We start from the raw sequence: 144179 nt of genomic DNA on the forward strand, positions 1-144179 counted from the left end.
TCATTCTCAATACATTTAATTAATTTTATGTCTCTTTTTCTGATATTATTTTTTAAATATGGTAGTGGCATACTATTGAGCAGTCCTTTCACTGCTAAAGCATTCCATTGTTTTTACCCACACATTTCAATTGTCATTACACTGAATATGAATAGTGATATGACATGAGCCTATTTCCTGAACTGCACTTCCACATATTATTAGAAAATGCCCTGTATGCTCATATCACACTATCATACGTGAAAGTAGGCCTGTACTGTGGGGACAGTATGCTTGTGTTTTTCCCCCAGTGGCTGGTCTAGGGTTGTTGGGACGGTGATTCGAGTGGGTGTCTGTCCCGGAGTGAAATAGGAGTGCATATCTCAAAACAATGACTGATGTGGAACAGAACTACAAGAGAGCGAATTGTTTTCACAGCACTTGCTTGTAAAGATAACGAATACAAAACACTGAATCCCGACCCAGGCACTGAGAATTCTGAAGCAAACCTGAATAAACCCGACATGCGACATGGGAACCAAACCCTCTCACAAAAAGACACTGATCTCAAAATGTCCCAATAGACTTTACAAATAAGGGCTAACAAGTGTCAGGCGGACAGGAGTGGCCATGGGCGACAAAGGCACCAGGTAGGACCTCGGGTGGCTTCCAGGGCACTCGTTTCAGGCAGTGTACACCTCCCCAGCCCGCTGTCAGCCCCGGGGGCAGGGCAGCCGGGGAGGTTCCTCTGCGTGGTCGATGTTACATTTGCAAGCGCTGTTGGCTAGCTGGTTTTGGGACATGTATCGCCAAGCGTGCTGTGTGTATTTCTTCAAAATGGCTATCCACTTTCAGAGCCGCTGTTTCCACTGGCTATGATGCTTCGTTGTGCAATTGCGAAACATACTCTACAATGGCTCAGCGAGGGTTGAGCCACTACGACTGAATGCATTAATACTTGAACGCATTTCACTGCTTAGAAATATTGTGTATGGATCGCTCTAATGGCGTAGCCAGTGTGTAGTAGAAATGCATCGCGTGCTGTTACCTGACCCCTCTGCCCCTGTTAATGCTTTTTGCAAGCTCGATGCAGAAATGGCAGCTTCCTTTTGGCATTGCTTGCTTGGAAACATGTGTACTCAAGAGAGCGCTTCTGTGCTGTCTCTGAACCCCTGCGCCTCACTTGCAGTCGCGGCTCGCGGGGGGGGGGGTCGTGCACGGGGGCGGGAAATAAAATATTTAATAAAAAAATAACAAAATTAACTCACAGCTGGTCCCGTCCACGCCACCTCGCTCTCAGACCTCTGATCCCCTGGGCGCCTTCACTAGTAACGGTACTGGAGGAGGGGCCTGCCAACCCCTCTCAGCCAATCCTGGCGCTGCCAGCAGCGCCAGGATTGACTGACGGCACAGCTTACGCTACGCCCGCCGCCTGCCTATTAGGAGACCGAGGGGCTCCTAATGGGCATGCGCAAGGCAGTAAAATCACAAGTACGCATGACTGGGCACGGAGTAAAAATTAATCTCCATGCCCACTCATGCGCACTTGTGCTGCCTTTCCCTGGCTTGTGACAATGCATGTCAGTCAACATGACGCCGGACCGCCCACGGTCCGACGTCATGCTGACTGACATGCATTGTCAGTTAGTTCTCCCCCACCCTCGGCGTCTCTGAACTTAAGTAAACTAAGTTCAGAGACACCGAGGGAGCTGCGGGCGCGGGCGGGGGGGCTACACCCCAACGCCCCAATGGACGATCCGCGCCTGTCAGGCACACTTTACAACGACGACATGGTCGCTCCTTTTTGGGTGTTGCAGGAATTTTATCAGCAAAGTGTCGCTCCTGCAGCCTTACCGCGTCCTCCAGAACACATGAAGTGCAGGCTGCTGCTTCTGTAGCAGTGAGACTTTCAATCACAGACAACTGAAAGTCAAGGAAAGACATGAGTCTTCCTGTGGTGGTCTCACGATAAAAAACATACTCATTGTATGTTGCCATCTGGATCAGGTGCATAAACAGTTTCTCATACCAAGTGCGAGTTTTACGACTCGCATTGTGTGGCTGAAGAACCTGGTCGTTCTTGTCCACTCCACCCGTGTACTTGTTGTAATCAAGTATACAGGTGGGCTTGTGGACTTCGACCACCTGACCCCAAACCGTGACAGAGGAAGTGCTCTCAGCATGAATTGTAGTTAGCACGTACACGTCACGCCTATCTGAGAACTTGACTGCAAGCAGTTCCTTGGAGCGCAATGCAGTGCTCTGGGATTTCTGGAGCTTCTTGCAAACAAGCTCCTGCGGGAATCCTTTGCGGCGACAACTAATTGTATCGCAAGCCACGGTGCCAGCTTTTTAGAGCTCACTGACAAGCTCTACTCCTGTATAGAAATTGTCCACATAAATGTTATAACCTTTGTGAAGAAGTGGCTGGACAAGCTCCCATACAATCTTTCCTGTGACCTCTAGCGTGGGAGGGCAACCTACAGGGTTAAGAGTTGTGTCCTTCCCTGTATACACTCTCAAGCTGTACACATAGCCAGTTGAGCTCTCACACAGCATGTACAGCTTGATGCCATAGCGAGCGCATTTGCTCGGAATGTACTGCCTAAACAGCAGCCTTCCTTTATATAAGATCAAGGACTCATCAATGGCTATAGTCTTTCTAGGAGTATAAACCTCTGGAAATCTGGCAGACAAATGTTCCACAACAGGCCGAATTTTGAACAACCTGTCACGGTCTGGATGGTCCCGGGGCAATGCAGCAGAATTGTCATTGAAATGCAGCATGCGCTGCAATAGCAAAATACGATCTCTGCTCATGTATGGTGCGAAAATGGGGGTTAACCAAACCGTGCTAGTAGACCAGTAGGATAGCAAGGTTGGTTTATGCACTACCACCATTTTAAGCGTGAGGCCCAAAAATATCTTCAACTCCCCTAAAGAAGTGGGAGTCCACTTGCGCGCCCTAGAATGAGGACCAAGAGTGCCTCCTTGCTCCTTCAGAAATTGTTCGGCACGCAAATTTGTTTGCTGCACAATTTCATCGAGGAAGTCAACATCCAAAAAGAGATGGACGTAGTCAATTAGCAAAAAATTAGCCGTATCAACTTTACATCCAGCGTCACCAGTGAAAGGCGGAATTTGGGCTGAACTAAATTGGGAGGCTGCCAAGACAGCACTCCATCTGTGCTTGCGGCCGCACGTGCCTGCACTCTGGGTTGCTCTAACCTGTTACTGGTGTCCTGCTGCACAGAATGTGCTGGCAAAGGGACAGCACAACTGACAGTGTCTCCTTCAGAATCGCTGGAAGATGAGTCGTCGGATGGAACTGCGCCAACTGAAAAATTACTCCCAGATTCGGCTCCATTGTGCTCTCCCTCAGATGCGGTCTCAGTATCTGCTGTCTCAGTCTCTGATCCTGCCTCAGAGCTGGACTCCAGAACCAGACTTAGGGCTTGGGCAGCATTCATCCAACGATATGACATCTCTGCAAGTGCCTAAAACAATCCTTTCAAAACACTAACCTATGTAGAAGGCAGATAGGTTGTTGGTTTTAAAGTGTAGGTGGGTGTGTGCGTGAGTGAAGTGTTTAAGAGTCAATAATGATAAAGTCACCTTACCTTTCCTTTGCGAAATCCGTACGCCCTCCAAAAAGAAAGAGAGAAAAAAGACACAGTATTACTTTACCTTGCCACATACACATCATCGCAGCCTTTTAGCGCTGGTGGAAGCCAGTGCGATCATCATTTTGGCGCCAAAATACCTACGGGTGAACGTGTGCTTTACAATTGCACACTATGACCTCCTTTGATTCCCTCACTACCATCCTTGTAAACGTGCCCCTCATCTCTCCATAGCCCCTCTCTCACATACATTTCATCTGTTTCAAAGTGTTTCTACTATGTGGCTTTACTAATCCACTTAGCTATCCATATAATACAGATCGGTTCTTTACAGCATGCCCTTTATGGCGTCAAAACTGCCACTAGTCAAAAGTCAGATATCTCTATCTAGCAGGAATTTGTTTTTGTACTCTGCAGCAGTACCACACTTTACTGCCTTTCATGTAACTTCAAAGAGACTCATGATAGTTCTTTCACAGTCTCATATTTTAAGCACTGAGAAATCTCAGTAAAAATATGTATATATCTCAAACAATTAATTCCTAATGTCAGCACGCTCAATACCTGGTGCAGGCAGCAACGGATAGAATCCTTACCCAATATTTAAATTCAGAAACACAAAGGATGCCGCACTCCAGAGAGAGGTTTCAGAGTTGCTTTATTTTCACCACCACTTCCACCAGTCATGGTGAAAATAAAGCAACTCTAAACCAATCTCTGGAGTGCGGCATCCTTTGTGCTTCTGAAAAAAAAAATATATCTATATCTATATTCACTGAAAAAACCATAGGTTTCAGGCCTGATATAGTTAGGAATTAGCATTTAAAAAACCACAGAAATTCACTGAAAAAACAATAGGTTTTAGGGGTGTTATAGTTAGCTGGACATTTCACTCAAACAAAACCATTGAAATTCCTCCGATATAGTTAGTTGTACTAACTACATCTCGCGCACCCGCAATCCACTGCTGATGATGTCACATATTACATCATTCATGACATGGTCAGTGACATCACTGATGACATCTCAAATGACATCACTGATGACATCACTGATGACATCATCCAGAGAATGTGGTTTGGTTCGTTATTTAAATATGTATTATATATATAGCAATTTGCATTAAAGAATGAGTGGATATATAAATATAAATATCTGGAGGGAGGATTTAGTAGCAGTGTGATTGACTGTTTGCTTGACTAATTTATAGTGTCTCACTAAATATATTGGATAGTGACTAAACTGTGTGAATATCTGTATCACTTTGTCAGTTGTTGTGTAAACTGCTGCACTAGTTGGTTACTAGCTACGTGAAAGGGATGTATGACGTTACAACGCATACTTTTACAACGCATGCACTTACAACGCAATTTTTACAACGCAACATCCACTACAACGCATTCCATTACATCGCATGACACTACAACGCATTTTTAAAAACTACCTTTACAACGCATTCCATTACATCGCATACTACCTTTACAACGCATACCATTACAACGCATAATATTACATTGCATTTAAGGTAAGTATTGGATAGTATAGGGGTAAAAATTACTATTCTTACTCCAGGGGGTGCAACAGTAGGGTAAGTGTTGGATAGTATAGGGGTAAAAATTACTATTCTAACTCCAGGGGGTGCAACAGTAAGGTAATTGTTGGATAGTATAGGGGTAAAAATTACTATTCTTACTCCAGGGGGTGCAACAGTAGGGTAAGTGTTGGATAGTATAGGGGTAAAAATTACTATTCTTACTCCAGGGGGTGCAACAGTAGGGTAAGTGTTGGATAGTATAGGGGTAAAAATTACTATTCTAACTCCAGGGGGTGCAACAGTAGGGTAAGTGTTGGATAGTATAGGGGTAAAAATTACTATTCCAACTCCAGGGGGTGCAACAGTAGGGTAAGTGTTGGATAGTATAGGGGTAAAAATGACTATTCTAACTCCAGGGGGTGCAACAGTAGGGTAAGTGTTGGATAGTATAGGGGTAAAAATTACTATTCTTACTCCAGGGGGTGCAACAGTAGGGTAAGTGTTGGATAGTATAGGGGTACACATTACTATTCTAACTCCAGGGGGTGCAACAGTAGGGTAAGTGTTGGATAGTGTAGTGTAATATTATGCGTTGTAATGGTATGCGTTGTAAAGGTAGTATGCGATGTAATGGAATGCGTTGTAAAGGTAGTTTTTAAAAATGCGTAGTAGTGTCATGCGATGTAATGGAATGCGTTGTAGTGGATGTTGCGTTGTAAAAATTGCGTTGTAAGTGTAGTGCGTTGTAAAAGTTGCATTGTAAAGGTTGTTCCCCACGTGAAAGTCTATATTATTTATTGATTAGTTAACTGACTATTTGTATGGGAGAGTGAATGTGTGTGTGGTTCGGTGGGGGGTGTGTGACTGCCCAAAGATGTGTAAATAGTTGATTCAGTAGGTATATGAAGTTAAAACTACATGTTATAACAGTTGTTTGGGTGAGTGAATATCTTTATGGGTGTGGCGATGAGCAAATATATGTCTCAATGGTACATGTCCAACAAACTAGAAAAATAAAAGCCAGTGTATGTGTCAGTTGTTGTATATAAATAAATATACATAAGACACAGTGATTGTATGAGTGACAGTATGGATAACTGTATAGTTGTAATAGTGATTTTAAAACACACTAAGTATGAGCTATTATCTATATGAATAGATGAAGTGGTGTTTTTATAAGTGTATAGCTAAGTAAAAGTAAGTATGATCCATTGTTTGCATAAGTGAGTAAGATGACTTCATAAGTGATTAGGATGTGTGCTGGTGTGTAATGTCGATATAGGTGTATAAGTATATTTGATAGTGTTCTATTGATCATTGACAGCATGTGTGAGTGAATCTATAGGTAAGTGATTGATTAGATGTGTGTATATCTAGTAAGCACTGAGTGGCTGTTTAGAAGCTTGTATTGGTGTGTCAATGGTTTTAAATCTGGCACTCTCTATTTTACAGTGAGTGATGAAAGTTATACTAGTGTATGATGAGGTGTATCTGATTGTCACGTGGATGATGTCATCAGTGATGTCATCAGTGATGTCATTTGATATGTCATCAGTGATGTCACTGACCATGTCATGAATGATGTAATATCTGACATCATCAGCAGTGGATTGCAGGCGCGCAAGATATAGTTAGTACAACTAACTATATCGGAGGAATTTCAATGGTTTTGTTCGAGTGAAATGTCCAGCTAACTATAACACCCCTAAAACCTATTGTTTTTTCAGTGAATTTCTAAGGTTTTTTTAAATGCTAATTCCTAACTATATCAGGCCTGAAACCTATGGTTTTTTCAGTGAATTTCGCAGGTTTTTTAAATGCTAATTCCTAACTATATCAGGCCTGAAACCTATGTTTTTTTCAGTGAATTTCAAAGGTTTTGTAAGTGACAATTTTTCCTAACTATATCAGGCCTGAAACCTATGGTTTTTTCAGTGAATTTCAAAGGTTTTGTAAATGACAATTTTTAATGTATTAAGTGTTATACTGATTTTTTTGATACTGATTTACGACATTGTTTAAACTGTTTATTTTTAGATATTTTAGTTTTTTTAATTACATTATACATTACAATACAAAATATACTTTCTCAGAATGAATTAATTTAGTTTAAATACTTTGCAAATAGGCAATAGACTTTTAAGTACAGTAGTTACAGTTGTTGCAATGGGCAACACAATTTCAAACACAAAGCAACATTGAGCTCAATGTGAATTTCTAGTCAAATGAAATTAGTTACTTTATGGATTACTTTTCTAACCACAGGACTGGATGCTAGATTCAGTCCTTGGACATATCCTGTAAACCTTTGAGTAAAAGCTTTTTGGTTCTAGTAGTGATTTTTAAGGATTATTATTGTATTTTAAAAGTTGACACTTAGAACATTTTTCACATAGAATCACCAATGTTATCCTATGGCAGAAAATTCACTTAGCAGGTAAGTACTGTTATTGTTACTTTTTCTTACTCAGTGGTGGATCCTGGATCCAGCACAGGTGAATCTCCTGTAAACAGTTGAAAGAATGTGTTTAAGTCATACAGACGATTTTTTAGGAATATTTTTAGTTTGTGAAAATAGACACAGAAACTTTTCTGCTGAAAACCACACAATGGATTCCTATGGAAGGAAATACAAGTTACTGGTAAGTACGCTACACTTAGAATTACTTTTCAGGGTCAGTGCTGGTCTAAAAGATGCAGCACTGGGTTCTCTCCTGATAACAGGTGAGTAAATCGGAATTCGTAGTTCGGCTGATTTTAGAGGAATATTTGTACGTTTCAAAAATGGACACTTAGAAACTTTTCTGGTGAAAAATACACAATGGATTCCTATGGAAGGAAATACAAGTTACTGGTAAGTACGCTTAGAATTACTTTCCAGGGTCAGTGCTGGTCTAAAAGATGCAGCACTGGGTTCTCTCCTGATAACAGGTGAGTAAATCGGAATTCGTATTTCGGCTGATTTCAGTGGAATATTTGTACGTTTCAAAATTGGACTCTTAGAAACTTTTCTGGTGAAAACCACACAATGGATTCCTATGGAAGGAAATACAAGTTACTGGTAAGTACGCTTAGAATTACTTTCCAGGGTCAGTGCTGGGCTAAAAGATGCAGCCCTGGGTTCTCTCCTGATAACAGGTGAGTAAGTCGGAATTCGTAGTTCGGCTGATTTCAGAGGAATATTTGTATGTTTCAAAATTGGACACTCAAGAAACTTTTCTGGTGAAAACCACACAATGGATTCCTATGGAAGGAAATACAAGTTACTGGTAAGTACGCTTAGAATTACGTTCCAGGGTCAGTGCTGGGCTAAAAGATGCAGCACTGGGTTCTCTCCTGATAACAGGTGAGTAAATCGGAATTCGTAGTTCGGCTGATTTTAGAGGAATATTTGTACAATGGTGAAGGAAGGGGGCGGGGCCTGAGGTGACGTGTGCAAACACACCCTGTGGCGCATTTTAAGTTGGGGAATTAATTCCTCTTCAATCCTGCGGTCCCCTGGGGGCCAACTAGCCCACCATGTACCTCCAATATGCGCAAGGGAGCTGCGTTGCAGAGAGGTGTTCAGACGCTACGCCCCTTTTTACAGAACTCTGCAATGCAGCTCCGCGGCGCGTACTGGAGGTACCTGGTGGGCTAGTTGGCCCCTAGGGCACCTCTGGATGGAAGAGGAATTAATTCCCCAACTTAAAACACGCCACAGGGCGTGTTTGCACACATATCACCTCAGGCCCGCCCCCTACCTTCACCACTGTGCAAACGTGCCCCGTGGCACATTTTAAGTGGGGGGATTAAGTCCCCTTGAATCCTGAGGTCTCCTGGCGGCCAACTAGCTCACCAGGTACCTCCAGTAAGTGCCACAGAGCTGCGTTGCAGAGAGGTGTAAAAATGGGTGTGGCCTCATTTCACCTCTCTGCAACGCAGCCCCCTGGCGCATACTGGAGGTTCCTGGTGGGCTACTTGGCCCCCATGGGCCCCCAGTATTCAAGTGGAATTAGTTCCCCCTCTGGAGACGCGCCAGGGGGTGCGTTTGCAGAGTGGTGCAAGGAGGGGGCGTGGCATCCGCCCGATCCCGTCTTTTTTTTTTTTAGAAGGGGGGCTGTGTAGCCCCCTTCTTTTTTGAATTTTTTGGCCCTGGGGACTCCAATTTTTTTTTTTTTAAATCGGGAAGGGGGCAGTGTGGCCCCCCTCCCGTGACCAATTTCGTGCCCCGGGGACCCCATCCCCCGGGGCATGGCCAATTTGCTTCCTTATTTTTTTATTTGGAGGGGGGCTGCGTAGCCACTTCAAGGCCCCCGGGACCCCATCCCCCGGGGCTGGCCATTAAAAAAAAAAAAAATGTTAATTGGGGAGGGGCCACGTGGCTCCCCCCAGGCCACTGGTAGCCCCGGGGATCCCATCCCCCGGGACTGGCTCTCACCGTTGGGGACCGTGGGGGGGTCCCCAATCCCCCCACAGTCCCACCGGCTCCCCGCCTCCTGCTGGAGCCGGCATTGCTTTTCCACATGGAAAAGCAATCTGCTTTGATTCATTGAAGCGAGAGCAGGTTTCCCTGCTCTCGCTTCAATGAAGCAAAGCAGTTTGCAATGGCAAGGTGGGAGCCGCGAGGCTCCCACCCTGCCATTGCAAACAGCAATGTCCCGGGGGTGGGCAACCCGGGACACTGCAGGAGCCAGCCCTGGGGGTTGGCGGTCCCCAGGGCCAGTACAAGGCTCCAGGAAGGGGGACGCGTGGCCCCCCTCCAACATTATGAAGTTGCCCCGGGGGGGGTGGCGGTCCCCGGGGCTGGGGGGGCCAGAGAGCCCCCCCACACCAAATGTATTGAAGCCCCGGGGGGTGGCGGTCCCCGGCGCTGGGTGGGGCCTGAGAGACCCCCAACCCATTCTAAAGAAGCCCTGGGGGGTGGCGGTCCCCGGGGCAGTGTGGGGGGATTGGGACTCCCCACACTTATTTTTTCACTATGCCCCTGGGATTTGGCACCCCGGGGGCAAATTAGCATATTCAGCGTGGGAGCCCGCGCTGAATTTTTTTTTCTGTCGGGAGGATGCGCCTATTGGGCCTTGGGGGTCCCTGTGGGACCCCCTGAGCAGGCCTAGGATGTCAGGGGGTTTCTACCCTGCCCCCTTTTCGCGTTTTGCACCTTTTTTGGGGGGGTTTCTTGTGCTTCGGTTCTACCGAGGCACAAGACGGCTGCCAACACTTCCTGATTCAGAGTGTCAGCAGCCAATTAAAATTCAGCTCGTGATCGGGAGGGTGCGCGGATCCTCCGAGGCATTGATATATATGTACTTTTAACTCTAATTTTCTCAGGAACTACTGAACGGATTTACACTATTTAAGCAAAAGGCACAAGTCTGTACTGAGGGCTACCTCTTTGCCAAATTTGGTGAAATTCCGTTCAGCAGGCTGTTGCTGCGGCTAAAGATCCTATGAAAAAATGCATGGGGAAATGCATTTTGGGACCCCCCCTTTTTTCTCGGCCCCCACTTGACGAATCACCGTGAAACTTTCAGGATACTCTCTACTACTCACTCTCTACTACTCACTCTCTACTACTCTACTACTCTCTACTACTCTCTCTACTACTCACTCTTTACTACTCACTCTCTACTACTCACTCTCTACTACTCTCTACTACTCACTCGCTACTACTCTCTATTACTCACTCTACTACTCACTCTACTACTCACTCTGACAGACTGACACAGATTGACTAACACTGACTCACTGACACCGACTGACTGACTGACTGACACTGACTGACACTGATTGACTGACACTGACTGACTGACACTGACACACTGACACTGATTGACTGACACTGACTGACATTGACTGACTGACACTGACACTGACTGACTGACACTGACTGACTACTCTCTACTACTCTACTACTCACTCTCTACTACTCTCTCTCTACTACTCACTCTCTACTACTCACTCTCTACTGCTATCTACTACTCACTCTTTACTACTCTACTACTCTCTACTACTCACTCTCTACTACTCACTCTCTAGTACTCTCTACTACTCACTCTCTACTACTCACTCTCTACTACTCTCTACTATTCACTCTCTATTACTCACTCTCTACTACTCTCTCTCTACTACTCACTCTCTACTACTCACTTGCTACTACTCTCTACTACTCACTCTCTACTACTCACTTTCTACTACTCTCTACTACTCACTAATACTCTCTACTACTACTCTCTACTACTCACTCTCTACTACTCACTCTCTACTACACTCTACTCTCACTCTGCTACTCTCTACTACCCTACTACTCACTCTCTACGACTCTCTACTACTCTCTTCCTACTACTCACTCTCTACTACTCAGTCTACTACTCTCTACTACTCACTCTCTAATACTCACTCTCTACTATTCACTCTCTACTACTCACTCTCTACTACTCACTCTCTACTACTCACTCTCTAATACTCACTCTGTACTTCTCTGTACTACTCTCTCTCTACTATTCACTATCTACTAGTCACTCTCTACTACTCGCTCTCTACTACTCGCTCTCTACTGCTCTCAACTACTCACTCTCTACTACTCACTCTCTACTACTCACTATCTACTACTCTCTACTACTCACTCTCTACTACTCTCTACTACTCTCTATACTACTCACTCTCTACTACTCACTCTCTACTACTCACTCTCTACTACTCTACTACTCTCTACTACTCTCTCTACTACTCACTCTCTACTACTCTCTACTACTCTCTACTAATCTCTACCACTCACTCTCTACTACTCTACTACTCACTCTCCACTACTCTCTCTAGTACTCACTCTCTACTACTCACTATACTACTCTCTACTACTCACTCTCTACTACGCTCTCTCTGCTACTCACTCTCTACTACTCACTCTACTTCTCTCTACTACTCACTCTCTACTACTCTCTCTACTACTCTCTCTCTACTATTCACTCTACTACTCTCTCTCTACTTCTCACTCTCTACTACTCACTCTCTACTACTCTACTACTCTCTACTACTCACTCTCTACTACTCACTCTCTACTACTCTACTACTCTCTACTACTCACTCTCTACTACTCTCTACTACTCTCTACTAATCTCTACCACTCACTCTCTACTACTCTACTACTCACTCTCTACTACTCTCTCTAGTACTCACTCTCTACTACTCACTCTACTAGTCTCTACTACTCACTCTCTACTACGCTCTCTCTGCTACTCACTCTCTACTACTCACTCTACTACTCTCTACTACTCACTCTCTACTACTCTCTCTACTACTCTCTCTCTACTATTCACTCTACTACTCACTCTCTACTTCTCACTCTCTACTACTCACTCTCTACTACTCTACTACTCTCTCCTACTCAGAATTTTTTTATGAAATAGAAGGGGATTTGAGAAGTCAAAATGTGCCCTAATTTTTCTTTCTGCAGCATTAATCATAATTTCTGTGGCAAAATGAACCCCCTCATTTTGTGCCTTTGCAAATTAAATGTTTTAAATGTTACCACTTTATTCCAATCAAGATGGCTTCAGGTGTGCCATACTTTTGTCATAAGTAAGACTGTTAGCGCTCTAGTTTTTCTTTAGAACACTCTGGGACATTCTGTCATTGGGCTATACTAGGGCTACATCTGGGTGATATTTGTGCTACATTTGGGCTCTTTTGTCTCTGGTGGCCATTTTGGGAACATTAGTTGTTATGAAGTTTCCTAATTTCCTCATTTACTACAGTCTCCTGAGTAGGAAATACTTTCAGTTTTTTACTATGATTCCATCAAGAAGGCATTCAGATGTGTCACACATTTGCCATAAATTCGGAATGTCAGCACTCTAGTTGCTCATTAGATCACTGTAGTAACGCTATTGCTCACCAGGGAAGTCTGCTGCTGGTATTCAAAGTGCATGTTTCAGTCTGCATGTCAGAATTGTTTTATGAAATAGAAGAGGATTTAAGAAGTCAAAATGTGCCCTAATTTTTCTTTTTTCAGCACTAATCATACTTTCTATGGCAAAATGAACCCCCTCATTTTGTTCCTTTTTAAATTAAATGTATAAGAGTTGCCACTTTATTCCAATCAAGATGGCTTCAGGTGTGCCATATGTTTGTCATAAGTAGGACTGTTTGCGCTCTAGTTGTTCTTTAGAACACTCTGGGAAGCTGCAGTAGAACACAAAGGAATCAACTGACAGTCTCTGCCCTTGTTGGATGTGCATGTTTTAGTAGAGAGTAGTGGAGTAGTAGAGAGTGAGTAGTACAGTGAGTAGTAGAGAGTAGTAGAGAGTGAGTAGTAGAGTAAGTAGTAGAGAGTAGTAGAGAGCAAGTAGTAGAGAGCAAGTAGTAGAGTGTGTAGTAGAGAGTGAGTAGTAGAGAGTGAGTAGTAGAGAGTAGTAGAGAGTGAGAAGTAGAGAGAGTAGTAGAGAGTAGTAGAGTAGTAGTGAGTGAGTAAAAGAGTGAGTAGTAGAGAGTAGTTGAGAGAGAGTAGTAGAGAGTGAGTAGTGGAGAGTGAGCAGTAGAGAGTGAGTAGCAGAGAGAGTAGTAGAGAGTGAGTAGTAGAGTGAGTAGTAGAGAGTGAGTACTAGAGAGAATAGTAGAGAGTGAGTAGTAGAGTAGTAGAGAGTGAGTGGTAGAGATTAGTAGAAATTAGTAGAGAGTAGTAGAGAGTGAGTAGTAGAGAGAGTAGTAGAGAGTAGTAGAGAAGTAGAGAGTGAGTAGTAGAGAGTGAGTAGTAGAGAATGAGTAGTATAGCGAGTAGTAGAGAGTAGTAGAGAGTGAGTAGTAGAGTGAGTTGTAGAGAGTGAGTAGTAGAGAGAGTAGTAGAGAGTAGTAGAGAGTGAGTAGTAGAGAGTAGTAGAGAGTGAGTAGCAGAGAGTGAGTAGTGGAGAGTGAGCAGTAGAGAGCAGTAGAGAGCGAGTAGTAGAGAGCGAGTTGTAGAGAGTGACTAGTAGAGAGTGAATAGTAGAGAGAGAGTAGTAGAGAGTAGTAGAGAGCGAGTATTAGAGTGTGAGTAGTAGAGAGTGAGTAGTAGAGAGTGAATAGTAGAGAGTGAGTAGTAGATAGTGAGTAGTAGAGAGTAGTAGACTGAGTAGTAGAGAGTGAGTAGGAGGAATAGAGTAGTAGAGAGTAGTAGAGAGTGAGTAGTAGGGTAGTAGAGAGTAGTACAGTGAGTAGTAGAGTGTAGTAGAGAGTGAGTAGTAGAGAGTGAGTAGTAGAGAGTAGTAGTAGTGAGTAGTAGAGAGTAGTAGAGAGTGAGTAGTAGAGAGTGAGTAGTAGAGAGTAGTAGCAAGTGAGTAGTAGAGAGTGAGTAGTAGAGAGAGAGTAGTAGAGAGTGAGTAATAGTTAGTGAATAGTAGAGGGTAGTAGAGAGTGAGTAGTAGAGAGTGAGTAGTAGAGAGTAGTAGAGAGTGAGTAGTAGAGAGTGAATAGTAGAGAGTAGTAGAGTAGTAAAGAGTGAGTAGTAGAGAGTAGTAGAGAGTGAGTAGTAGAGAGTGAGTAGTATAGAGAGAGTAGTAGAGAGTGAGTAGTAGAGTAGTAGAGAGTAGTTAGTCAGTGTCAGTCAGTCAGTGTCAGTCAGTCAGTGTCAGTCAATCAGTGTCAGTCAATCAGTGTCAGTCAGTGTCAGTCAGTCAGTCAGTCGGTGTCAGTGAGTCAGTGTCAGTCAATCAGTGTCAGTCTTTGTCATCAGTCAGTGTCAGTCAATCAGTGCCAGTGTCAGTCAGTGTCAGTCAATCAGTTTCAGTCAGTGGCAATCTGTCAGTGTCAGTCAGTCAGTGTCAGTCAGTCAGTGTCAGCTAGAGCAGCTCTGCTGACCTGGTTCTCTGGCTCTAGAGCAGCTCTGCTGACCTGGTTCTCTCCCTCTAAAGCAGCTCTGCTGACCTGGTTTCTCTGGCTCTACAGTAGGTCAGCTGACCTTGTTCTCTGGCTCTAAAGCAGCTTTGCTGACCTGGTTCTTAGGCTACAGAGCAGCTCTGCTGATCTGGTTCTCTGGCTCTACAACAGCTCTGCTGACCTGGTTCTCTGGCTCTAAAGCAGCTCTGCTGACCCGGTTCTATGGCTCTAAAGCAGTTCTGCTGACATGGTTCTCTGGCTCTAGAGCAGCTCTGCTGACCTGGTTCTCTCCCTCTAGAGCAGCTCTGCTGACCTGGTTTCTCTGGCTCTACAGCAGGTCTGCTGGCCCGGTTCTATGGCTCTAAAGCAGCTCTGCTGGCCTGGTTCTCTCCCTCTAAAGCAGCTCTGCTGACCTGGTTTCTCTGGCTCTACAGCAGCTCTGCTGACCTGGTTCTCTGGCTCTAGAACAGATCTGATGACCTAGTTCTTAGGCTGTAGAGCAGCTCTGCTGACCTGGTTCTCTGGCTCTAAAGCAGCTCTGCTGACCAGGTTCTATGGCTCTAAAGCAGTTCTGCTGACCTGGTTCTCTGGCTCTAGAGCAGCTCTGCTGACCTGGTCCCTTGGCTCTAAAGCAGCTCTGCTGACCTTGTTCTCTCCCTCTAAAGCAGCTCTACTGACCTGGTTTCTCTGGCTCTACAGCAGCTCTGCTGACCTGGTTCTCTGGCTCTAGAGCAGCTCTGGTGACCTGGTTTCTCTGGCTCTACAGCAGCTCTGCTGACCTGGTTCTTGGCACCTAGAGCAGCCCTGCTGACCTGGGTCTCTGCACTCACGATGCACGCACCCGACTTCGCGAAAATCTATTTAAAAATAATATTTTTATTATAAGTACAAATATGTTATTTTTATGACTATCTTAGATAATCTCTTGCCTTAATATGTATATTAAAGACACATACATATCATTTTGGAACATACTTTTTTTTGCGGGAGTCGCGCACCCAGCGCTCCCCAGCACGTATATCACGTCACGCGGGGCCAGCCACCGCGCAAGCATCTTGTACCGTAATGCGCATGTGTTGCTAATGCGCGGGAGCAGGAGTCGCGGACTGGTCGCATATCAATCGCGCACATCAAGTAATATTAAATGTATTTGATGTAACTGAAAAACACGCAGTCGTCGCACACCGTACGCCGATCCTTCACGACTTTTCTAAAATAGCGGCTAGAATCTGCGCACCCACCGTGATGTGTACGCTTTGAGTGCGTGACTCTGAAAAAAAAATGGCTTTTTTTTTTTAATAAAGAAAATAATAGAAATATATTTTTAAAAAATGAAAACAAAAATATTAATCAATATTTCAGTTTGAATTATTTTTTTTTCTCCAATTTTCAGAAAAATATATAATGTTATTTAATGAATAAAATATTTAGGAATAAACAGTTACAAAACTGTAGAAAATCAGTACAAAAAATAGGTATAACTACTATCACACTTAAAAACTTAGCATTTAAAAAACATTTGAAATTCACTGAAAAAAACCATAGGTTTCAGAGACGTTATAGTTAGAAATTAGCATTTAAAAAAGCTTTGAAATTCACTGAAAAAAACTTTGGTTTCAGAGACGTTATAGTTAGAAATTAGCATTTAAAAAACCTTAGAAATTCACAGAAAAAATCATAGGTTTCAGGGGTGTTATAGTTAGCTGGCCATTTCACTCGTACAAAACCATAGAAATTCCTCCGTTATAGTTAGTTCTGCTAACTATAACTCGCGTGTCTGCAATGCACTGCTGATGATGTCACATATTGCATCATTCATGACATGGTCAGTGACATCACTGATGGCATCACTGATGACATCTCAAATGACATCACTGATGACATCATCCAGTGAATGTGGTTTAGTTTTTCGGAAAATGATACTGTGCTGACATATCCGTAATTTAGATGTCAGGTCGGGCTAGGATACGCCCCTCATAGTGCCTTGAACAACTCAAAGGCGTGGGTTGCCTACCATGCATTTGGCAGCCCATGCCGTCGAGTTGTTCAAAGCACTATGAGGGGCCTATCATAGCCTGACCTGACATCTAAATTACGGATGTGTCAGCACAGTATCTTTTCCGAAAAATATCTGTATTCCAGAATATTTAACGGAAGGAATCGAACAGAGTGCACAGGGACAAATTCAGCTTCGTCTTTGCCTATGAGCTCCTAATTATCAACACGCTTAGGACAGTTATCAGACTTCCTATATCCTGCAGATAAGAATACTTAGGTTTGAAGTCACGAACGTTCTGATCAACATGTTAGGTCGACTTCTACAATCATAAAGTGGGAAACGATTCTCATACTCTGTAGGATAAGTGCGAAAGACACCGTTGAGTTCCACATATCAATATTTTCCTCCGATACATATGAGGAAGCAAGATCGGTTGTTATTACAAGCAACAATTTATTGCTTTGAGAGCCATGAGAAAGTCACTGGATGTGACGAAACACGTGTCGGCTGTTCTCGTGCATCTGAATCAAGACTGTATATCTGTGAATTTTTTGTACAATACTTTCCCATTTGTATGCTTCCTGCAAAATGGGTCTTTACAGTCTTGTTTGAAACTACTATGTTTTAAAAAAATGTTTTATGACTCAAAGTAAAGGAAGATTTTTTGCATAAATTCATCTTCATTGTTTGCCAGTGATATATCAAATATACGATTGTGCCAATTTAAGGTATCAAGGTTTTACATTAGAAGAGGTCTAATTTTTGAGTGCCGGGGTATAACGATACAACTCTGCATTACAAAGTGACTATTTTTAGTACCTGTGCTTTCATATACCCAAGGTAGTATGGTATATTCTTTACCCTTAGTGGCACCATCACTATCTCTTTCATTGCTTAACACAATTGTAAGAGTCACATTTATTTATGATTGCCCAGTCTGACTATATATCTTTCTGATGTGCGACCCGTCAGACACTACTAGCGCCTGTTTGTATGATAATACAAGACTTTGTCACTGTCAGTGTGCCATTAAAGACTTGACAAAACGCTATTGAAATGGCATACTTTGATCCAAAGCTTCATACTGAGGTTGTTGTTGATGCTAGCACAGTCAGGTTAGGCACCATCCTTGCACAGCACAGCAGACTGCCAAATGCTCAAAGACGAATTGTGGCATATGCAAGTTGAAGTTTGCTTCAAACCGAACATGCTTATTAACAACCTGAGAAAGAAAGCTTAGCAATGGTGTAGGCTTGTGAACATTTGCATGTATTCTTCTATGGGAAGCCTTTCATTCTTGTGATGGATCGTTAAGCATTGTTGACGATCTTTGGCAATCCAAAGGCAAAAATGCCTCTGCGCATTGAACAATGGAGACTACAATTGCAAGAATACAATCACCCCATCATGCATCATCCAGGGGAAGATCAGAACCATGCTGGCTGCTTCTCACGAGTGGCTCTACAGTGCCTTGGCACCAATTCTTAGACAGCTGAAGCCTAGATAGATTTAAAAGTGAAATCAAGCAACCCAGCTCCCATTTTGTTTGAACAAATTGTCACTGCCATGAGTCAAGATCATGACATGCTAAAACTGAAAGACATTGTCTTGGTTCCAGCACTCTCGACCTCTTACCAGTAACAAATGTGTAAAAATGGCCAAGATGAACTGTCCATTACTCCAGAAGGTATTATGCAAAGAGCTTCGAGAATTCACAGATTTTCTCAGTCTTCGTTATGTGAAGAATCAGAGGAGCACACATCTTTGGCCACAGGCCTTGTCAAACGTTTCGTGAAAAGCTTGACCTTAAGACTGTCTTAAATTCAACTCTTTGAGCTTACCATTCAACATCTCACTAGACCACACACAAAAGCCCTGCAACCCTGATGTACTGGAGCATAATGATGATCAAGTTAAATCAATGGACCGACGGAAGATCACACATTGAGGAAGAGACCGGCATGAAAGACTTGGATTGTATGAGCAATATGCAGGCCTATGCAGACAAGTGTCAAAATGCCAAAGACATTACGTTCCCTAGAGAGTTGAGGTGCTTGTTCGTCAACAGAAAAAATGGAAGTCTGATGCTCTTTTCGATGCTCTACCATTTCATGTTTTATCCAGGTAAGGATGCATGGTGAATGCCCAACATCCTGGGAAGTCCATTACACAAAGTTTCTTGCATTTATGACATGTGGCTCATCACTCGTCAGGCTCTGATGATAATGTAGAGACTGGGTCTGAAAGGACAAGTGAAGACCCGAATACTGCAGCTGTTTCTACATAACCAATGCCGATCATGGACACTTCTACTGCCCGTACCTAGTTTCCGAATATCTTTTATTTATCAGAGGGTGAGATTTCGTGTGTGTGAGTTTCTAATGAAGGACCCCTTGTGTCTCCTGAGGTACGCCGTAGAATTGTGGTGTACGCATTTAGGGCGTAGTTAAGTGACTGCAGTTGAGAAGATTGTTTCCGCGGTTGCATGCAGAATATTAAAGATGTGTTATACTAAGCTCCGTGTCTGGCTTAGTCATTGTAAAGTACCCGGGCTGTGGGGAAAGCTACACAGATAGTCCATGTGACTAATTGGTGACTCTTTGTCTGCCCACCATCTGAAGGTTGGATCCACATGGGCATTCCTTTCAAGCGTTTCAATATAATGTATGCAATCTACTACATGAAAATCAGAATGCTGCTGACAGATAGATGGAAAGATGACTCCTGGACTTGATGATTCATCGTCCCTTGGAAAACGACAGGGAGGGGACTGATTTTCATTCTCCCTTGAACTTCCACTTCTTGAATCAATTTGTCGGTCTAACAGAACTGGTTTGCAGCACCTCAAAGGAAAAGAGATAACTCATTACATACACAACAGAATCCACTGATCAGAATCATCCTGGATGATAAACTAATGATGACTAAACAGGTGAATGCTGTAACCTCTTCCTGATACTAAGAATGCTCTGCAAGAATTTGAAGTGGCTCAAGATCTTCAAGTGACTCCCAACCAATACGAGATGCATGGTGACGAAGGTCCTCATAACCAGCAGACAGGAATACAGCGATGCAGTCTATACCGGCAGCTCCTACCAATTCATTCAAAGACTCCGGACAACCCAGATCATCACTGCACACACACCACTCCCCACCTCACAGAAATGCAATGACTACCCGTCCAGAAATGCTGCCAATTGAAGCACCTTATTCAAGTCTAGAAAGCCCTGCCTACCTCAACCACCGCCTTCACTTCTACCATCCAACCAGACAACTACGCTCAGCCTCTTCCTCCTTCACTCATATCCCTCTGATTTACAGCAGCAAAACTGGAGGCCGATTCTTCTCCCACATCACTACCACATCCTGGAATGAGCATCCACTACACTTCAGGACCTACAGCGCTCTACTCAACTTCCACAAAAAAATGAAGACCTGGATGTTCATTCGGAGCTCCACTCGGCCTACAGTCCTGTTCCAAAGGCTGGATACCCTCACAGATGATAAGTTGTGCTCTACAAATCGACAACATAACATAACATGCCATAACATAACTGCTTTAGATTTATTCCACTGAAGTTTGCGGCAGAAGGAGGGTGGTATTGCTTTTCTTTCTTTCTGTGAAATCCTACAAGGTGAACTTTGTTGTGCAGACTCTTGAGTTACCGAGATCCCAGGTCAAGTCAGTTGGGTCTGGACTCTGCTATTGTCAGTGTCTTGGTGGTGTTCTCCTTTCTATAAAGAATCTTGGAACTTTTTCAGTTTGTCAGATTATTTCTTGAAGGGAGAACAAAACAGAGGGTCCTAAATACAACAGGATTTGCTGCTTAAAATAAAACCATCAGGTCCTGGCAGAATGGTATGTTTGTCTGTGGTCCTGAAACAGGTTGAGATGCTTTTCTCCCACAGGATCCTGTGCCTGGTTTTTAAAGAACTATTCATGAGAAACCGTGACCTTGGGATCATCAACTAAGGCGTTATATTTACTTTCAACATAATCTTTCAAAACATGGACACCTTCTGTAATTGGGTAAAATGGTGTTTTCAGGACATAAGTCATTTTCCTAAAACGTGAACTGCTCTAAAAGATGTTTCTAGGGTATTTTTCTTGGTTTCAGGAAAAAGTCATTTTTACCCTCAGTGTTTCCTTTTCAAAAGGCCATCGGAGTTACAGTTGTACTGAAAGTCACACGAAAGATGATGCTTGAAATGGAAATTAATTTTGAATCCTGCTGTAACCTTTATTCATCACTACATCATATTTCTCTCATTGTTGTGCTATTCGGACCAATAAAGGAATCTTTATTTAACTAAATTCTTTTAGGCCTTTTATCATGCTTATTTCATAACTTTAATATTGTGTTTATACGACATGGCAGGACAGGATGTATAAGGCCAAGGTTACATTTGGGATTCGTTACAGAAATATGCTTTACTTTTAGGAGCTGGATTGTCTAAGTTTGTGGAAGTTCTGCCACTGATCTAACCATTGTCAACCATACAAGGTTAACACGCTAGCTTCTTACAGCCGGCAAGTGAGGAATTATGATTTGTTGGTGTATATTTTTCTAACCTGTATGATATTTAAGGTACTGCAAATTTCATGTGACCATACTATACTTAGACTGAATTTAAAATTAAAACCTCTGCTACTTTGTATGTGTGATGTACAGTGCAGCATCCATACAAAAGGCCCGATTCCGATCTCGTTCAGAATACATTCTGACCGAATCCGTTCTGGAATGCTTTCCGGACGACCTGGATTGAGGGAGTCCGACAGGGTGATTTGGATGCATCCGGATGCTTCTAGATACGATTCGGTCGGATTCCCATTGACTTCAATGGGAGCCTGTGTTCCAAACGAGAACACAAGCCCCCATTGTAGAAAGGGGTGGTTGAGGAAAACCTTGCACACTGTGGCGGGCACCTCATAGTGCCTACCACACTGTGCATGGTTTAAACGGGTGTCCCTCGAGTACCCCCACGGGCCTGATTCGGAAGGCCCCAGTAGAGGGGGGCCTGCATTGGGCCCCCAAAGAAAGATTCCGCAGCCGATTAGTTTAGGAGAAACTGAATCAGAACGGCTGTCCGAATTAGTCATCATACTCGCTCTTAGAGCTGTATGATTCAGCTCTGAAAGACGCGACCTGCCCGACTGCCTTTCAGAATTGATTTGGACAGCCCTATCGGTTTCCAGGCATCGTAGTTGGTCATTGGGAAGTGGGTACGATTCGGTTGGAAACAAGGGTTCCGGATCGTATTTGGCAAACCGAAATCCGATTCAGAGCCCTTCCGAACAACATCAGAATTGACCCCAAAGTGTGAAAAGAAAGGAGAAATGAAAGTATTTCTTCTTTTAACGTCTGTTTTAAGTGGTGTTACTTTTTGGCGCAAAACCATGCCTACTATTGTTAGTAGTTAGGGTTTTGCATCAAAAAACATGGGTGGTAGCATGGGAATGCCCTTGTACCATCCATGGATCACCCTCTTGTGGAGAAGTGTGGCTCAATGATTAGAGCGGCAGACCCTGATGCAGAGGTCTAGCCTGGGACCAGCGTTCAATTCCCCGCCTCGGCGGGTCTTGGGCTCAAAAATTCCACGGACCTGTTAATTCTCGCCTCGGTGCCATTCCAATCATGGAGTCCCACTCTGCAACTCTGGGCAATAGCTTGCTTTATCACCACAACGGCCCCCACAACGCTAAGGATGCCTGGCCTCCACCTTGGGGGTGCCCAGGAGTGGATGCCTCACAGGGAAAACCAGGATGGGTTCCACAGTGGTATTCGTACAAGTGCCTTGAGACCCTTGCAGGTGAGTAGTGCGCTATACAAGTATCAATTTCCATTTACATATACGCTCTTGACACACCCTGGATGCAGAGTAACTCAAAGCAGCACTTGGCTCTGGTTTGCGTTAAAATTACTTACAAACAAATACAAATTTGCATATTTTGCTTCGGATCTGTGTTAAAAAGTAATGCAAACCTGCGGAAAATCTTTCTAAATCTGGGCCTTTATTTCACGTACTTATGCAGGTAAATAAACAATGTAACAAAAGAGAGGGGTGCACAAGCCAAGGGGACGGAGCACCATATTAAGCAGGAAAATAAAATATCCCCTTGGGAAATCAAAGTTTTACAGTCATGTTCTACAAACAAGCACTATTCTGCTCCACCACACCGCAGCCTTTTCAAGGAAAACCAGTACCACAACAATATATTCTGGTACTCGTTTTGCTTGAAACTTCTGCGGTCTGGTGTAAGTTTGAGTGGTGCTTGAATAAGTGTTTGTAGAACAGGATTGTAAAACTTTGATTTCCCAAGGGGATATTTTATTTTACTGGTAAATAACCAATTCCATCTAACACATGGAGTGACATTATAGTATATTAATTCGAACGCAAGATATCCTGAACTCTCGTGTTTGAAGTGTTTCTCATGTGATAATGAAGACGCGGATGCTCAGAGATGGCGCATGAGATTAGACCGTGGGTGGCAGGTAGAAGTCACATGAAAGCTCGTCTGGTTTTGGAGTAGAAGGGCCAAGAGAATCACGAGCCGAGCCAGAGCCCGTCTTTTGACTCGAGCCTAGCCCAATTGCCCAGTAGCTCGCCCACCTCTGATACGTATACACCAAACTGTTGTGCTTCTTTCGACTTTCCAATCTTTGAACTTTCACACTTTTAGCACATATCATTTTATGTTATGAATGCTTTGTTATACTGTATTAATGCCCAATGCTTTACTTGCAGCAAGCTCAGGCCCTTCTCTCTGTGAAGGAGAGGATACATTCATGAAGTCTCAGTTATTTCCCCTCCATAAAACCAAAGAAGGCAAATGTCAAATAGGGATTCCTGGTGATTTATTAGCTCCAAGTTAAAATTTTCTTTAGTAGTTTGGTCACCATGAATGAAGGAAGGCACCCTACCATGCTGCATGTGTGTCCCATTTTACCCATAAATTGAGAACCATTTTATTCGCAATGTAACACAGGACCACACATTTACGAAAAGGCCTGGAAGGATGCTCGTCCTGGGAGGGTTCTCTCTCTCTCACTTTTTATTAGGTCTCGCCTGACCCAGCGCATGCCTGGGCTGACCCCGGGCAATGATCAGGCCAAAACAGGTCAGTCTGTGCCTGTATAAGATCTGATTGGGCCATGCCTCTATGCTTTTATTTTTAGGTCTCGCCTGACCCAGCGCATGCGCTTGTCTGGCGAGACTTATTGAGAGGGCTCCAAAAAGTGCTACCAGGCCAGCCTAGAGCTACAGTGCATGTGCGCGGGCGCTCGCGCCGCTCTTTACCGCGATTACTTTCACTTTCGCGGCCACACGGCTGCTTTGATGTTTGATCGTGATCGCGATCACTTTCACTTTCGCGGCCGCTTGGCATAGCCAATAGGTCTCGCTTTTGAGACCTTATAAGTATTTAGTTATGCAACTGTTGCATTGCTAAACACTTATAAGGTCCCAAAGGCGAGACCTATTGGCTATGCCAATGCTTGTTTTTTAGTTGCATATAGCGCTAACTCGACCCGAGGGTATCAGAGTGCTTTACAAGAGCACCATTTATTTGTTGCTCTCACTCATTTAGTAGTAGAATCATTGATAAAAACTCCTGCCATTCTAGTGAATTGGAATTGTCACCACTGACCGACACCCCATCTTGAAACTAGCAGCACCACTGCTCATAACTGATCTAAATATTGACTAAAGTGAGATTGGGACCCTGTCTACACCAACTGGCCTCTAACATCTTCCCTGACCTCTCTGGCGGGTAGACTCTGGCACATCATCAGAGCTCTGAGGTAACTAAATGTGAGTTGCAGTGCTCTATCAAGCACCTTTACTATTAAATAATCATATAAAACATCCCTATTGCAAAAAGTATCTCAAAATGTGTTTTTCCCTCGTCATCATTTGCGAAAATGGAAGGCCTGTCCTCGAACAGTATGCAGAAGACGCGTTTTTTAGCCCTCCCATATTCTGTACATCTCAGGGCACCTCGTATAGACTTCTCTGAAGCAATAAACTAAAATCAAACACCAGACGAGGAGACTGCACTGAGCCGGTAAACAGTGCAGCTGAAAATACACAATGAATATGCATGCAAATCACTGATGAGCAATGCCAGCAGGTGCCCGAGACAACAATGAAGGAAGGTGACTCACATACAATGAAAAAAACAGGGATGTACTGCCGACGTGAAGAATAAAAGGTGTGTGCACATGACATATAAACCCCTAGAACATCCCACCGGAGCATCTTAGCTTTGGCATCTTCACTTTGGAGGAAGATTGTTTGTTAGATCGTCACAGAATTACAACACACCATTTACATCTGTAAAGATGGCATCAGGACTGTCTGTGATGGAACTTCATGATAAATATTTTGATCCAAAAACCATTCTTTCAAAATATTTCGAGTCGGAAGCTGAGTTTAAGCAAGATATAGTCAGGGTGCGAGCTGAGCGCTTAGCCAGGTTCTTCAGTTCGGGTAAGTGCAGACTTTTTCACATTTTTACTGCTTGTGATCAATGATATGATGTGTACAGCAAATACCTACACTTTTTGAAATAAAATGATCAGTATTGAAAAATATGTTAACCCCGTAAATGCTGGGCCTCCCCCCCCCCCCAGTGCTGACCCCTTTTTTGGCAATTTGGGATAGTTTGAAGTTAGGCCCCTGTAACATTTTGTCCACATAAGGTATTCACGTCAAATTTGCATCCTTTTCTTCCAACCTCCTGTGGATTCTAAAAGTACCAAGGGTTTGGGGATTCCCCTGGAGGCGACCCAGAAATTAGCCAATATAGAGCTACATTTTGGGGTTTTGTTGAAAAATTGGAAACAAGTGCTGAAGAAGAAAGCGTCTGTATTTTTCCCTGCAAATGGTATCAATAAAGCATTTATGGTGATAGAATCACCATTTTCCCAGCTTTCTGGAACAGGCAGACTGTTGTTAGAAAATCAAAGTTTTCTACACAGTTTTGGCATTTTAGTGGAATATAGCTCGATTTTATATGCTTTAAACCTCATTTCAGTTAGTGCTCGAAACTGATGTAAAACCAATAATGGATCCCAGAAAGCTATACATTACTTAAATGTTGACAACATTCTAAATTCAGCAAGGGGTCATTTGTGTAGATCCTTCAAGGTTTTCCTATAGAAAGTAACAGTTCAAATTAAAACATATTGAAAATAATTTGCAAAAATCTGCTATTTGTGTCTGCGTTTTCACGTATAACCTCTTCTAAGTATGACAGATTTTTACAAGCAATATACCGTTATGTCCACTGGAGCCTTATGGTTGCAGGGGTATGTAGGACTTGTAGGTTCACCAAGAATCTGAAGTGCCCAGAGTCAATAACTGAGCTGCACCTTGCTATGCTTTTTCATTGTGTACAGGGTATACAGCAACTCACTTGGTAAAATACAAAGTGTGACAAATAGGTATCAAGGAAAACTATGTATTTCTGAAATGGGAACAACATATGGAGTTTATAAGCAGTGTTTATTTGCACAACTCCATATATGTGGGTACCTATACCAGCATTTGAATTAGGGGGCATTTTTTAAAACAAATTATTTTTTACACACTGTGTTACATTTGGAAGGGATAAATGCATAGAAAGTCAATTGGCAAAAGTACTTGTTCTACTATTCTGTGTTTCTCAAAGTCTCCCGGTAAAATTGGTACCTCCCTTGTGTGGGTAGGCATAGTGCCCACGACAAGACAGGGCCAGTGGCTTAACGAAACTTGAGGGGGCCCCCCTGCAAGGTACAAGGAGGGTGCCCCCCTATTCTCTGCGCCAGTCAAGAGCTCTCAGGCGAGCGACCCACCATACTGCAGGGGCTCACCCCGGCCATAAAAAAAGGATTCTTGTTCCTCCATTGGTCACATCCAGCCTCTTATCGGGCAATTTACATACATCAGTGAAAACTGCTGCTGCGCCCTCCGGCAAAGTTACATAACACTGCCTACAGCCGACCCGCCAAACACATCCACCTACTTGATGGCCCACCTCCAAGCGAAGCCCGATCAGTAAACCACCTCCAAACACAGACCACTGCCATCGTGCCTGCGACTAATGCATCCATTACACTCTACTCTCACCCCTATGAAACCGGCAGTTATGCTTTTCTGCCCACCTTTAAAACCACCCCTCGGATGTCACTGCGATCCCGTGACCGCCGCCCACTGCACCCCTGTCCATCACTGACAGAAAGACTGATGGCCGGTCCCCATCTAACCACTGCCTACCTGTACAGACAGAGACTTCCAGCTGCTGCCCTCCTCAATGCCACCATGGTAGTTTAAAACATGTTAAACAATCTCTTCAACTGACCACCCCAAGACAATTCTTCGTGGCAGCCTCTGTGGCACAAAAGTCATTCTTGCTACTTTTCATCCTCTGCATAATGCAAACAATAATATTAAATGTACAAAGGGTCCGATTTCTTTCCTCACGCCAATATTAATTTACACTATGTACTCCACTAAACCATGCCTCCTGTCAAAGGCAAACCTGATCTCATGTGTAGCACCAGTCATCAAGTACCCCAAGGACAAACACCAGAGAGAATGCCTGATTCATGTAATATAACCTACAGTGACACCGTACCATTTCCCCACTCACTGTCAGCCCAGCGAAGCCTGCAACCGCACAGTAGCCATCAATACTGGCAATATCTGAAGTGCATTTCCACTTCATTTCATTGGCAGCTCCTGACTCATTTACCTATGCCTTCTGGGCGGCATCTACCACAGCATTCTTTGTTTCCCTTAGATTACCAGAATGCTGTCGGTGAACCCTTCTCTTCCCCCTTGCTTACTAATAACTAATGGAGGATAACGAGAAAGAAAAAAATGATAGTATTTTCTTATGCAAATAGTGTATCAAGTACTTGCTGCCCGCAGTCCTCACCAGATGCACACGTATCAATATTCTGCTATCGTACCATCCTGGCAATCCTATTATTGTCTGTAGATGTTTTTTATCCCTTGAACTGGGAAAAGGAATAGCTTGCACGAAAACAAGTCCATTTAAAACCTTTGCTACTCATACAGGCTGGCAAAGCATTTACTTGTTTTACTAACTGTTGTTGTAAAGCAAACAGGTAACTCATTCTAGAATTGGAATTACTGCGTTGAAGTGTGGAAGTTAATACTGAGATGTAAGATGATTTTTAGCATGTCTGCCAGACACTTGTTGCTCCCTGCATGCGCACATAATGCAATAGTACAATTTAGCTTAGCAAATTGTTCAGAAATGTACTGGAAGGTCAATAACAAACCAAATTATTTTTCAATAGAAAAATAGACAATTGTCAACTTTATACCCCATAATATAAAAGCCTTAGCGTGCACAGCTTGTCCGAATCTGCACATCTAATTCTACCACACACAGCACATTTTGAACATCTCATAATTCCATGCCACACAATTCAACTATAAATAATTTAACTCTACAACATTCCATACCATATAATTACAATCCTAAAAATTAAAAAACACATATTTCCACTTCACCTCATACCATATAAATCCACATCACACAATAACATTACTCACAACTTAATACCACATCAAACCACATAATTACACTCCAAACAACACAATTCAACTACACATAATTCCACTTCAACCTATATAATTACACTTCACACACCATGTTCCAGATAATGCCACTCCAAGACACACAATCCCACTCCATGATACACAGTCCCACTCCACATAGTTCCAGTACACTCAATACCACATAATTACACTACACACCATGCCACGTTATTTCACTACACAGATTCAATCCACACAACACAATTCCACAACTAACAATTCCAATCCAAACCACATATGTCCACTTGACACACACACATTCACTCCACTCCAATCAGAAAACGTATAGGTAAAATACATTGTCCTTTACAATGTCAATGGCTCTCATCTCACAAATCTGATACCAATTGCATTGCAAATGCTTGTTTGCCTTCTAATGCATCCCAACAGATCCTGTTCCTGGAGCTGCAAACATTCTCCTGCCCCAGTCAGCATTTTGCTGCCTCTTCCCTTGTAGGAGGAGCAGTGCCTTGTGGAGAATGCTCTCTCTGAGGGCCCCCACCTCATCCTTTTTCCTGGCCTGGCTCTGACTGAAGAGAAACAATGTAAGTTGTTACTTTGCTTGTCTTCAGTCCTGGGTCACCGCAAGGAGCTCAGATCAGGCTTCACACTGCAGCTGCTGTAGAGCAAGACACACACAGCTCTCTACAGATGAGCTGAGAGGGCCCCCTTCACGTACTGAAGACTAGGGGCCCCCTGCACCGCGGGGGCTGCGGGGTTGTGTGTGTTACACAGCCCAAACTGCAATGTGGGCAATCTTTTTCCAGTGAAAATTCACCCTTTTTTTGCAGTGTGCGTAGCTGTGGTATTTGGACCCTAACTCTGCCGGCACCTAGGGAAACATAGCAAACTTATACAAATTTTAAAACTAGACACCCAAGTGAATCTAGGATGGGGTGACTTGTGTGACTTTCACCAGGTTATGTTACCCACAATCCCTTGCAAACCTCAAACTTTGTAAAAACTAACACATTTTCCTCACATTTCTGTGCTGTAAAGTTCTGGAATCTGTGTGGATCCACCAAATTCCACACACCCCGCATTCCCCAAAGTCTCTCCTTAAATATGGCACCTCACTCAACGTGGAGACACCACATTTTTACAGTCAAAATGGACCCTTTTTTTGCAAAGTGCCTAGCTGTAGATTTTGAACCTTAGCTCTGCCCGAACCAAGAAAAGACCCAGCAAACCCATACATTTTGGAAAACTAGACACCCAGGGAATCCAGAATGGGGTGACTTGTCTGGCTCTCACCAGGTTATGTTACCCACAATCGCTTGCAAACCTTACGTTTTGTCAAAAAAACATTTTCCTCATATTTCTGTGGTGGAAAGTTCTGGAGTCTGCATGGATCTGCAAAATTCCACACACCCCACATTCCCCAAAGTCTCTCAATAAAAACAGTACTTCACTTGTGTGGGTAGGCCTACGAAAGGAAACGGCCCAAAACGCAACATGTAGACAACACATTTTTACAGTCAAAACAGACCCTTTTTTTGCAAAGTGTCTAGCTGTAGATTTTGTACCCTAGCTCTGCTGGCACCTAGGGAAACCTAGCAAACCTATAAAAAATTTTAACATTAGACACCCCGGGGAATCCAGGATGGGGTGACTTGTCTGGCTCACACCAGGTTCTGTTACACACAATCCCTTGCAAACCTCAAATTTGGTCTAAAAAAACAAATTTTCCTCACATTTCTGTGGTGGAAAGTTCTGGAATTTGCGTGATTCCACAAATTTCAACCCACCCCGCATTCCCCAAAGTGTCTCGATAAAGACGGTACCTCACTTTTTTGGGTAGGCCTAGTGCCCGCGACAGGAAATGGCCCAAAACGCAATATGGAGACACCACATTTTTAGTCAAAACAGACCCTTTTTTTGCACAGTGCCTAGCTGTAGATTTTGAACCCTAGCTTTGCTGGAACCTATGGAAACCTAGCAAACCTATACATTTATGGAAACTAGACACATAGGGGAATCCAGGATGGGGTGACTTGTCTTGCTCTAATTAGGTCCGTTTATCCACAATCCCTTGCAAATCTCACATTTTTGTCCAAAAAAATACATTTTCTCCACATTTCTGTGGTGAAAAGTTCTGGAATCTGCGTGGATCCAAAAAATGGCACCCACTCCACATTTCCCAAAGTGTCTCGATAAAAACGGTACCTCACTTGTGTGGGTAGGCCTAGTGCCCGTGACAAGAAACGGCCCAAAACGCAACATGGAGACACCACATTTTTATAATCAAAAAGGACCCTTTTTTTGCAAAGTGCCTAGCGGTAGATTTTGAACCCAGCTCTGCCGGCACCTAGGGAAAGCTAGCAAACCTATACATTTTTTAAAACTAGACATCAAGGGGAATCCAGGATGGGGTGACTTGTCTGGCTCTCACCAGGTTCTGATACCCACAATCCCTTGCAATCCTCAAATTTTTTCCTCTAATTTCTGTGGTGGAAAGTTCTGGAATCTGCATAGCCAGGGGGCACGTTTGCACAGTGGGGAAGGGAGGGGGTGGCCCTGATGTGACATGTGTGTACTTATTCAATCACTCCGCCACAACCCAAGCACGTATAAATTTACCATGCACTTTCCTTGCAGTACTCTAATCATCCAGTCAGTACCCATGCACTCGTGCAATGACCCATGCACTAACTCATGCACTGCTACAATACCCTGAGCACTACTGATGCAGTCCAGCCATCGCCCTGTTACTACCCATGCACTCCTCCAATTACCCAGCCAGCACCATGTACTTATCCAATCACTCCGCAAAAACCCAAGCACTTATAAATTCACCATGCACTCTCCTTGCAGTACTCTAATCATCCAGTCACAACTCATGTACTCATGCAATGACCCAGGCACTAACTCATGGCACATACAAAGGAGGTCATGCTAATCACAGGGGTACCCCAACACATATTGTTCCCTAGTGTATGTAGGTGTTTTCACTGTATTCTAAGTGTCTTTTAGCATAGCACTGGCTCTACGCCTGGTTAGTTAGAGTCAGAAACCACCAGTACCCGTCAGCAAAAAGTTGGGGGCACAGGAGGACTTTCTGCTCCTCTGTTAGTTCTTTCTGCACATCTCTTGCTTCTTTCTGCACTTTTTTTCGTCTTTCTGGACTTCTGCATTTGTCTTGCTTCTTTCTGCGCTTTTTTTCCTCTTTCTTCACATGTCCCACCTTTGTAGGCATAGTTAGGAATTAGCAGTTAAAAAACCTTTGAAATTCACTGAAAAAAACGTAGACTTCAGGGACGTTATAGTTGGAAAATAGCATTTAAAAAACCTTAGAAATTCACTGAAAAAAACCACAGGTTTTAGGGACGTTATAGTTAGTTCGACCTTTCACTGGTACAAAACCAGAGAAATGTGTCCTTTATATTTAGTTCAGCTAACTATAACTCGCGCCCCCGCAATGCACTGCTGATGACGTCACATATTACATCATTCATGACATGGTCAGTGACATTACCGATGACATCTCAAATGATATCACTGATAACATCACTGATGACATCATCCATGTGACAATCTGATGCACCTCCTCATACCCTAATATAACTTTTGATACACCCACTCTAAAATACAGACTACCATTTTCGAAACCATAGTCACAACAATACCAGTTAGTACATACTCACGCACTAATTCCTAGGTCTACACACACAGCCACTCATTCACACATGCAGTCAACCATCAATAAGGCATTATCATATGCACTCACATATTTATACAGACACTCACACACCACCACTCATCCATAGAGTTACTCACAAACCTAGTCAGTCTTGCAAAGAATCAATCACACTCCCATTTACTCACCTACACAGTTATACACACGCCACCTCACTTATCCAAACATATACTAACACATACTTACACTCTTACACAATGACAAATACACGCACACACTTATCCATACAGCCACTCTCACAATCACTCACTCTCACATATAGTCATTTATACACTCCAACACTCACATATACCTTCTTTCACATTTGCAGTTACTAACCCATGTACCACTGAGGCATCCATTCACTCACCAACACACCCACACACACACTCACCCACCCATACAGCCCTTCACAGATGCACTCTTGAACCCATACACCCAGTGAATCATCCACTCACACATCTATGCACAGAGTCACACCCATGTATCCACACAGACACTCAGGCACCCATACAGATACTCAGACAACCAATCAATAATCCATATAGATCCTCATTTAGCTACTCACAACCCATGAAACTGCTTACACACCAACTGACAAACTAAACTGTGTGAGTGTCTGTATCAGTCACTAACCCATGCATTCAGTAAGACACATTTAATCACTCACTTATACAGTCAGTCATGCACCTACTAAATCATCCATCCAGACACTCATACACCCACTCATTCTTCAATACACCTTGGCAGATATATAAAACATATTTAAACTTTATACAAACACACAGTCACTGGATGATGTCATCAGTGATGTCATCAGTGATATAATTTGAGATGTCATCAGTGATGTCACTGACCATGTCATGAATGATGTCATATGTGATGTCATCAGCAGAGCATTGCGGGGGCGCGAGGTTTAGTTAGCTGAACTAACTATAACAGACGAATTTCTCTGGTTTTGTATGAGTGAAATGTCCAACTACCCATAATGTCACCGAAACTTGTGGTTTTTTCAGTGAATATATATATATATATATATATATATATATATATATATATATATATATATATATATATATATATATATATATATATATATATTATTATCAACTGGCGGTCGCCAGTAGATAGTTATAGTTAGGACCGTGTTTCCATAGGAAATCCGCAACATTCTATTTGGAATAACTTTGGCGCCGATTGACAAATCCTCGCAAAATTTTCAAAATAGGTGGGTCGCTCCACTCCGCTCCTACCCTGAAAGTCTCGGGGGGATTCGTCAAGCGGGAGCTGAGAAAAAAGGGGGGTCCCAAAACGCGTTTTTTCCCATGCAATTTTCCATAGGGACCTTTAGTCCAAGCTACAGCCCAAACGGCTGAACAGAATTACTTGAAATTTGGCAGAGAGGTAGTCCTCAGGTCAGGGATGTGCCTTTTGCATGTCTGGAGTCAATCTGTTCATTAGTTCCTGAGAAAATTGCAGTTAAAAGCATATACATATCTATAGGCGAGCACGGAGTGCGCACCGTGCGCGCACGGTAACGTGCGCGAGCGCACTTCTGATTGGTTGTTCGATCTTAGTAAACATTCGAATCGGTCGAAACCAGGAAGTGTCAGCCACCATTTTGTCTCTCGCAGTCTGAGGGGGTGAAAAACAAAGGTGGAGAACGTAAAAAGGGGGCAGGGGGGACAGTTCCTGACCTCCTAGCCTTTGTCAGGGGGTCCCAGAAGGACCCCCAAGGACCAAATTTTTTAAAAAAAAATTTGCGAAAAATCGCGGAGTGCGAGCAGCATGCGTGCACGGTAGAAACAGAAAAAATTCCGCGAAGCTCCCTCACTGGCAAGTTTGTAGGTTTTTTTTACCGGGTACGAGTCGGACGGAGAAAACACTCCGACCTACGGTTCGTACCCGGTTTCTCCAGGATCGGAATCGGCCCCTTTGTAGGGTTGGTGCCTCCTTCATGATAAGAGGCCATCACGTACAATTATTTTTCAACAAACATCCACCAGGGACATAGGAGCACTCTGCGGGTTCCAAATTTCTTTATTATAACCAAATTGACGCGTTTTGGTGACATTGCCTTTCTCAATACTGGCTAACAAGATTGGTATCAGTTGCAGGTCTTTATAATTGAATCTGTTCTCATTCCCATTGGGTGATGTCTCCTAGCAAGAGAAAGTGGGGTGACGTTATTCAAGTTGGTAACTTTAACATCCACAATCACAGTGTGTTGAATGTAATTTTAGTTCATAATATTAATGGCATTACATGTGCCCCTTTGCATTATTTAGTGATGTTTAAACTTTAATGGATCTCATATATGGCACGACTCTTTGACACACTGTCATATTGTGCGATTACAGTTCTCCTTTAGCCACTTTAATATTTGCTGGCTCAAGCAATATCTATTTGCATCCCTTGCCCGGCTCCTTTTCTAACACGATAGGGCACGTACCTGTAAGTGCCAGTTTTAGTAACTGACACTAAACATTTAGGGGGCCATTATGATGGTGGGTGAATCACCGATCCACCCGCCATAACTCCCCGCCCGCCCGCCCGCCACCTCACAAGGGGTCAGCCACTGAGCAGGAGGACCAATCCCCTGCCCATTTTGCTGCCAATTTCTTTTTTTACATACTATTTTTTTTGCCCCTGGGGGCGTTGCCCATTACCACGAGGACCAACCCCCCCAAAGACATCCCTGTTGTCTAATGGGGGTTCCGGGCCATGGAGCGCAGTGCTGCCGCGATCTATGGTCTGGAAACCCTTTCAGGAAGGCCTCGTTTGAAAAGGGAGACTCTTCGCTTTCAAATGAGACCTCCCTGAAAGCTGGGGAGGCTGTTTTTGGCCTGATTTCCCCATCAAAGTTGAGCGCGGCCCTACCTGCGGCTGTCCTCAGCTTCGGTTGTGAAAACAGTGACGTCAGAGCACCTCACGGAGCGCTGATATCACAGATGGGCAGGAGGGGGTAGGGGTAGACGTGCAAAGCCTTCTGCATCTCCCTCGGGAGATAAAAAAGCAACCTTCGGTGCTTTACACCAGAGGATTAAAGGGGACCCTCCCTGGCGTCAGCCATTGGATGTGCGCCGCACCAAGGAGGTAGTGCTTGCGTCGGCCATTGGCTGATGCAATCACCAAAAGAGTTAATGGATAATGTCAATAAATATCAGATATTAAAGCCACACGCGCCTCTATTTTTACACCTCAGAGTTTTGCAGACCATGGGTCTGGTCTATCACCTCTGGCCTTGGTTCCTAGAACTAGCACAGCTGGCAACACTTTGTTACCCAAGAGTCCTTCTGTGGGCCATCTCAGATTATCTGTTTGCAGCCTCACTCAAACCGTATTCTGTTCATGTGAGCCTTTTTATGACACTGAGTTCACCTTTGATGATTGCAATAGCTTCTTTACCTCCTTTGCTAGCCACTAACAATTTTTGCTGAGTATGGTCCTGGGTTTCTCAAACCCTTTCAGCATCCTTACCAGACAGCATTCCTTGACACCCATTCACCCTTCAACCTCTCTACCAAGTTCCAGTCCCTCGCCATCTGTTCCACTATCAGACTACTGTGCCAGCATCAGACAGCATCAGCTATCACTCAAAAGCTAAGGTGTAACAGTCCTGGCTTTTTATTAAATTTGCATGTACAGATTTTTCAGCAAATGCTTACCAGTTCTATAAGTTGAAAAAGGGGAAGGTTTCTAGGGTTTGTCAGCATAACAAGCATTAATAAGAACAATTTACAAAAGTGATAATCTTATGCATGTGACCTAGAATCATATGGGTGCTCTCCTGGTCTTTATCCTTCTCCTCCTCATCCTTCTATGCATTATGATGTTTGTCTTCCTCGTGGTCCTGTTTCAAGGCCTTCTTGTCTAGGTTGCTTTAGTCCTCTTGGTCTTTATCCCTGCTCTGGTCTAACTAGCTATGTTCACCCTGGTACTGGTTTCCTGAATCTGGTACTCCTGGTTCTAGTCCTACCATGTTCTAGGTCTGGCATTCACGGTCCTCTTGGTTCGGCTCATCATGACCCTCCTCACCCTGAATCTTTTCCTCTTTTTCCACCTGGTACTGCTTCCACTGGTCCTGGTCCTCCTTAATAGGTCCTCTTGGGCTGGACCTGGTCATTTTTGTCCTGCTCTGGTCCAATTGGTTCCTATGGTTCTAGATGTCATGAGATACCTGGTCCTCATAAACGTGCCACCCCAGTTCCTAGTCCTCCTGCTTCACTTGCTATTTCATGTTCTGGTTACTTTCCAGCTTAACCCCCTGGTTCTCCTAGCCGTGTTCCTGCTTATCTCAATCGTTTAGTGCACCTAATCCTTTTCTATCTGGTCCCTGGTTCTCATTACTCTTGTTCATATTCTCCTCATCTGACTAGTTCTTTTGTCCTCCTCCATTTTGTCATACTCTTGACCCTCCTGCTCCTTTCATACTGGTTCTGCAGTAACGTTTTCACTCAGCCCTGGTCTTCTTTGTTAAGGTCATCCTATTCTTAGCTACCCAGCTGGCTCAACCCGGCTCCTGTCATCCTGCCCCAACATATCTGACCTCCCTTTTTCTCCTCGTCCTGATTTTCTGTGCTTTGGTAAATTAGATTTTTATCCTCCTGACCTCTGTGATTTGATCTTCCAGGTCCATTGGTTGTGGTCCTATTGGTTCCCCATGAACTGGTCATCTTAGTTTTCACTCTCCTGACTGTGGTTGCCTGGGCATCTGCTCCCAAGCCTCAGAGTCCTAGTCCTAGATCTCGATCTTCATGGCCCCTCAGTCCTGTTTTCAGTCCAGTGGTCATGATCCTTTTAGTACAACTGGTCCTTGTTGCTCTGGTCCCCGGGGTACCCTTGGTCCTGGACCCCTGTTACTCCTAGTCTCTTGCTGGCTTATCCTGGTCTTTTGGTGCTATTGGCCATTGCTCTCTTGCTCTTGATCTTCGTAGTCCTCTTCATTCTGGTCCTGATTCTCGTGGCCCTAGTCCTCCAGCACATAGTTCTCATGGTTCTGCGATAACATGTCTTAGCCCACAGCAGATTATCCAAATCTTTCCTAGTTCTGTTGATGCGGGATCTCCAGTTCATGCTAGCTGTAGAACTTCCTGGTCCTGTACATCCTGGTAAGTCTGGTCACAATTTTCATCTACTCCTGTCACTGGTCCTCTGGATCCTGAGCCTCCTGTTTCACAGGCTCGCAGTCCTAGACCTTTTCTTCCTCCTCACCCTAAATCTGGTTCATAATCCTTCTGCTCCTGGTCTACTGGTACATTTAATCCTAATTATAGTTCTGGTACTCCCTTGTCTGGTCCTCATGTATCGAGTTTTCTTTTGCTGGCCCCACTGGCCTTGGTTTTCCTAGCCCTCCTAGTCCCTTGGTCCTCCTGCCGCATCCTATTTCTACTGGTCCTCCTGGTCTCCTAGTTTGTCTATTCCACCTTGTTCTTGTCCATCTGGCCTTGGTCCCCTCTGTTATGGTCCTCCTGGGTCTTGGCTTCCTTATCTCTATGGCACTGGTCCTCCTAGTGCCCTTGTTGTGAGTCAACCAGGTTCATGTAATCCTAGTCACCATGGCTTCTTCCTGTCCCACAAAATAAGTGTGAGCCTCAGGGACGTTCTGATCCTGGTCCCACTTTGCCTTGACTTCCAGGTCCTTTATATTCCTCCTTGTCCTGTTGAGCTAAGGTTTCCTGGTCCTGCAAGCACTGGTCCTTTCCAGTTGTGGTCTTCCTGGTCATTTGTTTCTGAGCCCTTGGTGCTTCCTGAACTTATTTCTGTGGTCATTGTACTCCTGTCTCTGGTCCTTTATTCCATTGTTCACCTGGTACAGGTCCTCTTTGGTCTGTCCCCCTAGGTCAGCTACTCCTGCCCCTGATCATCTTTGTTCCTTTGGCCTCTATTTGGTGCAATAGGGCTCCCCTAACCATCCTCGTCATAATGGTCCAGGGCCTTCTGTTCCTTTAATGCCTGTTCATTCTGTTCCCCAAGTCCTCACCCACTGTGCCCTGATCTGCCTGATCCATATCCTCCTGGCCCTCTTGAACCTTCTCAACCTGGTCCTGCTACCCCAAAATACCCTTTTCCACTTCAACTTTTGTTCTTGGTCCCCTTTGGTCTTGGTAACATTGGTCCCTGTGAATTGGGTCTTCTTCGTCCTCATGGCTCTGCTCATCCTAACCTCCTAGTGGTCTACCTCCTGGCCCTTATCCTCCCTCTGGTCATCATCCCCTTCCTACAGGTCCACTGCCTTTTAACCACTAGCTTCCCTCCACAATGACATGAGTCAGGTAAAGGTTAGAAGCCTGTCACTTTTCTTTTTTGGCTTCCAGATTTTTTTTACTGAGACAACACTGTTAGGAAAATAAATGAGGGTACTTCAGAGACAGGACCTTACACACTTAAAAACACTGCTTAGCATGTTAAAAACGAAACTGCCATTTCCTAGATACAAAGGGTGAGTAACTAAAATGTCAGTGTGGCTGAAGGAGCCACTCAAAACATGAGACCAATAAGCATTTATGTTTGAAACCCACTCTACTGGGTGATTTGTATAAAAAAGTGTGTTTATTAAGCTGGAAGCTGAGTGAAGCCACACTCCTGTCAATTATCCTGATGCATTGCATTCCTGTCTCCTGCCTTTACTTTCCTTGTTTCACAGAATCCCCATTACTGTCTCTCACTCAATTTAACTCCTGTTAGTGCCCCCAAGCACCAGTTGCTTGCTATAAGTGTCCCTCCCTCTGTGACCCAGAGACCACGTATCTCTGCATTTCCTGTTTGCTGTTGTTTGTCGAATGCTGCTGTGCTGCCAGCTCTGAAATATTAAGCAAGCACAATCTTCCTTAAAACAAGAACCCAAAAACAGCACAAGACCTTTTTAAGAAGCCCACAATTACCTCAGCCCTCAAAAATCATCAAAAGGAAGATTGTGACCATAAAAAACAATATATTCACATAAGTGAAGACAACATTTATATAACGTGCTTTAAAACCTTACTCATTATTCTTTGCCTAAAGTCGAATTCTCTTATACTGCATTCCAAAGTATTTGTGTACAATATCCTAAACCTTTAGAAACAGACGTTTGATTTGTACATTTCTTCTTTAATATTATCGTAAATGTTTTCATTCAAAATTCATTTTACTGTTCTCTCATTTGTAAAACACGTACCTTAATTCCTGCACATACCTTTGTACATACTTTCACACATATGTATACGTATTAACTTTCAAATGCTTTGGACATGCTACAATTGCATGGAGTTCCTTTTCTCTCCATGTCTACCTAAATATTGACCTCTTTTACTCTAACAATCTGGACACCGAACAAATAGTACATGATTTCTTCCTTTTAGCCTGTGCCAGATAAAAAGTGAAGATTCAGCAATTTAGCTGGCCTCCGGCTAAATAGCAGAGATTATGTACTATTTTGCTGGAAGCTGTGTCAATAATGTACTGTTTGGCCATTGGTCTGAGCCATAACAACAGCACAGACACTAGCATGATGTATAACAACTTTCAATGCTTACTCATTAGCTACCTTTAAAAGCAAACATCAGCACCAAAATTACAGAATTAGAATACCAACATAGCCCATATAAACCCTCAGATGTAGCATAGATTACAGCATTTATGACAGTGTTATGAACATAAAGTCACAAGTTACCTTGCGATGATTGTTTTAAAATATCCACATTGATGTTATCCTGAGTTTAAATCCTTATAAAGAGGGCAATTGAGATGAGAATATACCCATCATGGCTCTCTGTATTTTCACAAGATCCAGAAATTAATAAATAAATGCATTGACAGAATCAAGTTTTCATACATGCCAACATGCTCAAATGAGAAAGTGGGATATTTTGAAAAAATATCATGGATTGTATTTTCTCCATTAGCTTATTTTGAGACAAAAGCAATTTTATGCAGGAGAGGAGACACCTGAAATAAAGCCATTTTCTGTTTAAAAAATCAGAAGTATACCGTCTGAATCGGGCATGTTGGCATATATGAGTATTTCCAGAATCCTTGAATGAAAGCCAAAGTTTATTATGAATTTTGTTTTGTTCCATTTTATTTATTGAAGTATTAACAATGGTGCCATGCATTCAGGTTAATTTTTCTGGCCATGGTCACATTAAAAGCACTTCTATAAACTAAATATTAAAATAAAAAATGCAACATATTAAGTCTGTCGTGTTTTACTTTTAATCAGGTAACGTGAAAGGGGATATTCTGATCAAGTATGGTGGATCATTCGTACTTTCGTCACTTTTACCAGCCTGTGAATCCTTCAAAGAATTCATCATTATTGACTTTTTGGACAGTAGTCTAAAAATGTTTGATCAATGGTTGAAACAGGAGCCTGGATCTTTCATTCCAAGTGAACTTGAAAAGGACAGGTATGATTACCGTGTGAACAGTATTTGTGTCTTACTTTCTTTTGGGTTTACTTAACTTAGTTGCAGAATACTGTGGTCTGCTATGAGTCCAATGTAGCAATCCTGAGAAGTATTACTGCTGTTTACTACTTATACTTTTTCTCATTAAATTCCTATATTTCTGGAGAAAATACAAAAAAACAAAGGCTGCACAGCTTTTTTCCTACGGTGGGCTTTCACATGACAAGCAGGACTTTCAGAAGCAATTTTGAAGAATTGTTAATTATGTTGGGTTACTCACTACTAAAGGAGAAGGATTTTGGATCACTGACCACAATACTGGGACAATACTGGGACATAAATATCGCTGGCAAAAACATAGACGTCCTATATTTATCATAGTAAGTACAAAAATATCGAAAAAATATATAGTTGTAAAAAATATTGATGTACAAAATATTGGTCTTTTTTATATGTATAAAAATAATTTTAAATCAATTAAATAATAAATGTAACTTAAAAAATATTTAAATTTATTTTAGCAATTATAAGTAATACATTTAGGTGCCGATTCTGATCCGTTAAACAAATTTACCGTCCGAATCGTATCCATATTTTTTTACGTACGATTCGTACAAGTCCCGTACAAATGGCGAAGTACGATTCGTACGTGAAAAATACATACGAATAGCGTTGGGAAAAGTGTACGAGAGGGAGCCGGACAGTTTTACGTGCAAATCGTAAAACAGAAGTCCGAGCGCGCAAGTACGATCCGTACCGCCCATCCGAATAAACTACCGCATGTAAAAGGCCCCGTACGGAGCGAACGCTGTAGCACACATGTACATGGGTACACTTGTGCCCGGATATGAGTCGTACAGTCCCCCCTCCCCCTGCATATGTCAGCACCGTACCCCCCCTCTGACCCGTACTCCAGGACCGTACCCCAGCCCCGCACCTGTACGCGCCGCACCCAAGGCCCGTACCCCAGCCCCGTACCTGTACGCACCGTACACCCACACCGTACCCCACCCCCGCACCTGTACGCACCGTACCCCAGGACTGTAGTGCCTGTACGTGCCGCACCCCAGGCCCGTACCCCAGCCCCCCACCTGTACGCGCTGCACCCCAGGCCCCTATCCCAGCCCTGTACCTGTACGCACCGTACCCCAACACCATACCCCAGCCCCCCACCTGTACGTGGCACACCCCAGGCCCCTATCCCAGCCCCGTACCTGTACGCACCGTACCCCAGGACCGTAGTGCCTGTACGCGCCGCACCCCAGTCCTGTACCCCAGCCCCGTACCTGTATGCACCGTACCCCAACACCGTACCCCAGCCCCGCACCTGTACGCGCTGTACCACAACACCGTACCCGAGTCCCGCACCTGTATGTGCCGTACCCCAACACCGTACCCCAGCCCCGTACATATATGCACCGTACACCAACACCATACCCCAGCCCCCCACCTGTACGCGCCGCACCCCAGGCCCGTACCCCAGCCCCGTACCTGTACGCACCGTACACCAACACCGTACCCCACCCCCGCACCTGTACGCACCGTACCCCAGGACCGTAGTGCCTGTACGCGCCGCACCCCAGGCCCGTACCCCAGCCCCCACCTGTACGCGCCGCACCCCAGGCCCCTATCCCAGCCCCGTACCTGTACGCACCGTACTCCAACACCGTACCCCGGCCCCGCACCTGTACGCACCATACCCCAACACCGTACCCCAGCCTCCCACCTGTACGCGACGCACCCCAGGACCGTACCCCAGCCCCGTACCTGTACGCACTGTACCCCAACACCGTACCCCAGCACCCCCACCCAGCATCGCGTATGTACGGACCTTACCTATGCGAAAAATACTCGTACAGAACCAGGAAACTGTAAAACAGCACAAGGAGGGTCAATTCGACTCGCACAACACCACAAAACACGTCTACATGACAAAATACATCTCAATGACTGACCTGGCACATCTAAACAGGCAAACAGAGGCCCTAAATCACAACCACCTCTTATAACACACCCACCACAAATTCAAACCCAGCCACACCCACAAATGGACCAATAAAAAGGGCCCACACACACAACCCATGAGCCTATGCAACAGACCCACTGCTGCCAGACCCCACAGACAAACAACTGCACCTTACTCACACCTTAACTACACCTTAACTTACACACCTTCACACAACCTCCTTCACAAACACCCCCTCTTCACATTCACACACACACCGTCACATTCACACCCACAACCATCCATACCCACACCCCACACCATGCCCACAGACACGAATCCAAAGTTCACAAGGGTGGAGCTGGACCTCCTTGTCAACGAAGTCATCAGAGTCGAGCCACAGCTCTTTGGAACATTGGTCAGACAGACCAGCATAGCCCAAAAAACTAGCCTGTGGCAGAGGATCATCGATAAGGTGAATGCTGTTGTGCCCATCCGAAGGACCAGCCATGAATGCCAAGCCACGTGGTACGATCTGCGCAGGGCAGTCAAGCGCAAAATGAACGAGGAATACGCCCAGAGCAACATCACTGGAGGTGGGCTGCCCCGCAGACCCGTACATTACCATCCCTGGGAGGAGAAGGTGATGGCCCTGCTTCCGCTGGTGGGAGAACACGGAGTCGAAGGAGTCGCAGAGCCTGGTGAGTACACAAACTACTTACGTTACATGGGGCAATGGCCTCCACACCCCAAATACAACAAATGCATGCAACTACCCCCAAACCCTCACCGGACACAACCACCCTCAAAAACCACGCTCATGCCACTAACATGTCCATGCCCCATTCACTAAGCGAGGCCATGCCATGTCCCAGGCTACACAAACCACAAACCCAAGACTGGATGTCCGGGATGCTGGGAGGGTGGGCCTCACAAAACACATTGTGACACTCAGAAGCAGACATCAATGCCCTCAGCCCATATGGCCTAGGTACATACCCATGCACCATGCCCAAGGCACAGGGACTGGCAAAGTACTGACAAGGTAGCTGACACTTAGCCCCGCTGTATGCAGCACAAGGCCCTCCTGTGACCACTGTACACTCAAACACCAACTCCACTAGCTCAGATATCTAGCACAGGAACTCACACTCACTGTCATGAAAGCATGCACCATGAGGGGACAGACACATCACCTGGGAGACCCAATGACAAATCACACTACACACAACAGCAGGCCCGGTCACAATCCCCCCTTACATATGCACACACCCCTGGGGCAGGCAACGGATTCATCCACTCTCACAATGGACATGTGACACAACAAGATCAATCCATAGCCAAATAAGCATTCTAGCCACAATTCTACAGGTCAAACACTCAGGAGAACATATCAATCTGTCCCCCGCAACATACCCATCCACAAGTGGACATTGAGAGGAATGCTAGGCACCTCCAACTACCTGGAGGAACTGTGCCAGCTTGAAAATGTCTGAAACATGGATGTCGCATGAAACAGCATTGACATTGTCTCTCTCTCACACACAGGGCAACATCATGGATCTCCCCCCAACAATGGGGGGAAGAATCACAGTCCCAGGCTCGGCGTGAAGATGATCCCACCGGCAGCGACGACTCTCACAACTCCGTGGATGACCCCGACCAACCTGGCCCCTCTTGTGCCCAAGCCCCTGCAGCACCTGCTTCAGGTACATGTGTGCCAACCACCACCCCCATTCCTGCCACATCCCAGGAGACACCCAGGAGCCCTGCTCGCACTGAACAACACAGCCAGTCTGACCAGGAGGGACAAGGTTCTCCGGGCACCCAGGAGGAGGCAGGCAACCCCGCAAATGCCATCCCTCAGGGGTCCCGTAGACCCGATGTGCCCACAACGGCAGGCCAGGCTCGTGTGGGCAGGGGTGGTGGGAGTGGAGGCAGGCGGAGGCGCGAACCTGACCAGCCAGCTGAGGGAACCGGTATGTCACACATACGCCACATCCTGGACACATACTGGCGTGACACCAGGGGCATCAGCCAGGTAGTGGGGAGCCTCACAGAGATGAAGGGGACCCTCGACGAGATGAAGAACCTGCAGGCCGAGCAACACGCCAGTCAACAACACCAAGGACGGATGGAGGCAAGACTGGGTGAGCTCCTGGCGGTGCAAAGGGACATAAGCCATTCACTCCGCCGGATCGCCGACAACATGGGCAACCCTCCCAGTGACACCAGGTGCAGACCAGCAGCAGCCACAGGGAGGGAGGAGGAGGAGGAGGATTCGTCCGACGGAGCGTCCCAAACATCGTCAAGGCCTGCATCTGAGGGTCCCGGGAGGAAGGTGGGTCGTCCACGGAAAAGACCGTGAGAGGCAGCGGACCATCTACATCTCCCAGGTCACCTGGCCTGGCACCTGGCCCTCTGGCGCAACATCAGCACCACATCCAATGACATTCTCTGCCACATGGACTTGCTGGTCACAGTCTGACCAATGATGACCAACACTGTGGTCTGGACTCTGATGACTCTTAATGCCAAGGATACCATCTCCCCCTGTGAACTTTGGATTCCATGCACCCGGTAGAGCACCTCATTTCATCTACCGAAACACGTACCCCACCGCAAATAAAAAAAATTATTTGGTACCATGAGATGTTGCAGTCATTTTGCATTAGTCCACAACATATGTGTGTGTAAATGTCAAACTATGCCTCAGTGTTGAACTAACTCCACCCATCCGTACCCTTGGATCTGAGTCTGGTACAAGACACACATGGGTCACAATGTGTCATTCAATGCAGACATGGAGCACAATACTCACCTGTGACGGCCTCAAGCTGCTGAGGGGGGGCTTGCAATACTGTGCGGACAGACCTATTTGGAAGAGTATCATTAAGGCGTAGAGGTCATGCCTCATTTGGAGGTTCCCGGGGAGGGAGTCCCAGGTATGTTTTCCCAGGTGGGAGAACTATGTCCTGCATGCTGGAGTACGGTGGATGTGAAGAATGGTGGCCAGGGCAAGGTTGGATGCACGGAGATGGCCCAACGGGGTCTCGGATGACAGTGGTACAAGGTTGGTTTTGGGTTGGGGTTGTGGCCTGCCTCCTGAGTGTGGGTGGGGAGTCTGAAGGTCATCCTGCAGCACACAGTGATCCATTGCAGCTATCTCTGCTGGACGGTGATGTGGCTGGGGCACGGGATGTTGAAGCTGAGGTGTGCAGATGCACCCTGGATGTGTACTAGTTTCCAGGGAGTGTGGATGTACTAGCTCCGTAGAGGGCAGGGCAGTACTTGACACGGATGTTGTCGTGGACCTGGGGGATGGTCTGTCTTTACTTGTAGTGGATCTATCTGTGGATCACGTGCATAATGCAGAGGGTGTTGCAGCCTGAGGTACAGATGCTGGTGATTATCATGGGAAATGTGAGCGAGCAATACATGATGCACACCATCTTGTGTGCGTGCCCACTGGGTGCCTGTGCAGGGCTCTTGCGGGTGGGACACAAGCAGTTTACCCAGCTGTAAGGGGACAATCCGCAGATGATTACCTCAGTCCTGTACAAGTCCAGCCTCAGGTGGCTGATGTTCAGCCATCCATCAATGGATCTCATGCATTCTTGATTATTTGAACTGGCAATGGCGGCGTCTTTGGTGAGGGTGAGGAGCACCTGGCTGTCAATGGCATACGAGCTGATGATGAGGTGCTGTGCACATGTGATGGTGACGAGGGGGGTCCTGGACACATTGTAGATTGACACGCTGAGAGATGATACCTGGGCCATGTGCCAGATGATGACACCATACTACATGCAGAAGCCTTGACTCCCACGCATATGGCCTTGCTGGGGTACAGAGCTGGTGGGGAGTAGGAGGGACATGACCTGGTTGGTGTAACAGGGCCTGGAAGGTGTGGCAGCGCTGTGTAGGCAGTCGGAGTTGCACACTCATCATGCAAAGGTGTTGTGTGTGCGCTTAGTGTATGCCTCAGAGCAGCCGGTAGATATGCGGATGGACATTGCATGGAGGGTGGCTCCAACATCAGACTGTAGTGTGATGTGGGTCATGCAAGGCCATGAGGGTCATACAATGTGCACGTTGCATGTGCAGACGGTCCAGCCTTTGGCACCGCGTGGCGTCAACAGTGGCACAGACAAGCTGATGCCAGCCAAATGAATGGGTGGAGGGAGGAAGGGAGGAGCATCTTTGAGGCGTGTGTGTTTCCACATCCGGAAACTCTGTGTGCCCTTGCTGCAGGGGCTGCAGCAGTAGGCGGCATGTCCTGGAAAATATGGCACAAGTTGCACACAAAGACAAGGATGTCAGAAAGGCCAACTGCAACAGGCGTATGTAAAGGAAGGAGTGTCCGGTTTTCAATGGCACACCAAGAGACAATGGATGCACAAGCACCAAAGATGACTGACACCGGATCATGAAACTGAAGGCCGAGCTGCGCACAGGAAACACACCCTCAGCAGGTGTTGAGGGCCCGTTGTGGGGACCAACATGGCCAAATACATACACAACCATGGACTTCATGTACAATAGAGAATCAAATCCACGAAGAACACCATGCATGTTGCTCATCTACACATAGACTCATATGCACAATCTTTGACAACTATGCCAGAGATGCCGCATGCACAGTGGCAAGAGACCTGCATTGACAGAGATGATGCACCTTGGAGGCTGAGGAACACCTTTATTACTCAGGCCAACAGTAAGGGAAATGCATCAATGTGAACAGACTCACATGTCATTTGGCTGAACATGTGGGACCTACACTGGACACTCCCTTCACACCACAGATGCTGTAAATCCATTGAACAAGTGAAGGGTGTGAGCCAAACACCCCCTGCTGCACACGGAGAGGCTGAAATTCCCCATTGAGCCTCTTATGGGGATGTCCCACACTATGTCCACCCGTAGCCTCCCGTATGTTTCAGAGGGATGTTTCACACACATTGATGCCTTCCTCACAATCCACAATCCCATTACAGATGACTGCCACGTAGGGTGACTATCAAGTCATGGGAGTCATGCTACATGTCAGGTGCCCCATGGTGAGTCGACATGTATGCATAGTAACAAAACATGCACAGGAGCAGTGCCCACACATTCCAAACAACTACCACACCCAAAATGCCTTGTTGCAATCCTACCCAAAGGAGAATTTTCACCATGTCCATGCATGTAACGCTGATTCAGCACACGTTGCAATACTCATGAGGAATAGCAAGAGCCCAACGATGCCACGAGCAGACAGCATGCGCAAATACCTGGGGATGACAGACACACAAGAAGTCACTGAAAAGATACTCAACCGCATGCATGGTCATTGACTCTACAGGAATAAGGTTGTCACCATGCTAGTTTTAAATGTACTGTCTCATCCACAATGTGGGGAATGACATCATCACTCGAGTGCCACATCAGAACACACCTCTAAGTAACTTAGCATACAGTCAGGTGGACACACACATCGCAACACATGCCACACAAGGCTAAAAGCGTGCACACTCAGACCCAGGGACTCATGTGTCGGCCAACACTGTGGACATTCTCTGTGTGTTCAGCATAGGTTGGCCTCTGTGGCATTGTTCCCTGGACTCATTTGTATTTACGTAAAGTGTGCTACATGTGTCCACTGTACAGGGTGACCCCATTTGGCTTGTGCATACTCACACTGGCCAGTGCCTGTGTGTCTCTGTACAACTATCTGATGATGGTTGTTTGTCACTAATATGTGTGGTCAGCAGCACGAGGTGATGTTGAGTACATTTAGGAGTTCTTGATGCACATTTTAGTAAACCCAGATTAAGAGGTGTAAGTACTTGCTCTGTCTCAATCACATTGTCTCAGGTAGGGGGGGGTTGTGCGGGCAAGGCCTACATGTCCAAACCTTATGTCTCCTTGCCAGGTCTGACCTGTGTGTGATAATTGTCTGGACAGACACTCAACATGCAGTGACCCAGTCATGTTGTGCAGGGTTTAATGTTTGTGCTTTGCAGCATGTGTCAAAAGTTAAAAGACATGGTTTCTGCTCATCCATTTTTGGCAACGGTGTGTGGTCCAGATGCTACGTAGTTTGGTCTGTGTGTGCTGACATCTGTGTGGACAATCTTGGTTCCCATGAGGGTGTCTCCTCAGTGTAGGTGCTCCTTGTTCCGACACAATTGCAGGGCCATTAGCTAATGCATTGTCCTGTGTTTGGACATGTGTGCCACTCCACATGACAGGTAGTGGCTGAGATGTGTTGCCAAATGTGTCATGATGTTACAGATGGCCATGTGACAGGTGGCATGATTCAAGTTGTTAGTCAAGCAGTCTTGGACGTTGGCACTCTCTTCACTTGTCAACATGTCTCAATAGTTGATATGCATGACTTTGATGTTTTGTGGTGTATGACAATTTTGTGCCTGCATGACAGATGTCTCCCAAGGAAGTGCACAAGACACCACCTTTACACTTTTCTTGGACACGCTGGCACATTAGAAACGAAGGCACAGTTTTGAAATATATTTCTTTACAGATTATACATATACATGTTCCCACTGTGTGGTTGCATTTGGGTAAGTCCTTGGTTGTTGCTGATACCAACTTACGAGTGTCAAGTCATCCAGACCACCATGGTGCCATGTATATGTACTTACTGATACCCCATTTCTCCTTTACTGTGGCTTATTTGATTTGGGCTGCCAGCTCATACAATGACTGTGTAAAAGTAGTTTTCTGTGCACCTCCTTGTGTGACTTCTGTTATACAGGCACATGTATGTTCTGATCAAAAAGTGGCACATTCACACATTCCAAACACGTTGATTGTGTAAAGTGTTGTGATTCCCAAGGGTCCACAATGTATTTATTTTGCATTTCATAATTACTCACAGGTCTCTGAGTGTGAGGACACCTTCAGCATTGGCATCAGTTATTTGCCCTTGGGGGCACCACTACTGTTTCTTTCACAGTGAACAAGAGGTGGCATGCCTTCATAGTCTGGCTGTGCTCAACAATTCCCAGACACCATATCCTCTGTCTAATTGTATATCGAGTTATTATCTGTTGTGTCTGGATTTTCATTGTTTCCAAGGGGCATGATGGGTCAACCAACTGGGGAGTGCAGGGCTTACATATGTGCATAGTATTGTAGATGTTACTCATGATGCTTTTCATGATATGCACTGTGACCTATTTTGTTTGGACTCATGTGTCATATGTATACAGGTGTCTGATTATTTCCTGTCTCTTCACCTTGCCCACAAAATCGTCGAGGGACACCGAGGGAGACACCTGCATGGACGTGGAGGAGGGATCCAGTACCGGTGCCACCAGTGCTGGCGAGTCTGGCGCAGCAAGTGGCACGGAGGGCGAGGGGAATCAGGCGGAGAACCTGTCTGGTGGCGACACCGACTACGATGCTGACGGGTCCGAGGCTGAGCTCCCAGAGGGGGTGGAGGCTGCTCCAACAGCTGGCAGCAGGGCTACATCTATCGCCACCCCCTCCATTCCCATCACCGCCCTCCCAGTTGCTCCAGTCCCTTCTGTCCGTGTAGGGCAACAACATGTCTCCTTCGTGCCAGGCACCGCACCCCCTGCCCCTGTCTCCCCTGCTGCCCTCACTGCCGAGTCTGTGGACATTCAGCGGCAGTTGCAGGTTGGCAAGACATCGCTGCTGAGTGTCCTCCATGGCCACACCAGACTGCTGACACAGATGTTGTCGTACATGGAGGGCATGTCATCAGCGATGTCTGACCAACGGATGTTGCTGAGGTCCATGGACTCGTCACTGACGGCAGCAGTGAGTCTCCTGCAGCACTTCGTCCCCCCCACCCCTGCACCATCCACACTTCCCACTCCCATGCCTGTCCCAAGCACACCCAGACGTTCCCAGGCACGCACCCCACCAGACACAGGCAGCACACCAACACGGAAGGGCAAGCGCACACCTCCTGTCACGCACACTCAGGGGGAAGAAGGCACACCCACTGGGTCTGGGGCACACAGGCAGACACGCAGCCACAGTGGGAGTCTGCATTCCTCACTCCCCAGTCCCTCCAATGTCACTCCCCTCGGCTCCCCTGCCCCACAATCTGAGAAGGAGACCTACTTGGCTGTGCTGGGCCTCAGCCCCACTGGTTCACCAGCCCGCAAACGGGCAAGGCACTCCACGGGTAGGGGAGTCGAGCCCCCCCTGTTCACCACCTCCCCAAGTAGCGCTGCAACCCATCCCTCCGACCCCCCCTCCATGGGGCCTGTGGGTTCTTCGGGTGCAGGGGAGACGCTGGCTGAGCTTGCGAACGTGTGCAGCACCCTGCTGACCACCACCTTTGGTGCTGCCCCACCCCCTGTGGTGGAGTCGTCCGTCCCTGCACCCACAACACCTACCCTTCCCCCTCCTGTCCCTACGGTGCCTGGTCCTTCCCCACATGATGCTCCCCCCCAGTGGATGAACAGGAAGTGTCAAATGTGCAGGCAAGCTAGGGGAGACGCGTGGCCATGTGTCCCACCCCAGGACTTTGCATCTGGACTGGCCTATGGCCTTTGTAAATAGTGTCCTTTTATACGTTTTAATTTAATGCTGAATAAAGCATTTTGTTTTTCCTTTGCACACTATTGCTTTTCTGGTATTGATGTTGGTGCAGATGCTCCCTGAGTTGGGGTGGTGATAATGTGTTAGGTGTCTGGGAAATGTTGTAGTGTGCTGCTCATGGGGTGAACCCTGGTATCTGCGTGCCATCACAAGGTCTCTGCAAATAATCTTTGGTCATGTATGCTCTTTGTGTTTGGCGACATTGTCCCAAGGAGTGTTCCTTCCTCTGTGGCACCTGACATCTTCCCTGCAGGGAGTTGCACAATTGTTGTGCTGACCTGTGTCTGTGTCTACATTTCCTTGGTGGGTGACGGATCCCTTCAACTATGGCCATGCCTGCTCAGCAATGTCTCCGCCTGCATCGTCTGTGCCATCCTTGGTAGACACTGTACTTGTGTATGGAGTATGTTGCCATGCCTTCATGTAGAAATGGTCCCTTTTACGCACTATGCATGTGTGTACTCCCAGCCTAGCACACATATGTTACTTGTTCTGCTGGGGATTTGGGCACCTGACTCACAATTGTGGGCATTGTATCTGTGGGAACTCCACCTTATTCCATGGGAGACAACAACTTGGTGGCTGTCCCAGCACCTATACATTCCTATCAGTCCTGGAATGTGTGTGACAGTGTGTGTTCCCTTTGGCTCTCTTAGTTTAGTAGGCTTTAACATGACTATACAGTCTTGTGGCATGATCTCAGTGTGTGTATTGTGCTGCATCCACAAGGGGTGGGTATGCATGTGTCATTTGTCATCACACACACATGTGGTGTGTCATGCAGTGGGGGAAGGACATCCATCCTCATGGGAGTGGGACACTGCTGTCAGTGATGTGTTGTTATGGCACTCTCAACATAGTCGCACATTGTGGATGCCTTCATACACCCATGAATTTGTGCTCATCTGAGTATGATGTACACACCCCCATGTCTCTGTCCACTGCTGGGAGTGATATGCACCCACCCCTCATATGTCTGGGCACTGCTGGGAGTGATAGGCACCCACCCCTCATATGTCTGGGCACTGCTGGGAGTGATATGCACCCACCCCTCATATGTCTGGGCACTGCTGGGAGTGATAGGCACCCACCCCTCATATGTCTGGGCACTGCTGGGAGTGATAGGCACCCACCCCTCATATGTCTGGGCACTGCTGGGAGTGATAGGCACCCACCCCTCATATGTCTCTGTCCACTGCAGGTATTCCTCTGCACCCACCCCCATGTCTCTGTCCACTGCTGGGAGTGATATGCACTCACCCCTCATATGTCTGGGCACTGCTGGGAGTGATAGACACCCACCCCCCATATGTCTGGGCACTGCTGGGAGTGATAGGCACCCACCCCTCATATGTCTGGCACTGCTGGGAGTGATAGGCACCCACCCCTCATATGTCTGGGCACTGCTGGGAGTGATAGGCACCCACCCCTCATATGTCTGGGCACTGCTGTGAGTGATAGGCACCCACCCCTCATATGTATGGGCACTGCTGGGAGTGATAGGCACACACCCCTCATATGTCTCTGTCCACTGCAGGTATTCCTCTGCACCCACCCCCATGTCTCTATCCACTGCTGGGAGTGATATGCACCCACCCCTCATATGTCTGGGCACTGCTGGGAGTGATAGGCACCCACCCCTCATATGTCTGGGCACTGCTGGGAGTGATATGCACCCACCCCTCATATGTCTCTGTCCACTGCAGGTGTTCCTCTGCACCCACCCCCATGTCTCTGTCCACTGATGTGAATCCTAGGCAGACTAGCACCCACCCGCCTGCACCCTTGGTGCAGTACACTGCTCTCCTGGGCATAACCCCCCCCAATATACTGGTTAGATGCTGCACCAGGCCCTATGACAACATTCATGGCGTGTGTACGCCTTGTATCACTGATATACTGGTGCCCTAGGGGTACGCGTGATGCAGTCCGTACCCACGCTCTGAGAGTGTGTGTACGGCCCGTACCACTATTGTTGGGGTGACATAGGGGTACGGCCCGTACCCACGCCCTCAGAGCGTGGGTACGGGTCGTACCATGCGTACCCCTACGTCACCCCAACAATGGTGGTACGGCCCGTACCCACGCTGTGGGGGCGTGTGTACGGGTCATACCACGCGTACCCCTACGTCACCCCAACAATGGTGGTACGGCCCGTACCCACGCCCTCAGAGCATGGGTACGGGCCGTACCCCTACGTCACACCAACAATGGTGGTACGGGCCGTACACACGCCCCCAGAGCGTGGGTACGGGTCGTACCACGCGTACCCCTATGTCAACCCAAAAATGGTGGTACGGCCCGTACCCACGCCCTCAGAGCGTGGTTACGTATGGGCCGTACCCCTACGTCACACCAACAATGGTGGTGCGGCCCATACCCACGCTCTGAGGGTGTGGGTACGGGTCGTACCACGCGTACCCATACGTCACCCCAACAATGGTGGTACGGCCCGTACCCACGCTCTGGGGGCGTGGGTACAGGCCGTACCACCATTGTTGGGGTGATGTAGGGGTGCAGCCCATACCCACGCTCTGAGGGCGTGGGTACGGGTTGTACCATGCGTACCCCTACGTCACCCCAACAATGGTGGTACGGGCCGTACCAACGCCCCTAGAGCGTGGGTACGGGCCGTACCACCATTGTTGGGGTGACATAGGGGTACGCGTGGTACGACCCATACCCACGCTCTGAGGGCGTGTGTACGGCCCGTACCACCATTGTTGTGGTGGCGGGACGCAGGCCTTGGTGGACACGCCCCCCGAATTGACCAGACCCTGGAGGTACTGTATGTACATGATCTATGTGGTATAATTTGGGTATGGGTTATGTTTCCTGCCCCTCGCCCCCCCCTTTGCCCCTGGGTGTTGTTCTGACCTTCTGCGGCATCTGCGTCGGTTTCTGTGCACCAGGTCGTAGGCTAGGAGGGTCGGGATTACACGTAGGATGGGGTCCATGGCTGTCCGTCGCGTACCGGTGCTCCTTCTTCGCGTCGTCCTCAATTTCCCGGGAGTTTTTGGCTGCCGTAAAATATTAGCCGTGCAGAGTGACGTAGGCACGAATCGTACTTGCTGGTCCGTAAAACGCTGCCTGACTCCGTCCGGACGTCACGTACGCGATGTCCCGGATCGTAATTGTGGGTATTTTTTAGTCGCACGTAGTTTTGTATGAATCGTATGGAAATGGTATTTCTGTACGAATCGTACTTGCTGATTTGTAAGGGGGATTTCCCGGGTACAAGTCGTACGGAGAAAACGCTCCGTACGACCATTCGTACCCGGGTTTTAACGGATCGGAATCGGCACCTTAATTAAAAAAAATTAAACATACATATATAAAATGTAATATATATATATATTTACTTAAAAACAATTAATACATAATATTTTTTATTAATTTTAAAATGTTATAAATAGATAAAACATTAAACAAATATATATATACATACACTTGTAACATAAAAATTAATTACAAAACAAATTATATTATAAATTTAAACATTAAAATATTTAATATATTTTAAACCTACATTTTGCACTACATTGAGTGCAACAGTAAAGAAAGTGTTGGAGAGAGGAGGGGTACGAATTACTTTTCCCACTTCGGCAAGTGCAACAGTAGGAAAAGTGTTAGATAGCGGATAGGTAAAAATTACTATTCCCACTCCAGCGAGTGCAAGAGTAGGGAAAGTGTTGGATAGGATAGCGGAGGGGATATAATTACTATTCCCACTCCAGGGAGTGCAACAGTAGGGAAAGTGTTGGCTAGTGGAGGGGAAAAATGTGTTATTCCCACTGCAGTGAATGCAATAGTATGTTATCTTATGTTATGTTATGTTATGTTAAATTAATTTTGTACAGCGCACAGCTACCCAACAAGGGTTTCCCAGCGCTAAAGCCTGACAGAAGAAAAGGAAGGAAGACACCAGAACTGAAAAGAAACCAATTATTGATTAAATAACCAAGTTTTTAAAAGTTTACGAAAATTCATGTATGAAGTGTCATTGTGCAGTGCGATGAGCGAACTCCCATTCTTGTAAGCTTAATCCTAGGCACCAAGAATTTTCCCTGAGTAGTTGATCGTAGCAAGTGAAAAGGTTGGTACGGTCGAACTAAAGTTTGCAAAATTTAGGAGCAGAACCAACCTTGATTTTATACATATAACTCAGGGCTTTAAACTTAACATGGTTTTCAACCTTAAGCCAATGAAGATTACGCAAAGCACTGGAGGTGGGAGATGTTTTAGAAATCTGGCAGAGCAGCCTGGCAGCAGAGTTTTGTACCACCTGCAGCCTCCGCATGACATCCTTATTTGAGCCCAAATAAAGGATGTTTCCATAGTCCATTCTAGATGTCACAAGTGCCTGGACTACGGTTTTTTGAGTGGAGACCGGGAGCATCCAGATAATTTTTTTCAACCATTTTAAAATGGTGAAACAGGTAGCTGCTACCTTTACTGCCTGCTGCTTCATGAATATTTTGTCATAAATGATGACTCCCAAATTACGTACATGATTAGAGGGTTGAGGTAGAGTACCCATTTCACTCGGCCAATGATGGGGACACCAGAGATTTTTATTTTTACCCAAAATTAGGACTTCAGTTTTTCCGCCGTTGAGCTTAAGTAGATTTGCTTGCATCCCAGATGCAATATTCCTCAAACCTGCCTGAAGAGTTGAAATTCCAGACATCTCCATAGAAAGGGAGAAGATTATTTGGGTGTCATCTGCATAAGAAAAAAGGCACAATCCAGCCTCTTCTGCAATTGTTGCCAAAGGTTTAAGATACAAATTGAACAGAAGAGGATTTAGGATTGAACCTTGGGGTACGGCATACGTAGAAGTGTAGATTTTGGAGATGGCTTTAGACGAAAAAACTTGAAATGTCCATTTGGCCAAAAAAGATGAAAGCCAACCGAACGCTGAGCCGGTAATGCCAAGAGATTGCAAGGATTTCATTAGCATAGTATGGGACACTGTTTCAAATGCAGCGCTCAAATCGAGCAGTATAAGAGCCACGGTGTCCCCCAAGTCCAGTCGTTGGCGTAACATTTCTGATACTCCAAGAAGGGTTGTTTCAGTAGAATAACCGGCACTAAAGCCAGATTGAGAAGAATGTAGAAAGTCAACAGATTCGACAAATTGAGTGAGTTGAAAATTAACATGCTTTTCTAAAATTTTAGAATAAATTGGAAGTAAAGAAATAGGCCTAAAGTTAACTAGCTGGTCTGGATCAACATTGGCTTTCTTCAGAAGAGGAAGGACCATAGCATGTTTCCAGTCTGGCGGGACGATGGCTTCTTGAAGAGAGGCATTAAGCAGCTGCAGGATTAGCGTGAGAGAGGGTAATTCCATCTGCTGCAGTACAGATACAGAGATAAGATCACGGGAGAGCCAGATTTGATGATATTTAAAAGCTTTTTAAAGGAATTAATGTCAAAAGGTGCCCAGGTTTACTAAATTGGTGGAATCCTCCAATTCCGAGATTTTTGAGGAGTACTAACAGGGGCTACAGTAGGAGTTACCAAAAACATACAGTCAAATTTGACTGCAAAATTATCAGACCAACATAAAGGAAGAGCAGGGGCGCACTGAAGACCAGATAAATTTGAAATGGTCAGCAATATGAGTAGGGCCAGTCTTGCAAAGTAGGAGATTAAGTGCTGAAAAATCAGCAATCAATGTACTACTGGAATGGTGAAATTAGCTGCTTTAAAAAGATGTGGAGTGACCAAATCAGGAAGTGAAGAAGCCCAAGAGCTTGATGGTTCAGGGGGCCGATAGATAAGAATACCTGAAAAAGTAATTTGCGGTGTCATAGTAATTTTAAATAAAGCTGCTTCACAGCTAGAAAAAGGAAGATTCTCCCATTTACATTGATAGGTTTTATCATAGATTATGGCAATTCCACCGCCCTTCCCATGAACTCTATCCCTTCTGACTATAGCATAGTTAGATGGTAAAGCTAAAGCTACATCAGGACCGGAGCTAGTATGTAGCCACGTTTCAGTTAAAAAGATGCCATCTGGGTGTTCACTATTTAAGAAATCGAATATGTCCATCTTGTGTTTGGGGAGGGAGCGACAGTTAATGTTCCAGAATGAAAAAGCTTTGTTTGTAGAGTTCTTACCCAACAAAAAGTTGGTTTTTAAAGGTGGAGGGGTATTTGTATTTCCGCTTATCTTACCTTTGGAAAGTACTGTGCAGAACATAATATTACAGCAAGAGCAGCAGAAAGCATTATTCAACAAAAGACTAATATTACAATCAGGATCAGTATTAGGGTGATATTTCAACAGTTGTTCAGTGGAATATCCTATTAAAATATCTGTGTGGCCAAATATTTGGCCAGGGTTCGTGGCCCCTGGTCCCGCAAAGGCGCGGACGGGCGCAGACAGGCTTTCCTTTAGCGCGCCCTTTGCGTGCGTCTGCTGCGCTTCCGCTCACTGCTCATTTAAATAGTAGATGGGCAGGGCGGCGTGCAATAACTAGTGCGCATAGCAGGACAAGACGCGTGGCACGATCAAAATGGCCACCGCGAGAAGTTCGGCAGTATTTTGGAGACCAACAGCTGAGTTTAACACATTCAGTCCAAGCAAAGTTACAATCACGCTAAATTCATTAAAGTTTCTAATAACAGTTCTAAAACTAAGTCATTAAAATATTCAGCAGCAATTTAAGAAGATAAAAATGTGCAAAACAATTATTGTGCAAGTACGGCAATTTCGGCAATTTAAGTGCAAAGTTCGGTAAGAGAGAGCGTAAGTAAGAGCTGTCAAGCGCTGTGCTTCCGCTAACTGCTCATTTAAATAGTAGATGGGCAGGGTGGCGTGCAACAACTAGTGCACACAGCAGGACAAGACGCGTGGCACGATCAAAATGGCCACCGCGAGAAGTTCGGCAGTATTTTGGAAACCAACAGCTGAGTTTAACACATTCAGTCTAAGCAAAGTTACAATCACGCTAAATTCATTAAGGTTTCTAATAACAGTTCTAAAAGTGGAAAGTGTTGGATAGCGGAGGGGAATAATTTACTATTCCCACTCCAATTAATGCAACAGTAGGGGAAGTATTTAATAGAGATGGGGAAAAAATGACTATTCCCACTGAAGCGAGTACAACAGTAGGGACAGTGTTGGATAGCAGAGTGGTTAAAATTACTATTCCCACTCCAGCTAGTGCAACAGTAGGGAAAGTGTTGGATAGCGGAGGGGAAAAAATTACTACTCCCACTCCAGCGAGTGCAACAGTAGGGAAATTGTTGGATAGCGGAGGGGTGTAAATTACTATTCCCACTCGTGCTAATGCAGCAGTAGGGAAAGTGTTGGATTATTATTATTATTAATATTATTATTATTAATGAGTTTTATAACGCGCCTGGTTACCCTTGGGCATCCCCGCGCTCATCCAGAAAGAGACGCCATAACATGAGGCACCGGAAATTAGGCAGGAAACAGGTGAGTTTTTAACAGCTTGCGGAACCGTAAGAAACTTGATTCCAGGCGTAAGTACAGTGGAATGGAGTTCCACAGAATGGCCACATTGATGGAGAATCTTCTGCCCCCAGTTCTTACCTTCCTTACTCTCATGACCTGCAGCAGATGTTGATGGTCCGAACGAAGGGAACGAGAGGCCTTATAAGGTTGCACCATATCCCGTAGGATAGGAGGGCCTTTCCCCTGCAAGATTTTATGGGCCATGCAGAGTGCCTTAAATTTCACCCTCTCCCTAACGGGAAGCCAGTGCAGCGCCTTCAGCGCAGGTCGAGCAGACTGACGCCTGGGGAGATCCATCAGGAGCCTGGCGGCCGCATTCTGCACTTGCTGTAATTTATTTAAGGTGGACTCAGGGCCCCCAGAAACAGCACATTACTAAAGTCCAGCCGGGAGATGATAAGCCCCTGAATAAGTAACCTCCTAGAGACCACTGGGAGAAGAGGTAAAATCTTCCGGGCTGAACGGAGCAGACCAAAACACACGCCTGCGGTCTTTTTAGCGTGAGTCTTAAAGGTAAGGTCCTGCTCCAACCACACCCCCAAACTCTTGATCTCCTGTTTGGGGGTGGGAGCCGCTCCCAGGCAACTAGGCCAGCTGCTCGGAGACAAGGTAGGAGGGGAATTCCCCAATATCATCAATTCCGTTTTGGAGCCGTTGAGCTTGAGTGCTGAGCTACACATCCACGTGAAGATCTTATCCAGACACGTATGCAGCTGATCGGGATGGTAAGATGACTGGGGGAGGCCTACCACCAGCTGGGTATCATCAGCATAGCTGATAATCTTGATACCCAGGGGCAGTATCTCATTCTCCAGGGGGGCCATATAAATGTTAAATAAGGTAGGGCTCAGCGATGAGCCCTGTGGCACACCACACTGGAGAGGAACCGATGAAGATTTCGTATGGCCTTCCCACACCTCAAACGTTCGGCCAGCCAAAAAGGAAGAGAACCACTTCAGGGCCAGCCCGGAGACCCCCACCCCCGACAGTCGTTGGAGAAGCACTTGATGGTCCACAGTGTCAAATGCCGCACTGAGGTAAAGGAGGAGGATCACTGCCACTGATCCCCCTGTGTCCAGAATGCTCCTGGCATTCTCCACGACTGCCAGCAGGGCAGTATCGGTCCCCTGACCGGGGCGAAAACCCGTTTGAGAGTCACCCAGAAGGGAATTGGACTCCAGGAAGCCCGAGAGGCGCCGATTCACCAATTTCTCCGCTACCTTGCTAAAGCCGGGGAGCAGAGAGATAGGCCTAAAGCTGGCAAGGTCGGCGGGGTCCAAGTTAGGCTTCTTCAAGAGAGCCTTGACAACCGCTCCCTTCCAACTCGGGGGCACCACTCCATGGGCAAAAGATAAATTTATCAGATCCGTCACTGGACCACCGATGATAGAAGCTACCTGCTTAAGATATTTCATTGGTGCAGGATCTTTAGGCGAGCCACTTTTCATGGTCGTCAAGACTGTGAGAACTTCTTCCACAGTGACAGGCCCGAAAGAGGCCAGCTCCGCTGTCCGCACCCTGGACAGAGACTCAAACTTACCATCAGAGGAAATCTCCTCGTCTAACCGAGGGAGTGATGACAGGATGTTATCTATTTTGGTTTTAAAGAAGGAGGCAAGTTCGGAGCATTTCCCAAGAGGGTCAGCGTGGAAGACTTGAGGTTCGGGAGCTTTTAAAAGTTCTTTGATGACCCTAAACGACTCTTTTGAGGAGTTGGCCACCGAGCCTATTCTCTCCTCAAAGAATACAGATTTAGCTACCCGAATAGCAGATTTGTAAGTGCTAAGAGCCGCCCGGTATTCTCTCCGGGTTGCTTCGCTCCAATCTTTCCTCCAAGCCCGTTCCAATCTCTTGCAGCCCCTTCTCAAAGTTCTCAACTCTGATGTGTACCAGGGCGCCGATCCCACTCTCTTACCCATAGAAAGTTGTTTCTTCTTGGGGAGGAGAGCATCAAGCGAGTTGGTCAGCCAAATGTTTAGCCTCTCATCGGCGACTAACGGATTGGACCCAAGGGGAGGCCGGGACGCCTCCAGATGGACCGCCCAGGTATCAACTGAGAGTCTCGACCAGGCTCTTTCCACCGTGTATACCCTGGGAGCCGATGTAACTGGAATATCAAACTGCCACTGGGCAGGCACCATAAAATGGTCAGTCCAAGGCAAGGCCAGTGCTGGAAAAGCTTTAAGGCAGGCCGAGTTCGAAAATATCGGATCCAACAAGTGGCCCTTCCTGTGTGTGGCACCGGAATTAGCCAAGTTGATCCCCAAGGCTTGAAGATCACTTTGTAGATCTACTCCCAAGGAGTTGTAAGGATCATCAAAGTGGATGTTAAAATCGCCCAAGGCGATAACATTGCCAGTAGAAGAGGCAAGAAGCGCAGCTGATTCCAAGAAGGAATTAAGAAAATTTCCCATGGGCCCAGGGGGACGATAAATCAAAAAGCCTGTCAGAGACGCCGTGGGTGAAAGTCGAAGAGAGAACTGACAACTCTCGCAGTCACTCATCCCTCCGTCCTGCACCTTACAAACTAATGAATCCCTATAAAGGATGGCAATCCCTCCTCCCCTCCCCACAGGCCTATCCAAATGTGCCATTAGGAAACAAAAAGGGAGAGCTGTGACTATGTCAGGGCCCGAGCAGGAAGAGATCCAGGTCTCGGTTAAAAATAGCACGTCCAGCTTATGATCCAATATAAGGGAATTAAGGGAATTAATTTCTGTGGCATGACTAGGTACAGACCGGCAATTCAGCAAAGCTATAGCAAGCACAGAATTATCTGCGGTCATACACCGACCCCCACTACATGTCCCACAAGGCAGGAACGGTAGGTCGCCCTCATAGACATATCTACAAGGTACGGGATTCGTGAACCGCCAGGACATAAGTTCTTCCCTCCTATACCCAAATCGAGTGTGGCCCGGTTCCACTAGGGCGGGCATAGCAACCAGCCCTGGGCCCGTCCGGGCCCGGACGGGCACAGACGGGCTGAACTCTGGCGTAACTCCGGCGTCAGTCCGGCGTCCCCGCTGCGCATGGCTGCCTAAATAGTCTCCAACCAAAGTGGAGAGAGGACTTGCTGGCGCGCTGGGACCCACTCACCCAAGATGGCCGCCGCGAGTCAGGGGCGAAGGATCCGCAAACGCGGTGAAATACAACAATTATCGTGCAGGTGTGATGGCAGAGATGGGGGTATGCGTGGCCAGGCAGGTAGGACCAAAGAATAATACTAAAAGATTTTTCTAATAAAATACAGAAAACGAGTGGTTAAAATACAGACGCTGCCACAAAACAAGCGCTGCATGAATAGCGTTCGCGCTGGATTAGTGCGCGCTGCCCAATCAGGCCTGCCTAAGTAGTCTCCAACCAAAGTGGAGAGAGGACTTGCTGGCGCGCTGGGACCCACTCACCCAAGATGGCCGCCGCGAGTCAGGGGCGAAGGATCCGCAAAACGCGGTGAAATACAACAATTATCGTGCAGGTGTGATGGCAGAGATGGGGGTATGCGTGGCCAGGCAGGTAGGACCAAAGAATAATACTAAAAGATTTTTCTAATAAAATACAAAAAACGAGTGGTTAAAATACAGACGCTGCCACAAAACAAGCGCTGCATGAATAGCGTTCGCGCTGGATAGCGGAAGGGTAAAAATTACTATTCCCACTAAAGACAGTTCAAATTTATAAACTAACAAAATATCAACTACAATACAAAAGACAATAAAAAACAACAAAACAAAACATATATAAAAATTACAAAACATATTATAATGTTAAACAAATCTAAAAATGACATACAAAGATTAATTTAAAAACATGAAAAAAATAATTTAAAAACAAATAAATATCTTTTAATAAAAATTATTTATCATTAAAAATATTAGATACTGCATACATTTAATATTTGGATTGATTTCATACCCCATAACACCATACAATTTACAACACACATCTAAATTGTTGTTAAAAAGTGTACCTCCATAATTAACACAATTAATTATCAATTAAATAAATATTATTAATTAAAAACACATTAAAACAGATAAGAATAAATGTACTGACCAAACATTACCCATATTGAACCAAAATCCACAAACAAAATAAAAATAAACAATTACCAAAAATATTTATCAAGAAATAAATTAATATTAATGATCAAGTAATTATTAATTAATTTAAACTAAATTACTTTCCACCCTCTACTCCAATAAACACCAAAACATACTCATAAAAATAGTTACACACTTTCCATAACTCATTTTACATTAACAAATTAATATCAATTAACCACAAATCATTAATTAATTTTGAAAACTTTACTTCCCACCATTTACCACTATGAACCCCACAACTCACACATCAAATGAATTACTCAATTACATTAATTAAGAAATAATTAATTAATTATAAATACATTACCTCCCACCCTATTCCCCTATCACCCATTTCTAAAAACATGACACACTTAACATAATTAATTAACAATTAATTAATTAATAACAATTAACAAGCACATTTGAAATAATTCTTAATAAATGTATTCCTACAATTAACACTATAAGATAAATTCAAGTAACATTATATAAAAAATATTAATACATTTATTAAAATTAAATTGCTTCCCACCCTACTCCTCTATCAATCCACAACCCACTCCTAAAAAAATGGCAACAACATAATTACCAATTAATTATTAATTATTAACAATTAACAAGCCCATTTTAAATAATAATACATTAATTCCCACAATTAACAGTATAAATATTAAATAAATAATAATTAATAACAAATTATAATTTAATTATAATTGAATTACTTCCCACCCTATTTCCCTATAAACCCACAATCTGCTACTAAAGAAATGACACAATTAACATATTTACCAATTAAATAATTAATAAAAAGTAGAAGCCAAATATTAATTAATTAATCATACATTAATCCCCACAATTAACACTATAAAATCTAAATTAAATAAATACTAATAAATAAAAATTAATATTTAATGATGATGGATTAAACCCAGATTAGTTGACTGGGGGTGAATGCTTGCAATGTTCAACACTCCGTCCATCATCCCCTTTGGTTTTACAATTAACATATTTACCAATTAATTAATTAATAAAAATTAGTAGCCAATTATTAATTATTTAATTATACATTAATTCCCACAATTAACACTATAAAATCTAAATTAAATAAATACTAATAAATGAAAAATTTATATTTAATTTATTATAAATAAATTACTTCTCACCGTATTCCTCTATAAACCCACAACCCGCTACGGAACTAAAACGTAACATTTTATTAAAATAAAATGAATAACTACCACCAATTTAACACATATATTAAAAACAAATGCAATACTTAGACAAAAAAAATAGAGCACATGCATTTAAAATACATACTAAAATACATAACACTAACTAAAAAAACGATATTTTTAACAACTATATTTTTGCAAATTATATTATTGACTTATAACGATTTTTCTTACCGTAAACTCGATATTCTTGACCACGATTTCTTGCTGTAAACATTTCTGTGTCTCGTTATTTCCAACTCGATATTAGTGCAAGTCGACATTTCCAACTCAATATTCTGTCTCTATACCAAGGAAGTTATGTACTCACATACAAAATGTTTGAGATCATAAAGCACCAACCCAGCAACTCACAGAACCGAATATTACAAAAGCACGTGAGAATAGTAAAAATGGAAAGCTCCATGTACTATGCGTAAGTCAATAATTTGGAAATACATGGGAAAATGTACACATAATGAAAACTTCACACATCCAAATACACAAACAATAATGGTAAATAATAAAGCAGAAGTTTTTGGGAAAATAGTATCAAAATAATCTTAACCCCTTAAGTGTAACCAATCTGCACATAAGGCTGCATTTCTGTGTTGTAGACTCATTTAGACCTTTAGGGGCCAATTACAATTGTCCGCCCGCCACCATAATGGCAAACGGGACTGACCACCAGAGGTGCGGCGGTCCCACTGGGCTCATTAGGATGCGACCACCACCATGGCGGTCGCATCCGCATATTTAACATTGAGGCGAGTGGTGCTGTAAGTAGCACCCGCCACAATGTTAAATATGCATGTTTTGTATTGGCATGCACAACGTGACAGGCAACGCGCGGTGCCTGCCTCCTTGTTTATGCCAATGAAGGGGGGTACCCCCCAAGTGCAGCCCCCAACCCCCCCCCCCCGGGGGCCTGTAACGGGCCCCCAAAGCAATCCCTGCTGGCCTTTCCATGGAGGCAATGCCGGCCTTTCCATGGTGGCATCTCCGCCATGCAAATACCTTTCAGAATGCCCATGATAATATGGATGGTGGTGCCTTCAAGGCACCGCCACCATATTGTCTCCCTTTTCCACCCGGTCGGCAATCCGACCGGTGGAAAATGCGGCGAAGAGACTTTCTGTCCGCCGTGGTACCCCCCGCCATGCTAATTTGGCGGGGGGTAAATGGCTGGCGGGCAGTTATGGCGGGCGGATCGCCACCTCCGGTCGGGCGATGGCGATCAGCCCGCGATCATAATTACACCCTTAGTCTGGTTAATTGACTCAAATAGAGTACCTTGGAGGAAGAGAACCTCAAGACTTTTTCCTAAATTAGATCTGATTAGGCCTGGTTACATGATTGCTGACACATTTATACAAGACCCATAATTCGATTTTTAGATTCAGCTGGTTTACTGCTCTAATATAACCAGTCAGACATTTAAAGCCTCACTGCAAATCTCCTGCAAGATGAAAAAATCAACATTCCTTAGCTTGAATTCTTAATAGTTATTTCATGATCAGTCAAATAAAATGTTTTTCATGTTTTCCCATTGGGTAGGTGTACTATTCTTCCTGGATATATCCCATCTCCTATAGGTTTTCAAGCCGGCCTGTCCTGTATCTTTGCTTCCCTTTTCTCTTTCACATTGTTATCTGTTGGAAAATACCATCTTTTGTGTGAATTTCCCCCTGATTTTTGCCTTGACAGTTTTTACTGGGCATACAACTCTGTGCACTATACCACTGCTAATCCCCTGCTAATCCATGGTAAAGTGCTGTGTATCCCCTTTAAACATAATGAAATTGGCATACACCTGATTGTTATTTTTGATTTAGCTATAAGTCCCATGTATTTGGTACTGTAAGTTAAATATCAAATAGGGTTAGCCTTGGGAACCTTTGCTCCATTGGTTAGGGAATCCCCAGAGCTCTGTCACAACCTACATTATAGCTTGTGTACATAGCGCTAAACCCCATCCTGTTCCTGGAAAATGGACTACAAAGAAGCATGCCTAGAAAAACTGTGTATGTTAAAGAACACTGTGTTCACCTAGAAGCATAGATGTGTTGTGAATTTTTGGTGCACTACATCTGTTGGAGGAAAGTGCTTTGTGTGTGCCACATCTGTTATAAGAGGAGCTTCATTCTCCACATAAAGAAAGCCAAAATAGAGCCCAAAGACACACAGAAAGCCCAATCACTCAGGAAGCTGCCATTTTGGAACCATCTCTAAAAAGCCATGCCCTGTGGACTGCATATTGCTTGGCAATAGTCTCCATTCCTTCAGCAGCTGTCAGCCAGATCTTCTATGCTTACTTGTGGCTTCAGCACTCCTCAGTACAGATCAGACTCTCTTCCCAACGCATCCATCTCATGTTCGACAACCTAGAAGACAAAATAAGAAAAAGCATAATCAGATGAGTGCAAATTTGGGCGATTGTTATTTCATTTGAAGACACATAGCAAAAAGAACATATGGCTCGAAGAGAAAGACGAGCTCAGTGCTTAAGAACTTAAAGAGAATTTGAACTGTGTGAAGTTGACTCCGAGTGCTATTGTGCTGGAGTCTAAGCCAAAGGTTGTCCAAAACAACTGCCAAAAACGATCCCATTTGCAAGGCAACAAGCTATCCACACAAAGTCATATTTTTGACATAGTTTGATATTATATCAAGTCCTGGGAGAAATATTAGCTATGCCGGAGTGATTGGAGTAATTGCAGTAATTACCCAATACTCTTCTGATGCAAAATTACACTGATACTCCAACTTGATTAATTATGTTTAATTTGGGGCAAAAATCCCACAGCAGGAGCAGGGGCACTACAAACTACAACAGAGCGAATGGCTGCTGGCTACTGCTGTACGTGTAGTGTAGCATTAAGTACAATTTTCTTAGCACGAAAGGAATCCTCAGGCCCATTTTGGACACAAGGATGCATTTTGCACTAGAAAAATATTGCTAAATGCTGGATTACACTTCTCACACAATTATGCATAATTTGAATTTTGAATTTGAATTTTTAAAAATGTATAGAGCGCATGTGCACTATGCAGTTTCTTGGTGCTGGAGGGATTCCTGGGTGGGGAAGGACACGGGAGGTTAGGGGGCTAGGGGCTAAAGGCTTGCTGGAACAATAGGGTCTTAAGGGCCTTGCGGAACTCCATATAGGAGGGGGAGAGACGGATGGGGAGCGGGAGGGTTTTCCAGAAAGTGGGCGCGAGTACCGAGAATTTCTGGCCTCCCGATCTTTGTTTCTTGAAACGGGGAATGACAAGTAGGGATATGGTAGATGAGCGTAGGTCTCTAGAAGGGCAGTAGTTGGTGATGGCAGAGTTGATAAAAGCAGGAGCTGTGCCCGCCCGAGCTTGAAAAGTGAGGCAACCAAGTTTGAAAAGGGCCCGTTGTTTGATGGGAAGCCAATGAAGGGCAGTGAGGAGGGGAGAGGAGTGGTGAGATTTGGATAGGCCATGTACCAGGCGAGCTGCCTGGTTCTGCACCAGTTGAAGGCGTTGAAGTGCATAGGCGGGAACACCATTATAGATAATGTTTCCGTAGTCGATCTTAGATAAGACCATGGCCATTACAATCAGTTTGAGTGCAGAGAGAGAGAAAAACCGGGATACTTTCCTAATGATACGCAGGGAGAAGAAACAACAGAACTAATGTGGGAATGAAGTGTCAAATGATGATTGAGTGTGATACCAAGGGTCTTGACTGAATGAGAGGGGGTGGGAGGTAAACCAAGAGAGGGGGGCCAAAATGAGGGAGACCAAGGGTTACCACTGCCGCCAGTCAGTACCAGCTCTGTCTTATCTGGGTTGAGTTTAAGATGGTTTGCATTCATCCAATCCCGGATAAACAGCATGACGGACTGGAAGCTAGTGGTACCTAATGAGGGGGAGGAGAAATTAAAAATAAGTTAGAGGTCATCGGCATAGTTGTAGACTGTGACCTCCTTTTGTTGCAGTGCAAAAATAAGGGGGAAAATTTAAAGGTTAAATAAAAGGGGGGAAAGAGAGGAACCCTGAGGGACACCACATTGCACCCTACGAGGCGGGGCAGAGAATTCGGCCAGGTGGACAGCCTGGGTGCGGTCAGCCAGGAAGGAGCCTGTCCAGGCCAAAACCCGTCCCCCTATGCCCGCCGCCCTGACACGGGACAAGAGGATGGAATGGTCCACCGTGTCAAATGCGGCGGACAGATCCAGGAGGACAAGGGCCTGGGGGGTGTTGGTATCAAGCCCCTCCCTGAGTTGGTCCATGACCGAAATGATCACCTTCTCAGTAGAGTGGCGGGGGCGAAAGCCCGCCTGGCAGGGTGCAAGGTAGTTACTGTCCTCAATGAAGGATCTGAGCGCCTGGGTGACATGGGACTCAGCTACCTTTCCCAGATAAGGGAGAAGGGATATAGGGCGGTAGTTTGCCGGTGAGGCATAGTCCGCTCCGGGTTTTTTTAATATAGGGAGGATTATGGAAGTCTTAAAGGGGGCAGGGACAAGGCAATGGGTGAAACAATCATTCAGGAGAGTGAGGACAGGGGATGGGCACTCAGCAAAAATCTGACAGAGAGTGCGTGCCGGGCAGATGTCAGCTGGAGAGCCCGACCTGACATGCCTAAGTAGGGGGGACAGAGTTTCTCTAGTCAGTGCGGGAATAGAGGTGAGAGACAGATTGTTACCAGGTGGTTGGGGGTGGGTGAAAGTGGGTGAAGGGGAGGGAATGTTGGCTTTAATGCAAACTATTTTTTCAATGAAAAACTCACTAAGCGAGTCGCATAGGGCCTGAGAGGGGGGGATCTTGGGCAGAGTTCTGTCCGATGATGCCAGCTCGTGGACGGTGGCAAAAATCTCACGTGGCTGGCTTTCTGCAGCTAGAATACGCCCCAAAAAATATTCTGTCTTGGCTGCCAGGATGGCTTGTTTATATTCGCTAAGTGTAGTAATATAGTGTAGCCTCCGGGTCGGGCAGTATGCTCTTCTCCAAGCTCGTTCAGCCTGCCGTAACTCCAGTTTCTTGGCTTTAAGGCCAGGGATGAACCACTTGTTGGCGTTTTGGGTGCGGTTGATGGTAATCCGCTTCAGAGGGGCCACTAGGTCACAGGCTTTGGCAAGCCAGCGATCTAGGATGGTGGTCTGGAGGTGTGGAGCCAAGCCCGATAAATCCGGGCAGGTGGCAGTTAGCGAGTTACACAAGGATGGAATGTCGACTCGATTCCAATTCCTTGCCCGGATGTTATTGGGGAAGGAAGGTGTTATTTTATGGCTCAGGTCCAGGGAGAAGGCGAGCACGGAGTGGTCGGACCATGGACAGGGCAAGATAGTTGGAACGGAAGTCGGGATGTTTAGTGTCCATATCTGATCGAGGATGTGGCCCCGGATGTGGGTAGGACCATGAACGTGCTGAGTGAAGTTAAGGCTGAGAAGCAATTGAGTAAAATTTTTGGATATGGTATCCTCGGCGGGGTCAGTGTGCCAGAAATTAAAATCTCTCAGAACGAGGACAGAGGCGCTATTGACTGCTAGGGTGGCCAGTAAGTCCTGGAAGGCAGAGAGAAAGCCCGGGGATGGCTGGGGTGGCCGATATGTTAATACGCAGGTGATTGGGGTCTTAAAAGAAGTAGAACATACTACGAGGCAATCAGCTGCTGGTATCGTGGGCGAAGCGAGTGTCTGAAAATGAAGTCCATTACAGGCAATCAAGGCTACCCCGCCACCCGCTCTCTCCTCCAGTCGATCTGCACTGAGCATAGAGTAGTGGGGCGGGAGGGCCGTCAGGAAGCTCGGCAAGGAGTCAGACCGATACCATGTTTCGGTTAAAAACAGTAGGTCTGGAGAGTTAGAATCTAAGAGATCAAATATTTCGGTCTGGTGCTTGACAGCTGACCTCGTGTTCAGAAGCAGGGCAGCAGTGGGGAGAGGGGAGGGGACGAGCGTGACGGATTTGGGTGAGGCAATGCCAAGGTCTTGGACGTGAGACAATGTTACAGAATTGAGAGGCCAATCTTTGTTGAGGAAGCACAGTTGTTCGGTAGTATATGTTAGGAAACGCGCATAGTGGTGTGCCCCTTGCCCCGGTCGGCCGCGGACGGGCGCAGACGGGCTTGCCTTAGGCGCGCTGACGGCACGCCCGCTGCGCTCGTCCGCTGCGCGTACGAGGTATGCACATAATCATGGGGAAAAGGGGGCGTGGCCTCGCGGCCATGGGCGTGTCCTGTGGGCCAGTGGGGAATGGCGGCGGGTGTATACTCAAGCCTCGGCAGCGCTAAGGTCCGCTGCACGAAGAGCTGCCACAGCTGGTGTCAAGGGGGAATGCCCAGAAGGAAGGGTGCAAGTAAGTTAAAAACGACAATACAGTTTCCAATTTAAAAAAAAAAAAGATCACAAGCTTTTTCTCCCGGCTTTCCGCCTCAGGAGCAAGGTTCCCTCTGCCGCGCGCTAGCAATCAGCACGTCTTAAGTAAACTGCGAGGAGAAAAGGGTGTGTGGGTGAGGCCTGTGGGCCAGTGGGGAATGGCGGCGGGTGTATACTCAAGCCTCGGCAGCGCTAAGGTCCGCTGCACGAAGAGCTGCCACAGCTGGTGTCAAGGGAGAATGCCCAGAAGGAAGGATGCAAGTAAGTTAAAAACGACAATACAGTTTCCAATTTTTTTAAAAAAAGATCACAAGCTTTTTCTCCCGGCTTTCCGCCTCAGGAGCAAGGTTCCCTCTCTAATTAGATATAACTTTATGGTAATTGCAAGTAATTAACCTAGAGAGAAATATGCAAGTAACACAGACAAAAAGTTGTATTGCATGTTACGCATGATAAGGAGAACACCTGTCCTGTTTGTTTTAGCATTTAATGAATAGAGCACAATACCAGAAAGGTGAAGCATAATATATTCAATGAGACGTTCCCAAATGAATTTGCACTGTTTAGAAACGTGTGAAGAAACAATCCAGGTTCCATAGTCCTCCCGTGGAACACCAGTATGGAAGTTGTTTTTTTTCTTTCTCATCCCATTCCCCTCGTTCCCTTTATAACTTTCTTTGAGCAAGAGTATCAATATCACCTGCTCGCAGAATTGCCTAGGGGGATCGGTGGCCTGTTGTCATCCATCGCTCTTGCTGGGCCAGAAACTTAAGGTTAGTGGAATTGTTTTCTTATTGGCCTGAAAGGCTCATTTCCACCTGTTATAAGGTTTAACAGGAGCCGCACTAGAGTCTCCATTTTACAGGTTTAACTTGACATCTTTTTCTAGTGGCAACTTTTTATATGTTTTGCACATTACACAATAATGTACTTAGAAATAATTATGCATAAAGCACATTTCTTTGTAAGCTTTATTAACAAGTTACATGTACACTCTGTCCAAGGCTAGGAACATGTACCCGGTGCCCTTGCATTTGGGTGCCCATTTGGAGACAGCTCTAAGGCTCAAGACTAACCCTTGCATCAGCTCTGCACCTAAGACAAAGTGTGATTAGAACAGTGCTTTTATTATATAAACCGCCTCTGAGCCAAATGTGGCATAGGGAAACTTTTGTTGGGAATATCCTGTAAACTGTGACGGAGATGTGACGGAGATGCCGCCCTGCTGACTCTTACTTTCATCCTGCAAAGGATGATAGCCTACTCTATACCAGATCGGCTTCCTGACACATCATACACAGGTATGGGGGCTGGTCTGTCCTGAAGGATCTGGCTGAGGGTACTCCCACTATGTTCTCACTAGTGTAGGTAATATTATATAGAACTATAGGTATAATCATAAACACCCAGTAATGTTATAATTGTTGAACAGTGAATCTTTTTCACCATTCTTGTAATGCTGGTTACAATGCTTTGTTTAATCCTACTCATAATTGGAGCTCACACTTTTTATGCAAGAACATTATTGCTTCAATAAATGTATTAAAAGCCTTTGCATATCTTTCTTGTGTTTCCCTTGGGCATGCAAAAGTAAGCAACAAAAGGGGTAGATCTGTGTTCAACCTGTCACCCTTAGGGTGGTCTTCCCCCAAACATTTTACCTGTTTACCGCCCCATTTTGCTGATTTTTTTTTGTTGGCCTTAGGACTCTGAGCACTTTACCACTTCTACCCAGTGCATGTGTTTCACCCCTAAACATGAAAACATTGCTATGTGCACAGTTGGCATTTTTAATTCAATTGTAAGTCCTTTGTCAAGTGATATATTATATACCACGGGTATGTACATTAAATGCTACCAGAGGGCCTGCAGCACTGATTATGCCACCCACACAAGTAGCTTTTTAAACTTGTCTCAGGCCTGCCACTGCAAAGCCTGCATGTGCAGTTTTACTGCTATTTCAACTTGGCATTTAAAACCCTTTGCCAAGCCTTGAACTCTTGTTTTATTACACATACAACCCCCCTAACATAGGCCCCAAGTAGCCTATAGGACACAGCGCTTAGTGAGTAAAAGGTAGGACATGTACTTTTAGGTTTTGCTGTCCTAGTAGCGAAAAACACCTACATTTGTCTCTTACTACTGTGAGGCCTACTACTCTCATAGGATAACATTGGCAATTCTTCAATACACTTTTAAGCTGTCATTCCTGATTTGAAAGAAGTAGCTGTGTCATGTTTCATATCTTTGGAATGGTAATTATAAATCCTCTTACCTGGTAAAGTTGGATTCTGAACTCTGTCAGATGAACTGCTGTGTTGCATCAAGGAATGACACTCTGTTGGACTGCTGACCTGGAAACCTTCTTTTCTGTTGTACAGTCCTACTGCCTACTGCTCTTTGACCCTGCTGCAGAAAGGCTGGACTCTGCCTTGTAACTGAAGTGATCTCCAAGGGTTTTTGGGCTTGCCACCTGTTGCTTGAGACTCATGGCTATAAAAAGTCTCTACCCCTTCTTCTGTGCCTGGTTCACTGGAAGTGGACCCGGATACTTGCACCAGATAAATCAACACATCTCCAGCCTGCATGTAACAGAACCAGTGAATCGACTGTGTTGCAGAAGTAGAATTGGGGAATTGCACTCAGTACCACTGCATCACATCTGCTGCCACTGCATGAAGAAGAGCAACGCATTGCCCCTTCAGCATGAATATCCCTGGGGCATTGCCTTCGAAACGCTATACTTGGAAACGGTGCTTCACTCAATGGATCCGATGCATCGCCACCACTTCAGGAAGAAAATTGACTCATCATCTCAGCTGCGGGCTTGACATGGATGCATCACTCATCTGCACCCTGCATCTTGCTTTTATGACCCAGGATCAAGGTACTCTGTTGACTGGGCCAGCCTGGCTCTTGTCCCTGGCCCATGCTCTATTGTGGTCGGCTTGAACTGTTGACCTTGTCCCCGTCCAGTATGACTAGATAACCCCCATAGGCGCTTATTGCTTCTAAGCACTAAAAGCACTGTTATTCTTTAATAATTCATAACCCCGGTTCAACTTATTGGGTATTTGTTATTTTGTTCTTGTTTTATTTATAAAATCATGAATTATTTTTCTAACCTGGTGTGGAGTATTTTTGTGGTGTTTTCATTGCATTACTCTGTGTGTGTGTGTGTGTGTGTGCTGCACACATACTTTACACATTGCCTCTTAACTTTAGCCTGACTGCTCTATGGCAAGCTACAAGAGGGGGAGCACAGGTTAAATTTTAGTGTGCATCTTAATTACCCTGATTAGAATTGTGGTTCCTGCTTGGGTAGAGTGCCTACCTCTGCCAACTAGAAACCTAATTTCTAACAATCTATTTTGACCATTTCCCTGCGGAATCAGAGTTGTCATGTTCTGAGGTTGTAGATACCATCTGGGAGCCTAGTAATGTTAGTGGTTCAGATGGGACACTGTGAGCTATCTATGAATAGGGCCAACATACTATTATGAGATGTGTGGAATGACTCCCCAGATTCTGATTGGTATGTTGTCCTTATACACAGTCCTACTTAATCCCTAGGAAAATTATGACATTGAGCCACCAACGTTCTAGGTCAGGTACTTGTTTATTGGGTCTACTGAGTAGTTCTTGCATGTGCCCAAGGCTCCATTTAACCTTATACAGCATCCTCCATGGTGTTAGGGATTAATCCTCCTCATCTTAATGGAAAACCCTATTTCTGTCTAAAGGTTGTTCAAGCTTGAACCTTTAAAAGGATCACACTACTAAAGTACTTTCCTTTCTTGAAATATGAAGATAGCAGCAATCATTCCAATTAATTGCAGACATGACATAACAGCATTATCATAAAGGAGGAGATGGGACCTTCGTGGTTGAGGCCCACAAAGCATACAAATCAAAGGAATTCTATTCATAGGTCACTTTCCTACAGTAAAACTAATACACAAACGTTCTACAATACACTCCAGCAGCACTGCCAGCCCAATTTAGAGCTTATGAATATTTTGAAATGAAATACCATTAACATATGAGGAACATCAGAACTGATTCCAAGGCGCCCTTCCATAAACATTAAACAATGTAAGGAACAATGTAAGGAACATCTTGACCTGTCCTAGTCCGCTATACACCATACAGACGCAGTTTGTTCTGCAAACAAAAACAGCAACCCCAGTAGGGGCTGTTCAAGCTGCTGTACCACAGTTAGCTGTACCTACAATTAGTCCAGTAACTATCAACGCAGTAAGGAGTAAAGTTCCCTCCAGATGGGAGGAAATTCCATTCTGGATTTCACAAAAAACAAACCAGCTTGAAGCAATGTGCCAACCATTTGATATGGTTCCCCTGATCCAGCTAAAATCCCGTATTTTGATCAGGGATGAACATTCAATAAAGTCACGTACTTTGGCTCATACACATGCACCCAAATCCCTGTTGCGTTGGTGTCAAGTTTGCAAATTTCTTTCAAAATCTTTACTCTGTTGATCAATATTTAGACATTCCACATTTTACACAATAAACATGTTATTCAATTTCCATCTACTTGGTTGATGGACCAATTAGTTGAAGAATTGAAGGCAGTGGCAATTCTATATGAAGTTCTTATCATAAACCTGACTAAAACAACCACAGACTCTTGGTTTGCAAATTAATACATTTTATCTAACTCAATTGTGTTAATCTTGGAAAACCTCATGAGAGAGTACAATCTAATCAAAACATCCAGCAAATAAACGATCTCTAAAAAACATATGTTGCATAGAGAGGATAGATAAATAGACATCAAACATATGCAATAATCAAAATTCATCAACTCAGAGGGTTAAAGTAAGAGACAAAAGGTGCAAAGAAATTTGAGTTATCAGAAATACCAACCGAAATAATTTGAAAGTAGGAAAACCACCACCCAGGCCCAGGTAGTAGTAGGGGACCCCTGGACAGAGAGTCAGGGATCAAAGACTCAAGTATCAGGACAGGGATAGGACAGGAACAGCTAGGCCTCTCTGTAACCCGACGATCAACGGTGCATCCATCTCCCTTCTCCCATTCCTTCCAAAACTCGCGCCACGCACAACCTTGAAATCACATATTCTTTATACCTTTAATTCACATGTCCATCCCACTAAAGTTGCTAAAATTACCTGTCCCAGCTGCAGGATTGGCTGAAATCTAGGGGCGGATGGTCACCCTACCATTAGATCACGATTCTTTGACTACCCCATTGTTAAACTTTCATTCCCACATATTCATTTTTTCATCACTTCTCTCTCATGAGTATATGTGTAACAATCAAGGAACAAAAATTAATACATTCGACAACTACAGAATTTTCCAATGAAGACACTGGAGTTGTCCGCATATCAAGCATATTGTCCTTCACCGAGTCACGCTCTTTCAGCTTGTTCAGCAGTCCAGCCAATTGGTCACGTGCTTTATGTGTGTTTCTCATTCCTCCCTATACAGTCGTGTCAAGTTAATACAAAATGGGGCACTCGTTCATTATTGAAAAAACAGGAACACAGACATTTATTAATTATGTGATAATGTAATCGCCTCTGCTAACCATCCACCTTATCTCTACTTCAATTAATAGTTAACCTAGCATAGCATAAGCAGAAAAGCAGCATTAATTATTTGAAAATAGCAACACACCTCATGCTTTTTATTCTATATTCATGAGGCTGATGTGAGGGTGCACGTTAGTATATATTCACTACTTACAGTTAGTACATGTTACAGGGGTACTCAATACGAGCAGGTTTCTCTTCGCGAAATCCTGCTCCATCACCCCCACTAAATAATTGTGCCACCTGGAGCACAGTCACTGCTGCCATTTATACCTTAAGTCATGATACACCATTAATTGTTGTTTTGCCGAAAGTGCAATGGGCCGAGATAATTTGGGAGCCTGACCAAATAAGACACACCTTAAAGGTAAATCTGAGAAAGAAAGCACCAAACATGCACTTTTGTCTTCTAAAAATGAAAGTTGCAACAAACAGAAAAAAAAAGGAAAAACAAAAGCACAGGATGGTTCCCTATAACTGGAGTCCACTGAATTTTTTGGGAATTTGCTTAACTGTGACACACTTAAACAGCCTGGTAGGTGTCAGTATACTGATACATGTCCTTCTTGTTCCATTTGGGACACGCCGACAATTGTAGTATGTGAAACCGAGAAAAGATTTACAGCGCTCATCTGACAAAATCATAAAAAAGGAAGGGTGGCTGGTATTTCCAGTAAAAGAGAGTGGCTGGTATTTCCACTAGAAAATGCCACACATATTGAGGACAATTCTGCTGGACAAGACGTGGGCATTGACACCGGTAGACAGCGCAACAGAGGTCACGATAATTTACTAGAATCTTCAATAGTTTCTGGTTGCAAGAGCAACTAATTAATTTATTCAAGTTGAAACACTTCGGGCTAGCCTTTCCAACAGACAGTATGATTTGGACATCCAAATTGAGGGTGACATACCGCGTACTAAGAAGATACTTTTCTGGGAAAATTTCAAAAACACTTATGACATTCTCTTGGCTGAAGTGGATTGGCCATCTGAGTTTGTTAGAAAAGTCCCACAAGGAGAAGATATAATAATACCTTTTTTCTTTGTTTTTGTTTCTGAAGTTGTAAAATAAGTATATCCCACAGAAAGGGCTCTTGCAAAAGCCCCGGCATTATACTGCAATCATGTAGGCTAGGATAAAATCTCATCTTGTCATGTTATACCTATAAAGTCCAACCTGCAAGAGCAAACAAAATAACCAATTAAGCATGAAGGTAAACCCCCATTTAGAGAAACTCTAAAACAACTAGAATATCAAGGTGTATTTGAACCTTGTAACTCTCCAATGAGCAATCCTCTATTTCTTATAGCGAAACCAGATCATTCCCATCATCTATTCTTAGACTACAGACATTTAAACAGTCATACATTCACTTTTGCCTTTCAAAATTTACACAGCACAGCACTAATGAAGAACATAGTATGCAAAAAATAGAATACCACTTTGGGCATTTCAAATGAATTTGTTTCTGCCAAAGCATAGCGCCTGAAAGCTGGAACATAATGACATTTATTGCTTTAGGGGTCTATAAAAGCTTCTGCTGACTTCCTCTGGGGTATAAGAACAGCCCAGGTCTGTTGTCCTTTTTTTTTACATGAAACTGACTCATATGCAATGACCTTTATAGATACTGTGAAATTCCTAGGGCAACTTCAAAACATATTTAAATATACATAATGAAAATAAATGTAAGAGAAGAGAAACTGTCACTCATTATTAGAAAAATACAAAAGTATATTTTATTAAATAATATCTTCAAATATGATTCACTATATACAATTTTGTAACTGAGCAGTCATAATTTAGAGATTTATTTTCTCGTGGAGAAAATTTACACTCCCGATCTATCCTTGGTAAAGTATACATGATAAACGGACTCAGGAAACACAATTGCCATTTTTTACTTTCGTGAAAATGCCCCGATTGAGAATTGCGCAACATTTTCCTCCCATGACCTACGTCTTTAGACTTCCGGTTCCGGGTCACCAACAGCAGAGCCAGCATGGAATCAGGCCACGCCACACACAGGTGCAGCCACTTATCTTTCGCGCCACCATAATTGAAACGGAAACTCTAATTAAGGTCTGTATTTTAACCGAACCTCGTACCCGACTTAGTTAAACCAACGAAGCCGATCGGGAAGGTTATACTTAGCGGGGCAGTGCACCCGGGAGTCGTAAGTACGGCATAGCCGATAGGGAAATTTTTCTCTTCAAACAGGTTGATTCTATGAACTATTGTTCAACCACCGCTGGCAAAAACTTGTTTTTCCTCTTCTAGATAGCCTATCAGGCACTCCAACCACCCGTTCAAAGGGCTCATGACGCTTTTTACTTTGCAAAATTCAAGTAGGTTTATTTTGTATGTCCTACCACAAATTAATTGCTACAACATAGATTTTGGATACTATGAACCTAGGGACTGGGTTCTTTTTTTGAATAGAGTGTGTGCTTTATGTTTTGTGTGTGTTTTGTCCTTTGTCATTGTCTTTTCACTCATTTTACCTCACGCCAGGACACGTTATAGCATTAAACTAGTGATAAAGGAAGGTTATTGTATCACTTTCTTACAGGTCACTGAATGCTCACGATGGATTAAACATCTAGCAACGAATACATGTCTTTTTCTCCCTCGTTGTTTTATTACAGGTATATTGACTATAAAGACCTATTGAGGCATCATATATTTTCAGGAAGGCATTTTTCCTGCAAAGCAACATTTTTTTCTTTTTAAGTCTATCACGATACAACACGCCACTGTGAGTATAGGAAGGGATACTTAAGGTCCTGAAGAAGAAGCCTGGGGATCTTCGAAACATGTCGGCAGACATAGGAGGCACAGTTCATTGAGGCATACACACCTCTTCCCCCACCTTTTACTAATACCAGCTCAAAGATATATTAAAATTTTCTAGACCAACGAGCTAGGTATTTTTTATCTCACTTTCTCATTCACCCCTGACCCTTCCTCTCACACCCCTACACAACACATAGTTATCTCACAACAACAGTGCTCCCACGCAAATGTAGGTCGTAGCATGCCCCATCCCATAGAGGGGCGGGAAGACCCCTATGATGAAGCATGACACCAAGGGCCCTTTTGGTGTGTGAGGGGTATTTTAACAACTAATGTGTATTTTCCACCATTGTGGGGATATATACTTTTTCTGGGAGGCTCTGACATACATATACACTTGTGGGTGGATCACTATGTTTATTGATTAAAGCTCGGGAGGATGTATCCACCTCCACTACTCATGTTGAGTGGTACCTCTCTGCTCCCCATTTTGTTCCTTTTTGAAGTGAAGGTGCAAAGAGCAACGTCTGGCTGGATTCCTGAAGTTGGGGATCTAGTGTGAGAGAAGATTACTGAAAGAGAAGAAGTTTGGCCCATCATACAGAGCACCAGTGCCAGTCCTTGGCATTCAAGTACCAGAAATGTCATTTTTTCACCACTTGCTAGTTGTAGAAACAAACTGTTTGTTTCCATAGAGTTTATGAAACCACTGTGGCCAGTCCTACACAGTGGGCCACGAGGACTCTTGGGTAGTTACCTGTCTCCTCTCGTTACCATTCCTCTGCAAGCATTAAATAATAAATAAATTGCTACTCTCAGGCTCAAGAGTCTGATGCTGACGTTTTACTACTTCATTTTACTACTACAATCACAGAATTTACACCAACTGTGAGGTTACAGTCTTTTACTGCTACTCCTAACAATGAAGTTGCTTTCTTATCAACCACTTTTGGAGGTGTTTACAAGTTCTACTTTACCATGTGAGGTTCTTATTTTTTCACAGACTGCCTCTGGCTACTTTGCATACATTGATGAGTTTTCAAGATGTGTCACATACTTCACTGCATGGGATACATGCATTTATTTTCTGGCTGAAACAGCTGTATCTGATTCCACCATGGTCCTATATTTGGATTTCTCTTTCATTGCTTTTCCCAATAATTTGAATTGATTTGTTAAATTCTTTTTGCTCCTAAATGGACATTTTTTTCCAGTACGATATGCTATTGAACTGGTAGCTGAGGTACTGAAGCCTCATTCTTCTTTACATAAAGTGCAAAGAGGCCTGTCCCTTGTGAACATATCCTAATTTTCTGTCCTTGATGGAATTCTTTATGATAAGGTCCTATTTGATATTTTTGGTCTTACAGAAACATTACAGATTCCTTAAGTGCATTAAGTATCAATGGATGACATCATCCATACTGGTAGTATTTCTGATAACTGGGAAGTGACCACTGTCAAATGCATGCTTTCTAAAATAGTATTTTATACAATATTGCAATACTGAAGATTTGTATTTAAATTCTGCTAATTATGGTGACATTTTTTATTATTGTCTCTATGTACACCATTAGTTACACAGAGCTATTACTCCACGTCCAGTTTTCAATTGCACACAGTGGGAACACACACACAGTGGAAACATTGCCCAATACCACCTTTGGGTAGGTCAAAAAACATACTTGAAAAAGTTTGCATATTTTTCTGGTAATGAACATTCAGAGTTAGTTTATTATTATTATAAGCTTACTTCTTCCCCAGCGAAGAAAAATATGCCAACACAACAAAATTAATCTATTGGAAGCCATTTATTTCACAGCTGGCCACACAAGGATATGAATATTGGAAGGAAAACGTTGAGTTAAAATCAATTTGAGGAACCTGACACTGACAAGTCCATGGCAATGAGGCTTTAGTTAGAGCTTGTATGATCCCTAGACAATTGATTTTTCTGATCAAGACTGTGAAGCATACTACATGCTTGGGTTTAGCTAAAATTAAAGACATGAATACACCTAACATTCCTTCTTTTGCACATCTTGGCAATATCTTTTAAATTTTACAGAAGAACAGCTAAATAATATGGTACAGAACGGTACGTATAATTCTTTGACTCTCAGGTTCAGCTGGGTGGTTAGTGTGGCCAGTTGACACTAATCACTGACATGCACGCTTTTTACACACGTCAATGGGTTTTAAAGCCAGCAGATCAGACCCCCGATATCTGCAGACACATTGTCAGGAGTTTTTACTACCTACAGCATTAGGAAAGTTATGCTAGCAATGGTTACAGCATTAACATTTATCTGCAGTTAAGGAACATCTGCCTCTCCTTTCTGATAACATGAATTTACAAGATTTCTTGCTGGGTATTAGGTCAACATGTTCTAAATGTTTCATATACGCCATATACAATGAACTTTGAAAATCTTCTCAGCAGGAAGTTGCTGAACTCTTTACAGAAAATGACAGGGCAAATTTGGAAAAACCATTGGTTGTTGTAGATAACACTACATTGTCAACTCAAATGTATTCTTTGAATAATATTGTATGATCTGCATTCAACCTCCAGCATGGGCAAAGTTAGCTGAGATTGATTTTGCAATTGAGCTGGACATTGCAGGTTTTAAAATCAAACAGTAAGTCATGGAGATATCGAAATTCGACTGACTTGTTTTTGCCTTATAATTGAACACACAAATAATAATGGCAAAGAATCATGTGATTTACATAATGTTGAACATAGAACATTTAGAAGAATTGCCCTTTACAGTAGCAGAAACGCCATCAGCTGTATGGTTGATCCTGGGTTTATTTTTTTATCCATATCAACTTTTCATTTTACATCTTGTTTGAAACACTTTCAACTATGCTCATATGAAGCTTTAAGGGAGGGTTTTTACACAAGACATGATTTTTGCCTTTTGACTACAGGTGTCTGAGTGGGGAAACCAAAGTCTTTTTAAGCAGAAACGAATATGAAACTTTGATTGGCCATTTATTAGTATGAAAAGAGGTGACACTTCATGGGATATGCAATGCATCCATGGCCAATTTGGCATGTTATATAGTTGCCTTGATTTGGCCAGTGTTCCAATTGTTTGGAATTTATTGGTTTCTGAATGACCAAGGTTGTTGTGGAAGGAAACCAGTAGCGCCATATGTGGTGACAGTTTCCAGGGTTGTGACCTGTTGAAATAACGTGTTATCTTTACCCACACACAACTAGGGACATTACCTTGTGGCTTTCACTTCCTATTTTTACATTAATTTTGACAAGTTAAGCAGACTAAAAGCCTTTGTGTTTCAAAAGGACGCAGCATTAACATCTGCCCATGAAACCTTTGATCTTGAAGTTGCAAGGTCTTGTTCTGAAATACAATCGCTCCTGTGCACAAACCTGCTGCAGCAATTTGGTGAATTTGTGCACCAAATATTTAATGCTTCAAATACCGCAGGAGTGGTACACTTTTTAGGGCAATTGGGTCTGGATTTGTTAGGACATATTAGACTGTATTAGGAGTGATTCCATCCTTTATTATTCTTTGGTTTCCAATGTATTTGGAGGCATACCTCTGGTACTATTCCTGATTGTTGGAATTTAGGTACTATGTTTGCTGCTCCGCATTGGACGTTCCACCTTGAGACTGAATGGTGATGGAATCACCACATGTCCTGCTATGTTGTGAATGTATGGTACAGTACTTTGGAGTGCCTTTACTACAGCAACTGAATGACAACTGGTCTTTGTCCTTTAGATTGATATGGTTATAATGTGAGCAACCCATGTTCCACTTGTCTGCTGTGTCCTTTTGAATGTGCAATGGACATATGTCTTGCGATTCAACTAGATTAATCTATGGATATGGTTCAGCAGGTGCGCCTGCTCAGGGCTCATCTTCAATGCTTTCTTATGAGACAACCAGTGCTACTCGAGGCTTACTATGAACTGTTCCTTGATTCTTTATCACATGGATTCATGGATTTTGGCTCTTCCACTGTGATTACACTGCTGGCTGGCATGCCATTGCCATCTGCTGATTGGGCTGGATATGCCTGGATTTGTTCTTTGGAACATGCTTTCCAGGCTAATGTGGAAACATCAACTGTGAATGCTCATTCCTTCCTGGATCCCACTGACTCTCTGAACATGGGAAACATTTAGTGAGCCTTATAAACATTGAATTCACCCCTTATTTTTACATCAAATTGAATCACATTCGTTTTATTAGTGGCATGCTTTAATTTCATTTCTTATTGGCATTATGGTTTTCATTCACTTTTGTTATTAAAGTACATTTTACAGTAATTTATTTAGACAAATGTAGGCAATTTTTATGCTTTTAGTTGAGAAAAAATCTCCTCCGGCCAAGGACAGGGCGTTCTAAGGTTTAACAGGGTCTTCCTTAGAGTCTCCAATTTAGCCACATGTTTAACTTGACATCTTTTTCTAATGGTGACCTTTCACATATTGTGCACATTACCTGATAATTTTGCAAGAAGCACATTTCTTAGTAAGTGTTATTATCACGTTGCCTGTACACTGTGTCCAAGGCTAGGGACATTGAACGTGATGCTCTTGCATTTGGTTGTCTGGTTGGAAAGATCTCTAAGGATCCATGCGAACAATCGTATCAACTCTTCACATTTGACACAGTGTGATTAGAACAGCGCTTTTATTCTCTAAACTGCATCTGAACCAAAAGCTGCAGAGGAGCTGTTTTGCTGGGATTATTCTGGTACGCTGTGACTGTGACGGAGATGTAGCCCTGCTGACTCTAAGCTTCATCCGGCAAAGGATGATATCCTACTCTACACCAGATCGGTTTCCTGACACATCATACACAGGTATGGGGGGTTGGGCTGTCCCAAGGTATCTGTCAGACGGTACTCCCACTATGCTCTCATTGTAGATAGTATTAGATAGGAGTATAAGTATAATCATAATCATGCAGTAATGTTATAATGGTTGAACAGTTTATCTTGTTCATCATACTTGTAATGCTGGCTACAATGCTTTGTTTCATCCTACTCATAATTGCAGTTCACACTTTTTATACAAGAATGCTATAGTTTAAATACATGTTTGAAAGGCCAATTCATATCTTTCTTGTGTTTCTTGGGCATGCAAAAGTAGACAGCAAAAGGGTGGATCTCTTTCGACCATATCCTTGGGGAATTAGAATAGTCATATTCTGAGATTTCAGATACCATCTGGTGCCCTGGTAAGATTAGGGGTTCAGATAGGGCACTGTGAACCAACTAGGAATTGGGCCCAAAAACTTTGATGAGGACTCAAACCCCAGTTTCTGATAGTTCTGTTGTACAGATAAACAGCCCTCCTTAATTCGTTAAAAACATATGACACACCCACTAACTCTTTACGGGCATAATGTGGCATCTCCAAACACCCACTTGATAAGACTCCTGGCTAAGTGGAAGATCAGAGGAGGACTGAACCTGCTGTCTGAGATCTGAGAAGACCCTAGAAACTGGACATGTTCTCTATCTTCTTCCCAGGACAAAAAGGTGGACTCAAAGGGCAATAAGGCTGACGTTCTATTTAAGGTATAATAACACACCAAGCTACAAGAGGCTTTTTCTAAAACTGTCCAGCTGATCATTGGCAAGTGGACATGGACTGGACCCTCCTGTTGGCTTATGCCAGACACCTTATGAGTGAGTGGATCCCCCAAGGTACTGAGAGGCTTTAAAAGTCTACATCTTTGGTGGATTGGGATTTAAAGGACTAAAGTCAGATGATAAAATCTTTGAGCAGTATTTACCTGGTTAGTGTATCTGACCCACTCTCCATCACGGTCAGTGTCAAATTGGACTAAGCCTTACTCTACAGTGACTATCGGCTGTCATTTGCAGTTTGAGCTGCTTGGCACTATTCTTACTTTAAACTTTTAAATTTCATATTGCTATCTCCTCTTATTGTATATTTGTCATTTTGGTGTCATATTGTGAATTTAATTTTATGCTACATTTCCAGTTCATGTACAGATTGTTATTGTTTTGCATTTCAATCTTATTTTTGTTTTAGTACTGCATAGATACTTCACACCCAGCCTCAAATTTGCACCTGTATGGTCTGTGCCACTTCTACCTCAGGATTGACCTCCAGAATCATTTAGTGGGATTAAGTGGGGTTTACCCTGAGAAAGATTTTGGTTATTATTTGAGATAAAACCGATTTCTTACACTATATAATTTACAGGACACAACCTTTTATGGATGTCTTCTCTGATTCATGCTCAGAACCTTTTGTGTTAATCATCCAGATTAAATGGTTGTTGATGGCATCTGGTGGCTATGTTTTCACTTCAGGGGGCATGTGCCTGATCAGAGGTCCTTTTTGGTTTACTGACTACTTGCTTTATTTAATTTTTATATCTAATATCTAAGTGATTTTAGGGATATCATCTTGCCTCTTTATGATCTTGCAAAGCTTTATTAGCTGTCTTCGTGAGAGTTTCCACACTGAAAAATAAGAAAAGGCTAAGGGAAAGTACAATGCTATTGAAAAGGTAAGAAATTCTCACTTTGGGGTAGGTGATTGGGTCAGCCTTCGAATCAAAGTTTCAGGATTTGCTGACAAGTATGGCTTTATATTCAGTAAATCCAAAAAGGTGATGGGTTTTAATTAAGGAAGTGTCCTCACAGCGGATGGTGAATGTTGAAATGTAAGGAGAGTTGCAAAATGCCCTGTATTAAGGAAGAAGAATGTAACAGAAACAGTTAATGGTAATGATGATTGCCACATTTTTGTAGCTGTTACCTGAATTCCTCTTGTGCCAATGATAGAAGCTTGATGCCTCCTCAATCAGACTCAAATGTGGCGGAACACTACTCTTGCCCACAGGTTTTCTGAAGCAATACACTAGAGGATACAATCAGTGAGTAAGCAGAAGGCTTTCACAGGGTGCAGGATTGTGCACAGTAATTTTATAATATTTTTACGTAATGTCGCAGAAGCAAACTCGTTCTCTACTATTGCAGACAAGGCAATAATTTCTGTATTAGATGCTTATCATACAGTAAAATTTGAAATGGTCAATTTTGTATTTACAGGTTGGAATAAAAAAAAATGTGCATCTAATCCATGTATGTCAGCAGGCAAGCGTCATGTATTTTAGAAATTTAGTAGCATTTAATTTAATGTTTTCAATGAATTGATCTTCTGAGGAGCTAGAACTGGTTGCTCACCTAAACACTCCAGAGGTAGGACCATCTATAGAATTCTTTTACTGGCAGTGGCCACAGACATGTGCAGGAGGGCTCTAAGTAACATAAAACTGATGGGGCAACAAGGAGTCTCTCTCTCGCTCTCTATCTCTCTCTCACTCTCTCACTCTCTCTCACTCGCTCTCCCTCTCTTTTACTCACTCTCTCTCTATATCAGCTCCTTACTGGAAAGGTTTTATGTCATCCTTCAAGCAGGCACTGAGAAAAAAGAGGGGTCCCAAAATGCAATTTCCCCATTCATTTTTTCATAGGAAAATTGAACAACGATTCAGGAAAAATGGCTGAATCAAATTACACCTAAATTGGCAGAAAGCTAGATCTTGGTCCAGAAAGCATGATTTGATGTAAATATGTTAAAATGTTTTTGAGAAATTAATTTTGCACATCTGAATCTGAGTGTCTGCACTGGGTTTTGCAAACAGGTGGTTTGCCAAGTGACCTTCAGCCTTAGGCAGCGAAGAATCTGATGCTTGCAGCCAACCCCACACCGCCCACAGCTGAAGCCATAACTGGCAGGTGGGGTTGACTTCCCATTGGGGGTTGAACACAGTGCCTGGCAGTCAATCAGCTCTGTAGACAGACCCACACAGTGTACTGTCTAAGTCCGTGCATGCTGGGGGATAGGCTGCCCGCGGGGGGTAAGCTGCCAGCTGGGGGGTTGGATACAGGTACTGGCCACAGCTTGGGGTCGGCATTATGCTATTACAAAAAAATGCAGCAGTGGGACAGTGCAACCAGCACTAAAACCCCTAACATATTGTGGTTAGTAGGTGAACTTCTCGTGCTACACAATCAGCACTCCTGCTGCAAAGAAGTGTAGTTATTTACATTACCCAAAGACACTGCCATGCACAACATCCAAAACCTGTCTGGTGCCCCAAACACATTTGAATCGTGTAATATAAATTTCTGTCATCAAAGTGCCTATTTAAAACACTATTTTATTAGACATAAATAATTATAATAATGACAATGCATATATCACCTTAGCCACATCCGGTGTAATTTCACATGAAAAAAATAAAGATGTTAACAGTATGTCGTTCAATCCAAACACAGTCTTGTACAGTATGTGATTAAATCTGAGCACAGCCGGCTAATCTAGCTGCCCTGACAATCAAATATTCTTGTAATTTGAACACACAGTTTGATTTCAATATGATTATTGAATCCAGTTCACAATTTTAAGGTTCTTCAGGCTATTTACAATACACCAAACTGACTATTTAAATAGAGCCAATAGGAAAGCTCGGAATGCTTCCAGTGTGGTGAGTCAGTGGCCAATACAGTACATACTTTTTCAACATGTAGTAAGATTTCTCTTTACTGAAAAAGTGTTTTTGAGGAAATTCCCAGGGTAATCCAAGGGTCAATATATCCTAGTGCACAATTAAATATTTTTGGCACTTAAGGGCTAGTTCCCATAGAGGTTAGGGGGTATTGCGTTTTTCATGATGATCAATGCCAGGATGCAGGCAGCAAGGTTCTGACTTGAACCAGATCCTCCATGGGCAGCTAAGTGGTAGAAACAGTTTATAGATATTAGTGCATTAGGGCTATATCTTCCTATGGGAAATCTGGAAAAAAAGATATTTGTGACAAATGTGTACTCCGGTTTTGTAGGATAGGGCCTCATGTCTTTGAACTGTTGCTGGATTGGCTTATGGGGTTTAATATGAATTTTAAAGTTTGACTTTGGGCTCGTCTTACTTTCCTTTCTTCCTATTTTCTGTGTGCTACAGTGTTCTTGATTGTATTAACTGATTATATTTTTTTATTACTATTCTCATGCACCATTCATGTCTTGAAGAAAATAAAACTATGTTTAAAAAAGACATGTTCTATGACATCATTAATAACATTACTGATCACTAGTGAACTGGCATTATTGACAACAATATTGAGCGTGGTGGGGGCACGAGTTATAGTTTTTGAAATCCACCAGCCTTCACCATTATCCATTAAAAAGAAAATTATAAAGAAAGATAAACAATACATAAAGGGGTCCAGTAGGATGTAGGGCGGATTGCCACCGCCCGCATGGCTGTGACAATCCGCCCTACAACCTTCCCCACACGCCACCCATTTCCCCCCCTCATATTAGTATGGCGGGGGGGACCCCAGCGGATGGAAAGACCATCACAATGCTGGGAATGGAGGATGCCACTGCCACGGTGACGGTGGCATCCTAATTGCAGGTGTGGGACCGCCACACCACTGGCGGACGGTCCCAGCACTGCTAGGGTGGCAGGCGGACTAAAATCCGCCCGCAATCCTAATGGGCCCCAAAGTTTCTAATTTGAATTCCTGTCTCTTTTTAGCTGTACTTTGAAACATTTTTGGAAACATTGCCATCGCAGTTTTATGTATTTTACAGCTTATCTATTGTATATATTTATCAATTTTTTGGTTCATGTTTATATCCATTTTATGTATTTTGTGAATTATTCTGAGTTTTATGTATTATGGTCCTGTATTGCCATCTTAGTTTTCTGGTGACCTTAATGGACCACTTGGACTTCAGCCCTGTGTTTACTCATATCGAAAGAATTCAGATAGATAGATAGATAGATAGATAGATAGATAGATAGATAGATAGATAGATAGATAGATAGATAGATAGATAGATAGATAGATAGATAGATAGATAGATAGATAGATAGATAGATAGATAGATAGATAGATTTCCCTACAGATGAATATTTTGCATCCATGAGGCTTCATGATCAAGATAAATACAATTCCAAGTTCTGACGATGGTGCTTCTTCCACAACAATGTTTGGAAGCTTGTGTATGAATGCAAGCATTCAGCAGGAAAAATTGTTGGCTTCAGAATTGTGCATGATTGAAGACAAATTTCTCCTCATGAAAGTACATTGTTAACAGTAGGTTCCTCAAACCAGTGGTTTATAGCCTGAAAGCAGCCAGGATTTTAAAGACCAGCCTGTGAACATAGCCTAACAGCCCGCCGTAGTAGGCTATACCAGCCATTAATGGCCCACTCCAGAATTACAAAGCCTAAGCCGAGGGCAAGGGCCTTTAACAAGGGGGCAGGCTTCTACTGGCCAGCATAGCCCAACTGCGACGGACTATGAGGCTATTATAACATTACACCACTAGAGGGCAGACGTTCTAAGAAAGACAACAAAGGCCTTAGATGTCTGGAGAGGATTTCAATCCTCCTGGGCTTCATGAGGCCTTTGATCACAGCAACAGCTGTGAACGACAAACATTGGAATGCTAAGAGCTCCGGGCTTTTACCAGCCATTAGAAGCCTGAAGCAAATCATTGTCTTCTATGGAGCACCCAACATTCCAATGTTCCCGTTTATTTAAATCCGGTGCAATTGTGAGCAAGGACTGTATTTACTAACCATCAGCCATTGTGATGGGACAGACTGGGGAAGGAGGAGGAGGAGGAATGAAGCTGAGACCCAGGCTCCAAAAGCCCCATCTGGTAACATTATAGTGGGATGTAGACCATAGTCAGTACATGGCGACTCTCCTGAGTTGCCTTAATGAGAAAAATAGTAACTCACGTGTAAATTATGAATTCAAAATGGCATGACTATATTGATGGCATTTATCTGTTTTTTTTGCAGGGAAATGTGGATTGAGAAAGAAGGAAAGATACGGAAAAAAATAAAACAAGTTATCCATGCGAACATTTTTGAACCTCACTTGGTAGCCCCAGGGCTTCCTGTTCAAGCTGACTGCATTTTGAGTGAATTTTGTCTGGAGTTTCTGAACAAGGATAAAGATGGCTACGGCAAGGCCATCAAAAGCATGGCATCGCTGCTAAAACTAGGTGGTTGTCTAATAATTCATGCTTTTCTTGATTGCACCTTTTACACAACAGGCAGCTTCAAGTTCCCAGTCATAAGCTTGACTGAGGAATTTGTGAAAAAGTCTGTAATAAGTTCAGGCTTTGCCATTAAAGAATTCCATGTCACTCCCAGAACTATTAAATCTTTATATTCAATGACTGATTTTTCTAGCACGTTGTTGCTTATTGCATTTAAAGAAAAAGACAAGGAGTAGTTCCATAGGGGCCTATAATGGAAATGCAGGTTGAAGCGAGCAGGCACATTTTTTAGTGGTTTTGTTGAGTTGTGTTCAGTGGTTTATGTTAGAGATCTACTTTTATTATCCACAAGGATTTTTGTTGTTTATCTAACATCAAAACTTGGCCCTCATTATGAGGGGTCGGACCGCCAATCTCCATCGCAGCGGGCAGGAGACCGTTCGAGAATCAGACGGTGGCCCCACTACCCAATTAGGATTTGACTGCTGCGCTAACGTGGGAAAAGTGCCCTTTCTTCTGTGGCTTGTGTTGCGGCCCATGAAAAGAGCCGCAGCACAAGCCACAGTGGAAAAGGGCACTTTGTGCATATCCATGCACTGTGTGCCAGGTACCATGTAGTGCCTGTCACATGGTGCATGGATGTGTGGGGGGGACTACACGTGCCTCCATAGGGGATGGGGGCCCTCTTTGGAGCCCCAAAAGTCCTTTTACGGCTGCCTTTTCATGGCGGTCGGAACGCCATGAAATGGCAGTCAGAAAGGGACATCGTAATGCCTACTGCGGTGCCTGCGCAGGCACCGCCCCCATTGTAGAGATATGAGTCTGACTCCTGCCTCAACAGGATCATAGATCCTGTTGGAGGTGGCGATCTTTCCCCGACATCTACGGTCAAACCGCCTGCATTGTAATGCAGCAGTCAAACCAATGGCCTGCATGTCGGTGGGACTGCCACCGCCAGTCTGTCGTGGTGGTCCCACCGGCATCACAATCAAGCCCTAAAAGGCAGCCCATATGATTTGATATGGCTGTAAGTTGTTTTAAAACAGAAAATTGATGAATAGTCTTTGTTCAATGTCATTAGCTATACAAATAATGTGTTCCCTAGATATCACAATGCAGAGGTTGAGAATTTGGGGCAGGTTTTTGAGAAAATTGGGCAATACATTGCAGCTATCACAGGTGCTGCATTGTACAAAGGAGAAAACACATTACAGAACAATATGTACAAAGATATAGCACTGTTTCTGTCATTCCCTTCACTGACACTCAAACAGATAGCCTAATACTATGCATAAACCTATTGCAACATAGGGTGCAAGTCTAGCATAGTCTCTACACTTGAAGGGTAAACTTTTGGTTAAAAATACTATGAGATTAGACTAGATTTAAAACTGTTTCTATATTGTGTGTGTGTTGTATAATAAAGCACCTATGAAATGTGGGAAATGTTTGGAGTAATTAAAAGATTTCTCCAAATGAACTCCTACATACAGTTGTTATTATGTACAGTTGTTATTAGACGTGTCTTTGTTAAAACATTATGGGTGGTAGCATTGTAACACCTATGCACCATCTATGGACACCCCCTCAACACAAACAAGCACAAAGTAATTCAAATTAGCGCAAAGCATGATTTATGCTGCTTTAAGCCTATATTTCAGCATAAATAGCATTTTGCACTGGAAAGGAAATACTATATCACCACTCTTCTCTGGTTTGCATCACTAGAATCAACAACATGCACCAGCACACTAAAACAACATAAAAATACACCAACACGTGATACTAAAACAATTTATTTTGCAATATACACAACAACGTAATACACTGGACAGACATAATTCAACAAAACTATGATACAATAGCAACAGGAAAATGCAACACAACAATACAGCAACATAATGGTACCAGAGCTCGTACCAACACAATATTTCAACACAATTACACAAATAAAAATACACTAACACAAAACAACACAGCAACACAAATGACATGGTTATTATGTTGAGATTTTGTGTCATGGTTCATGGCTGGTGTTATCATGTTGTGTTGTGGTTGTAATTTTCTGTTGTGTTGTGTTACATATTGTTGTGCTGTTGAAAACGTGAATTATTTGTATTTCTTTGGTGAATGTCAGTGGTGTATCTGTTGTGTCTGAATGTTGTTAGTATTGTGTTTAAGTGAGTTAATTTGTGTTTTGCTATTGTGTTGTGTTAGTTTTCTGAAATATTGTGTTGTGTTTTGAAGCTGTATTAGCCTATTGTGGTGGTGGGTTTTATTTTGTTCAATTGAGTTCCATTTTGTTTTGGAGTGATTCAGCATGTTTCTTTTTATGCTACTGTGTTTTTGTGTTGCATTATTGCATTGTTTTGTTCTTGCCTTGTACTGTGGTTGTTGTGTTACATTCTGGTTTGATTGTTTTGTTATGCCCTGATATGCTTTTATGTCCTATTTTGCTTTGTGTTATGTCATTGTTTTGTATTATGTTGTACTCTGTAGATGCTTTACAGACGTCAGCAAATGCTAATACTTTTCCAAGCTAAAGCAGCACATTCCGCTAAGGTACAATGACAAATACCCATCTATCACTGTATAGGGAGGTAACACCCCTCGCTTCCTGCTCTTTATCCATTTAACATATCCACCAGTTGCAAACTACAGCAGAGAAAAAGCCTTAAATTAGATGTATTTGTTATACTGTATTTTGTTTCTCCTCACTCACCTTCTACCTTATATGGCTAAATGTATTGTAATTTCGTCTGTGAAATATCAAGAATGCAGAATGATCTATCCTGATCTCATGTTTGAATTCATTTAATCTTGCCTGATTTCTAATAAAAGTAATTATGTATGTATTTGTCATGCACGTGAAAATAAATTGGCGGTAACATACATTATTGGAAGCAAGTGTAATAATTAAAAAATGCACATTTATTACCACATTGGTATTTGTTAAATTTATGTTATCACTGTTGTGCAAAATAAATGTTTTGGGAAAACACTGCCATAACACGTTTTTTATGTTATAGTGCCCTTGCACAGGAAAACAACTCTTCTAATAGCCACGTGGCCTATAGAGTGTGATTTTAACTCAATGCATAGATTTAACCCTTTGTATCTCATTTCTGGTTAAGAATTTGTATTATTACTTGTACACACGTCAAAGCAGAAATTATAGCAGATCTGTATTGAGTAACGTACCATTTATTAGAATCATTGAGGGACGGGAAGGAAATCATTACCCTCTTGGGATCCTGCTTCAAATGACTTAGCGCCCCCTGCCACACTCAAGAATGCTGATGAATATTCTCTGTGTATCTTTAGGTTTATTTTGTCTTTCATCTCCTGTTTGCTCCAGGTGTGGATTATAACATAGCTGGCTGATTACACATAACCCCTGCACGAATTCTTTATGAATAAAGTTTGAAAATGTATTCCTGCAAGAGCAGGCCCACCTTTGAATACATTTTTTTTCTTAAATCCATGTACTCCTTTATTGAGATTGACACTGCTTTGCAGGCATATTAGATTGAGCGTTCCTAAATAGGTACGTGTAACAGCAGGCATAAATGCATGCTTGCAAAAATATTATCCCAACTCATTTGCAAACTGTTGTTTGTGTACAAACAGAGATTACAACTATGGCATATATTTTATTATAACTACGTGTTTCTTATAAATGTTTTCAAGTGGTCAGGTGAAACTTTTGTCGAGCACAACTGCAATATCATGTGTTTTGCAGCTTTTAACATGGCAAAGCCTGCAGTGTTATCACATTGTCCCTCTTTCTGATGTTTAGAAGCTAGAATAGAGTTGTAATACAGCACATGAGTAAAATCAAACACAATTAATTTGGTGTTTCCGCATCCGGTATTTCTTTTCACTATTGCCTCTGTTCATTTAACGATAATCTTAGTGGAGGAATTATGATTAGGGTTAGTCTTATGTTATGAGTAAATGTTTGCTATAAAGTTTGATTTGGAGTAATGTTATTATTAACTTTCAGTTTTGCATTTTTCTTTGGGACAATTAAGAGTCGATTTCAGGGAAAGATTTAGGGTTTGAATTAGGAAATGGTTGGGTTTAGTGTTGCATTAATATAACTTTTAAGATTAAGACTTAGAACTTGGACTCAAAATATTTGGAGTAGGTTCTAGGATTAGGATTAGGTTTAGAACTAGGTTTTTGGGTAAGGTTTAAAGTTAGGGTTGTGATAGTGAGAACAGTAATGTAAGTGACATCATTTGATATCGAAATCAGGTAGCGTAGGGTTAGAATTTAGGTTTAAAATCAGGTTAAGGGTAAGGGTTAGGCTTAGCTTTAAAACTGGAGTAGGCAGAATAGTAAGATTACTATCAGGATTTGTATTTAGAAAAGGTTCATATTACACGTTAGAGTATGGCTAGGTAAAAAATAATGATTAGGTTTACTATTAGGGTTTGTATGTTAGGAACAATAAGATTAAGTGACAATTTTGATTTTCAAATAATTTATAGCAGCAATCAGGATTAGAATTATGTTTAGTTGTACAGTAATACTGAATTAGTATTATTTAGAGTTTGGCAGATTAGTTACTCTATCACAGAGTGACAGGTATCCTATCCAATGTTTTATAAGTGCTATAGGAAATAATGCACTTGTGATAAGGTAGATGGGTTATGCTAGGTTTAGTGTTGAGGTAAGGGACACAATAATATTAAGTATTATTATTTGAGTTTAGAGTTACAGTGTGGGTTCAGTTAATGGTTAAGGCAAGTTAGATTTAGGATATAGGATTAGGCTTTAGCTAAGAATTAGTATAGATTTAACAGCTACATTTTGGGTTAAAATAAGATTTGGTTAAAGATTGTGTTAAAATGGGGTTTCTTTCTGGTTGGCTAGGGTATGCACCTAAGCCAAGCATAACCCGCCACTCCAGTCAGGGCATGTCAGATACCTATAAAATAAAACCTTTGCTCACCCTCTAGTAGCTTGGCGCAGAGCAGGCAGGCTTATCAAAGAACCAATGTGTAACGCATTTGTGCAACCTCTTTGTACAGTAACACAGTGACTGAGACCACAAAAGACTCCACACCAATATAGAAAAATAGAATGCTATGTTATATAATCATGATCAAACAACAAAAATCCCATTGGTACTTTTGAAGTTGAACCATACAATATTAATTAGTATTAAGATATCCACACAGAAAAGTCGCATGCATTAGGATTAATTCTGTCAAGGCTAGTAGTGCTAGCATGCATTCCACAAAGGAACCAATAAGCACCCAAACCCCTCCTCACGAAGGAAGGACTTCGACAGTAAAGAGAGCAATAATTCAAGTAAGGATATGCAAGTTATTCACCTTTTGATATTTCCCAAATGGAACTTTTGAGTGGTGCTGCTTCTAGAATCTTTATGGAGGTTAAAAAATGCTCAGTGTTTAGGGTCTTGTAGGTGGTTCTGCAGAGGGAGCTCAGTGTATAACGTTGGGTCCGCCTGGGTCCGTAGTGAAATCACACCAATCAGGTACTCGATGCTAGCAGGGGAGTGTCTTTGAGTTATAGCCCGGAAACATTCTGATCTGGGCAGAAGGGAAATGGCTGGCACTCCATTTAAGGGATTCAATGTAGTCTCTAGCTGGTACGCTGGTCACACTGCTTCCGAAATGGAGGGACTGGACTGTGAGAGGAAAATGCGGCGGCAGCGTTTGAAATCACATGGAGGGGGCCAAGGCACAGTACCTCCAAGGGTGCTGATGTGCCAACTCAGGTACGGTTTACCGCCTGCGTGCGCTACTTTAGTTTCAGGTACTGCACGGTGGCAATTACCAAGACTGTGGGTCCTGGGATCACAGTACCTTTCTGGTTATGGTACGTTGCCCGTTGATGGATGCAACAGCCTCCCCTGATGATTGTTGTAGGTAGGGCGGTTAAGGGCTCAACTGAAGCACCACGCAAGAGTCCCTTGTGGTGACCAAACACGCTCCTGCAACTCCGAGTGCACAGCCTAAAATCAGTTGAAGCACAAGGTCTTTGATGTCCCTGAAATCCCTATGGGAACTGAGGGCACGCCGACTGCACTTGGAGTTCTTGGGTGTCAGCCTCTCCCTCCTAATCTACCGGAGAAAGGCCCATCATCCTGGTGATGGGCCATAAGGATGCAAATGTCACACCCCAGCTCCCTTTGCCTGACTGCTTATTGGGAATACTCAAAGCCCAGCTGTCCCCCTAACCCAGACATGTATTCAGAGACAGGCAAAGGCACAGAATGGTTAAAGTAAGTAAATGCTAATGTGGCATTTTCAGACCTGCAATTTGAAAACTGACTTTACCAAAATATTTTTTTTTAGATTGTGAGTCCAGAGACACCAAACTCCAATGTTCTATCTGCTCACAATGGTAAGTTGCACTTAAAATATGTTTTAAGGCAATCCTGATGTTAACCTATGGGAGAGATAGGCCTTGCAGTAGTGAAAAACGAATTTTGCAGTATTTCACTACCAGGACATGTAAAATTCACAAGTACATGTCCTTTCTTTTAAATACACTACACCCTGCCCTTGGGGCTGCCTAGGGCCTGCTTTAGTGGTGACATATGTAATAAAAGGAAATGATTGGGCCTGGCAAGTGGCTTAACTTGCTAGGTGGAAATGGCAGTTTAAAACTGCACATACAGGTTCTGCAATGGCAGGCCTGCGCCATGTTTAAAAGGCTACTGAATGGGTGGCATAATCCGTGCTGCTGGCCGATTAGAAGCTTTACATTTTTTTTTCTTCAAAAAACCTTTATTGAAAAAACTTGCACATCAAGTTACAATATATGCAGGCAGAATGTCCGCAATTAAAGAGGAGAACCACATCGGTTACATACAGTATGGGAACCATCGTACATAAGTAGCCCATTACATTACACAGAGAGAAATGAGATGAAGTAGGAAGAGCAGAGGGAAGCACCTGGGAGAGGCCCAGCGCTGGTGAAAGAGGTTGCAAGGAATCAGTAGAGTGTGTGGATAGCGAGCCTCATGAGCCATCGCCGGCGGCCGCCGCGGGCAGAGTGCCAGCAGGGAGCGTGGGAGAGGACATAGAGGGTAAGACGCTCTGACGCCGGAGATAAGAAACAAGGAGACCCCAAATGTTGGTCGGACGGCAGGAGGCCAGCACCAGGTCCCAGAATTCAGAGAGAAGTGTCTGACAACACGAAGCAACTTCAAGCCAAGTGCTCACCTTGGGCGCAGACCTCCGACCCCAGCGCATGGAGACCCTACGCCGTGCAAGAACAAGCAGCATTGCAGTCAGCCAGTGAGTGGCGTCTGGGCAGTATTTCCAAAAGCCTAAAAGACAAAGCAGTGGGTCTGGTCTGACAGGCGAGGAGGTGATCTCAGTGATGACGGCGCACACAATGCGCCAGTATGCAGAGACCTTGGGGCTCAGCCAGGCGAGTTGGGAGAAGTCGCCGCAGGAGAGGAGCATCGTAAACATATGTCGCTGGGGGTGAGGCCTATTTTGTGCAGCTGAGCGGGGACCAGTATAATCTATGCAGGTATTTAAAATGTATGAGGCGCAGGCGGTAATTAGGAGATAGACGTTTGGTTTGATTGCAACAGTACAGCCAGACCTCCTGAGAGAGATCAGCGGCCAGGTCCTCACGCGTGGGCGCCGTCAGCAGCAATAGAGGATTCCGCAAGAGCGAGGCTGTAAATCCTGGTGACCAGCTTGTGGGGAGTGCTGGATGTGTGTGCAAAGTTGAGGACAGCCATCGAAGGGGTGGTTGAGGAAATGTTGGATGAATCTCCCTACAGAGAGCTCTGAGTTGATAATACAGCAGAGTGTCCATGGGGCCGGACTCGGTCGTAAAGGAAAAGAAGGTATTGTTAGGGTAAAGATCCAACACCGTGGAAAGTCCCAAGCGGGTTTAACTATTCTGGCAGTCTGCAGAGGGGGGAATGCCAGATTGTGTGCAATGGACATGGCATTAGCGGAAAGCTTGCTAGAGCCAGTGTATCTCCGGAGCCCGTCCTAGGTCCAGCGCAAGGTCTGCACCGTGTCGATTTCACCACGCGGGGGGTTTGCGGAGGCAAAGAGAGTGGTCAGGCGCAGCCAGGGGGCAGTGAGATCAGCCTCCACCGCCACGTGTGGTTGAAAAGGTGTTGGGTGCAGCTAGAAGTGAAGGAAGCTGGCTGCAGGGCGCTAAGAGCGTATAGTTTGAAATCTGGGGCACCCAGTCCACCAAGCGACAAAGGAAGTGTGAGAATGTTATATGCAATTCTAGGTTGACGCCCGGCCCAGACAAGGGTGATTATAAGTGAGCGGAGTCTGCGAAAAAAGTGAGCCATGAGGGGGATGGGGATATTCAAGAATAGGTACAGAAACTTCGGAAGCACCACCATCTTGGTGATGGCTATGCGTCCCACCAGGGACAGGGGCAGTCATCACCAGAGTTCAATCTTAGACTCCGACCAGTCCACTGCCCGGCTGAAATTAGCCCTCCAAAGATCGTCCACATCCCTGCTGAGCCAAATGCCTAGGTATCTAGTAGGTCCAGACTCCCAAACAAATGGGTAATCCTGAGTGGGGGCAGTGGCGTCCGTGAGGGGAAAAAGAATGGACTTGCCCCAGTTGACCTGGATGCCGGACAAACCCCCGAAACGCACCACCTCGTGGACCATGGGGCTGAGATTCTCCTGGGGATTGCGGACATAGAGTGTAACATCGTCCGCATAAATGGAGATGACCAAGGCTCGAGCCGCGAAGATCAGACCCTCTGCGTGTGATATTGCCTGAGCCTGGTGGCAAGAGGCTCCATGGCAATAGCGAATAACATGGGTGAGAGTGGGTACCCCTGCCTTGTGCCCCTAGCGATGGGGATGGGCTCCGTAATCTGACCACTGATCCGAAGGCGAGCTGTGGGGAGGGTGTAAAGAAGCTGAATTTTGCGCAGAAAAACCAGGCAAAGCCTAAGCGAGGGAGAAGGTAAATGAGGAAGGGCCACTCAAGAGTATTGAAATCTTTGGTGGCGTCCAAGAGGGCCGCAACGGCCGGGAGTGCGGGGCTGATTTGATGGAGGACTGAGAAAATGGTTTGGAGATTGTGCGACATGGCACGGCCGGGGATGAAGCCTGACTGATCTGAGCTATCAGGGGCATGAGAGGGAGAAGGCGGGAGGCCAGCAGTTTGGGAAGGATCTTGTTATCGGTGTTGATGAGAGATAGAGGGTGATAAGAGTCTCGGAGCTCAGGAGGTTTGACTGGTTTCAGGAGAAGCATTGGCAGGGCCACGCGGAGCGAAGGAGGAAAATGGCTTCACTCAATAGATTTGTTGTATATATCGGTGAGGTGCGGGACCAGGAGGGGCGCAAAAGCTTTATAAAAGGATGCTGGTAGGTCGTCGGAACCTGGGACCTTGTTACAGAAAAAGCCATAGAGCAAAACAAACAACAGGCCTCAGGAAGGAAGCAACAAACCCAGTGAACTCAGCCCCCCACCACCCACACCAACCCCCCAATTAGGTTGAGGAACCAACCCCACCCACCCCAGGGAGCCCCAACTGGGATGGGGAGAATCAAAGACAAAGAAGGGAATTATCCCGTGGAGGAATGGTTTCGCCCGGCATACACCCCTGCCATAGGGACAGGGTGGCCAAGCCGTGAGTTATTGCGGACAACGATTCCAAATGGAGGACAACAGCGGGGGCGCCTGAGACGCAGCAGCGTGCTACATGGAAGCAAATTAAGTATCGGGTAGCCTGAGATAAAAGCCAGTAGAGGTTGGGTGAGGGGAGAGGTGAGGAGGAAGCCATTACTTCAGGAACGGTGAGTAGACCTCGAACAAAGAGAGCCCCAGGACCCAGTGGCCAGTGAGCGGGAGAGCGCCAGTTGGGACAGGGAGCATATGCAATAACTGAAGCAGATTAGAAACTAGCCAGGGCAGGTGGCATTATGCCAGAGACAGAGACTGCAAAAACACAATAGAAGAGGCAAAAGTCAGCCATTGTCACTCAAATTGCCGTCAGCAACAGCCTGGGAACTGGATGGTGAGGAGCATTGTGACTGGTCAAGTTTTTTCGCGTAGGCCAGTGCAGCCTTCGGCACAATGAAGACATGCATTTTGGAGCCCTGCCTGACATGCAACTTAGCATGGTACGCCAAAGGGTAGGAGACATCATGTTTCTGGAGCAGTCACTTGGCCGGGAGTATCTCGCGTCGGGCAGCCTGCACCGCCACCGTGTAATCAGAAAAAAAGGCAAGGCAGTTCCCCTGATGATGGATTTCTCCCTTTTCCCTGGCCGCGCGGAGAATAGCGTACCGGTTCCTAAAGTTCAAAAGCTTGACGATTATAGGGCGAGCAGGCAGGCCAGGAGCAGGTCGAGGACGAAGGGAGCGGTGAGCTTGCTCAACGATGAAAACAGAGGAAAGAACATCGCCAAATAGGTCCCGAATTAGCTGCTCTATGAAGTCTTCCATTTTGGAGATGTTGGAGGATTCAGGCACACCCGTAATGTGAAGGTTGCTCCTAAATGAGCACGTCTTCAAATCCTCACTCTTGTTCTTGATCAGCTCAAGAACTTTGTCCATTTGGAAGAGCTTGTGATGGTCTTGTGTCGCGGCATCTTCAACATCCGAGACTCTCGCTTCCATCTGAGTCAGTTGTGCTTCATGCAAGTCGACCCGGGCTTTGATAGTGTCCAGTTGGGCTGGCAGCTGGTCGAGCTGGGCAACAATGCCAGTTGCGGTAGATTTCACATCAAGCATGATGGCTTTAAGTCATCCTCTCTGGTCGGACTAGCTTCAGTCTGGCGGCTGGCTCGCCCGTGTCCATGGCTGCCCTATCTTGTCATGTTTGCCTGTGCGAAGGCCAGCTTAGGTTGCTCGGGGTCAGCCTTCCCCATGGTCAGGTACAGGCATACTGCAGGAGCCGCCGAAGTTCAAGAAAGGCTGGGAGGCAACTCAAGGTGGGGCGGGTGACAGTGATAGGAGCTGAGGCCATGGGAGGTGGACAGTGCGGCAGATACAAGTCCCAAGGAGTAGGCTGATGCGGGTAGAGAGACCGACCGGCGTCTCAGGACCGCAGTTTCAGGGCCGGCACGGGAGTGCCGCATCTGAACAGGGCCCCGGGCGGTTGTAAATATCCGGGGAGGTGATGGTGATATTTTGGGCTACTCCAGGTGAGTTTGGCAGTCCAGAGATCGTCAGCAGGCAACGGCAGCAGCGCCGGGCAGGGGAGTCTGAGCGGGACAGGAGGCAGAAGGGTGCGGCGAAGGGAGAGACAGTCACCAGTAGCGTGCCGACAATGGCTGGGGCACCCACAAAGGCCAACCCCACTCAGGGTGCTGGATTAGCAGGCGGGCCACATGCTGAGGAAGAAGCTGACGAGGGCCGGTAAGCAGGTCCACAGGCCTCAGAGGCGGAGGGGTGCCCGTGCAAAGTGCCTGACGTGCAGGGCGGCTGTGGTGGGCCCCTCATGCAGGGGCAGAGGAGGCCGCTGCGTATATCTCAACCTCTGCGGTGAAGGATCAGGAGCACTGTAGCAGGTCTGTGCCTGCGGGGGCAAAGGCAGTGGGGAAACACGTAGGGCGCACCGACCACGTCGCGGGGCTCAAGGGAGGCAGCGGGAAGTGATGGGCCTGTGAGGCACTGGGTAGCGCCAATTAGAGAGAAGAAAGGCCTAGGCCCCGCGGTATGGCGCGCGAGACCCCTACTCCGCCACAGAGCGCCCCAGCATCAGCACGACTCACCGGGGTCAGGAGAGGCTGGACGGCAGGCTAATGCACATGGAACGACCCGGTCCCTGCAGGTTGGCACAGGCAATCCGGCAGCGATGCAGCAGCCTGGTGCTGCCACCAGCCACGCTCTATCAGGAGGGCCTGACAGCCGCGCCCAGGTTTAATGGTAGAACTCGGTGCAGCAGCGACGGTGGGGGCCCACAGGGGGATCGATTGGCACCCCCAGATGAGGAGAAGCAGGAGGGCGTAGAGCAGGGAGTCAGCTCCACCGAAGTCCGCAGGATCATAGTGGATTTAACGGCTTGGCCGGCAGAGCCCACTCAGGTACGGCCATCTTGCAGCTGGCTGAGCCACGCCCCAAATAGAATCTTTTAATTTACAGGCCCTGGGTACATATCGTGCACTTTACTAGGGATTTACAAGTAAATTAAATATGCCAATGGCGGATATAACAATGTTATCATTCAGAGAGTGCAGAGCATATGTACTTTAGCACTGGTTAGCAGTCATGCAGTGCCCAGCATCCTAATGCCAGCACAAAGAGGGTCAGAAAAATAGGAAGAGGAAGGCAAAATGTTTGGGGATAACCCTTCAGAAAGGGCCAGGTCCAACACAACCCCCCTCCAGTAGAACGCCAGTGTAGTCTAATCAGTACCTTGATGGACTTCCTGCTTAGGGTAAGAGAGCTTGGACAATGGCCCACTATGCAGGGGCACTTGTCAGTTCACACCTCTGTGAACCCAGTTGGATCCCTCAGCCTAAATCCTCAGGACCCACTGAACTGACCCATTGGGGACCATTCTTCTCACCTGCGGACCCCATCTGTGCAGCACCTAACCTTACTTTGTTCACAGATGCATCCCAGTAGGCCGACAGTACCACTGTGGCCAACAGTGTGGTGTGCTCATTCCACCCCTTGGGTCTGACTTCTGTCTCCACCCAAGGAAAAACTCTGACCACAAAGACAACAACCCACTGGGGCAACTGACAGCTGTCAGTGACACAAGCCAGTCCCCGGGCCATACAGGGCTCTCTGACTCTTGTGGTTCCTCAAAGTGGGGGGCAGTAGCCCCAGGTGTCTTGCACCCTTTTTCCACTTCACCTCCCACCAGTTCAGGGGTGGTACCCTGAGACTGGTCTTTCAACTCCTGGTCAGTACCCTGAGGCTGAACCTGATCCTGGCGAGCTAGGACTTCCCGTAGAGTGCACCTAATCCCCTCAAGGGAAACACTCTCTGGTGTTTGTCATGCAAGAGTCTACCTGGCGAAGGTCCCCAGCCCTCTCTACTGTGACAGTGCAATTTTCACCCCTCTGGCCAGAAGTGGCTTTACCAGGGTCAGTCTTGGGGTCCTTTGATCTCAGAGCTGGCAACCCCAGACTCGCTGGTTCTTCCACTGCAGACTGTCTCTACCTCCTGTCCCTTCATCTGGGCCTCTGTACCTTCCGCTGTGGATTGGTACCCCCAGAAACCAGAACTAGTAGGATGCTTCTTGCAGCCACTCCCCTCCCCCAAGTTCTCCTGACAGACTGCAGGGGTCCAATCAGTGGATTGTCTTATCAGAATGGATGAATATGATGTCAATGAATGTCATGATATGTGCAGGCCCAATAACGGCAATATCAGTAAATGCAATGTGAAAGTATGCCACCATTTTTACCCGCACAATGCCAACCAATGCAATGTCAATGTATACCCTAACTTGTACTGGCACAACAACGCCAATATCTGCAATAATGATAGCAATGTATTACATGATCCATGCTCATATGATAGCAGTATTGTTGCAAATAAGAACAATGTCAGTGTACATTCAGATCACAGCAAACATAACCTCGTTAATACCAGTACAAAACTATATCAATGTACAAAATGGCATGACATGATACCAGTGGCTACCATATTATTTTTAGACGTTTTGATGAACTCACATCATTTCTATCCGATTCACCCATGGTGACCACTCCATCAACCCCAAGTCAGAGATATGTGGTCAGGCAAGTTCTGCGACCCATGCCCATGCCTATTGAGGAACAAGTCACAGGTGGGTTCCCCCATAAACCAAAGACAAACACGCACCCGGGAAAAACCCTGATGAGATTCCACAGCTAGATAGTTTCATCACAAACAAATCCTGGATAATTGGCCCCAATAAAACCCGTTTGGCCAACAGCTTGCATTTCCCAGAATACCACAAAACTAGATATCACATGCAGATAGGCGTACTCAACCAATCAGGACAGGGCAGGCACACCACATGTGGCGATCACGCGTTTCTCATGCCGAACAACTAGACATATACACATTGGCCCACACATGCTCTCCTTGAGGTCGAAAGCCATCTGTGTCCTTATCAGATGGCCTCATTTGTTGATTTACACCCAGATGCTTTTTTTTTAATATAGAAAATCGTTTTATGGTGCCTCATGAACTGTATAAATTGGCAGCCAAAACTTTGTACATCAAGAGATTTTGAGCAGAGCATTCTGTCCAGGCCTCAGCATTTAATTAAACCTACTGGTTCCTGTTTTGCCAAACGCCTCTTGTCTTTTTATTTTTTATTGTAAATTCATATCCGAGCAACAGCCTACTGATAAAGACCAGGTCCCCATGCTTGTGCCCCCCACAAAGCAATCCAAGCACTGTGGCTGAAAATAGGGCACCATAGGCCTCTGCCCACCCCCACCCCTTTCCCTACTTTTGAAAAAGACATGGGACCCTTTCCCCCACGACACTGGGACCTGTCTGGGTCACTGTGACCCTCGCCCTCATTCTGATGTGGAGAACCTGATCCCCACTCCTTGGGATCACTCCCCAGTGCTATCCCAGACCCTCTGGTACTCAACCAGAGGCCTGCCTCCATTCAAGTTCCCTGGGGTCAGAGAACTTACAATCCCTTGATCGGCTTCCCTGCTTAGAGAGATAGAACTTGGACCCTGGGTCGCTACTGCAGAGGCACATGCCCGTTCTATGCCTCTCTGAACCCAGTTGGATCCATCTGTCTATGCTCTCAGGGCTCACTAAGCTAACCCATGGGGAATCCTTCTCACCTGCGGATCAAATCTGTGAAGCACCTAACTTTAAGTTGTTCACAGATGCTTCCCAGTAGGCAGACAGTACCACCGCGGCAAACAATGTGATGTGGTCCACTCCACCCCTTTGGTCTGACTTTTGTGCCCAACCCAAGGACATTTCTGTCCATAAGGACAGCAACCAACAAAGGCCACTGCCAGCTGTCAGCGCTCAGAGCCAGGCCCCAGGCCATCCAGGGGTCTCTGTTCTCTGAGGTTTCTAAGTTTGGTGTGACGTGGCTGTTGGAAATGGCCCTTTTTGCAGGGTCATCCCTAAACTTTTTGCCTTCCTCCTGTATTTTTTCTGACCTGTTTGTGTTGATTTTATGACTCTGGGCACTTTACCACTGCTGATCAGTGCTAAAGTGCATATGCTCTCCCTGTGTAAATATGACCTGTGAATTGGTATATCCATGATTGGCTTATTTGGTTTACCTGTTAGTCCCTAGTAATGTGGCCTGTGTGTGCCCAGGGCTGGTAAACCAAATGCTGCTGGTGGGCCTGCAGCGCTGAGTTGCGCCGCCCACAGAAGCAGCTTGTAAAGTGTGTCTCAGACATGCCACTGCCATCTTGGCTGTGAAGTGCACCCACTTCCCAGCCCCTGAACCTTCCCTTGGCATCATGTAAGCCACCCCTATGGTAGGGTGCGTTGTATGTGTAAGGTAGGACATGCTCTGATGCATGTCGTGGTCGTGAATTACACCCAATTTTGTTTTTCACTACTGTAAGGCTACCTGTTCTCCATAGGCCAGAATGGGAGGTCTGGCTATTACATTCTATAGTCCTAACTGATCCATAGAACATGGTAGAAAACCAAATTTAGTATGCCTGAGATCAGAATATTAAAATACATCTTTTAGTGAAGTTTATTTTTATATTCTGTGTTTGAAAATACCACTTTTAGAAAGTAGGTATTTTCTTGCCTAAGCCTTCCAGTGTGCCCTGCTGTTATGTGTATTGGCTGTCTGGGTTTGGAGTAACAGGGCTGGGGAATTCCAGGAGACAGGGTGAGGTGTCCCAGTGGTGAATAGAGAGATCTGCATCTAGATGGGTGGGAGGAGTTGCACCTGGGACCTGAATAGGGCTGTGCCTTCCCTCCACAATGCCGGCTCCACCTCCTATGGTGCGTCTGATGTCTCTGCCCTGCACCCTGAAAGGAAAGAAGCAGCCTGGTAAACAAAGTGCTCCAGGACTGAGCAGAACTGGTTCTGGCTGGGTTCAGTGACTTGTGACTCTTTAGAACAAAGACTTTTGGGGTATAAATATCTGTGCTGAAACCCCTACAATTTGTATTGCCCCTGGATCTCAAGACCAACCTCTGTCCGTGGAACTGAAGAAAGCTGCAGGAAAGGACTGTCCTGGTGTTGTGTGCTGTTCCCTGGATTGGCCTGCAGTAGTTTTCATTGGACTGGAAAAAGGAGGGAAAAGGAGCTGTAAGAGAACTTTTTCATCTTGAACCTGCAATCACCCAAGGGCTAGAGAGAGAGCTAGCCCCCTGACTGATGTCTCAGGACCAGTAGACTTCATTTTGTCGCTAAAGCCTCAAAATTATCGCTAAAGCCTAAAAATCATCGCTACACCTACAGAGCGTCAAGAAAATCATCGCATCGCTGCCGCTGAAGACTCGCTGGCCTGATCATCGCCCCGCACGTTTGCGGCCAGAAAATCATCGCTACAGCTTCTGAGCGTCAAGAAAATCATCGCATCGCTGCCGCCGAGGGCTCACTGGCCCGATCATCGCCCCGCACGTTTGCGGACAGAAAATCATCACTACAGCTGCTGAGCGTCCAGAAAATCGTTGCATCGCTGCCGCTGAAGGCCCGCTGGCCTGATCATCGCCCCCCACGTTTGCGGCCAGAAAATCATCACTACAGCTGCTGAGCATCCGGAAAATCGTCGCATTGCTGCCGCTGAAGGCCCGCTGGCCTGATCATCGCCCCGCATGTTTGCAGCCAGTAAATCACCGCTACAGTGGCTGAGCGTCCGGAAAAACATCGCTAACCCCTGTTAGCGAGCGGCCGTGACCAAAGCGTGAGGAATAACATCGCTAACCCGCCGGAGCGATATTTCTTGTGGATTATTTGACAACATCTCAGAACTGTGAGTAAAAAGGGTCGCAGAGACCATTGCCCTGAACTGAGCTTTACCTTCCCCTTTGGAACTATTTTTGCAGCATCCAGAGAGAGCTATTTCTTTTTGTACAGGTTTGTGGTGTCCTCGTTATTTGGTCTTGCGATAAGCCTCTATATAACTATTTTTTGATAACTACCTGTGTTGTGTCCCTTTGTAGTGTTCCTCACTGTATTTGCTGTGTATGATCATCAACGCTTTACACACTGCCTCTGAGATTAGCCTAACTGCTTGTGCTACGTTACCACAGGGTGGAGCAGGGGTTGTCAAGGGGGTGCAGCCCTTCACTCTGACTTAGAAAGAAGGGTTAAATTCAACAACAAAAGAGTGTGAAAAAAGAGAAACAGAAAAGAAAAGAATACCGTTGGCAAAACTATATATATATATATATTCACTGAAAAAACCATAGGTTTCACACACGTTATAGTTAGGAATTAGCATTTAAAAAACCTTGCAAATTCAGTGAAAAAACCATAGGTTTCACACACGTTATAGTTAGCTGGACATTTCACTCGTAAAAAACCAATGAAATTTCCCCGTTATAGTTAGTTAAGCTAACTATAACTCGCGCGCCCGCAATGCACTGCTGATGACGTCACATATTACATCACTCATGACATGGTCAGTGACATCACTCATGACATCACTGATGACATCTCAAATGACATCACTGATGACATCACTGATGACATCATCCAGTGAATGTGTGTTTTTCTGAAAATTAAATATGTTTTATATATCTCAAGGTCGATGGAAGAATAAATGAGTATATAAGTGTCTAAATGGATGATTTGTTTTTGAAAAATTGATTGTATTACTGACTGATTAAGTGTATCTTATTGAATACATGGCTAAGTGAGTAATGTTTAAATGTGTAAATACCTGTATCAGTCTCTCACTTTGTGTATAAGTGGCTGCATGGGTTGGTGAGCAGCAACATGAGTGTCTATATAGGTTATTAGTTGGTTTTTTGAGTATCAGTATGAGTGTCTGAGTGTCTGTATGGTTCAGTGGGGGGTATTACGTAGTGCATAAGTGCATGAATGAGTGACTCACTGTTTGTATGTGTTGAAGACAGCATATGTGCAGGACTGTATGGGTGGAAAAGTGTGTGTATGGGTGTGTTAGTGAGTGAATGGCTGTCTCAATAGTGTCTCTATGAGTAACTACATATGTTTTAAACTAGTATATGTGACTATTGGTGTATATAAGTGAGTGTATGTGAGAGTGAGAGATTGAAAGAGTTCCTGTATGAATAAGTATGTGTTTCTATAAGTGATTGTTTAAAAGACTAAGTATGTGTAAGTTTCCGTAGAAGTAAGTGTGGTGGTGTGTGTATAACTGTATATGCAAGTAAATGGATGTTTGATTCTTTATTAGCATGAGTAACTATGTGTGTGAGTAACTCTATGGATGAGTGGCATTGTGTTACAGGATGTATAGGTGTATGAGTACATATGATGTGTGAGTACACGAATGAGTGACTGTACAGGACTGTTGGTGAATAAGTGGATGTTTATGTGGATCTTAGAATTATTGAAGAGGTTGTTGTAATTGGTATTGGTATGTCCATTTTTTTGAAAATTTCAGTCTCTATTTTTGAATGTGTGTATCAAAGGTTATATTAGGGTGAGAGGAGGTCTGCCACTCTATCACATGGATGATGTCATCAGTGATGTCATCAGTGATGTCATTTGAGATGTCATCAGTGATGTCATGAGTGATGTCACTGACCATGTCATGAGTGATGTAATATGTGACGTCATCAGCAGTGCATTGCGGGCGCGCGAGTTATAGTTAGCTTAACTAACTATAACGGGGAAATTTCATTGGTTTTTTACGAGTGAAATGTCCAGCTAACTATAACGTGTGTGAAACCTATGGTTTTTTCACTGAATTTGCAAGGTTTTTTAAATGCTAATTCCTAACTATAACGTGTGTGAAACCTATGGTTTTTTCAGTGAATTTGCAAGGTTTTTTAAATGCTAATTTCTAACTATAACGTGTGTGAAACCCACGGTTTTTTCAGTGAATTTGTATGGTTTTTTAAATGCTAATTCTTAGCTATAACATATGTGATTCCCATATTTTTTTTTATTGATTTTTTATGATTTTTTTTTTATAAATTCTTATATTAAATGTGTTTTTTTTTTTAAAAAAAACAAGTTTTTTTAAAACTTTTTATTCTCTTAAAACACTATGTTTTTTTTCTAAAAAATCTGCAATATTTCAAGTTTTCTCTTTTTTTTTTTCCCAAATAGGTAAGATATATTAGTATAACTTTGAAAATATTATTATTTTTTTTTTTTTTTCTTTGTTTAGTGCGCGTACGGTAAGCTTACGGTAAGCGTACGGTTTACGCAATGTCCGTAATTTATCTACTCTGTTTGCGTATAGTTACGCAATTTGCGTAGCCGCGCGTACTGCGCGTGGGGCGGGTACGCGTGTACGCTACACGCGCACGTTACGCGGAAGTGTTGGGGAGTGACTGTTATGCGCATGCGCGCGAGCGCGTGTCTTTTTTACGCGCATGCGTACTTTTGCCGTATGCGTACCGTAAGCGCACCGTAAGCGTAACGTACGCGCACGGTGGGTCATGTGATCATGAAACACAACTTTTGATTGGTTGAAACTACTTTCAGTTCTAGAACTCTCCTACACCACACCCATTCCCCTCATTTCTGCTTGTGATCCCTTAGGAGAAGGAGCTGGGTTGTCTTTGTGATACGATGGCAGAACAGCAGAACTCTTCTGAGAGTGAGGCTAGCAGCACTACCTTGAGGCAGAGAAGGAGGAAAGAAAAGACCTCTTTCATATGGGAGTATTTTACTTTTCCAGAGGACAAGAAAAAGGTAAATGCACCCTTAGTGACTTGTAAGCTGTGTGGCCGTGTACTTTCAAGAGGGAATCCCAACAAGAAGTATTCCTTCGGGAATCACACCATGTTGAGACACCTTAAAGATGTACACAGAAGGACACATGCTCGACATACTGAAGGTAACCCTTCAGTAAGTCAACCAAGCACATCCACAGCAGCTCAGCCTGGTCCATCATCTGCAGGGCCGAGTCCTTCTTCTGCAGGTCAGGTGAGCCCTTCATCTGTGGTGGAAGCATCTCCTTTTTCTTCTCCTCTGGAAACAAACCCTCGTTTTTTGAGGGTTGAAATACGGTGCGCCACTTGTCATGATCTAATTTGTCATAGGGAGACCAGTGTTTCCCTAGTGAACAATAAAATAGATCAGCACATTTGTCGTACTGACTAATATTCCCAATCTTTCTTTCCTCTGTCCCTGCATGAACACAACGGCTCTTGTAAGAGCCAACCTTACCTTTCATCTATTTTTTATATATGTTTTTAAAACTTTTTTTTGATTTTTTTTTTACCGTACGCTACGGTACACGTAATTTTTTTTTTTTTTTTTTTTTAAAAACACTTAAAATAAATTATCACATTACAAGGTCCTTGAGAGACTACAATGAAAAACTGAAAATGTGATTGTGGAGAAGTGGAAAAAAGGGACCATGAAATTTTTGACTTACCATACCCACTCAAAAAAATATTTATTAATTTAAATTTAATTTTAATTGCTTTAAAAATGGTTCTAGTTTTCGAAAATTTTCTATCTCAATCTGAAAAAAAAGAAAAAAGTATTAATATTTAATAAAACATTTTATAATACAGTACACATATTTACATATTTTTCAAAAAAAATGTTTGCCTTTTTTTTGCTGTTTTCAGAATATATTGCATTTCACTATAAATTGTGAAAGCAATTGCATTCATCATTTAACAGCGGGCAAAAAAAAAATTAACAATCTCAAAGATTGTTTTAAAAAAGCCCACAATCTCTTTTTGCATAAACATAACTTTATAGAAATGCATAATATTCTTAAAAAATATCATCTAATATCAATACTTATTTCTTTAAAATACCGTCTGACATTTGTGTTTCAGAAGTATAATCACAAAAATATATCTCAAATAACTCCACAATACATCTGATTCCATTTCCTTTAGGCCAAATAGTAATTTTAAAATTATTTTTTGATTACATTTCCAATGGTAATCCAATAAAAATCTAAAGTTTAAATTGTACAGATCTCACCGATTGTCTGTAACATTTTGGTTTCCGAAAGATTAATTAATAATTAAATAAGTCCACAATAGAATTGTTTACCTTTCTGCATGGCCAAATAGTAATTTTAAAAATCTTTTTGGAATAAATTTCCAATGGCAATCCAATAACATTCCAAAATTTAAATTGTGCAGATGTTACCGATTTTTTCTAAATTTTTGGTTTTCCAAAGTTTCATTAAAAATTGAAAAAGTCCACATTACAATTGGTTACCTTTCCATTAGGCCAAATGATAATTTGTAAAATCATTTTTTTTGAAAATTCCAATGGTAATCCAATAAAATGGTAAAATTGTTTTGTACAGATCTTGCCAAGTCTCTCTAAAATTTTGGTTTCAGGAAGATTAGATAGGAATTTGCTAAATCAAAAGGCAAACGTTGCTTAAAAATCAATTGGGAATCATTACACAGTGTCCAGCCTTTTTCACTTTTAAGATAAACTGTGTAATGACCAGAAGTTACAGTAGGTCCATCATGGAAAATTATTGCAACTGTTACAAAAGTTTTTCCTGAAATTGATAATTGCTGTCCTGTAAACTTCTTTATTAAAGTATCTGATTTTGAACCATCAGCTTTACAGCGTTGCATCATTAAAATTACATACTGTCCGTATTCTTTTAAAATTAACGTTGAAAACATGTCAGATTGACACTCACTGCATTCCATGCTATGATTAGCATCTTTAACTAATTTAGCAAAAGTGACTGTTTTACTTTCTGGCAATGTTAAATAAATAAACCTTTCAGAATCAACATTAGAGCCACATATATTATAACAGTTTTCACAGCTATGTTCCCATTTATAAGAGAGACCAAATAAATTTTCAATGGGAACCCCTTCTTCTTCCAGTACCTGAAGAAAAAACATCAAGAATTCCTGTGCGTCTTGCTGTACATTTTGAAAAAACTGTGTTCGTCCTGAACATACATCTAAAAGTTTTCTAATTTCAGTAGCACTTTCTATTTGAGTTTTATCATTACTCAGCTTTTGAAAAAGGAGACTCAACTCAGAACAGAATCTTTTTCCCTGATTTACTATTATCTGCTCTTGCACACTTTCCAGATAAAATGCAACATTCAGCACTACATTAGCGTAGCAGTTGACACCAGAGCTATTTTCAAAATGACATCCTACAACCTGTTCTTCATTTTCCTTTTTCTTTTTGCTTGCAATTACATCACTCCTCTTTTTTTTCCTCCTCTCTACATCTTCATTACAGATATTCTCATTTCTCCTTTTACGAGAAACTACACGTTTCTCCAACACAGGATACTGACCTAAATGAGGAGCATAGCTTCTTCTTAATCTATTATACTCCTTTACACAATTTGTATCAGCACTAACTTTTGAGTCATCAAAGTCTATCATGAATAAACCTGATAATGTTTTCACTCGTGACAAAGCAACATATGCCATACCTTCTTTGAACACAGTTGAACCAATGTTCACAAATGCACAATCTACAGTCAATCCTTGAGACTTGTGAATAGTTACAGCATATGCTAGAGAAAACGGAAACTGCTTCCTACGTACATATAAGTCTTTCACAAGCATGAAACGAACTGAACAACGACAAATATCTTTAACTTCTTCTATCTGATCACATTTTATTTTTAAACATTCAATTCCATCTTTTTTCTGATAATTAATAAAACCCACAACTCTTCCCATAGCTCCATTAACTAAACCTTTTTCAACATCCAAATTTCTCCTTAAAAATACTCTACAGTTCATGCAAACATATAGATTTTTTTCTAATCCAGCTGTTTTGGAAATGTTCTTCTCTAGTGAATCCAATTTATTTTTCAGTGTGCTTGTTAATGTGATAGTAATTCTTCCATCCTCAATTTTGTCCACTGCTTCCAATTTCCTGATATCTTCCTTTTCCAATTTCAAAAGCTCCTCATTGAATATTGAGCATTCACGTAGAGTTGGCATTAAGCAGATGACACTTTTCTTTTCTGCAATGTTCTTGTATATCTTCTCTGCAACTATTTCTTCCTTTGGAAATAAATTATGTAGCAACCGACTCTGTAATGCTTTTGTGCCAGCTTCAGTGAGTAGTCCAATTCTGATATCTTTCAGAATACTTCCATATTCTTCATCGTTTGCTTGTCTCATATTGGTAGTGAGTTCCTTGTACTCAAAGAAGGACCAAATATTTGCATTACCGATGCTTCCCAATGACTTCTTTGTGTCTTCATGTGTCACAGTATTAAACACTGGTTGTCCTTTAACTGGAGTAAGCTGTAGAAGATCCCCAAAAACTATGACATGTTTTCCACCAAATAACACGTCATAGTCTGTCCTTAGAATTTGCTGCATTCTTAAATGCACAAAGGCAAGCATTAAGTTTGATACCATGCTCACCTCATCAATAATGAGAACTTGCATCTTCTTCAATACTCTTGAAACTTCCAAGCATGCTTCTCCAGTTAGCTTGTTGTATTGTATTTTGTTCTCATGCTCCACTGGTAACATTAGCAAACGATGTAAGGTGATTCCTTTTATGTTATATGCTGCTAACCCAGTTGGAGCAGTAACCACACAAGACAAAGTAGAATCCGTTTTTTGCTGTAGGTAGCTTCTGATGACTTTTATTAAGAAACTTTTTCCAGTTCCAGCTTGTCCACTTACATACATCCTGATTGGATGAAATGATGTGCATGAGCACTCTTTTTTTTCATGTAGAAATCCGTGATCAATTTTGTTTCTGATCTCTTCATAAATTTGTTGCTGCTCTTCGTTCAGTTGTCTTTCCAAATTTTGTAAGTCTATAAATTCTTCTTTTTTTTTTTTTTTTTTTGAAAACCTTTATTGACATTTCAAGCAATTACACATATGGGCCTACAACCCCCGGAGCCGGCCGCTAAACAATCAGAATAACAGAAAGCAGGTCTATCACAATCAGTACCTCGGGGAGCAAAATCTCGACACTAGCATACTCCCAGTCTCTGAACAGCCCAGGTAGGAGACCAGGATAATAAAGATTTACATTTTATAATAGAAAAGGATGGAAGGATCAGGTGCCAAACAGTTTCCCAGCAGCGAAAAATGGCAGGCAGAACAATGAACGTAAACAATACACAGCAGTCTATCTAAGCAATGGCGCTGAAACAGTAAGTTCAGGATGTGGAGGAATGACACGCCCATTTGCGCCTGCAACCCCCTGCCCCAAGACCCAGGAAACTCCACGGAAATTATGGCACTCCGGAAACAGCAGTGATTAACAACAAAGGAGTACTACCATGCTGATCCCAGAAAAAGACAAAGAAAAATAAGAGAAGAAAAGGAGGCCATAGAAAAAGGAGATGAACGACTAAAGGATCCCCCCCCCCAACCCCCCACCCTGCACCTCTGCAGATGAGTACGCCCCCCCCCCCCCAGCAGTGTGCCTGTCGCCCCGGAACCAGACCCGAAATATAGAAGAACAGAGAAAAGAAGTGGGAAAGGAGCCCCCACCAGACGGGGGGGTAGAGAGAGTATTAATAAACTGGAGGAGGGCCTGCAAAACACACCCCCGGTTTCTCCCTCCCGCACCACACGATTTCCCATAAAGCATACAATAAAGAACACAAAATCGACCCTGTCAAAGAGGAGTAAGGAGGATTACGCACTTGGTACACTAACAATTATGCCATGAGAGCACACAACTCCCGAGCCCGCCCGCCTAGTAGGTGACCACCTCGGAAGGGTCAGCATCATCCTTGGCCACTCTTTGCAAACCCACCCATGCATACCCCTCGTCCCAGTGCCATGTCCAATGTTACCAGGAAGAGAAGTGTCCAATAAAACTCAGGAAGCGACACACACAGGTAGGGTAGAGGGCTCTGAAGATCGACACAGTCAGCTCTAGGGAGGATCGTCTTTCCCGATGCCGAGCCAGGATTTACACTGCACACCAGGCCCAGGAAGGTGGAATCAGCCAGGGCGGGCGACCGTTGCTTGGACGTTGCCTGGGTCGTCGGAGACCGCGCACGGGACAAGGCCACCACCCCCCGCTCAGATCCGAAACCTCCGGAACAGACCAAATCCACAGCCAGCTGATCGCACGTTAATATACTGTCCGGAGAGTCCAGGTGTGCACTATTCACAGGGGCGGCCACGACACTGTCCCCCCGTGCGCGGCGTGAGAAGTCCCAGTGTACCTGGGGATAGGCAGGCGGCAACTGTTCCGACGCTGATGTCACTCCATCGAGCTTGCTCCCCAACACCCAGGCTCCGTGAATCAGGGTGGAGTGAAGGGCACCGAGAGCCTCGAGAAGGTCACCGTACCCCAGTACAGCTCCCGGCGCTCGCTCCGCTACGCTCCTCAGAGTCACACCCTCCCAATCCTGCTGCAACCCAGTGTACAGGATGGTGGACTCTGGCATACCAAAATGGCCGCTGGGTAGGTCCATCCCAGATCGGGACCGGGGCTCAGACACAAGCGCCTCGGGTTCCATGGCACTGGTAACTGGGTTCCGAGGGCAGGCAAGCAATGTGTCCGGTGTGTGGTCACGGGCCACAGTCGTCCCCACCACGGACCAGCGCCCGCGAAAATCCGGGAGCAGCCCGCAAGAATCGGGACAAGTTACGGGCGGCGTCCGGGCAGCTCACCGGCGAAGGCTGAAGCAATCACCGGAGAGTCCTGTAGTTGCCACCTCAGGCACGCACTCGTTCAGCTACGCTTAGTGGTAGGAGCGACCACGGCGAAGCGCAGTCCGACAATCGCACCACTCCGGCAGTCCGACCCCACCCAGTCACCAAAGGCCGTTGTTGTTGCACTGCCGCCCGGCCACGGCGTTCACTCGAGATCCTGGCTCCGGGGCTGCACAGGCCGCAAACTTCAGACGGACATTTCTCCGGCGGTACCGCTGCCAGAAACTTCGGGGTCACACGGCCGGTTGCCGCTCGCGGTCACCAACACGGGTAGATAGCGCAGGCTAAGGATCTCGTGCAGGATATCTGTGCGGGGTGCGGAGGTTCACGGAGCCGGGAGCCTACGCTGCCGTCCCGGTCGCCATCTTGGCTCCTCCTATATAAATTCTTCTTGAGCTTGATTCATAGCCGTTTCCACTTCATTCATGGCTATTGATGCTTCATTTTCAACGATTGATTGTCCTAGGGGATCTTGACTGAGTGTTCCTGAACTTTGGCTGTCCTGAGAACTGTCTCTAGCTACTTCTGCTGCAATTGTAGTTTCCTTTTCAATTTCTTCATTTAACATTAGCAGATAAGTTGAGAATGTACTGCATTGTATGCTGTCTTTGCAAGCATTAAAAGGATCTTCATAGCTTTGAAATTCTCCCAGTAGTTCATCCTCTGTACGCCATGGTTTAAACAGCTGTAAAAGAGCCAAGTAGTAAAATTCCTTTTTGTCAATACTGTCGCAACTCAGCTTCCTGTGTATTATCAAACTTCCTTTTGTTTGCTTCACCAAACATCCTTCCTCACCAATGACTTTATATTTTCCATTGTTGATGTCTTCTGCGGCTGTCCGTGAATAAATGTAGTTCTGCAGCACTTCATAAAGACACATGTTCTCCAGATGATGACTTCTCTTTGGGTAATATGTGTCCAACATGTTTGATTTCAAAATATCTGTACTTTCTGGGTCATTCTCGGCCAAATATTCAATTTCTCCAACAGATTTCAGTACCCGATTTCTCATTGCTGCAAGGCCTAAACTTGCCCAAATTATTCTTCTTGATTTCGAGTAGAGACTTGCAGAAGATAACCTATCTGAACATTCGTAGGATCCAATTTCTCGATGCGATAACATCTTTAAACTGAAACTGTACAGCTTCTTACTGACAGTCTTCTCGTGAGAAATCTCTTCCCACATTTCCTTCAATTCAGTTTTTTCAGATTTCGTAATGTAAGACGTTACATATCGAGCAACAGCAATGGAATTGTCAGCTACATACTGTATATCCATGTTAGCATTCCACATGGATAAAATGACTGGGTTGTAGTCATTTATATTTTTTGATTCTTCTTTTCTTTTAAGGTTGTAGGTATTCTTAGGTGATTTTCTTGTGATAGTATGTCTCACAGATGACATAAAACTGTTTACTCTTCCATTTGAAAGAACAGGTCTAGGAAATCTAAATCGACATTTAGTGTAGTATTTATCTTTGCTCTTGTATTTCCGTCGACAGTATTTTCCACACCGATGACTTTGGAAACGTAAAACTTGCTCCTTTAACTTTTTCTCTTCTGTGCTTTTTGGTATAGCACATGTTGCATATTCTTCAATGTAAGATAACACTGCTTCATCAGCATCTGTTCCAAACTTTGGGGCATCCTTGATCCACAACAGCATATGAATATGAGGAGCACCTCTTGCCTGGTACTCTTTTCTCCAAAAGAAATCCACTACTTCTCCTAGAGGTGGATTTTTTTTATTGCAGATGAAGGACATCATAGCCTCAAATCTATGATTGAAATATCTGCAAACATTAACCGGATCCAATGAGCACAGTTCTCCTGCTGTCTTGTATTCGATGTTTTTAATGTTTGAATTTGCCTCTCGTAGAAAATCCAGTAAATCATCCCAAGCGTACTCAGCACAGTTTAGGGTAACGAACCATGTTGGTGTTCCTAAATTCCGTAACATTCATTTTAATTCACCATGGCGTCGGTACCAATATTCATTTGTCCCACGCTGACAAGCCATCAGATTGATCAGTTGTGTTTCCAAATGATCATCTCGGTGCTGCACTTTCTCCATAAAATCCTTAGCAGACACATTTTGTAAATGTACTCCACTTTTTAAAATGTGATTTACTGCATATGATAATGGAGACAAGTCGCTTTCAAATAAAAGATGGAACAAATAAGGAATACTTTGTCGAAATCTTGGATCTTCTGCATATAGTCTTGTAGTCCGATACTCAGAAGCTGGAATATGTTCTGGACGTTCATCGTATCGTCCTCCTTTTCCTTTAGGAAACAGCTGGGGAAAACATCGAGCTTCCAAGCTCTCCTCCCATACACTCACGGGAGTTCCTTTTGCTTTCTTCATCTGAAACAGATCAATATTGTCTCCCATAACTTCTTTTGAATGAAGAGGATGTATGCTAAAATGTTCATAAATTTCTTCTTCCTTTGACTTGTCCACTTTTTCAATTTGTCCAGTTGGTGTTTCTGTGTCTTCTTGTAAATCTTCTTCTTCTTCTTCTTCTATATAAATTGATTCATACCATTTGTTATTCCTTTTCAAATACAAATTTGCTCTTTGTACTTTCCGTACATCTACCAGCTCCTGCCAAATCTTCTTATTCTTTGTTGGTTCAGTTTCCAAAGTATCTGCATCAATAGTTTCCATATTTTTTTTCAAATCCAAGGGCAAATACACCTCTCTACCTTTTAAACCTCTCAGTAAATCTGAAGGAGGTAATTTATCAGTTTTGGGCTCCATACGTACTATGGTCTGGAACGGATGAACACATTGAATAAGTATAGACTCATAAGTATTTAATTCAGAAAGTTCGGCAGGAATAACATCCAATTCTAAATTATTATGTACAGCTCTGGTCGGCATTATATTTTCTTCTAATTTGTTGTAACAGTATTTACAAATACGCTGAACTTCACCCAATTCAAAACAATTTTCAAGAAATATATATGTGGCAAAATCCTTCCACTTATAATTATCTTCATTTTCACTTTTTCTATAGAGATCAACATACCTGGTTTGTTTTCTATAATGAGTTCTGCGGCAACAAATACAAGTAATATTTGGTCTTTCATTAGAGATTTTTTCAAATTTTGTTATGTGATCATTAAATGTCTTACTTACAAATGGTTCTACATTCTCTTCCACTTCTTCCTCATTTACTGTGTCCTTTTCTGCACTGTTTTGTTCAGGACCAAAGTAACAAAACTGAATTTCATCAACAACCTTCTCTACATCTGATACTGACCCACGGAACAGAGCCCTATTCAATTCATCTAACTTTATTGCTGGACTTTTAGCAAAATACAACCGTCTCACAAACTTTCTCATTTCAGTATGATGAACAGCCAGCATTCTAAAATGATGGAAAACACTATTACACACTTTTCTAGATAGACAAGCCAGAGAATGACCCTGCAAACCAGTATTCTCTCTCACTCTGCATGGATCTAGACTTTGAAGCACCTTAATCTTCTGTTTTACACTTTTTTTACTATATTCTCCTAGAAACTCACAAAATGTATCAATAGATTCCTGACGCACAGTGCAAATACTACTACAATTCCAAGTGTACACTGGGGCTTTAGGACGTCTCCCCATAGCCTCATCCGCCATCACTTGTACCTCATCTCTTGGGACCATTATCTCCTTCTCCATTATGCAACCATTTTTCACTTCGTAAGCACGACCTCTGGTGTCAACTGCATGCAGCAAACTATTACTTTGAAAATAGCTCTCTTCATTAAAAAAAAGTTCACTACTTGAACTATGCATCCATTTTCCTAAAAACACTTTACAAAAGTTTGTTCTGTTCACTACTCTTTTCCTTTTGCTTTGTGATTTCAGTACATTAACCATTTTATCTAATGTATGCATCCTATTCAAAATTAAAATGAATAGTTTCCTTTTTAATTTTAATGCCTTTGCTGCAATGGCTTCAATTTCTTTTTTTCTCTTGTAAAATTTAGCCTTTTGCTTATATTTCTTCACATCCTTTATCAAATTGGACATAACTCTTCTCTGAAACATTTTTCTACGTATCTCTTTAAATGCTGTTTTTCTGTTTAAGTTAATCTTTTTAGTTGCAGAAGGTATATTTGCATTAACTAAATTCTCAATTTTTTCCTGTCCTTTTCTAGTGAAAACATTCTTTCCAGTACAGACATTTTGTACATTTTTCCTTTTTTTGAATATGTTCTTTAAAAAATCTTTTGTCTGCTTACCAGAAGATTTTTTCTTTTTCGCAACATGAGCATCTCCAACTAACTTAGGTCCTCCAGTTGTCTTCAAATATAGGTTTTTTTTGTGGTCTTTCTTTACTCTGGATTTTGTAGACATCTTAAATTTTGTTCACTGCTCTTCAGCAATACCTGAAAAAAACTAAAAAAAAATTCCTTTATTTTATTTAAATATATTACTACATTTTTTATGTTCTTTAGAAATCTTAAAATACTATAAACCCCTTTCCTATAAATGAAAATCACAATAACACCTTCACAAATTAAATATCTAAAAATAATTCCTGTGTGCACACAAAGTCATGCTTTGAAATTAGACAGAAAACGAAATTTCTTTGCCAATTGCAAAGCATACTTTCTACTACTTTTTAGACAAGTGAAAAGTACTTTTACAGACTGACACATTATGAATCCACTTTTCAGATTCTTAAAAAAGCACATGTCCAAACTGCTTTTTCAGACCAGCACCATGTGTAACCTGGGTGACTGACTACACTCCAGCAAGGGCAACCAGCCTTAGTGATGCTGAATGTTTTTGCATTACTGACTGAAACCTCAAACCCCACTCGCTTGTGAATACTGTGCATGATTCCACAGGGTAAGCAGCTGGGTGTGTGCTAAGAGTGTGCTTCTGCACAAAAAAATGGCTCCCCCTTTCCATCTAATGCAACTGTGAAATCACCAGAGCAATACGCAATAAATCTCTGCCTGTAATTCCTCTTTGCACACAGAGTCATGTTTTCATATTAGTCACAAAACGAAATTTCTTTGCCAATTTGAAAGCACACTTACTACTCTTTTTTTTGGCAAGTGATAAACACTTTTACAGACTGACACATTTTAAACCAACTTTTCAGATTCTTAAAAAAGCACATGTCCAAACTGCTTTTTCAGACCAGCACCATGTGTAACCTGGGTGACTGACTACACTCCAGCAAGGGCAACCAGCCTTAGTGATGCTGAATGTATTTGCATTACTGACTGAAACCTCAAACCCCACTCGCTTGTGAATACTGTGCATGATTCCACAGGGTAAGCAGCTGGGTGTGTGCTAAGAGTCTGCTTCTGCACCAAAAAATGGCTCCCCCTTTCCATCTAATGCAACTGTGAAATCACCAGAGCAATACGCAATAAATCTCTGCCTGTAATTCCTCTTTGCACACAGAGTCATGTTTTCATATTAGTCACAAAACGAAATTTCTTTGCCAATTTGAAAGCACACTTACTACTCTTTTTTTTGGCAAGTGATAAACACTTTTACAGACTGACACATTTTGAATCCACTTTTTAGATTCTTAAAAAAGCACATGTCCAAACTGCTTTTTCAGACCAGCACCATGTGTAACCTGGGTGACTGACTACACTCCAGCAAGGGCAACCAGCCTTAGTGATGCTGAATGTATTTGCATTACTGACTGAAACCTCAAACCCCACTCGCTTGTCAATACTGTGCATGATTCCACAGGGTAAGCAGCTGGGTGTGTGCTAAGAGTCTGCTTCTGCACCAAAAAATGGCTCCCCCTTTCCATCTAATGCAACTGTGAAATCACCAGAGCAATACGCAATAAATCTCTGCCTGTAATTCCTTTTTGCACACAGAGTCATGTTTTCATATTAGTCACAAAACGAAATTTCTTTGCCAATTTGAAAGCACACTTACTACTCTTTTTTTTGGCAAGTGATAAACACTTTTACAGACTGACACATTTTGAATCCACTTTTCAGATTCTTAAAAAAGCACATGTCCAAACTGCTTTTTCAGACCAGCACCATGTGTAACCTGGGTGACTGACTACACTCCAGCAAGGGCAACCAGCCTTAGTGATGCTGAATGTATTTGCATTACTGACTGAAACCTCAAACCCCACTCGCTTGTGAATACTGTGCATGATTCCACAGGGTAAGCAGCTGTGTGTGTGCTAAGAGTCTGCTTCTGCACCAAAAAATGGCTCCCCCTTTCCATCTAATGCAACTGTGAAATCACCAGAGCAATACGCAATAAATCTCTGCCTGTAATTCCTTTTTGCACACAGAGTCATGTTTTCATATTAGTCACAAAACGAAATTTCTTTGCCAATTTGAAAGCACACTTACTACTCTTTTTTTTGGCAAGTGATAAACACTTTTACAGACTGACACATTTTGAATCCACTTTTCAGATTCTTAAAAAAGCACATGTCCAAACTGCTTTTTCAGACCAGCACCATGTGTAACCTGGGTGACTGACTACACTCCAGCAAGGGCAACCAGCCTTAGTGATGCTGAATGTATTTGCATTACTGACTGAAACCTCAAACCCCACTCGCTTGTGAATACTGTGCATGATTCCACACGGTAAGCAGCTGGATGTGTGCTAAGAGTCTGCTTCTGCACCAAAAAATGGCTCCCCCTTTCCATCTAATACAAATGTAAAATCACCAGAGCAATACGCAATAAATCTCTGCCTGTAATTCCTATTTACACACAGAGTCATGTTTTCACATTAGTCACAAAACTAAATTTCTTTGCCAATTTGAAAGCACACTTACTACTCTTTTTTTTGGCAAGTAATAAACACTTTTACAGACTGACACATTTTGAATCCACTTTTCAGATCCTTAAAAAAGCACATGTCCAAACTGCTTTTTCAGACCAGCACCATGTGTAACCTGGGTGACTGACTACACTCCAGCAAGGGCAACCAGCCTTAGTGATGCTGAATGTATTTGCATTACTGACTAAAACCTCAAACCCCACTCGCTTGTGAATACTGTGCATGATTCCACAGGGTAAGCAGCTGGGTGTGTGCTAGGAGTCTGCTTCTGCACCAAAAAATGGCTCCCCCTTTCCATCTAATGCAACTGTGAAATCACCAGAGCAATACGCAATAAATCTCTGCCTGTAATTCCGTTTTGCACACAGAGTCATGTTTTCATATTAGTCACAAAACGAAATTTCTTTGCCAATTTGAAAGCACACTTACTACTCTTTTTTTTGGCAAGTGATAAACACTTTTACAGACTGACACATTTTGAATCCACTTTTCAGATTCTTAAAAAAGCACATGTCCAAACTGCTTTTTCAGACCAGCACCATGTGTAACCTGGGTGACTGACTACACTCCAGCAAGGGCAACCAGCCTTAGTGATGCTGAATGTATTTGCATTACTGACTGAAACCTCAAACCCCACTCGCTTGTGAATACTGTGCATGATTCCACACGGTAAGCAGCTGGATGTGTGCTAAGAGTCTGCTTCTGCACCAAAAAATGGCTCCCCCTTTCCATCTAATACAAATGTAACATCACCAGAGCAATACGCAATAAATCTCTGCCTGTAATTCCTATTTACACACAGAGTCATGTTTTCACATTAGTCACAAAACGAAATTTCTTTGCCAATTTGAAAGCACACTTACTACTCTTTTTTTTGGCAAGTAATAAACACTTTTACAGACTGACACATTTTGAATCCACTTTTCAGATCCTTAAAAAAGCACATGTCCAAACTGCTTTTTCAGACCAGCACCATGTGTAACCTGGGTGACTGACTACACTCCAGCAAGGGCAACCAGCCTTAGTGATGCTGAATGTATTTGCATTACTGACTGAAACCTCAAACCCCACTCGCTTGTGAATACTGTGCATGATTCCACAGGGTAAGCAGCTGGGTGTGTGCTAGGAGTCTGCTTCTGCACCAAAAAATGGCTCCCCCTTTCCATCTAATGCAACTGTGAAATCACCAGAGCAATACGCAATACATCTCTGCCTGTAATTCCTTTTTGCACACAGAGTCATGTTTTCATATTAGTCACAAAACGAAATTTCTTTGCCAATTTGAAAGCCCACTTACTACTCTTTTTTTTGGCAAGTGATAAACACTTTTACAGACTGACACATTTTGAATCCACTTTTCAGATTCTTAAAAAAGCACATGTCCAAACTGCTTTTTCAGACCAGCACCATGTGTAACCTGGGTGACTGACTACACTCCAGCAAGGGCAACCAGCCTTAGTGATGCTGAATGTATTTGCATTACTGACTGAAACCTCAAACCCCACTCGCTTGTGAATACTGTGCATGATTCCACAGGGTAAGCAGCTGTGTGTGTGCTAAGAGTCTGCTTCTGCACCAAAAAATGGCTCCCCCTTTCCATCTAATACAAATGTAAAATCACCAGAGCAATACGCAATAAATATCTGCCTGTAATTCCTATTTACACACAGAGTCATGTTTTCACATTAGTCACAAAACGAAATTTCTTTGCCAATTTGAAAGCACACTTACTACTCTTTTTTTTGGCAAGTAATAAACACTTTTACAGACTGACACATTTTGAATCCACTTTTCAGATTCTTAAAAAAGCACATGTCCAAACTGCTTTTTCAGACCAGCACCATGTGTAACCTGGGTGACTGACTACACTCCAGCAAGGGCAACCAGCCTTAGTGATGCTGAATGTATTTGCATTACTGACTGAAACCTCAAACCCCACTCGCTTGTGAATACTGTGCATGATTCCACAGGGTAAGCAGCTGGATGTGTGCTAAGAGTCTGCTTCTGCACCAAAAAATGGCTCCCCCTTTCCATCTAATGCAACTGTGAAATCACCAGAGCAATACGCAATAAATCTCTGCCTGTAATTCCTTTTTGCACACAGAGTCATGTTTTCATATTAGTCACAAAACGAAATTTCTTTGCCAATTTGAAACCACACTTACTACTCTTTTTTTTGGCAAGTGATAAACACTTTTACAGACTGACACATTTTGAATCCACTTTTCAGATTCTTAAAAAAGCACATGTCCAAACTGCTTTTTCAGACCAGCACCATGTGTAACCTGGGTGACTGACTACACTCCAGCAAGGGCAACCAGCCTTAGTGATGCTGAATGTATTTGCATTACTGACTGAAACCTCAAACCCCACTCGCTTGTGAATACTGTGCATGATTCCACAGGGTAAGCAGCTGGATGTGTGCTAAGAGTCTGCTTCTGCACCAAAAAATGGCTCCCCCTTTCCATCTAATACAAATGTAAAATCACCAGAGCAATACGCAATAAATCTCTGCCTGTAATTCCTATTTACACACAGAGTCATGTTTTCACATTAGTCACAAAACGAAATTTCTTTGCCAATTTGAAAGCACACTTACTACTCTTTTTTTTGGCAAGTAATAAACACTTTTACAGACTGACACATTTTGAATCCACTTTTCAGATTCTTAAAAAAGCACATGTCCAAACTGCTTTTTCAGACCAGCACCATGTGTAACCTGGGTGACTGACTACACTCCAGCAAGGGCAACCAGCCTTAGTGATGCTGAATGTATTTGCATTACTGACTGAAACCTCAAACCCCACTCGCTTGTGAATACTGTGCATGATTCCACAGGGTAAGCAGCTGGGTGTGTGCTAGGAGTCTGCTTCTGCACCAAAAAATGGCTCCCCCTTTCCATCTAATGCAACTGTGAAATCACCAGAGCAATACGCAATAAATCTCTGCCTGTAATTCCTTTTTGCACACAGAGTCATGTTTTCATATTAGTCACAAAACGAAATTTCTTTGCCAATTTGAAAGCACACTTACTACTCTTTTTTTTGGCAAGTGATAAACACTTTTACAGACTGACACATTTTGAATCCACTTTTCAGATTCTTAAAAAAGCACATGTCCAAACTGCTTTTTCAGACCAGCACCATGTGTAACCTGGGTGACTGACTACACTCCAGCAAGGGCAACCAGCCTTAGTGATGCTGAATGTATTTGCATTACTGACTGAAACCTCAAACCCCACTCGCTTGTGAATACTGTGCATGATTCCACAGGGTAAGCAGCTGTGTGTGTGCTAAGAGTCTGCTTCTGCACCAAAAAATGGCTCCCCCTTTCCATCTAATGCAACTGTGAAATCACCAGAGCAATACGCAATAAATCTCTGCCTGTAATTCCTTTTTGCACACAGAGTCATGTTTTCATATTAGTCACAAAACGAAATTTCTTTGCCAATTTGAAAGCACACTTACTACTCTTTTTTTTGGCAAGTGATAAACACTTTTACAGACTGACACATTTTGAATCCACTTTTCAGATTCTGAAAAAAGCACATGTCCAAACTGCTTTTTCAGACCAGCACCATGTGTAACCTGGGTGACTGACTACACTCCAGCAAGGGCAACCAGCCTTAGTGATGCTGAATGTATTTGCATTACTGACTGAAACCTCAAACCCCACTCGCTTGTCAATACTGTGCATGATTCCACAGGGTAAGCAGCTGGGTGTGTGCTAAGAGTCTGCTTCTGCACCAAAAAATGGCTCCCCCTTTCCATCTAATGCAACTGTGAAATCACCAGAGCAATACGCAATAAATCTCTGCCTGTAATTCCTTTTTGCACACAGAGTCATGTTTTCATATTAGTCACAAAACGAAATTTCTTTGCCAATTTGAAAGCACACTTACTACTCTTTTTTTTTGGCAAGTGATAAACACTTTTACAGACTGACACATTTTGAATCCACTTTTCAGATTCTTAAAAAAGCACATGTCCAAACTGCTTTTTCAGACCAGCACCATGTGTAACCTGGGTGACTGACTACACTCCAGCAAGGGCAACCAGCCTTAGTGATGCTGAATGTATTTGCATTACTGACTGAAACCTCAAACCCCACTCGCTTGTGAATACTGTGCATGATTCCACAGGGTAAGCAGCTGTGTGTGTGCTAAGAGTCTGCTTCTGCACCAAAAAATGGCTCCCCCTTTCCATCTAATGCAACTGTGAAATCACCAGAGCAATACGCAATAAATCTCTGCCTGTAATTCCGTTTTGCACACAGAGTCATGTTTTCATATTAGTCACAAAACGAAATTTCTTTGCCAATTTGAAAGCACACTTACTACTCTTTTTTTTGGCAAGTGATAAACACTTTTACAGACTGACACATTTTGAATCCACTTTTCAGATTCTTAAAAAAGCACATGTCCAAACTGCTTTTTCAGACCAGCACCATGTGTAACCTGGGTGACTGACTACACTCCAGCAAGGGCAACCAGCCTTAGTGATGCTGAATGTATTTGCATTACTGACTGAAACCTCAAACCCCACTCGCTTGTGAATACTGTGCATGATTCCACACGGTAAGCAGCTGGATGTGTGCTAAGAGTCTGCTTCTGCACCAAAAAATGGCTCCCCCTTTCCATCTAATACAAATGTAAAATCACCAGAGCAATACGCAATAAATCTCTGCCTGTAATTCCTATTTACACACAGAGTCATGTTTTCACATTAGTCACAAAACGAAATTTCTTTGCCAATTTGAAAGCACACTTACTACTCTTTTTTTTGGCAAGTGATAAACACTTTTACAGACTGACACATTTTCTATCCACTTTTCAGATTCTTAAAAAAGTACATGTCCAAACTGCTTTTTCAGACCAGCACCATGTGTAACCTGGGTGACTGACTACACTCCAGCAAGGGCAACCAGCCTTAGTGATGCTGAATGTATTTGCATTACTGACTGAAACCTCAAACCCCACTCGCTTGTGAATACTGTGCATGATTCCACAGGGTAAGCAGCTGTGTGTGTGCTAAGAGTCTGCTTCTGCACCAAAAAATGGCTCCCCCTTTCCATCTAATGCAACTGTGAAATCACCAGAGCAATACGCAATAAATCTCTGCCTGTAATTCCTTTTTGCACACAGAGTCATGTTTTCATATTAGTCACAAAACGAAATTTCTTTGCCAATTTGAAACCACACTTACTACTCTTTTTTTTGGCAAGTGATAAACACTTTTACAGACTGACACATTTTGAATCCACTTTTCAGATTCTTAAAAAAGCACATGTCCAAACTGCTTTTTCAGACCAGCACCATGTGTAACCTGGGTGACTGACTACACTCCAGCAAGGGCAACCAGCCTTAGTGATGCTGAATGTATTTGCATTACTGACTGAAACCTCAAACCCCACTCGCTTGTGAATACTGTGCATGATTCCACAGGGTAAGCAGCTGGATGTGTGCTAAGAGTCTGCTTCTGCACCAAAAAATGGCTCCCCCTTTCCATCTAATACAAATGTAAAATCACCAAAGCAATACGCAATAAATCTCTGCCTGTAATTCCTATTTACACACAGAGTCATGTTTTCACATTAGTCACAAAACGAAATTTCTTTGCCAATTTGAAAGCACACTTACTACTCTTTTTTTTGGCAAGTAATAAACACTTTTACAGACTGACACATTTTGAATCCACTTTTCAGATTCTTAAAAAAGCACATGTCCAAACTGCTTTTTCAGACCAGCACCATGTGTAACCTGGGTGACTGACTACACTCCAGCAAGGGCAACCAGCCTTAGTGATGCTGAATGTATTTGCATTACTGACTGAAACCTCAAACCCCACTCGCTTGTGAATACTGTGCATGATTCCACAGGGTAAGCAGCTGTGTGTGTGCTAAGAGTCTGCTTCTGCACCAAAAAATGGCTCCCCCTTTCCATCTAATGCAACTGTGAAATCACCAGAGCAATACGCAATAAATCTCTGCCTGTAATTCCTTTTTGCACACAGAGTCATGTTTTCATATTAGTCACAAAACGAAATTTCTTTGCCAATTTGAAAGCACACTTACTACTCTTTTTTTTGGCAAGTGATAAACACTTTTACAGACTGACACATTTTGAATCCACTTTTCAGATTCTTAAAAAAGCACATGTCCAAACTGCTTTTTCAGACCAGCACCATGTGTAACCTGGGTGACTGACTACACTCCAGCAAGGGCAACCAGCCTTAGTGATGCTGAATGTATTTGCATTACTGACTGAAACCTCAAACCCCACTCGCTTGTGAATACTGTGCATGATTCCACAGGGTAAGCAGCTGGGTGTGTGCTAAGAGTCTGCTTCTGCACCAAAAAATGGCTCCCCCTTTCCATCTAATACACATGTAAAATCACCAGAGCAATACGCAATAAATCTCTGCCTGTAATTCCTATTTACACACAGAGTCATGTTTTCACATTAGTCACAAAACGAAATTTCTTTGCCAATTTGAAAGCACACTTACTACTCTTTTTTTTTCGGCAAGTAATAAACACTTTTACAGACTGACACATTTTGAATCCACTTTTCAGATTCTTAAAAAAGCACATGTCCAAACTGCTTTTTCAGACCAGCACCATGTGTAACCTGGGTGACTGACTATACTCCAGCAAGGGCAACCAGCCTTAGTGATACTGAATGTATTTGCATTACTGACTGAAACCTCAAACCCCACTCGCTTGTGAATACTGTGCATGATTCCACAGGGTAAGCAGCTGGGTGTGTGCTAAGAGTCTGCTTCTGCACCAAAGAATGGCTCCCCCTTTCCATCTAATGCAACTGTGAAATCACCAGAGCAATACACAATAAATCTCTGCCTGTAATTCCTTTTTGCACACAGAGTCATGTTTTCATATTAGTCACAAAACGAAATTTCTTTGCCAATTTGAAAGCACACTTACTACTCTTTTTTTTGGCAAGTGATAAACACTTTTACAGACTGACACATTTTGAATCCACTTTTCAGATTCTTAAAAAAGCACATGTCCAAACTTCTTTTTCAGACCAGCACCATGTGTAACCTGGGTGACTGACTACACTCCAGCAAGGGCAACCAGCCTTAGTGATGCTGAATGTATTTGCATTACTGACTGAAACCTCAAACCCCACTCGCTTGTGAATACTGTGCATGATTCCACAGGGTAAGCAGCTGGGTGTGTGCTAAGAGTCTGCTTCTGCACCAAAAAATGGCTCCCCCTTTCCATCTAATGCAACTGTGAAATCACCAGAGCAATACGCAATAAATCTCTGCCTGTAATTCCTTTTTGCACACAGAGTCATGTTTTCATATTAGTCACAAAACGAAATTTCTTTGCCAATTTGAAAGCACACTTACTACTCTTTTTTTTGGCAAGTAATAAACACTTTTACAGACTGACACATTTTGAATCCACTTTTCAGATTCTTAAAAAAGCACATGTCCAAACTGCTTTTTCAGACCAGCACCATGTGTAACCTGGGTGACTGACTACACTCCAGCAAGGGCAACCAGCCTTAGTGATGCTGAATGTATTTGCATTACTGACTGAAACCTCAAACCCCACTCGCTTATGAATACTGTGCATGATTCCACAGGGTAAGCAGCTGGGTGTGTGCTAAGAGTCTGCTTCTGCACCAAAAAATGGCTCCCCCTTTCCATCTAATGCAACTGTGAAATCACCAGAGCAATACGCAAAAACTCTGCCTGTAATTCCTTTTTACACACAGAGTCATGTTTTCACATTAGTCACAAAACGAAATTTCTTTGCCAATTTGAAAGCACACTTACTACTCTTTTTTTTGGCAAGTAATAAACACTTTTACAGACTGACACATTTTGAATCCACTTTTCAGATTCTTAAAAAAGCACATGTCCAAACTGCTTTTTCAGACCAGCACCATGTGTAACCTGGGTGACTGACTATACTCCAGCAAGGGCAACCAGCCTTAGTGATGGTGAATGTATTTGCATTACTGACTGAAACCTCAAACCCCACTCGCTTGTGAATACTGTGCATGATTCCACAGGGTAAGCAGCTGGGTGTGTGCTAAGAGTCTGCTTCTGCACCAAAAAATGGCTCCCCCTTTCCATCTAATGCAACTGTGAAATCACCAGAGCAATACACAATAAATCTCTGCCTGTAATTCCTTTTTGCACACAGAGTCATGTTTTCATATTAGTCACAAAACGAAATTTCTTTGCCAATTTGAAAGCACACTTACTACTCTTTTTTTTGGCAAGTGATAAACACTTTTACAGACTGACACATTTTGAATCCACTTTTCAGATTCTTAAAAAAGCACATGTCCAAACTTCTTTTTCAGACGAGCACCATGTGTTACCTGGGTGACTGACTACACTCCAGCAAGGGCAACCAGCCTTAGTGATGCTGAATGTATTTGCATTACTGACTGAAACCTCAAACCCCACTCGCTTGTGAATACTGTGCATGATTCCACAGGGTAAGCAGCTGGGTGTGTGCTAAGAGTCTGCTTCTGCACCAAAAAATGGCTCCCCCTTTCCATCTAATGCAACTGTGAAATCACCAGAGCAATACGCAATAAATCTCTGCCTGTAATTCCTTTTTGCACACAGAGTCATGTTTTCATATTAGTCACAAAACGAAATTTCTTTGCCAATTTGAAAGCACACTTACTACTCTTTTTTTTGGCAAGTGATAAACACTTTTACAGACTGACACATTTTGAATCCACTTTTCAGATTCTTAAAAAAGCACATGTCCAAACTGCTTTTTCAGACCAGCACCATGTGTAACCTGGGTGACTGACTACACTCCAGCAAGGGCAACCAGCCTTAGTGATGCTGAATGTATTTGAATTACTGACTGAAACCTCAAACCCCACTCGCTTATGAATACTGTGCATGATTCCACAGGGTAAGCAGCTGGGTGTGTGCTAAGAGTCTGCTTCTGCACCAAAAAATGGCTCCCCCTTTCCATCTAATGCAACTGTGAAATCACCAGAGCAATACGCAAAAACTCTGCCTGTAATTCCTTTTTGCACACAGAGTCATGTTTTCATATTAGTCACAAAACGAAATTTCTTTGCCAATTTGAAAGCACACTTACTACTCTTTTTTTTGGCAAGTGATAAACACTTTTACAGACTGACACATTTTGAATCCACTTTTCAGATTCTTAAAAAAGCACATGTCCAAACTGCTTTTTCAGACCAGCACCATGTGTAACCTGGGTGACTGCCTACACTCCAGCAAGGGCAACCAGCCTTACTAATGCTGTATGTATTTGCATTACTGAGTGCAACCTCAAACCCTTAAAGTATTCCTTATTTTTACCAGTACACCTTAATTTATCGTGAAAACATAGTCCATATTATTTTACATGTTCCTCACATTTAAATTTCTCCCAAAACAGAAAATGATAAACACAACTTCAACAAAAGGAATTCCATTTCTATTATTCATTTCTTAATTTACCATATACATCCCCTCTCAAACTCTAAACTCACCTTTAAAATTAGTTAGCTGTGAAAGAAATGTGGCACTCAAACAGCAGATTATCAGAGCCAGGATCTCTGTTCTTTACAACTCTCTCCTCTCAGCAGAACCAGATAATGGCAAACTTTCCCTCTCTTTTTCCACACATATACATGTTAATTTCAAATCTCAGTGCTTCCCCTTTTTTTCAAATGTAATCACACATTTCTATTGGTTGAAAACCAACCCTTTTCCAAAAGTACCCTTCCCCCAACTTGACTTCTGCCTAGTACCCTTCCCCCAACTTGACTTCTGCCTGCTACCATAGCAACAGCTCATGGAACACTGCTTTGTTGAGTTAGGTCAGAAGTTCACCAAACAATGTTTCAATTCCACAGAGCAAGAGTGCTTGACTTTTCAAACCTAACAGCAAATCCATAGTACTGTTCTTTTGTAACACATTTTTCTGTACCAATACAAAACATGCTTCTATTAATTTACACATACAGCCTAGTTTTTATTCTAGAATGGTATGAAACAGCCAATCAGTTCTTTTTTTTATAAAAAAAATATGTATGCCTCCATTTCCAAACTGTCTTTCATTTCTTTTTACCATTCTACTGAATTACACCCCCTGAGTGCATCCAGTTCTCCTTTGAAGATGTTCACAGTGTGGATTGTAGGGCACAGCTATGTCTTCTGGAGTGAAAAGTATGCAGAGAAAACAGATATGGTGAGAGACCTTGCTTTGCCAAATGTAGACATTAAATGGATTGGTCAGAGAGGGTTAAAGTGGCACCAATTGATGCCATTGGTGAAATCCTTCATGCAAATCCAACACCCTGACCTCATAATAGTGCACTGTGGTGGCAATGACCTAGGCACTTTGACTGGGGTAGGTCTGGAAATGCTTATGAAGGACACCTTTGCACAACTGTTTTCACTTTTCCCTAAAACTGCCTTTGTGTTTTCTAACATATGCCAAAGGCAAAAATGGAACTGGTCCAATCATTTCTGTCCGCAGATTGACAAAGCAAGAAAGCACGTTAACAAATCTGTTTCTGCTTTCCTCCGTGACTATGGTATGGGTTCCATTTACCACAACAACTTGCGGTACGACATGCAAGACATTTATAGAGGAGATGGTGTGCACTTCAATGATGAAGGGAACAGAGTCTTCCTCTTGAACCTTAGACTCTGCATCGGTACTTACTTGTAGGTACCAATAAAAAATCACTTCATAAACACAACGGCTCTTTTTAGAGCCCCCTAATATCTAAACACTTAAATCTGCATTTCATTTATTTTTTTTTATTTTTTTTACCGTACGCGTACGGTGAGCTTACCGTACGCGTACCTCGCGATTTTTTTTAAAATCAATAAATGTTTTCTTTGTACTTTTCTGTCCTTCTTTGACCCCCTTACAAATGTTAGGGGGTATGTAACTCTCTCCCTTGCCCCCTTTTCAAGATATCACTCTTTTTTTTCTGAGTGAAACACACGAAATGGCGGCCGCCGCTTCCTGGTTTCGACCGATTCGAATGTTTACTAAGATCTAACAACCAATCAGAATCGCGCTCGCGCACGCCACCGTACGCGTACGGTAAGCGCACCGTAAGCGCACCGTACGCTGGCTCAGATATATAGATTGATTTAAAGGCTATTTTCTCAGAATCTACTGAACAGATTTACACCAAACCTACAAAAGGCACTTCCTTGACCTGAGGACTACCTCTCTGCCAAATTTCAAGTAATTCTGTTCAGCCGTTCGGGCTGTAGCTGTGTCTAAAGGTCCTATGGAAAAATGCATGGGAAAAAAGCGTTTTGGGACCCCCCTTTTATCTCAGCCCCCGCTTGACGAATCCCCCCGAGACTTTCTGGGTAGGAGCGTAGCGTAGCGCCCCACCTATTTTGAAAAATTCGCGAGGATTCGTCAACCGGCGCCAAAGGTATTCAAAATAGAATGTTGCGGATTTCCTATGGAAACGTGGTCCTAACTATAACTACCTACTGGCGACCGCCAGTAGGTAATATATATATATATATATATTCACTGAAAAAACCATAGGTTTCACACACGTTATAGTTAGGAATTAGCATTTAAAAAACCTGGCAAATTCACTGAAAAAACCATAGGTTTCACACATGTTATAGTTAGCGGAAATTTTACTGATAAAAAACCAGTGAAATTCCCCCGTTATAGTTAGTGCAGGCAACTATAACTCACGCGACCGCAATCTTCTGCTGATGACATATGTGTCTTTATGAAAAAAAAATATTTGTAATATATGTATAGCTAAAAATGTATGGAAGAAGACATGGGCAAATAAGTGTCTAAATACAGTATTAGCATCAGCAGAGGATTGCGGTCGCGTGAGTTATAGTTGCCTGCACTAACTATAACGGGGGAATTTCACTGGTTTTTTATCAGTAAAATTTCCGCTAACTATAACATGTGTGAAACCTATGGTTTTTTCAGTGAATATATATATATATATATACATGTATATATATACATACATATATGTATGTGTATATATATATATTCAGTGAAAAAACCATAGGTTTCACACACGTTATAGTTAGAAATTAGCATTTAAAAAACCTTAGAAATTCAGTGAAAAAAACCATAGGTTTCACACATGTTATAGTTAACTGGACATTTTACTCGTAAAAAACCATTGAAATTGCCCCGTTATAGTTAGTTCAGCTAACTATAACTCGCGCGCCCGCAATGCACTGCTGATGACGTCACATATTACATCACTCATGACATGGTCAGTGACATCACTCATGACATCACTGATGACATCTCAAATGACATCACTGATGACATTACTGATGACATCATCCAGTGAATGTGTGTTTTTCTGAAAATTAAATATGTTTTATATATGTATATCTCAAGGTCGATGGAAGAATAAATGGGTATATAAGTGTCTAAATGGATGAATTGTTTTTGAAAAATTGATTGTATTACTGACTGATTAAGTGTATCTTAGTGAATACATGGCTTAGTGAGTAATGTTTAAATATGTAAATATCTGTATCAGTCTCTCACTTTGTGTATAAGTGGCTGCATGGGTTGGTGTGTAGCTACATGAGTGTCTAAATAGGTTATTAGTTGGTTTTTTGAGTATCAGTATGAGTGTGAGTGTCTGGTTCGGTGAGGGGTATTACGTAGTGCATGGGTGCATGAATGAGTGACTCATTGTTTGTATGTGTTGAAGACAGCATGTGTGCAGGACTGTATGGGTGGATGAGTGTATGTATGGGTGTGTTAGTGAGTGAATGACTGTCTCAATAGTGTCTTTATGTGTAACTACATATGTTTTAAAGTAGTATATGTGACTATTGGTGTATATATGTGAGTATATGTGAGAGTGAGAGATTGAAAGAGTTCCTGTATGAATAAGTATGTGTTTCTATAAGTGATTGTTTAAAAGACTAAGTATGTGTAAGTTTCCGTAGAAGTAAGTGTGGTGGTGTGTGTATAACTGTGTATGCAAGTAAATGTATGTTTGATTCTTTATTAGCATGACTAACTATGTGTGTGAGTACCTCTATGGATGAGTGGCATTGTGTAACAGGATGTATACGTGTATGAGTACATATGATGAGTGAGTACATGTATGAGTGACTGTATAGGACTGTTGGTGAATGAGTGGATGTGTATTTGGATCTTAGAATTACTGTATAGGTTGTTGTAACTGGTATTGGTATGTCCATTGTTTTTAAAATTTTAATTTCTATTTTTGATTGTGTGTATCAAAGGTTATATTAGGGGAAGAGGAGGTCTGCCACTCTATCACAAGGATGATGTCATCAGTGATGTCATCAGTGATGTCATTTGAGATGTCATCAGTGATGTCATGAGTGATGTCACTGACCATGTCATGAGTGATGTAATATGTGACGTCATCAGCAGTGCATTGCGGGCGCGCGAGTTATAGTTAGCTGAACTAACTATAACGGGGCAATTTCAATGGTTTTTTACGAGTAAAATGTCCAGTTAACTATAACATGTGTGAAACCTATGGTTTTTTTCACTGAATTTCTAAGGTTTTTTAAATGCTAATTCCTAACTATAACGTGTGTGAAACCTATGGTTTTTTCACTGAATTTCTAAGGTTTTTTAAATGCTAAGTTCTAACTATAACGTGTGTGAAACCCATGGTTTTTTCAGTGAATTTGCAAGGTTTTTTAAATGCTAATTTTGTTTTTTTTCTTCTATTTTTTTAAACATATTTTTATTTTAATTTTCTATCCTTTTTTAAAGACTATGGTTAAATTTTTAAAATTCTATAATATGTTTTTTTTAATATATTTTATAAAATAAACATGTAAAATTTATTAGCAATACATTTTTTCCTTTTTTTAAAATTTTTTTTTAGTACGCGTACCGTAAGCTTACGGTAAGCGTACGGTTTACGCAACGTCCGTAATTTATCTACGCTGTTTGCGTATAGTTACGCAATTTGCGTAGCCGCGCGTCCTCCGCGTGGGACGCGTACGCGTGTACGCTACACGCGCACGTTACGCGGAAGTGTCGAGTAGTGACTGTTATGCGCATGCGCGCAAGCGCGTGTCTTTTTTACGCGCATGCGCACTTTTGCCGTAAGCGTACCGTAAGCGTACCGTAAGCGTACGGTAGGTCATGTGATCATGAAACACAACTTTTTATTGGTTGAAACTACTTTCAGTTCTAGAACTCTCCTACACCACACCCATTCCCCTCATTTCTGCTTGTGATCCCTTGGGAGAAGGAGCTGGTTTGTCTTTGGGATACGATGGCAGAACAGCAGAGCTCTTCTGAGAGTGAGGCTAGCACTAGCAGCACTGTCTTGAGGCAGAGATCGAGGAAACAAAAGCCCTCTTATGTATGGGATTATTTTACTTTTCCTGAAGGCCAGCAAAAGGTGAATGCACCCTTAGTAACTTGCAGGCTGTGTCAGCGTGTACTTTCTAGAGGTAATCCTGACAGGAAGTATTCCTTTGGGAATCACACCATGAAGAGACACCTCCAGGATGTACACAGAAGGACACATGGTCATCTTTTTGGAGGTAACTCTTCAGAAAGACAAGCAAGTACATCCACAGCAGCTCAGCCTGGACCATCATCTGCAGGGCTGACTCCTTCTTCTGCAGGTCAGGTGAGCCCTTCATCTGTGGGGGGAGCATCTCCTTCTGCTGGCCCTCTGGAAATTAACCCTCGTTTTCTGAGGGTTGATATTCGATGTGCCTCTTGTCATGATCTAAGTTGTCATAGGGAGACCAGTGTTTCCCTAGTGAACAACAAAATAGATCAGCACACTTGTCACAGAGACTAATTTTTCCATGCTTTCTTTCCTCTGTCCCTGCATGAACACAACGGTTCTTTTAAGAGCCAACCTTATCTTTCATCTTTTTTTTACATATGTTTTTAAAAACTTTTTTTTTTTTTTTTACCGTACGCGTACGGTGCGCGTACTTTTTTTTTATTTTTTAAAAAAAACACTAAAAATCAATTATCACATTACAAGGTCCTTGAGAGACTACAATTATTATTATTGACTTACCATACTCACTCAAAAAAATATTTATTCATTTGTTTTTTTAAAAAATAGTTTTAAAAATGGTTCTAGTTTTCGAAAATTTTCTATATCAATCTGAAAAAAAAGAAAAAAGTATTAATATTTTTAAAACAATTTATAATACAGTACACATATTTACATTTTTTTCCAAAAAATATTTTTGCCTTATTTTTGCTGTTTTCAGAATATATTGCATTTCACTATAAATTGTGAAAGCAATTGCATTCATCATTTTACAGCGGGCAAAAAAAAATAACAATCACAAAGATTGTAATAAAAAAGCCCAGAATCTCTTTTTACTTAAACTTAACATTATAGAAATGCATAATATTCTAAAAAAATATCATCTAATACCAATAGTTATTTCTTTAAAATACCGTCTGATATGTTTGTTTCAGAAGTATAATCACAATATTATATCTCAAATAACTCCAAAATACATCTGATTCCATTTCTTTTCTTAAATGCACATGTCCAAACTTCTTTTTCAGACCACCTCCATGTGTAACCTGGGTGACTGCCTACACTCCAGCAAGGGCAACCAGCCTTAGTGATGCTGAATGTATTTGCATTACAGACTGAAACCTGAAAACCCCACTCGCTTGTAAATACTGTGCATGATTATACATGGCAAGCACATGGGTGTGTGCTAAGAGTCTGCTTCTTCCCCCAAAAAATCGCTCCCCCTTTCCATCTAATGCAACTGTGAAATCACCAGAGCAATACGCAATAAATCTCTGCCTATAATTCCTCTCTGCACACAGAGTCATGTTTTCACATTAGTCCCAAAACGAAATTTCTTTGCCAATTTGAAAGCACACTTACTGCTCTTTTTTTTTTGGGCAAGTGAAAATCACTTTTACAGACTGACACATTATGAAACCACTTTTTTCGATTTTCTTAAATGCACATGTCCAAACTTCTTTTTCAGACCACCTCCATGTGTAACCTGGGTGGCTGCCTACACTTCAGCAAGGGCAACCAGCCTTAGTGATGCTGAATGTATTTGCATTACAGACTGAAACCTGAAAACCCCACTCGCTTGTAAATACTGTGCATGATTATACATGGCAAGCACATGGGTGTGTGCTAAGAGTCTGCTTCTTCCCCCAAAAAATCGCTCCCCCTTTCCATCTAATGCAACTGTGAAATCACCAGAGCAAAACGCAATAAATCTCTGCCTATAATTCCTCTCTGCACACAGAGTCATGTTTTCACATTAGTCCCAAAACGAAATTTCTTTGCCAATTTGAAAGCACACTTACTGCTCTTTTTTTTTTGGGCAAGTGAAAATCACTTTTACAGACTGTCACATTATGAAACCACTTTTTTCGATTTTCTTAAATGCACATGTCCAAACTTCTTTTTCAGACCACCTCCATGTGTAACCTGGGTGGCTGCCTACACTCCAGCAAGGGCAATCAGCCTTAGTGATGCTGAATGTATTTGCATTACAGACTGAAACCTGAAAACCCCACTCGCTTGTAAATACTGTGCATGATTATACATGGCAAGCACATGGGTGTGTGCTAAGAGTCTGCTTCTTCCCCCAAAAAATCGCTCCCCCTTTCCATCTAATGCAACTGTGAAATCACCAGAGCAATACGCAATAAATCTCTGCCTATAATTCCTCTCTGCACACAGAGTCATGTTTTCACATTAGTCCCAAAACGAAATTTCTTTGCCAATTTGAAAGCACACTTACTGCTCTTTTTTTTTGGGGCAAGTGAAAATCACTTTTACAGACTGACACATTATGAAACCACTTTTTTCGATTTTCTTAAATGCACATGTCCAAACTTCTTTTTCAGACCACCTCCATGTGTAACCTGGGTGGCTGCCTACACTCCAGCAAGGGCAACCAGCCTTAGTGATGCTGAATGTATTTGCATTACAGACTGAAACCTGAAAACCCCACTCGCTTGTAAATACTGTGCATGATTATACATGGCAAGCACATGGGTGTGTGCTAAGAGTCTGCTTCTTCCCCCAAAAAATCGCTCCCCCTTTCCATCTAATGCAACTGTGAAATCACCAGAGCAATACGCAATAAATCTCTGCCTATAATTCCTCTCTGCACACAGAGTCATGTTTTCACATTAGTCCCAAAACGAAATTTCTTTGCCAATTTGAAAGCACACTTACTGCTCTTTTTTTTTGGGGCAAGTGAAAATCACTTTTACAGACTGTCACATTATGAAACCACTTTTTTCGATTTTCTTAAATGCACATGTCCAAACTTCTTTTTCAGACCACCTCCATGTGTAACCTGGGTGGCTGCCTACACTCCAGCAAGGGCAACCAGCCTTAGTGATGCTGAATGTATTTGCATTACAGACTGAAACCTGAAAACCCCACTCGCTTGTAAATACTGTGCATGATTATACATGGCAAGCACATGGGTGTGTGCTAAGAGTCTGCTTCTTCCCCAAAAAAATCGCTCCCCCTTTCCATCTAATGCAACTGTGAAATCACCAGAGCAATACGCAATAAGTCTCTGCCTATAATTCCTCTCTGCACACAGAGTCATGTTTTCACATTAGTCCCAAAACGAAATTTCTTTGCCAATTTGAAAGCACACTTACTGCTCTTTTTTTTTTGGGCAAGTGAAAATCACTTTTACAGACTGACACATTATGAAACCACTTTTTTCGATTTTCTTAAATGCACATGTCCAAACTTCTTTTTCAGACCACCTCCATGTGTAACCTGGGTGGCTGCCTACACTCCAGCAAGGGCAACCAGCCTTAGTGATGCTGAATGTATTTGCATTACTGAGTCCAACCTCAAACCCTTAAACTATTCTTTTTTTTTCCAGTACACCTTAATTTATTGTGAAAACATACTCCATATTATTTTACATGTTCCTCACATTTAAATTTCTCCCAAAACAGAAAATGATAAACGCAACTACAACAAAAAGAATTTCCATTTCTATTATTCATTTCTTAAGTTACCACATACATCCCCTCTCAAACTCTAAACTCACCTTTAAAATTAGTTAGTTGTGAAAGAAATGTGACACTCAAACAGCAGATTATCAGAGCCAGGATCTCTGTTGTGTTCACCTCTCTCCTCTCAGCAGAACCAGATAATGGCAAACTTTCCCTCTATTTTTCCACACATATACATGTAAGTTTCAAATCTCAGTGCTTCCCCCTTTTTTTCAAATGTAATCACACATTTCTATTGGTTGAAAACCAACCCTTTTCCAAAAGTACCCTGCCCCCAACTTGACTTCTGCCTAGTACCCTTCCCCCAACTTGACTTCTGCCTGCTACCATAGCAACAGCTCATGGAACACTGCTGTGTGGAGTTAGGTCAGAAGTTCGCCATACAATGTTTCAATTCCACAGAGCAAGAGTGCTTGACTTTTCAAACCTAACAGCAAATCCATAGTACTGTTCTTTGGTAACACATTTTTTTGTACCAATACAAAACATGCTTCTATTAGTTTACACATACAGCCTAGTTTTTATTCTAGAATGGTATGAAACAGCCAATCAGTTCTTTTTGTTTTGAAAAAAATATGTATGCCTCCATTTCCAAACTGTCTTTCTTTTCATATTGCCATTCTACTGAAAGACACCTCCTGAGTGCATCCAGTTCTCCTTTGAAGATGTTCACAGTGTGGATTGTAGGGCACAGCTATGTCTTCTGGAGTGAAAAGTTTGCAGAGAAAACAGATATGGTGAGAGACCTTGCTTTGCCAAATGTAGACATTAAATGGATTGGTCAGAGAGGGTTAAAGTGGCACCAATTGATGCCATTGGTGAAATCCTTCATGCAAATCCAACACCCTGACCTCATAATAGTGCACTGTGGTGGCAATGACCTAGGCACTTTGACTGGGGTAGGTCTGGAAATGCTTATGAAGGACACCTTTGCACAACTGTTTTCACTTTTCCCTAAAACTGCCTTTGTGTTTTCCAACATATGCCAAAGGCAAAAATAGAACTGGTCCAATCATTTCTGTCCGCAGATTGACAAAGCAAGAAAGCACGTCAACAAATCTGTTTCTGCTTTCCTCCGTGACTATGGTATGGGTGCCATTTACCACAACAACTTGCGTTTTGACATGCAAGACATTTATAGAGGAGATGGTGTGCACTTCAATGATAAAGGGAACAGAGTCTTCCTCTTGAACCTTAGACTCTGCATCGGTACTTACTTGTAGGTACCACTAAAAAATCATTTCATAAACACAACGGCTCTTTTTAGAGCCCCCTAATATCTAAACACTTAAATCTGAATTTCATTTATTTTTTTTTATTTTTTTTTTACCGTACGCTTACCGTAAGCTTACCGTACGCGTACCCCGTGATTTTTTTAAAAAATCAATAAATGTTTTCTTTGTACTTTACAGTCCTTCTTTGACCCCCTCACAAATGTAAGGGGGTCTGTAACTCTCCTAATTGCCCCCTTTTCTTGTTTTCACTCTTTTTTTTCTGAGTGAAACACACAAAATGGCGGCCGCCGCTTCCTGGTTTCGGCCGATTCGAATGTTTACTAAGATCTAACAGCCAATCAGAATCGCGCTCGCGCACGCCACCGTACGCGTACCGTAAGCTTACCGTAAGCGTACGGTAAGCGTACCGTAAGCGGGCTCAGATATATATATTGATTTAAAGGCTATTTTCTCAGAATCTACTGAACAGATTTACACCAAACCTACAAAAGGCACTTCCTTGACATAGGGACTACCTCTCTGCCAAATTTCTAGTAATTCTGTTCAGCCGTTCGGGCTGTAGCTCGTTCTAAAGGTCCTATGGAAAAATGCATGGGAAAAACGCGTTTTGGGACCCCCCTTTTATCTCAGCCCCCGCTTGACGTATCCCCCCGAGACTTTCAGGGTAGGAGCGGAGCGTAGCGCCCCACCTATTTTGAGAAATTCGCGAGGATTCATCGACCGGCGCCAAAGTTATTCAAAATAGAATGTTGCGGATTTCCTATGGAAAAGGGGTCCTAACTATAACTACCTACTGGCGACCGCCAGTAGGTAATTATAATATATATATATATATATATATATATATATATATATATATATATATAGAGAGAGAGAGAGAGAGAGAGTAGTGGTCATTTATTCGACCAATAAATCATCATTCACATTAAAACACATCCATAATACATTTATAAGAACTATTCAATAATATAAAATGACTTTGAAGAATTAAAATATATTGAAGACATGTCAATCAATCAATCAATCAATCAATTCAACTTTATTTGGTTTCAGAAATATAAAACCATAAAATGTATCATCACATATTAGTTACATAAAAATCACATCTTTTTTCCTGTCACATATAAAACACATTCCACAACATTCCAGAAAAATCAGTGAATGAGATTAAACGACAGAATTCATATATCATTGAGCATGAACAGTAAGTTAATTAACTAACAACAAGATTGCACCGTCCCGTACCTATAACTGAATTTAAAAGCAACCTCGAACCCTGACAACAGTTAATAGTCAATCAAGACAGGCCCTGGATTTTACCACTGATTTCAGGTACCCAAGAACAAAAGGGATACAATCATCCTTCAATAATTGTAAAAACAGGAGAGCTGGACGAGCCTGTTTAAAATCCATCCTTTTCAAAATCGGCACAATAAAAAACTTCCAAGGGACCACATAAAAACTACAAAATAAAACAAAGTGTAGCAGATCCTGTGGAGACTCTCCGTCGCAGCCACAGGGTGCTAACACTTGCCCTCTACTACTCCTCCTAGATACGGCAAGCAGGAGGTGAAAAAAGTCCAATCTGAATCTTGACAATAAAAAACGTTCATAAGTGCTAAAAGGTCCCAGGAGGTAAGGCTCGATTGATAAAGTGGTCTTTAACATTATAAATGTATGTACGCTGTGTTTACACAGTTCCAGCTCTTCCCTTTCCAGTCTCCTGAAATTGCCAAAGGACTCCCTTATTAACCCCACATCCTGTTTGGTTATTGAGTCAGGATTATTGTACAGTTCACCTCGGACCAACCTTTCAAAGCTGTCCTTAATGTATTTGAGCCATGGGATGCCAAGCGCAGGGTCAAGGGTAATACACTTGTTTAAAATCATATGACTCAGGGTTAGGTCTTATTCAACCAAGTTTTTAACCAAAATGTTAAGGGATGGAGGGCCAATGTATCATTTAAGAAAGGCACCCCAAGTTCCTTGTGTACCACCATGTTAGATGTGCCACGAGGAACACCCAATAGACATTTCAGGAAACTATTCTTGACTACCTGGATGTCATCTAAGGGGACATGCCCCCAAATTTTGCTTCCATAGGAGGCTATTGCTACACTCTTTGCCTGATAAATATTCAACAAGTCTGAAATAGGTCTCTTTCCTAGCTTGGATGCAAAGTTGAAAATAGCCGAGTTCACCAGAATCAGATCCCCCTTTCTTACCCTAAGTGGGTCCCACTTTCCACGCGTATCCAGAACGACCCCCAAATATGAGAAGACGTCTGTTCGCGGCACCTTTGCCAGGCCGACCCTGAATTGAAACATTTTTGGGGGGCGAGTCCCCACTTGCATGACATAGGATTTTGAATCATTAATAGATAAATCCCGATCCACCGTGAAGGTGGAAAAAACATCACGTAGGGTTGATAGCCCCCTCGCAGTTCTAGAGATAAGCACTGCGTCATCCGCATAAAGTAATACAAGGAGGCCACGTCTGACTACATACAGGTAATCCACCCCAGTTTAAACAGAAAGGGGGCCATAATGCACCCTTGATGAACGCCTCTTTTGATATCAAAATCACAAGACACGCGCAAATCTTGCAAAAACCTGACGTTAGCCTTGGTTGCATGATGGAGATCTTCTAGAAAGTGAACAATATTACCATCTACCCCTATATCTCTGCCACAGTTTGGTCCTATTCACGCAATC

General features: G+C 43.3%; 1 protein-coding gene across 1 annotated transcript; it reads left to right on the plus strand.

The window, feature by feature from the left end:
• Window positions 1-24978: 24978 nt before the first annotated feature.
• Window positions 24979-92761, plus strand: LOC146861502 (nicotinamide N-methyltransferase-like). Its single transcript, XM_085645833.1, has 3 exons — window positions 24979-25456; window positions 40459-40645; window positions 89558-92761. The coding sequence occupies exons 1-3, from the start codon at window positions 25309-25311 to the stop codon at window positions 89994-89996; spliced, it is 774 nt and encodes a 257-aa protein (XP_085501959.1). The 5' UTR covers window positions 24979-25308; the 3' UTR covers window positions 89997-92761.
• The last annotated feature ends 51418 nt before the right edge of the window (window positions 92762-144179 follow it).

Source organism: Triturus cristatus, chromosome 3_1 (genome assembly GCF_964204655.1).
Source record: "Triturus cristatus chromosome 3_1, aTriCri1.1, whole genome shotgun sequence".
NCBI classification, from domain to species: domain Eukaryota; kingdom Metazoa; phylum Chordata; class Amphibia; order Caudata; family Salamandridae; genus Triturus; species Triturus cristatus.

What these genes read in the sequence shown, in the direction of transcription:
- LOC146861502 (XM_085645833.1), top strand. Translation starts at nt 25,309, where the DNA reads ATGGCATCAGGACTGTCTGTGATGGAACTTCATGATAAATATTTTGAT. An exon ending in AGCCAGGTTCTTCAGTTCGG is followed by an intron (nt 25,457 to 40,458) that starts GTAAGTGCAGAC and finishes ACTTTTAATCAG; the next exon opens with GTAACGTGAAAGGGGATATT. An exon ending in AGTGAACTTGAAAAGGACAG is followed by an intron (nt 40,646 to 89,557) that starts GTATGATTACCG and finishes TTTTTTTTGCAG; the next exon opens with GGAAATGTGGATTGAGAAAG.